This window comes from Zonotrichia leucophrys, chromosome 2 (assembly GCF_028769735.1).
Source record: "Zonotrichia leucophrys gambelii isolate GWCS_2022_RI chromosome 2, RI_Zleu_2.0, whole genome shotgun sequence".
Lineage (NCBI taxonomy): Eukaryota > Metazoa > Chordata > Aves > Passeriformes > Passerellidae > Zonotrichia > Zonotrichia leucophrys.
In genome coordinates this window covers 28,620,907-28,726,287 of record NC_088171.1, presented here as the reverse complement: position 1 = coordinate 28,726,287, position 105,381 = coordinate 28,620,907, and the positions used below count along the sequence as shown (strand labels likewise).

The 105,381-nt window shown below is 39.9% G+C and overlaps 2 protein-coding genes and 1 long non-coding RNA gene across 4 annotated transcripts; all 3 read right to left on the bottom strand.

The window, feature by feature from the left end:
- Window positions 1-8,901: 8,901 nt before the first annotated feature.
- ARL4A (ADP ribosylation factor like GTPase 4A) lies at window positions 8,902-10,369 on the bottom strand. Its single transcript, XM_064704403.1, has 2 exons — window positions 10,116-10,369; window positions 8,902-9,889 (listed from the first exon to the last, which is right to left on the bottom strand). The coding sequence occupies exon 2, from the start codon at window positions 9,821-9,823 to the stop codon at window positions 9,221-9,223; it is 603 nt and encodes a 200-aa protein (XP_064560473.1). The 5' UTR covers window positions 9,824-9,889; window positions 10,116-10,369; the 3' UTR covers window positions 8,902-9,220.
- A 15,577-nt stretch (window positions 10,370-25,946) lies between these two features.
- Window positions 25,947-72,902, bottom strand: SCIN (scinderin). The gene is made up of 16 exons (XM_064704402.1): window positions 72,542-72,902; window positions 68,731-68,885; window positions 67,042-67,203; window positions 54,903-55,052; window positions 39,840-39,932; window positions 38,206-38,338; window positions 36,543-36,631; window positions 36,128-36,343; window positions 35,681-35,802; window positions 35,407-35,497; window positions 32,942-33,112; window positions 32,272-32,449; window positions 31,674-31,795; window positions 29,923-30,000; window positions 28,595-28,655; window positions 25,947-27,669 (listed from the first exon to the last, which is right to left on the bottom strand). The coding sequence occupies exons 1-16, from the start codon at window positions 72,738-72,740 to the stop codon at window positions 27,536-27,538; spliced, it is 2,154 nt and encodes a 717-aa protein (XP_064560472.1). The 5' UTR covers window positions 72,741-72,902; the 3' UTR covers window positions 25,947-27,535.
- Window positions 72,903-88,718: 15,816 nt separating this feature from the next.
- Window positions 88,719-92,683, bottom strand: LOC135443775 (uncharacterized). Of its 2 annotated transcripts, XR_010439112.1 has the most exons (4): window positions 92,531-92,683; window positions 89,881-90,149; window positions 89,644-89,742; window positions 88,719-88,770 (listed from the first exon to the last, which is right to left on the bottom strand). It is a non-coding gene; the product is annotated as an uncharacterized LOC135443775 (long non-coding RNA). The 2 variants fall into 2 exon arrangements; XR_010439111.1 differs by lacking the exon at window positions 89,644-89,742 and having other exon boundaries at window positions 92,531-92,682.
- Window positions 92,684-105,381: the final 12,698 nt, after the last annotated feature.

The window sequence follows — 105,381 nt, the reverse complement described above, 5'->3', positions numbered from 1 at the left end:
AACAATACTGTAAAACTGACCCTAAGTGCTTGAAGTGAGCAAGGATTTTCCAACACAAAGTAGATAATTACAGCCATCCCACTGAAAATGGGATTTGAATGGAAGGAGAAAAAAAAGTGGCTTTTTTTTTTTTTTTCAACTCTAGAGGTTTTGTACCCTTTATAAAATTGGCTAGGCAAAGAAAGGCTGAAGAGTTTGCCTAGTATTCTGAGCAGATCAATGCTCCTTGGTGATTTTATTTCATGCACGTGCAGATGAAATGGATGCAGAGGAGGAATAAAGCATTGCAGATTCGAACACTCGGATCCTTCACCCCCTGTGCAGAGGCTTAAGTGAATCCATAAGGAAAGAGCCAGAAGTGATTTAGGTCAGACTAAAGCTATCATTAATACAGGATTTCTGTACTAGCTCTGCCTTTAAGAAAAAATAGACATCTATGCAAGATACCATACCCAGGCAAGCTACGCCCTTAGTAACCCTCAGGATAATTTCAGGGTTATCTAGAAGGACTGAGCAAACATGAAAAGATTCAGTACTTCTATTGAGACTAGAGCCTGCTCCAGTTTTTTTTAATTGTTTAGAAAACAGCCTGGAAATTTTACAATCATGGAGGTTTTTTTTCCACAAGATGGAGAAAAAGTTGCGTTTGATTTACTTTGACATCACCACTGTAAATGTACTTTGTAAAGGAGAGGACTTGAAATAATTAATTTAAAAAAAACTGAGGAAAAGCGTATTCATCTTTTTGTTCTCTGTACATGTTCAGTTTTACAACTGCACAGAAATAGCTCTGCTGACACTGATGAGAGAATTTCACTTGCTGTGAGTGAGCTCTGCAAGTTTGTATGATGTGTGTAGGCCTGATTTGCAAATGCTAACTATTGTGACTTAAAAAAAAATTTCAAAGGTTTCCATTTGGAGCTGCAAGTTCAAACCATTTCATTTCATAAACAAAACTAACTTTGAGATAGAAGAAGTAGCAAAACACAAACTTCTTTTTTGTTTATTTACATTCCCCTCGAATATATATATTATTTTTTTTATTTAATGTGGTAAAAGGCAAAATGAGTGCTCTGTGCCAAGTTTCAGACACGTATGAAATTTCAAGGCTTATTATGTTATTAAGCTTCTGAAATAAGGACTTGTATTTATAACAAAAGTGCTGACACAACCTGCACTCTGAGCAGTGGTAATGCCACCACCAAGAGCACGGTTCCCATGCAATGTGAACAGCCCAGATCTCCTTAGCCTAATAAAATGAAAGATTTAAAACAGACGAAATAATTTCCAAGAATCATATTTCTGCTGTCATGTTTGCAGTCACATTTGGGTTTAAAAGATGGGAAAACACTAATCTATTTATATGTTCTCAAGTTACACCCACAAAACAGGATCCCAGAGAAATTCTCACAAACAGGGTTTGCAAGAATACAGCAGAAGTGTGTGTAGGTAGATGTGGGTGACTGGATGGATTATGTATGTAATCAACATGTGAAGCTCTGTAATACTGGAAATAATAAATTGTTGTGAAGGGGTAAGGGTGGAAAGTGCATTTTACATGGATTATCTGCCCTAGTTCCTGTTCTTATTTTTGGAAAGCAATCAGCTCTTCGTGAGAACTCAGCACCACGCTGAGCCACCCTGGGGCTTTTCATGGCCCAGCCCTTCACTTTGCATTATCATCTGTTAGCAGCCATATCCTGTGCAGACTGATTCATTACAGCCAAGAAAGGCTGAGGGAACAGGAGACCCTCTGAACCCTGAGGTCTGAAATCACACTATCATACTTCTCTCAGTGCACTATATAAAATAAAGCTGCTTTTTCAAAGGCATTGCCACTCATTTTGGTAATTATTCCAAAGAAAAGCTTATTTTAAGACAATATGTTATTTTAACTCAAGATCCTTGCAAATCACTGTTAACTCATATGGCTGATTTGGAAGATCATATGTCCATCCCAATTTAATTTAGACATAAAACCAAATAATTTTGACCACTTTTGCTTAATAGCTATGGTCAAACTGAAACAAAAATCAGGTAATCATAAACTGATCTCATATACCGATACTGATAGCATATTCATACTGCTTATGAATATTTATTCATTGATATATATGAAGTACATTATTTTTTCAACTATGGTAATATTTTTGTTTTCTGTGAAGCTGAAGTGCATGCAGTCAGAGATGATACAGTATGTTGAATTGTATTTTTAAACTTTAAAATGCATTACTTTTGAAACAGTATGATTTCCTGATGCATAACTACTGAACACAAATATGTTGCAAGTCAATTGAAAAATCTGAATTAGTGTCACTGTTTATTACTTTCCATTTCACTGTATTTCTATATATCCTAATATCTCACAGCAGTTTTAAGCATGAATTTAAATGTAAGAGCAACTACAAGATTCTTGTTTTACACATAGATGAAGAAACTTCAGAGATAAAATGACCAACAGATAGTGCCTGGGCTGGATGTACTAATCTTCAGGCTTAAACTTCCAGTTTCCTGCATTAACTCTGGGATTTTAAATTACATTCTTTGATATATTTGTTTTAAAGTTGCAATGTACACCTGAGTCTTTGTACAGAATTTTTTCTGGCTCCTCTCATGATTACAGCAATAGCAGGACATAAGCAAACTGTACATAAGCCAGTTCTATGACAGAGTGGCAGAAACACAATTGCTGAACCATGTAGAAACACAGTTTGCTGGTACCAGTGCTACCATAGCAAGCAGTGAGGGATGTGTATTGATGTGGCAATAGGAGAGCTGTCAGAAAGCATCAGTGTGGGCACAGTCCATGAATCCCATTTGTCTCCTGTGTAACATGACTGATTACAGCTAAATTACAGTGACTTTAAATGTACAAGTCAATTTTCTAAGCTAATTAAAATCAGGAAGGCTAGTACTTCGAGGGTTAGCAAAATTCAGCTCCTATACAGCATAATCAAGAACAATGGAATATATATATATATATATATATATATGATTTAAATATAAATTCATTGGCTGGAGTTCAAAGGAAACAGTCCTACTAATAATGCATAGATAGCCATTTTACTGTATCCCTTATAACAGGAACCAAATAGGCATAAACTGTTTGCAGAGACATGGATATGTTTCCCAAAGAATCAAGGTTCTATTAGAAACTAAATTGACCCACAGAAACACCTCCAAACAGCTGAAAACATACATCATAGATATGTTTATAGATATTCAGAAATACTGTGAAGACTTTACACCTTTTGTCTGCAAACTGTTAAAGGCATCTTAGAAGTCATCATGCAGCTGGTGTCAGGAGAACAACAGCAGCCCATGCTTCAACAGCATACAATAATTCTAAGATCAGCATAGTTCAGCTAATGCTGGAAACAAGAGGATATTTTTAGAAAATTTCCCTCTTAAAGGTCATCTTTATCCAGTTAAGCCTGCTTTACAAAAAGACTGGTTTTACCCAACCAAATCACCAAAGCATAGGTGAACACTCTTTCTTGATCCTCTCCATTCACAAACTCATCCTTTTGACACCTAATTCATTGATGTTCTAATATCAAAACAACCTGTTAAAGCTTTCAAGGCAAATGACACTGAAACAGGAAAGGGATGAAGATGTTATGCTCCAAAGGATATCATCCTAAATGACCATTCATAAACTGGTAACAGAAGATAAGTGGTTACAGGGTTGACGGTACCTCTGGACTACATGTAGGGTCTGAGGTATCAGGCCTCACACCTTTACTTTGTCTGACCTAAATTCTACCATTCTGGTATTTTTAGAAAGAACCTTGGAATACAGCAGCTTGTGAGCCAGCCAGGAGCCCTCAGCACATTTAACAAGGCTCAACAGCCCTGCTAACTTTCTCTTTTGTCAATTGAGATTAATGCAGTGATTAGATGACTTTCTTAAATGAGGTATTGTTTCATTTCAGCAATAGGAAAGCTACAGTGTATAAAATAATAAAGACTTTGAACCAATTAAGTAGTCTGAAATCATATCTATTTCCCTAGGGCTCAATGTGTCTTGAAAAGCTGGGAAAACACAACAGTTTCAAATCCTCTCTCCCTCCACACATCCCACAGCCAACAACTGTACTTGACCTTCTCCTTTCTAACTATTCTGTCATCTTTAGCTCTTAATTCTAGTGGAGCAGCTGTGTAAATATAGCCAGAACTAAGAAACCATAATCTTCAAAGCTCAGGGATTATTCTCTCTTACTTTCCTGAGCTTTTTGCAAGCAGGTATTTAGCCTGGAAGTACTGCCTACTTTTTCACCTTAGATTTTGGGTTTGCCTTTGAGTAAAATCAGTGTGTGACTACTCAGGCCCATGGGGAGCAGACAGGCAGCATCACCCACCCACCCAGAGGCTCTGGGCTCATTCCCAGCCAGCACCAACAGGACACTGGCAGGGAGGAGACTGAAGTCCTTCATGTGCTGTGTGGGTCTTTGGTCAGCCAGGTCTACAAAACTGCAATTTTTCTCTTTTACAGATGGTTTAAGAAGACTGACTAATGGTTTAAAGAAGGGCAAGGCACCAGCTATGTATTGGCCTTTTATTTTGTTCTCAGACAGGCAGGATGCCTGTGGGAGCCCACATGACAGCCCCCAGCAGCAGCCTGCTGTGAAGCCAGGCTGTGTATTTCCCTTCAGTTTATTCACACAGCTCTGCAGTCTCATAGTGCTCCTAAAAATAATCACAGCCTGCAGAGCAGCATGAGGGGCAGGCCTTCACATATACCTATGTCAGTCAGGATTTAAAAAAAAAAAAGCTTTCCTCAACCCCCAGACTAAACAAACAGCACCCTACACATCCCTCCCAGCAGCAACAAGGGCTGTTTTGGCTTGGGGACACACATCTATCAGAGCAGGCTGTAAACTGTGACCCTCTCAAAAGATGAGTCACCCAGCAGTAAAGTGAAATCACTGATCCTAAAAGCACTGATTCATGCCTAGATTTCTCTCTCAGAAGTTAGGCAGCATTATGAGCACATATTTGCCAGCCTTCATGCACTGCAATCTGACAGCTGACTCACGACTGCATGTCAGGACTAGTGCCCTATATATGGGGGATGCAGGTCGACTGTGTTTTACACACTCTGCCTTACCAAGCCCTTTGTAGCATCAATTTGTAGTATCTAAATCCTCCCTCCATGTCAAGAATGACGCTCACCTCTCAACAAGTTTCAGCTAGACAATTAATTAACACTCTGCTATTAGTAAACAAATGATCCAAGATACAGATAACATCCCCCCAAGGAAACAAAACTGCTTCACTCAGACCCGCTGAGGTCCAGAAGGGCTTAGCTAGCCCCCACCTGACTGCTTCCAGCTCCTTGCTGGTCTGTGACCACAAAGTCCTGGGAAATGAACTCCTGCAGGCCCAGAGAGCTCAGTCAAAGACTAAAGAAGCACCCAAGTCAGGCTGGGAAGCATGGGCTGGCTGTGGGTATTGCTTTCCACACAAAGGATCAATTGTGTCTCACTAAAACATGAAAATCTGAAGAGCAAAATGTTTCCTTTTTTTTTTTTTCCAAATATAAATGCACATTCAGTACAATGCAACTTAAAAGTGATCTGAGAACCTGGAGCCTCATCATCCCACGGTATTTTTCCTAGTTGAAACAGTCTGATGCTCACACACAGCTATGCAGCTAGAAATAGCTAGATTCTGAAGGCTGGTTAACTGTGATTGTGTGTAAATAGCTGAGGCAATGCTATGCAAACTTTCACGAGCTAAAACAAGTGACAAGGTGACAAGACCTTAAAGCTTGTTCAATAGCACCAATTCAGATGCAATTCCTTACCTCCTTAGAGAAGCAGGTTAAGATAGTCACCTGAAATCTTGCAGAACGCAGCGTTCATCTGTAGCCCTTTGAGCAAAAAGTATTTTTGATTTAAGATTTGTAAATCCAGCATTGTAACAAAATGACACCTGCTTATTCAGCTACTCTGAAGATTGTCTTACACATATCAGTATTTAGGCCAGAACTGAAAATTCATCATATGGAGAAAAGTGTTCCACATCTGGCAGGACCATGCCAGCAGGAAATCAGTTCAGATGCTGAATGCTCTCCTGCAATCATTGTTTTGTTCATAGTTGGAAAACTGCCATAGTAATACAGAACACTTCCAGAGGTGAAGTGCATTTGTATACTGTACTCTCAGGACTGTCACTGTAAAATTCCAGCAAAACAGTTCTAACACAGATAAAGGCGTAGCTTGAATTTAAAAACCATCCCCTAGAGTCTTCTACTTCCAAATCAGTATTAGCACAGTAAGAACCATGACATTTTAGAAGCAGTACTCTCCACCTTCTCTCACTTTTCCCTCCAGAGTGCTAGAGTACAGATCTGTCAAGTCTTTGTAATTAAAATCATTCACTGCTGTTTTTATGCATAGAAGAGTTGAGGGAGACAGCCACCAGATAAAACACTAGCATGTTTAATATGCAAAACAAAACATAGTTGTTTTTTTTCAAGCAGTATGCCTTTTCAACTACTCCCAATAGAAGCCTAATGAATACTGAAAATGGAGCAATTAGTATTTGGTATCAGTTTGTTTACCTGGCACAAAGAGCCAGCCTGCCATCTCACCTTCCTTAGCCCAGGAGCACAGTGCATCCAATAGGAAGGAAAGTATTAGCCAGATTATACCAGTTATACACCAAATTCAAAGGACTCAGCATCACTAATATAGCTTTTTCCTCAGGACTAAGAATAACCTACATTTTGATGTGCCATCAGTTACATAAACAAAAATGAAAATATCAGGGTTTTGAGAGAGAATATTCTGGTATTTTGGGTATTCTGGTTCAAACTTAGCCATTTTCATTTGCAGGCTAAACAAAGTTTTTCTTGTCTATGCTTGGGTCCTGAAAATAATTAGAAGCCTGCCACATCAACACATTCTACTCATTGCTGTAACTTCTCAGAAAATTCACCCAAGGTTTAACTGCAGATGAATCCCTCAGACAGCTTCAGATACACAAGGCTAAAGACATTAAATAAAGTACTACCTGAGAGTACATGTGATACATGCCCAACATTGCCTATTAAGTGTTGCACACAACACAAAATAGGCTCAGCTAAATACAAGATGTTTCAAATTGTGCAAAAGCCATCACTTTGGAAAAGAGTCATGGCAGCAGGTATTTCTTCCATGAATATAAAGACATACCATTGATCCAAAGTTTTCAATGAGATACCTCCAATTTCTAACACGGTGACATTTATAAGCCTCACCGCATTTTAATTTGGTTATTCAACAGAAATACTGATTTGAGTAAAAGCAGAACTATGTGCATGGATGTTGCTAAGAAAGTACCACTGCAGCACAAGAAGTCAGACACCTTCTCTCTGCAGGCTTGTTTTCAATTGTTTATTGAGGTTTAAGAAGTCATCCACATTTCTATAAATATAGACATTACTTGAGTAAGTGACTTACAATGTCACCAGTGCAGGTACATATATAACCAACATACAAAAGCTCCACTGGAAGCTACTTCAGTTTATTCAAAAAGGACCAAGATGTCATAAAAAAAACAAACAGCTGTCACTTTCAGTTATCGAAGACACTAAAGTGCATTTTTGGTTATCTCCTGGTCGAACAGCTGCTGGTTAAAAAGCTTGATTTTTTTTTTTTTTTCAACATAGCTAAATTACATTGATTGACATTCAGTTTGTAGCTGTCATCCTCCTGATACATGGCAGCAGATAAGAAAAATGTATTTGCTGGTTGAGAGGAGGAAATTGATTTTGCTAGTTTCTACTTTTTTTTTTTAGTCTGGTATTACCAACAAAAGTTTAAAGATAATCTAACATTCTGATTAATTTCTACAGCACCACTAAAGTTAGTCTTAAAAATCCAGGCTCTGCTTTAGCCCTTTTAATTGCTAACCAAGTATCTAAAGAGTCACTTGAAGCTCTGTACCAGTAAGAAAAACTACCCTCCCTTTTCTGTCAAGCACTATCCTGCCCAGTTAACACTGTTTGCACACTCTGTAAACAAGAACAGCTTAAAGCATAATTAAAGCAGAACACAGGCCCATCTTGAAAATCTTCTTCCCCCTTTCCCTCCCCCCCGCCCCCGGTAGTGTCTAATGTTTGAGTGTATAAAGCATTATTACATTCCTAACCACAAAATACTGTAAGAGTCACAACAAAAAAGCATACGTTGCAAGTGACACAGCAATACTGCTTTAATAAAATGGGATATTTTGGGGAGATACAGGATGTGCTCTGCTAATTTTAACTCCATCTTTACCTCATTGCAAGTATATTATATTGCCAGGAAAGTCACCAATAGGGCAAAGAATGCTGCACTGGTTAGAACCACAGCAGCCAGAGTTGTTCTTTATAGCTCCTTTACTGCAATTCATTGACTTTTGATGCTAGGAGGACATAAAACTCACCATTCAGAAATAAATTACTAATTTTGAGTAACAGTTTAAACCTGATTAGCACTGCATAATGATGAATGGCTACTTCTAAAAAAAATAAGAACCTTATATACCAAAAAACATGCTATATGTTGAGAAACCACTTTTTCATGCTCCATCGTGTTGTTTACAGTTTTTACTTGTCAAAGTCTTTCTTTTACCAGTTGAAGAATCCACAGCACTTAAAATTTCAAGTGTTTGAACTGAACGTGATTCAATTTCAAAAAGTGCCAAATTAAAAAAAAACCTACACATGTAGCCAAGCTTTCATAAAAATCCTCAAACAAGGTAAAAAACCAGCCTCAATGAAATTATGGGTTACTAGCTTCATACATGTTTTTAAAGCTGTATAATGTTCACCTAAGCACTCCACTTACGAGCATTAGAAGTTTAAAAACACAGAACACCTTCAATGCAAATTGCTTGCAGAGGGCACCCTCAAACATATGACTACAACACTAAGCAGAAAACCCTCGTTTTATTTGGCTATTTAGACATCCATGTCACATATACCCACCCATCCATTTCCTGATAGCATTACATCATCTATTAGGGCTTCTGAAATAATACAGAGCCAAAAAAACTCAGAAGAGACTAGTTAAAAAAAAATAAAAATCCACAACTGCACAGCCTTCCTGTACACAGCAAGGTTGTGCAACTGATTGTTCAACGTAACTAAGCTTAACGGCATCCAAACAGGCAGGCCTGGCTTTGGAAGCTGTCTTACGTCAAATTTTGACCATGTAACTACCCTAAAAAACAAAGGTCAAAAAAGAACTCATCTCTTCTTTTTCTGCTGCCTCAACATTTTCCTTCGCTTAATTATCATATCATGTAGTTTCTCCAGTCCCTCTTTAAGTCCGTCTCCAATGATTGCACAGGTAGGCTGCAAATGCCAGGGCGTTGAAGAACTCAGCTCGCTCATTGCTAACATTTTCTCTATTTCAGAGAGGGAGAGAGAGTTCCTCAGGTCCTGCTTGTTAGCAATGATAAGCACAGGCACTCCTTGATTCTCAGATATCCTAGTAATCTTATGGAGTTCTGTTTTGGCCTCCTCCATCCTCTCAACGTCGACGGAGTCCACCACAAACACGATGCCATCGGTGCACCTTGTGTACGACTTCCACAGCGGCCTCAGCTTCTCCTGGCCGCCCACATCCCAGAAGTGGAAAGTGACCGTCTTCGAGTTGCCCAGCGTCACTTTGATTTTCTCCGTGTTAAATCCTTTAGTGGGGACAGTGTTGACGAACTCATTGAACTGCAGTCTGTAGAGCACCGTCGTCTTCCCAGCGCAGTCCAGCCCCAGGATGACGATGTGAAAGCTCTGGAAGGAAGGCAGGCTGGAGAGGATCGGCGTCTGGTCCGAGAGTCCATTCCCCATTGCCAGAAGGGAAGGTGACAGCAGGCTGCCACGAGCAGAGGCGGCTCCCGCGGCTGCGCTCGGATCCTGCCAACGACACAAGCGGCCTCAGAGCCCGCTCCGCCGGCGCCGGGGCTGCGCGGCCGCAACGCGCCGGCCACGGCGCCGCCGCCCCGACTGCGGGGGCGGCCGCGGGCAGCGCGACGCGGAACGCCACACGTCCCCCGCCCCGCCCGGCGGCTGCGGCCGCTCCCGGCACTGCGGCTCGCCCAGCACCTGCGCCCCCGCCGCCCTCGCCGCGCCCCAAGCCTACCGCGGCTCCCTCAGCGCGGGGAGGGGCGCGCTGCCCGCCACCCCATGGCCACGCGCTGCCGCTGCTCCGCGGCCGCTTCTGCTGCGGCTCTCACTGCTGCTCCCGCAGACGCTCCCGCAGACGCTCCCGCTACTGCTGCGGCTCCCGCTGCTTCTCCCGCAGTCGCTGCTGCTGCCGCTACTGCTGCTGCTGCCGCAGACGCTGCTTGTGCCGCTCCCGCTCCTCTCCTGCCGCCGCCGCCCGTGCGACTCTCCGCGGCATCTGGTGGCGGGGCGCCTCCCAGCGCGCGCCTAGCCCCGCGCGCCCCTCCCCGCGCCCTCCCATTGGCCTGGCCGCGCGCGGGGGGCGGGGAGCGAGCCTCGCTCCGCCTCGCCCATTGGCCGGCGGCGCCGGCCGCTCATGGGGAGCCCGAGTATCGTACCGTCCGCAGCCGAGCGCTTCGGGCCGCAGGAAGGGGCCGCTCCCCCCCCACGCCCTGCCTTGAACAGCCCCCGCTCCCCCCCAGGAGGCGGAGCCGCTGCCTCACGGGGCCCGTTCGGGGCAGGCCGGCGCGGCCGCACCCTCCGCCTGCGGCAGCCCCGCCCCGCGGCGGGCGGCAGCGCCCCTTCGGCTACCCAGAGCCCCGCCCCTTCCCGGGAGAGCGCGCGTTCATTGGGCGCGGGTGCCGTCACTCCACCGCGGTCCCGGCCGCCCTGGGCCGCCTCTGCTGTGCCCCGCCCCCTCCCCACACCCATTGGGTGTAGGTGCTGTCACTCTAGCGCGCCCCCTGCCGGCCCCGGGCGGTGCCTCCCCGCGCACCTGCGCCGCTGCCCGGGGCACGCGGCCCGGCTGGGGAGGGAGCGCTGAGGGCCCGGGAGCGCCCTCGGCACGGGCGGGCTCGGAGCTGCTTCTGAAATAAAAGTGCCAGCCCGGCTGTGTGCGCCCATTGTACGTGCTGTATGTGCCTTCGACGTGTCCCCGCGAAACGGGAGAGACTGGCCGGGAAGGGCCGGGAATAACATAGTGGGTGACGCGGTTGTGATGGACGCGTGGAGCACAGGGATGGCAGCGGTGCTCGGGTCTGAGTGAGCATGCACTGGTGCCTGGCTAAGGAAGGTTGCAATAAAGGTTTCCCACAGCACAGAGACATGTTAAGTAATTCTGCATTTTCATGTCTCAGGCAGATTGGAGCAGTGAAACGTTTCGCAGAACTAATTACGAGTGTCTGATAACACATTGAGTACATTCACTGTTTCCAGAGCATACAGGTGTTAGAGGAGGCCGGCAGGAGGAGTGTTCTGTCTCAGCTCTTCTTGCTGCCGAACAGGGTTCTGTTCCCTCCCATGTTCCCTCTGCTCCTTTTGCTCCATGCTCTAAGGTTCTCTTAGCCCCTTTGCCAGTGCAGTTTGCACGGCTGTGCCGATGCAGGCGGTCAGTGCTGCCTGTGCCGGCTGTACCCGGACCAGTGTAACAGCACACAGAAGGATCAGAGCAGGGTATGCTGCAAAAGTCTTCATCTACAGTGTGTAGATAAAAAATTAATAAATCAATCTTTACAATAAAATCATGTGTTTAATGGTGAGCTAAAGCTATTGTGCTACTCTACCAGTCCAAGTGCATGTTTTTCTGTAGTCAGTGTCACAATCATAGAATCATAGAGTGGGTTGTGCAGGAAGGAGCTTTAAAGATCATCTAGTTACAGCCCCGGTGAGCAAGGCACAGTTCTTCTCAAGGATTTCTGAGATTCACATTCTCTGAACCTCAGAGAAAGGGAAGACACAATTCTTATCGCTTGCTGTGCCTGCATTGTGCCAAAGTAGAATGCAATATGGAGATTGTTTATCCAAAGTGAGGATGTTTTGTTTCCTTGGCCTGTCAGGGTCAAGTGTGTGTGTGTGTGTGTGTGTGTGGACTGGCGGGTGACAGTCACAAGATTCAGTGCAGTTGTGCGCAGGGTTGAGTGCTTGGCAGCTTCAGTTTTAGATGTATAGAATAATATAGTACAATAAAGTAATTAATCAGCTTTCTGCTATCAGTGGAGTCAGATGCATCATTCTCTTCCCTTCGTCGGACTCGCCTTTGATTTGTGATACCCACTGCTGTGGGCAGGGACACATCTCAATAGACCAGGTGGCTCAGAGCTCCATCCAGCCTGGCCTTGGATGCTTCCAGGGATGGGGAATCCACCTTCTCTGGGCAACCACCCAAATCTTTGACCAGCTGAGCTTCACTAAAAGAGGACGGTCATTTTCAATATTAGTCTTGCCTTTTTGTCTAGAGGACTAGGGTTTCTTGATGTGGCTGCTGAAAAGGGTTCATTTACAAGAATATTCAATCATATTTCTTTTTTTTTCCTTTGAAGGCATTGTAGTCTATATTTTAAATCACAGATAATTTTATGTAAAAGAGAAGTAATTGAATAGTAAAGGGACATATAATAGTAAAAAAAACCATCCATCATGTGCTGTAGGCAAAGCATCACGTTATTAAAGTGTTAAGGTATCTATTCTAGTCCTACTAAAAATAGCAAAATTCTAATTTGCTTACATTTGAGATTAATATTTCACTGCTTTTATCTTTGTTCATTATTTACATCCTGATCTTGCAGCTGATTCTTTTTTGAGGAAGTGGCCTGTTTGTATAGGAAGGTGATTTTACATCTATGGAAAGGAGGAGTAGGTTACTACCCCTAAGGCCAGCTGGTAAGGTTTTTGATTTGGCAGTATTTTACAGTACTTTTGCATAACATAAAGAACTGCATAGCATACAATGTAATAGAAAAGCATCTATAGTGAGAGGAAAATTGGGCCTTAATTATTAAATGGATGATTTTCAGTAATTCCAAATTGGGAGGAGACCAGCTAGAAATACCTTGTTAAAGAATATTACTGCAGATAATATATTTATTCATGAAGCTTGACAAGCTGAAATAAATCAAATTGACCTTTATCTCCACCTACAAAATTAACTATCCCCTATTTTTACTGGAAAAATAACCCTGTTAGATATTATGGTATCCTAAACCTGCATGTGTGATTGTTACCAAGATGCATTCAAACTTTAACACAGCTTCCTAATAATACATTTTACAATTAATTCCATGAGAATGGATCTTGGCTAGCTCCTACCCTCATGGAAGGTATTTTGATTTTAAACATATGATGCATAAGGCTTGTTTTTAATCTCTTGTTCTGATGAAAAACAATCAATACATAATATTTTATTGGAAAGGGAGGGATAAAGAACTGGTGGTTTTTTCTAAGATATAGTGTATCCAACACAGTGGGTATGAGAAGGAATCTCATAAATCTTGTAAAAAGAGTTTTATGACATCAGGGAGGTCATTTTAAGATTAGATAGAAATTAGTATCTTCAACAACATGAGCATACCTGTATTTGTAAATATATAAATGGAAATAATCTGTGCTCTCCAGAAAATGCCTGGACACTCCCTACAGTTAATTTATCACATTTACCTGTTGTAACTTGCTATGAAGTGAATTATGATCTCTCTGGGGCTGAGACTATTTTTCACTGTAAGTCTTTGCACCTTGATCTTAATTAATGCCTGTAGGCAGTTCTGCAAAACAGCTATTAAATAACAATCCAAATGGATCAGCTCCTCCCATACACTTCATGCTGCTTTAGAAGTCAAACGAGCAGACTGGGCAGGTGTTGTGGAGTAATGGTATCTAAATTAGTGGGAGTGTAGAAGAGTTGACACATTCAACCTCTGATAATTGAAGGTAAGGGTAAAGCAAGGCTCTGATTAACCTGTAGAAGTCCTGAATGAAGGAGCTGTACAGAAAGAGCACCTTTCACACTTTCCAAGTGTGTAGCTGTATGGGGGAGTGGGCTGTTCCTAGATGACAGCTGAAAATAACTGCAAGATACATGTAAGAGGAAACAATGGTGAAAGGCTCGAGCCACATGCAGAATTTTTAATGCAAAATAAGGAGGTGCCTAATTTCTGTGTATGGGTAATTTCACATGCTGATACTTTTCTCATTTCCTATCTAATCTCTACAGATCTGAGTTCTTTCTGGCTCAGCATTCCTTAGCTCATGAAAACAACTGCAGCTTCAGCTCCTATGGGCTAAAATCCTTCTCCCCTTTCCTGTTTACACAGTGCACCAGTGTAAATAGTAATATATTATTTTCTACATAGGTTTCTTACATATATGCTATAAATATTTTCCACTTAGAAGAGGGCAGGGCTGGGGACAAATCATTTTGTTTCAAGAAAAAGAAGCAGTACCCGTATAACATGCAGCTTCTTCACTATGATAAAGTAGTTTGGTTTTTGGTTTTTTGTTTTGTTGGTGTTTTTTTAATTCCTTAATGGCCTGGACATAATTTTGGTTCAAGGCAGGTTTGAGGGGCCAGGCTTCCAATGCTGCAATTATTAACTGCTTCTGAGAAACTTAGATAGTCCTTATTAGGGATATGGACCATGAAATTGGTTGAAGTGTTGCCAAGAAAGAATTGGCTTACAGTGGAAAGATAAGATTATTGGAAATGTTAATATTATTACCCAGCAGAGACTTAGGTTACCTTTTAATACATATCACCTCCTTCACTGCAGGAGCTGTTTCACAGTGCCCAGATAATAAAAATGCAAAGGATCATCAAACATCAACTTGCAAGGTTGTGTGTATTCTTCACAAGAAATCGCCTTTCATATGGAAATAGCAATTCTTGGAAATTAAATCTAGCAGTTCATGAGAGGTTTACTGTAGCAGGACATTAAATCAGAGATTTCATTAGTGCTGGTCATTTTAAAGTTAAATTCCACTCAAGTAAGTATGACTATTGTTATACAACCACATCTAGTGATGCAGCAGATGAGAAATTCCTTCCAAAGCTATGATAGTGGGATTGAATTTCCATGGCTAGATATGCACAATATTCCTTTTGTTTTCATTAAATATCTTCATTCTGAAGAACAGGCTAGTGGCATTTATTATCCTATACCAATAGCTAATCACCTTAGAGGGTTTTTTTTAATAGCACCACATATTGTGTGTAGCAAATTTGATTCAAATCAAATGAAAAATGAAACATCAGACAAATGATCCTGATGCCATGTACTGCAGATGCAGAGGGATGTGGCCAGAACTAAAGAACAGCAAAAGACAGAAGCAAATATGAGCAAACACTGAAGGAGGAATAGGAAGGAACCAGCTGCATCACAGAGCTGAATTAGTTGTCAGACACAAAGGAATGAAGTCCTAGGAAGAATGGAATTATTGCAAGGACTCTGCACCGTCAGCTACAGGTAGCTGATCTACAGTGATGGGATCCCAACCCCCATCTTCATGAGGGAGATGTGTGAGCAGCCTCACACCACCAGTTATTGCTGTTCTGTGTGGAAATCGAGCAGATTTCTCAATGTGTTTGAAAGAGAAAATCAGTTGCATTTCAGTACAATGCCATGGCAGACCTAGGCTGGGGTAATATGTACTAATGTTTGTGTAATAGCAATAATGTTCATTATTACAGTAACCAACTGTAGCTCAGTTGTACATTCAAAAATTGAAGTTACTTCTCTTCAACTATACTCTAGATCTCAGAGCTAAAAAAGTTCTGCTTTGAATTGTCACATGGTTCTGAAAGTATTGCTTTGAGTTGTTGCATGGTACATAAAATCTTCCAGCAGTTTCACCATGAATTTTGAAACTCCCTTAACTATGATCACTAAGAATTAAATAGCTGACAAATTTCAACACGAGTTTTTGCCCTTAAGACTATCTCTTAAATTGATGTACAAAATTTTTTATACAAAGAAGCCTTTTATCATCTTTGCTACATCTGCTGAATTCTTTTATGATAACTTACATGCTGCATTAACTGCTTTGCTTTGATTATTAAACAATAGTTGGTGGTAGAAAATCTAATTTATTTCCTCACAATAAATAAGCTTAGAGCTGTAGAAGATGGAGTTGCTGTGTATAGACCAGTTAATTAAACTTACTGTCATTTCTTACTTACCTTCACATGAAGTCTAACATCTATATTTTGCTACTTTCATTTTCATAAATAAACATAATGCCATACAGCAGACTAACAACAAAAAGCCTCTTCTGATAGACAGACAGAGTTTGTTGCATCTTCAATTCTATTCAAGTGTGTTAGCAGAAAGCAAGCTGTACTAGCTCATAAATGTTCTTAGTCACACTGAGCAAGTGTTGGCTCAGTGTAACTGAGGTTTTAACCTCCACCTTCCAAGCTCTGTGGATTTTGGTTGTTTCATCCTCCGATGGGATGGCTGTAATGGTGGTGACTCCGTGTTTGTGGAACATGGGGAGCAGCCTGACCACTTTGTGTACATATGGTTGTACAAGAAATGCACTTTCTGTGGCAGGGTGGGACAGCAGAAGGGTTGTCCCCAGCAGCATCTTTGTGTTTAGGACTTGTGTGACAAAACTCTCAGCCACACTGAGTGTTCATTTAATAGCAGAGTGTAATTAATAAGAGTTCTACATAGATCCCCTCTTCATATGATACGAAGTTTATAGTCAAAAATCCAAACCTGGACATAGGACTTGTTATGGGGCAGTTTAAAGAATATAAATAAGCCTTTTTTTTTACAGGAACCCCTGGTTTCTACTCCTATTTCACTAAGAAGCTGGTGCTAAAAAACCCCAACAAATATGTTTATTTAATAAATGGACAGAATACCTCCTACTTTAATCCTTCATTACATGAGGCAAGCCTTCATCATGAGCAATTCCAGTGTTTAGTGTGTGATACTACACATGAGCAAGCCTTGGCTTGCGTGTTTTCTTCAATGGTTGTACAGTGATCAAAGACTTACATTTACCTCAGCAACAGGTTCCCCACCTCCTACCCCAGGTTTGTGACAGCACTTTTGCTCTTATAGGGTTTTTTCCCCCCTGTAGAACTAGTGACTTGAGTCATCACACTCTTTTGCTTAGAATGTAGTGCTAACTCAGTGCTACACTGAAAATCTTGCCAGGTAAGAGAATAGCTTCCACAAGTTTTTATTTCTCAGTATTTTTTCCCCCAGAAAAGCTATGGGCACTTTAGGGTTGTCTTTGTTTTTGTTTTGATTTGGTTTTTGTTTTGTTTTTGTGGTTTTTTGTTCGTTTTTTTCTAGGCCAGAATGATTCTAAACAGTTTAAAATTCTATCAAACTGAAATTTCACTATCAGCTGAAATCTTCTCACATTGCTTCCTTTGAAAAGGGTAGCAGAGTTTTTAAATATAATGCTTTAATATGATGAGAGCAGTTTGCATGCAGATTAAAAGTACTACAATTACAAATATAAGAGCAGCATATTTTATTTTGCCCCTGTATAGATGGATTTAATATGTGAAGGTATTTTCCCAGCTCCAGAATAATAATGGAAATGCTGGTAGTATAACTACTGCTGTTAGAAATATTGCTAGCACAGAGCAACAATGAAGGAAAGAAAAAACTGCTATTAAATATTTTTCTTTTCTAAAGAACTTTATAAATACTGTATAACTATTTAACATGTATAAAGCTGCTGACATTTGCTGGAATTGTAATAGATAGGAAAAAACAAACAGACCTTGGACATCAGCACAAAGAAGGCTTTTCTTTGATAAATTTGTATCTCAGTTGATTTTCTGTGGTGGAAAAAAAAGTTACAAGTTCTGACTGAAGCTTCTGACTAAGTGTTTAAGGGATGAAACATTCATTTAAGCCAGTTCTTTCCTAACAATCCATCTGCTTGCAACAGTTACTTATTTAAAAGCTATGCTTTGTTCTTCAGGTGCTGCATATATCCAAGAGGAAGTACCAGGACAGGAAGAAGCGCACAGCACTCAGTTCACAGAGTCAGAGTTAGCACATGGTTAATGAAATGCTTAAATGACAAATATAGTGCACTCAAACCTGCCATGAGAGCATTTCAAAGACAGTCACAAAATACAAAGCATTGAAGCTCCACTGATTTTCAGGGACTGGCCTGTTCCTGTGGCTGGCTGGAGCAGGGAGCCTGTGCCTGTGTGGTGTGCACAGCTGGGTCTTGGATGTGTTCCCACCATTTTTGGCAACAACTGAGAGGGGATGCCCATCCAATATACGGGGTTCACTGTGAGAATGAGCAGGCTGTTGATCTGTAATAACTTTGTGTAAATCAAGTTAAGTGCACACCTTGAAGAGGAAATTCAGTTGCTCATCTCTCCTAAAAAGGCACAGCAGCAATAGAAACAGATTTCACAGAGATTGCACTGTATGGAAGTAAAATTTTATGGGAGATATGCCTAAGCTCCCAGGAGGGTTGTGAAAAATCTAAAGTCTCTGCTTTAGTGTGCAGAGTATAATATGCTTTAGTATAATAATGTAGGTAGTACAGTGATAATGTCACAGCTCCTTGAGCCTGGTGCTGAGAGGCAACAGCTAAGAGAAGTCCCCACTGAGACAATGAAATAGACCACAAACAATTTGCTTGATGTTCTCCAACCACTGTTTGGTAATTTATCAGTGCTCCTAATAACAGGAGCTTGTGAGTGCTGCTTATAACTCCTGGTCACATACAGAACACATAGTGTGGAATGTAACTACTCTCTGGTTTTCTGAAAGCGTCTTTCTTACATGAGTGAAAAGAGAGACCTGCTGGCTCCCTAGATAGAGGGGAGGGGTTTGTTTTTATTTTTTAAAGAAGGAAAGAATTTATTATTCATTTTAGTAAGATAACTGAGCTCAAATGTAGTTGTAATATCTCCAGTGAGGTAATTAATTGATTAACAATGTTCCTGAAGAAAAACAACAAATACATGTTTTAACAGATAAATTGACTTGGTCTTTTTAAACCACAGAAGACTGACAAAACCTACTGAGCATCTGTGCAGTCCACTGGTCTCATTCTCTGCAATGCTTGCTTCACTTCCTACCAAAAATCTTTCCCAAGCACTTCATTCTGGCCCTATAGTTGTGAGGCATTTGTGAGTTTTCAAAAACTATGTCACTGGCTGGATCTTTAACCTGTCCTTTTTAATCAACAGGCATCTGAAGTGCACAGTGAAATGTTTAATATGGCCCAGCAAAATAAAACATAAATTTGCACTCAGAATGATATATGACCCAATTCTTGGCTTGCAAAGAAGGTCATAGTTCTGAGTGGCTTTTCATTCGGAGGCTTCCCAGGCAGTAGGAGTTTTGAGCTAAGACTTAGCTGTGTTTGCCCCTATTCCAACACAACAGCACTCCCAAGTGTAGTGCATGCAAACCCTGGTATGGCAGGTCCTGCAGCTTTGCCAGCTCTGTGGCAACTGCATCCAGTCCCTGTGCATGTTTGGATGTTGACCAATCTATTTAATTTTGTTTTGAAGCAAAAGGGTGTTAAAAATCAGCTTTCCAGGAGGGAATGGAAAGAGCAAATACTCCTTTGCTTTGATTTCTGGTATGAAAAGTAAACTTCAGTCAGCAGAATATGAATAAGAGCTAAGCATTCTAGATTAGATTTTTCTCAAGCCCAAACAGAGTTGTTTGGCTGCCAGTGATAAGAACTACAGTTTCAGTGCCTCCAAAGGAGCTCTTTTCCCCCAGGGCCATGGATAGTTTCACCAGCTAGCCTCAGCTGTGGCATGAAGGTTTCAGCCTCTTCCACTGAGAAATGATGGGCACCTTATGCTTAAGTACTGGATATTTATTGTAGTTTCTAAAACTTAAGCCAAATTAAAAAAAAAAAAAAGATAATTCTTCTCAGTTACAAGAGCTTCAGTGTGAAATCTGAGCCTATTACAGTGTGCTACAGCAAAAAGAAAACCAACCCTTATGCTAGGGAGCTCCCAGGTTTGTATTTATGATTAGATGAAAAAGAGAAGAAGAAACAAACCAAAGAGAGGACGATGAAAGAATGGTTTCAGGGAAGACAAACACTGTGTGGGTGGGGAGGAGTAATTTCATCTCCTTGTTCAGCTGTAGTCTACATTTTTTAAATCTTATCAGCTCACCGTGTCTTCTTTTTAAGTGAACAGCAAATCTAAAACTTACTTCAGTGAATGCAAGATTAGGCCTACTGCTTGCTAAATGTTAAAAGCTAAGTCACTTGAAAATTGATTTGAAAGCTAAACCCTGGGGTGTTAGGCAGAAAGCTTTCTTTCACATCCTAGGTTTCAGTTCTTGGAGGGAAACAACAGTAAACTCACTTTGAAAACCTTATAAAACCTGTCCCTGCAAAATCCTTTTTGCTTTCCTCTCCCAGGGAATATGATTCAAACAAACCACATCATACATTCCAATTCCATAATATTGAAAGAGAGAAACCTTTCAGAGAATTCAGCACAGCTTCTGCCACTAGAATTGTAAACTCTCATAAAACCCTGCCAAAATACTAATTTTTAAATGCACACTTTTTAAAGCCTTTTTCTGACATCACAGCATTTTATCAGAATGTAGGTTTCCCATTCTCTGGCTCTCATGGCCACACCACACTACTTAGCAGGCTTTAAACAAAGTAAGGAAGGCAAATAAACAAACTTGTGGAGGAACAGATTGTTTAGCTGAGATTTTAACTGAACTCCAGTGAATGGAGGCAACACTGCAAGAGGCAGCAGCTGAAGTGCTGCAAGGGTAAGCTCTGCAGTTTTCATCTCTCTGAAGCTTTCCTCTTCACCTCTGCCAGGACTGATCATAGATTAAGCAGGACTTCTAGGGAGCAAAATCAGCAGTGGGATACTATGAAGATAATAAGTTTTTTTTCTAATTGAATTATTTTATTCAAGGCCTCTCTACTGTTGGAAGGAAAAACACATAATACCTTCTTATGTAAGGAAAAAATAAGCATGGACGAATCATAAAGAATCTATTTAAGAAAGTCTTCATGCTTTGAAGATTTTGTATTTCAGATAAATATATGATACATTCAGCACATGAGTAGATGCAACCCCAAACTGAATCTTCAGAGGAAGCATGAGAAAGCTTTAAAGAGGACAAATGGTTATATCCCTTCCTCCTGGTTGACTGATGGAAGGCCTCTGGCCATAGGTCATTGTGTGAAAGGCTGTTACTCAGTCTGAGAGATTCTGCCTGCTGAGGGTCACTTAAAGAGCCCTGCCCTTCTGCTTAGGGACACCAATATCTGCACAGCCTTTCATCTCACCACAACTGTAGAAACAGGGATTTTCAAGTTAGCATCACGGCACTCCCTGCAAATCATTCATCTTTGAGTCCTTGCTGTGGACTGATTGAAGGCACAGCAGTCTGGCACATAAAGGATATATGTGTTTCTGTGGTTTTCAGACCTGTGAGAAGTCAGAGTTGAGATAAAACAATAGCCATCAGCTGTCACCACAGAGGGCCTAACTCCAAGCTTTCACTGGGCCAGAGTGATGAAATTGTGTGAAACCAATAGCAGCAGCCAGCAGACATTTGTTGGAGAACAGAGACAGCATTTAAATGCAAAACCAAAGCTTCAAAATGAACAAGAAATGTGGTAATCTTCATCCCTCCATCTGTAGTCAGTGAGCACTTTTTGTTTCTCTCAGTTCCTACCCTTGACTGTGGACAGGACTTGTCGTGCTCAGTCTCTGGATTGAAGCCATGTGTGTTACCCAGTATAATTCAATAATAATGAAAGATCCAGTACATTATCAACACTCACAGTCCTTAAGTCAACCACAAAACACCACTTGCCAGAAACAAAATGAGCTGTACTGCAGAGTGGCCTCATGTTTTAACAACAGCAGCAGAAAAGTTTCAGGACATGGGAGATTAGACAAGATGCCTTCCCTTTTAAAAACAAATCTTTTCTTTTTCCAAGTTGGAGTAAGAAGCACCTGAGGATTTTGCTATTTCTTTGTAAACACAGCAGAGCCTTATCTTTGCTTCATACTTACAATCCCCAGAGCAGTTGCTCCCATTCTGGAGAGGAATTTTTATGGACCTGATGCAAATACACCCATAGTTACATCTTTCATGGAGTGTCAAGGCTGCAGAGGTGAGGATGAGAGATCTATTATAGCTTTATTGTGTTAGACCATAAAAGCTTAAATTCTCAGTTGAGCTGGCCTCCGCCCTTCCCCTGCTGCCCTAATGCCACAGCTGGTGGAGCTGCAGCCATTCTTCAGCAGGTCTCTGAGGCATCACACTCATCTCATCTAATCCTGCTCTGAGCAAGTCTCTGCAGCCTGGCACCAATAACCCAGGCCCTGTCTGGATTATGAGCAGCACCTACAAGATGACAGTGTGAGAAGTGACTTGACTAGGTCAGGCATTGTACAAACACACGGTGAGAGACAGAGCAGCTTAAATAAACAAGGAAAGGATTGAGGAAATCCTCGTTTAATAGGTAGAGAATAGGACCGCAAATTCAGTGATTCACTTCACACAGACAACAGGAAATACAGGTACCAGAATCCCTGTCTGCTGCTTTAAATATCAGACAAGTTTTCATCACCTTTCCTCACACAATCTTAAAAAAAGATCACTTTGAGCTCTGGGAATTCACACATGGGATTATTTGGATGCTGAAGTGCATCTGCAGATGCTGGGATGGGACAGAGTCTGGCAGCAGAAGGCTGCCTGTGCCTATCCAGAAAGAGAGGAGGGGATTGTTAGAGTGGGCTTCTTGCCTGTTCTTGCTGGTAGGACATTCACTGTCACTTCTTACCCAAGTATAGTAGGAGAGTAGCTGGTTAGTGTTGGGAAGGACAGCAGTCTTTGGTGCTGTCAGAGATCTGTGCAGCCCTCTCAGCTGGTTACACGGGGACTCTGATGTGCTGCAAGGCCCACTGCAGGAAACCTGTGACCTTTCTGAGACACCTCTGTGAAAATCTAAGCCTCCAGGGAAATCTGTAATCTTCTAATCAGCAGTCTGTTTTAATCACCGTTGTTTCTGTAGCTGCTTGTTCTGTAGCAAGGGTATCAGACAACACAAAGCATGGTGAACTGTTGGGCAAGTGACACTAAAATCACCTGACTGAATCCAGCCTTGATGTTAGTATTGCCAAATGCTGGGAAATCACCCTGAGTCACCTCTGTGATATCTGCTGAGGAGCAGCAAGGAGAGCTGTGCTCTTCTAGCACCGTTAAGAGGCTTTTTTAAAGTAATCAAAGCATGGCTGCTGCGTGTGCCTCTGGGCCTTTCAGTGGGATACTGTTCAGATTGTTCCAGTCTCCCCTGCTTGCTTCATGCAGCAGATCTTTGAGGCAATGATCTGCAGTCTAACAAACAATAAAAATCAATGCTTCCACTTGATGCTTTCATTTCATCTGCACGGAGGCCCAAACTTCACTGCTGGCTGATTAAATGTGCTGGTAAAATGTACACTGTTGTGGTTCTCAGTACACCCTTAACAACCCTTTGAGGAGAGAACACTCACAGGGTGGAAGTGTGCATGTGTTTAAGAAGCCTGATACAGACTGTTTCACCTTCTGCTTGCTCCCCTGGAATAACTGCTATTATTAAAGAAAAAAACAGCTTACATATTCTGTTCTCTAGGGACAATTTTTCCCCCCTGAAAGGCAAATATGCTTTAATGTCAAGAGGAGAGGGATATGACAAGCAGAGGGAGAAAGGCAAAAATAATCATCTGTTAATTTTATGCTGTGTGGGCCTCCTAGTTCCCAGTGGTCAGCCTTCTCCTCCTTGCACCTTGGAAGCTTTCACTGAAGTGAATGAAGTAAATTCATTTTCAGCATAAGGTAATGGGCTAACTGGAAGAGAAGGTGAAAGTAACTTTAGGCCAGTCAAGAGAGGATGTAACTAGGCATCAAGGACATGAAGTAGATTAAAGATCTGATTGTGTTTTCAGAAGTTCCTTTGATTTTAGCATCTGAACTCCTAGCCATAACAAGGGAAAAGTGTACTACTTCTTTATCTAAAGACAACATTATTGTCTTTAAAAAAGAAAATGTAGGGATTTGTAGAGTCACCACAGCAAAGTATTATCTAGCCCTGGTTTTATTAGATAGTAATTTTTTGGCATCTGGCATATACTTGCATTCGGCTCAATTAAGCCATAAAGGCAGAACTTCAGTGAGATGCTGCTGAAGTGCTTGTATCCTAAAGCAAAGTTTGAAGGATTTTTCTGAAACTTTCCCATAGAGAAGTCAATTCTGAAGAAGAATTTCAGTCCATGGAAAAGAATAGCCTTGTTTGGGCTAATTTTTTTTCTTTTAAATTCTTTTACATTCAGTAAAAATGAAGACTACAAGAAGATTACAAGATCAATAACAAGAAGTGTTCCTGTAGCCTATGATGATGTCTAAAGATGTCTGAGAGCACCTCCTGCTATAGTTTAGTGAGCAAAACATTTTCTGTATGATTCCCTGTGAGAGGGAACCATAATCTTACTGTCTACCACCTCCCATCACCAGCATTTTCTTGCTGCAGTTGAAGGCTGTGTGAGTCTGCACTGGCAAGAAATCAAACAATTCAATGGAATTTAGCTGCATTTAACATAGTAATTTACAGCAGATCTAATTCTATATAGCACTATGGTCAGAATGGGTATTTAGAACAATGATTCCAGAAGCTGACTCCTGTCCTGTGCATAATCTCTAGTTATACTCTAAGATTATGGTATTTTATGTAATATGGACAGTACATAGGACTATAATGTCCTGATAGTTCTAAGGATTTCTAACACCTTTCTGCTGCAATGAAATAAAGATGAAAAATGATGCTGTGTTTACAACCAATAGAACATGAATGCTTTCTGTTTGGTAATAGTATAATGAAACTCCTAAATCAGGGTCTAATTTGGCCATTGCAAGTAGAGTGAACATACTGTGTGATAATACTGCAAAACATAGCTTATTCTTGACTGAACTTGACTGTATACATATCTGCAAAATTTTTTCTATTATGAAAACAAGGCAGACAGGTTTGATATGTGTATTCATTAAGTTACGTGCTTAAATACTTTCTTGGAAACAGCTTAATCTTTAACATTTCCAGGCACTCATAGTCCATCCTGTCTGTCCTCCCTCATTCTCTTCTTCTTCTCAAGGGAAAGAAATACATCTTTGTGTGTACTGCACATATATTATGAAAAATAAACTTCCTCACTGGCAAGCAAACCCTAGAACAATGTTGCAAGCAGCTGTTGTGCTTAAAGCCCAATGGAGAACACTGTTCCCTTATGAGCTCTCAATGCTCTTCTCAACATCAGCAATCAACATGCCAGAACAATGTATTACAAACTCAAAAGCCCAGGCCAGGAGACCACAAAAGCTTCTCTGTCTTGTGTGAGGGAACTGAAAAGAGGCTTTCACAGTGCTGGAGAATATGCTGGCAGACTGTGCCAGTTCAGAGCCCTCAGCGTCCTGGAAGATGTTTATGTGCAAGAAGGACAAATCTTGTCTAATCCTGGGTTCAGAAGCTACTATAACTGTTATTTTTTGAAAATGAGAAGAATCATATGTATGTGTTGAAGACAACAATCAGATAATTACCGGCTGCTCAGTGGCTGAGGCATTGAAAAGGTCTTTGTGCTCCTTCCAGCAGAAGGACATCTTATCTACTCTCACAAATAAGAAGCAATATGTATCCTTTAAAAACAAACATAAACCTATTTCCTCTTATTTTATTAAGCAGTTATTTCTGTACTCAATTATTTTTGCAAGCAAAAAGTTATAAAACCAGGGAGTTTGATTAACAACAATGGTGTTTTTATTTAAAGATGAAAATAACAACCTAATAACCACCCAGTTCTTTGACTTTCACTTAGGTTTTTAATTATCAGGTTGGTGAGAAGAGTTAAGCCTCCATTGGGTAAAATGGCACCAAAGTCAAAACAAGTAACTTCTCACTGCACTGTTCATTTAAAAGGTTTTCAGGAAATCTTGCTAGATGCAGTGGAAGCACTCCCTACAATATGTCAGAGAGAGGAAGATCAGTTTGGCATATAGAATACTGGTTTTTATAACTTTATTTTAAATGAAATCAAATTCAGATACAGCCCAGCTATATTAGCAGACATTTAAACAAATGTTTAAAGCTAACTCCTATAATTAATCTCTTAGCTTCACAATTCTTTTGTCATTGATATTATGAGCTCAGACTAAATTGGCTCTTTTGCATTACTCTGATTTAAAATCCCAAGCATGTTAAAAAATACAAAAATGTCTAAAATTTCACTTTCCAAACTAACTTATATAATAAAATAAGAATAATAAAACTGCTGAAATGCTGTCATTAAAAAGCCACACCAGTATGATTTACAGCTGTACAAACTGTTGTTTAAAACAAGCATTACTGGATAAGTGATCAAAGCAGTGCTAAAGATCTGAAGAAGTTTTCCCACTGCCCTTAAATAGATTTTCTTCTGGCTAAGTTACAAATAAAAGCCACTTTGAAAACATACTTTTAAATTCACCAGAATAAAAAAAAAAGCTCAAGTAAGTGTGCCTGAGAGAAAAGAGAAGGCCATATTCTATGGTGCATACTCACATTCCATATTCCCAGAAATGCTACCGACACCAGGGGTTTCCCTGCTTTTGACATGCTTGATATTTGTCTAACACCTGCAGATAAAATTAGAAAGACATCCTGCACCTGACAAGGTGAACAGTCTGCATGCTGAAGAAGAACGGAGCACTGCTGGGTAAGGCAACTCAGGTGAAGAATGGCTTAAGAGCTATCTGGTTAAGGCAGAGGATGTGCTTTCAAAGCTGTTACTTCTGCTTCCACTTCAAAGCACTAGTGCACTACACCGTGTTTAAGAGCTTTAGTTAAAAAGACCTGGTGGAGGTTGAGCTGGTTCAGAGATAAATCTAAAGGAATTCATTACAATTCAATACTCTAGACTGTCCCTCAAAAATAACTTCGTCAATTTTGTATTCTGACAGTATTCAGTCTAAAGCTCCACACATATATGTATTAACAGGGTAAACAAACATGTTAAGCACAGCTTTCTCCAAATATCCATCCATTATTTGGCCCCTGTGAGCTGCAACTCCCACTGTGAATCAGATATTATCTGAAACTTTCAATGAGTGTAGCAATATGTGGGCCTAATAATTAAATCAGGTGCAGTCTTTTCCTTGAAATGGATAGTTTTATTTCTCTGTCAGGCCAAATTCTGCACACTATTACTTTGACCTTAATGTAAAGGAATTTCTGTGGCATTAGTTTGGATTTTTAAGTGAAGACAGAATTTGGTCCATTTTAGCACATTAAAATAAACTGATCCACAGCTTCTCTTTAAAAGAATCAGGAGCTTAAAGAAAATGTATTTCTTTCTTTTACGATTAAAGATTGGTAGCATTTTCTGTATTTACTACTAGAAGAGCCCCACTCACCCCATTTGGCCAGTTTACAATTATCATTTATCCTTCCCAGTGCTAAGAATTTCTAGGTTATTCACAGAAATACATCAAAGCTCAGGAAAGTGTAACAACAGATGCATCATGTTGTTGCATAAGCTTATGCTTAAAAATACTAGAAAGTAGCTGGGCTCTGGTCATTCTTTGGCTTGAAGCTGGAGTCTCCTTGGAGAGATCAGTTCTTCCATCTGTTAGAGTCCCAAGCCAGGAACCAGCCTGTGAATGTGGGGGGTTCATGCCCTTGCTTCACAATGACAATGGGGGTGCCCTTATCTCTGCCAGAAGGATCTGTTTCAATATAGCGTTTGGCTAAAAACAGAGAGGAAATAACACATGGAATCATTAGTTAATTCCTTTGGTATAAAAAATACATTAAAAGCCACAGTGAAAGAACACAGGGCTGCTATAATACAGTATTCAATTAATTATTTCAAAGGCAACGAGATGATCAGGTAAAGGCTGATTTTTCCCAGCTGGCACTGAAGGAATTTTCCATGAAGTTGAAAAAGAGGGATTGCTTTTCTGAGCAGTTTGTTGCCATACAGCTGGGTTTTGGCTCTTAAACAGGAGAAAGCATTTGCTGGTGCTGTAAGGATGCACAAGCTTTGTTCCCAATTTGTCCCTGTAAAGCCAGTGAGTGGAGTTTCCCTTGATGACATCTCAACATGACATCAATACATATGGAAACGCAGCCAGGTAACCCCAGCTGCTCCAGGGAAACGCAAGGATTTTCAGCATGAACTTTGTCAGAATAGCTCAGCTATATTAAGTCACACCAGGGATGACATGTGATTTTGCAAGGAGGTGCGTGCCACGTAAGTTGTCTTGATTTGTTCTGTTTGTTCTGTAATTGGAATTTCTTCCTACAAATGTAACTGAGTGAAGGGTGGCACTGTAAGGACTTGCTGGCAATCCTTTCTCTAGATACATTATTGAGGGAGCAGGTCAGTAGGGACCTCCTTTTAAATTCCTTCTCTTTTCAGTGCAGTTACTTTTCATAGGGCTCTTCTACATATTATTGAAAAAGCTCTGCAGCCCAATAATGCTATCTTGATTTATTTTATCCTTCATAAACTTACAGAGTTTTAAATGTGCATTTAAAGGTGAAAGTAGTCATCTCGTGTATTTGAGACACTGTAAACATAACTAGATTTCTTCTACATCATATTTTCCTCTTCGTTAGGTAATATTGATGCTACTTCACTCAGAAATCTGCCAAATTGATTTGATTTACCTGATTTCACAGATTCCTGTCGCTCAGTTTCATTAGCATCCTTCCCAATCCAGATGAAAACCTGCAAACAGAGGAAAAAAGATAACTCCCCAGGCACTATAAGGATGCTGTGTACAGCTGGTAAAGTACAAAATAGTTGATTCCTCTAGGAGAAAGAATATATGCTATGAAAAGACTGCAAAGGTACAGAACTCTCACAAACCACAACTGATGTTTTTTTCTCCCTTGTGAGAAAGTGTAGTTATGCCCTCTGAAATCTCTCTGCTCTCCATGACACGGGAAGGCCAGACCTTTATTCAGTCTGATGAAAGGATCTCTAATTACCTTTAAAAGGAAATGTCTCTTTGGGTGTAGGTAGCAATACTGTCTCTGGTTTGAGCTCTGTGTGCATATAAACATTTGTGCCCTGTGACATGTGCTACCCTGGGTGACTGCTAGATAGCCAACTGGAAAACCCAGCAACCAGAGCCTTGATCTGCAATCCCCCCCACACTTTTATTTCTCTCCAGGATTTGGCTGGAAACCAGCTACACATCCCAAGACTTCTTATCTGAGTTGGTGTGTCCCAACTACTTTCCATCCAGCTCTTCCCCACCACCCCCCATTACTCCTTTTCACACGAACCATGGATATTCCTTCTTATTTCCAAAAACCTCAGCCTTTTGTTCCTTAAGGGTTAGGCTGAAGAAGACAAATAGGGTGTGGGCCTTCTCCTCTTTCCTTCCAAGAGGAGAGGAAGGGTAGAGAGAATATACTGTGAGAAACAGATGTGTTCTCTAAATCTGCAGTGAGTTTTCCTGTCATTCACAAAGGTTTCCCCATTTTCAGTTTTCAGTAAACTGAGTTATGATGGAGATGATTTCTGTCATCCTCCATTCATTTTCTAGTATGAAGGAATTTTTGTAAGGGTCTATCTAGTGCTGGTCCATTTCTCTACTAGGACTTTTTGTAGGTGGTCCCTGCTACAAGGACTTAGTGGATTCTAAATACATTTAATGAAATTTTTTTTTTAAATTAATAAATTTTTGTGATGATGTCAAGAACACTATTGAGAACCTTTCCAGAACACTGCTGGGGCTTATACTCTTGCAGCCTCCATTGGTTTAAATAAGAAGTGCCTGCTGTGGTCTCACATGCTTGAAAATTCACTGGCATGTGTGAACACCAGCACATCATATAGCTCAAAAAGTACAGCTCCTTTTGGTACAATTTAAAGAAAACAAAACAGCTTCCATTCAGTCAAGATGATTGTTCCTTCCATCTTACAAACTAAGTGATTAAGAATAAATTATCCTTCCTATCACAAAAAGCAGTCTTACACAGCTCACCTGATCCCAAGCATCCAGCAACATGACATCATCTTCAGCCAAATCATCCTGAGTGAATTCTCCTGGGACCTCTTCAATCTAGAAAGGATGATATGTTTTGAGGGTGGTTTTTTTTGTTTTTAATGATTCATCAAGGCATACAATTTTGCAAAGACCTAACCTATTTTTACAATCTTAAGAGCAGAGGCTGATGAACAGTTCTTTTGGCTCCTAAAGGATCAAACCCTAAACTGATTTGATGACTGCATTAAGGGTGGTTCTCTGAAACAAAACAAATCACATAATGGCATGTCCTATAAAATCAGCTCTTGGATTTTCAGAATTGGTAAGATATCCTCAGGAGAGGCAAAGGTCTACATTATAATTGTTTACTATTGTTATGTTGGGACTGAGGTCTGCTAGAAGAAGGAGACAGGGAAATTTAACCTTGAGCCAACCAAGCTGATACATTCATGCAGCTTATATTCATTAATTAGGAAAAGAAACTGCTTTGGTTTGCAGTGGGTGAGCTCAGAGATTAAATACACACCCAACCAAGCTTCCCAAGTCACTTGACAATGCGACATTACAGTTGACTAAGCCACTGAGGATTAGTCCCCAGAGAAAAGGCAGACTGCTTGCTTCTTCCAAGGACATGCAGGAAGACAGAAAGCAGTTTAATATTATTCTGTACAAAAAGGAGAGACAATAATGGAGCTAATCATTCCTACTTTTAAAGGATTATCAAGGGTTTGGCTATGTGTGGTCATGTGGGAGTGTTAAAGGGATGATAACGAGATGGTGAAAAAGACATTCCTTTTCCTCACCTTGTGTTATGGGGGCTAGAAGGTCAGAGTGGTCCCACCTGCCCCTTCTGGGACCTCTAATGGTGGTGATTCAGTTACTAGAGAAAAGCTATAGGAAAGAGGGGATTTCACAGAAGTTGGAGGGAATTTAAAATAAAAAGCAAATCCATAGCTCCCAGCAGACTACTGCAGAGAGTTTGGTTCCTATTACTGTATTTCCCAGAAGTATTTTAGAAGCTTGTTAGAAGAATACACTTTCCTAGTCTCATAAGATTTTGAAGTCCTTATTAAAGGATCCTATTTGTTTTATCCTTCTCCAAATGACTGGGCTGTGCCTTAAGGAGACTGCCAGCTATGTCCCCTACCCAAAAATGAGTGTGTCCTTGCCAACTGGTGACACAGCATTGCCCTCCAGAATAGGGTAAGTAATTAAGCCTGAATCACAGACTTAATACCCAGCACATAGCTCTGGGCACTTCTGCCAGGGAAGTAGGTCTTCCTACCTCCTTGAGCACAGGCCAATACCTTAAAGGCATAATTACACATCTTAAATCTCTATGAAAAATATCAGATAGCTAGGGATTTTTGGCAAGCAGCATTTCTTTTCCTTGCCACCACTGTCAAACATGTAAGGGGCAAGGCACTGACCTGTTCTTTCTCAGCAAATTGATAGCAATCTGGTGATGCTCTGCAAGAATTAAATTGCTTTTGACTGGGCAAATTTTGCATCTGCAAGCCTCTGTTTCCAGGCTGGAGCAGGCTCTGGATGCAAACTTCTGCAGTAATAATTATTCTGTTCATCCATTGCATTTGGATAGCTTAAAGCATCAAATGTCCACTCTCTAGTTCTTGCCAAGCCTGGCTAACTAAGCCAGATCCTCAAATTCATTCAATGACCACTGATTTCCAAGGCAAAACATACCAGAAACGATATAATTAAACAGAAAGTATCCATAATATACTCACAATAAATCTGCCTGTCTTATTAGAACAACCATACAAACGAGGGGGATGATCTTCAGCCTTTGTCAAGAGTTGTGATGAAGTCTGGTAATTTTTTTTACCTCCAAGTGCTTTCCAGAATTCCTCTAAAATACATAATATACAATTTATCCATCAGCTGATTTAACATTTGGTATTTTAGTTTGCTAGATAGTGTTTCAGAAATCCCTGAACAATCTCTTTTCTGTCTCAAAGATGAATAACTTTTCTTACAGTATTTCCTGCAGTTTGTCAAAATACCAGTATCAGTTGCATACCTAGGAAGAGTCATAGAGTTATAGAATGGCCTGAGTTGGAAGGGACCTTAAAAATCATCTAGTTCCAATGCCCCTGCCATGGGCAGGGACACCTTTCAGTACATCAGGCTGCACAGAGCTCCATCCAAACCCTCCTTAAACACTTCCAGGGATGAGGCATCTGCCACTTCTCTGGGCAACCTGTTCCAGTGCCTCCCCACCCTCACAGTAAAGATTTTTTTCCCTAATATCTAATCTAAACCTACTGTCTCCATGTCCTGGGTATTCTCAGCTGTCTATTAGCAGCCATGTGGCCTCATACGAACCTGGTTCCTGGCCTTCATTAATCTTTGCAGTCTGGCATTTCAGAACATTGGCAATGTACTGAGCTCCTTGTTCCTCTTCTTTATTTGCTCCTTTTCCTACCCACGTGTAGCCAGAGTTGTTTGGCAGTTTCAGAACAAAGACATCATTAGAGTTTAGTGATGCTGCATCAACATCAACCTAGATAAAAAAAGAAATTGTTTTATTCTTCAAATCTTCAGATAATGTAATTACTATTTTGCATATTTATATAAAATGTGTAGACATGTTAATCTGCTATGCTTTTGGTCTTCAGTTCTTCCTCTTCCCTAGTTTTGTACTGATACAAATTAGATTTAAGACAGGGAGCTGACTTGCAGGGCAGAACTTAGGACTTTTGCAGTTGGAAAGACCATCTCATAGGAATTGCTGACTTCTTGCCTGTTCTTTGTCAGCTGACTGTTCACTGTGTGTATTCTTACAGCTCCTCTGAGTGATGCAGACTGATTCCAGCCAGCTACAGCATATTCTCTTTGGTTTATTAGACGGGTTCATCAAATAGAGCAGTGGGCTGGATTTGGAGTTCTGTGCTCCTACCAGGTGTGACTACCCAACAAGATTAGTCAGAGAAGCTCATGGCAGCTCTATCATTTCCCCCTGGGAATGGCTGCTTCACTTAGCAGGTGACCTTACCTCTGCAATCCTAGTAATGGATGCCAGGTTCCTGCGGATTTGGAAGAGTCGTGTTGGTGGAGCAGGCTTCTGTCCTTCCCTCCTGGATGTCCCATCCTTGTAGACTATAAGTGGTTTGTTTTTGAACAAGCTCAGTAAATGCGCAGGCTCTTTACCTTGACTGACTCGGATCTGTAGATATGTAAAGAAATGCAATAAAAGAAACAAAAGGATACACGTGGTTATTTTTGGTCTTTGCTGAACAGCTACGGAGATCCTAGCCAACAATGCTAAGTATGTTAACAAAAACGAGAAGTGGCAAGCTGAAAAGATCTAAAAATATAGCTCCGGACATACAGAGTAGAGCATTTGTGAGATTTTTTTTTTTTTTGTCAATCACAGTGACACAAAGATAAAATTCAAACTTCCAACATAATATTTAGCTGATTAAAATGGCTGCTATAAAAATCATTCATTTTCAAAAGAACTGTCATTTCATAGTGCTTTATAGAATGACTTAATTCTCCTGAAAAACTATCTTGGAAGTTTAGGTACCCTGTATTTACGCAGAAAAGAATGGTTATTCATTTCATTCATTTCTATATGTATTTTATCTGCCAAGAGGATGAAAAAAGTATCATGAATTTCTCATCCAGAATGTAACATGGATGATGAAAATGAACTTCCATTACAGATATAAAAGATGCTACTGCGATAAAAGAAACACATTGAGCTATGAAGAATGATTATTTTTAAGTTAATGTATGATTAAAGTTATTTGTATGCAACCATTTCGTTTTTCTTTATAACAGTACCACTGGCCGAGGTAGAGGGCTACAAATCCCTGCCTTCACTCCCAGAAAGAAAGGGAAAAAAGGGAATGAGACATGCTGTGTAGCAAGCAGAAGAGGAGAAATGGAGAGCCCCCAGTGAGGCCTGGGGCAGCTGAGAGCTGGGGTGCCCAGAGGAACAGCTGCAGCTGGGCACAAGCAGGTGCTTTTGGTAGCACTTGCTACCAAAGGTAGCATACAGGTAGACAGACTGCTGCAGTTGTCTGGTAAGAATAACCTAGGACACATACACTTGTAAGGGACAAACTGCAGCAGAATTTTACAAAAGGGAAAACAAAAACCTCAAACCACAAAAAAACCCAAAAGAAAACAAACAAAAAAAGAAACAAACAAAAAACAACCCAAATAAACTTTAAAAACCCCAAATGACCCAAACAGCACAGTGAAACATATTCTTGCAAGCCCAACGTTTTAACAGTCCCTTGTACTGTCGTGCCATCTAGTGACCACACAAAATAGCACACTTAAAGCTTCCAAATAATGCTGATAGACGTGTCAGGCACAGGTAATATATTGTGTCTGTTTGCATAAAAATGCACACATATACATACGTATGTGTATATAAATACACATATGGATATGTACACATATACATTCCTAAACCCGTTGCAGGCTGAAAGTACTTTTAAGTATCATGTCTACTGCAGTGAAATGGATCTTCAGCTTTAATAAAAACACTTTTTAAGCACCTTAAAATTGCAACAGTAATATTGTTAACAATGGTAGTAATATTGTTATTACTTAAAGATTAACATTAGCCTTAGGTACCAGGCAGGACCACACTGGGCTGGACAAGGTCCAAATATAGAGCACTTGTTAGGAATAGTTCAAGCTGTAATTATCTAAACGTGTTCTAATCCTCCCTTAGTATAATTCCAGTCAGAATCATAATTGATTAGTGGATAAAAGTTTGGGCTGCCACCTGAATTAACTCTATCTTAGTGGGTGGGGAAAGCCTTTTGCTTTTGTAATTAAGAAATGGGAATCACAGAATTATCTCCTGCTGCCTAGAAAATCTCTGCTTGTCCCTTGTCATCTCACAGCTCAAGCTTTTCTGTGAAAAGAGACCCCTCAGGTCTTCACCTATCTACCCCTTCTCAGTAGTGATAAAAGGAGAACACACCCAGTCAAGCCAAGGACTAGCTCATCTACTCAAACCCTTCAGTTGCCAGTGCCCTGTGCCTTGCTTTGCACACCCCATTTCTGCACATGAGGATGTGTATCCTGCTTTCATGGAGCTGCAAGCACTACGGGACGGGAAAACCCAAGTTATGTTTCTCAACGAGGCAAGGAACAGCCAGATCCTCTTGCACAATTCCAGCAGGTTTTCCTCTTCTGTCATTCATGTGGCTTTCAATTCTCCCAGTTTTGGCCCTCTAAAACAGTGTAAATCAAAGGAAAGCAAAGGCAGTTTTAGGTTCTGGCATATCTGTGTTCTTTTGGACAACTGCATACAGAAAGGACCATTCAAACGGGCAATGTCTGGCAACTTTAACAGGATCCCATGGTACTTTGCTTGATACAGACCTGAACAATTGGCATTTCCAGTCTTTAAATGCTAGCTCCTCCTTTCAATTCTCATCAAAATTTGCATGTATCACATGGTCTGCTGGATTTTATCCACAAGAGACTAACCTGCACAGCCTCATCATTTAATGACCGATCCAGCTGCACAGTCAGAAATGCAGAAGCAGTCAGTTCATCTTTTGTAGCATGGGCTCCTTGCCTGAGGAAGACAAGGAGAAAGACAATGGTTAAATTTAGCTTCAAAATAACCCAGAGCTTGTGCTGTAAGACAAACTCACAGTGAACAATCTTACATTTACATGTGTTCTACTCAAAAGGACATAAAGTCAACATAAAGTAATATCCACACATTGCAGGTCTGTGCAAAGGCAGCCAAACATACCACGTGTAGATGATCATCCCTCCGGGGTAAGTGTAGAGGATAATGTAACAGTCACCCCCATAGAACTGCCCGTATGTCTCGGGTCCCACAGGAACTCGGCCACTGCTTTCCACACGCCAGATCTGGGGAAACAGGGAAAGCACTGCAGATTGCTCAACTGCATCCTCAGACTCTTCACAAAGTGTGTTACTATCTTATCCCTTCAGTGTCCTTCCTGTTCCCAAGTGTTATTGAATAGAAACAGAGAGGATTATTCATGAAGTAGGTAAATACATCTTGAATTAATAAGGACCATCCACAAGGGGCTGCAACACACTTCTCTTTGTCTTGATGCTTTTTTCACACATGATCACTTCACAATGCCGTGATGAGTAGCAGTTTTGCCCATTACAAGTAGCAGAATACATTAGTTAGATAAGATAAAATTTATTACAACATGAAAATTACCTCTACTTTCCCTGAACCATCATCTACCATGTTATGCTGGGCAGCCATTTGTGGAGACTCATGTAACTTGGTAGCATCAAATTCAATCTGCTCAATTTTAGCCACTCTCTCTGTGACATAGACTTTGCCAAAGCCATTGCTTTGATCTTTATCCTTCCAGTCTTTGAAAAACTGTTTGAACATTGGTGTTTCACCTCCTTCGGGAAGGACTTGAATCTGAAATGAAGGAAGACACGTGAAACAGAAGGAAAACAGAGCTGACACAGTTACTCAAACAGAAACTTTTCTAGATTATATGTGAAATATTGCCCTTATGTTTTATAAACCATTAAAAATTTTTTTTCTGCTGACTTAAAAACAATGTGTTTAACAGAGCTCAAGCTCTCCTGCTATCACCTCCACAAATAGATCGCACCTGTGTGTTGGCAGGATAATTCATCTGCTGTATGAATTGTTCAGCATTCTTCATGGCAGCTCTTCTCTCCTGAGGGTTAGCATTTTTGCCTGATTAAAACAGAAGGATAACAGTACATGGGAAAGGGCAATAAGCACACAGAACCTTTAAAAACAAGTAATCCTCAAGCCAGGTTCTCTTTGACATTGCTCTTCCCTCAGTCTTGAATGAACACAAATGCTGGACATAGCAAGAGCAAGAAGATCCTTGTGAAGTTGAATGGCCAGAACAGTACTTTTATAGCTCTGGAAACAGTTAATTTAAAGGGAAAAAACAGAAAGAGAGAAAAAGGGGGCATTTTGTTTCACTTAGTGTTTCTACAAAAATAAAAACTGGTTAATAATATCTGCTTGGCTCAAGGTACCCTGGGTCTTTTCTCTGACTTCCCTTGCTGGGCTGCAATGTGGTCAATAAAGCTGAACTGCCTCCACTTCTTCAGGCAGTGCAAAAGAGTAAAAGAAACTCTTGTTTTGTCTGGCTGGGCTTTGCAATTTACCTATTTCCCTATCCACTGCTCCTTGTTCAGCCTAGCTCAGTATTAGATGAAGCCTCTGTGGGACTGACACTGTCCACAGGGTCTGTGTCCCAGCAGGCTGCAGGGGCTGCATTCCAAAGACCTCACGGTCTAATCAGGTGCTCTGATCAGGTATTCAGTTGTATCCCACTTTGAAGGAGATCATTACCGAGGTAATTCACACTTCTCAGCTTAGGCCTGAAGATTTCCTGCAGAGATGATAGCTGCAGTCTCCCGTGCAAGGGTGAGACTCACAGCCTAATGGGGGTTTTCCACACATTACTTTTACCAGCAATAGCAATGGGAGAATACCTAAATAATATTTTATTTATTTTATGCCCAATCCTGTTGGCTTGGTTCTTCTAGGAGCTGTCATATAGAATGACAATTGGGAATCATCAAGTAATTATTTAGAGTTGCACATGGTAAAACAAAATAAAAATGCCAAAGAATAATTAATAAGCTGCCTCAGACCAAAAAAAAAAAAAAAAGATACTCAGCACTGGATTTAAGATTTAAGGGCTGGATTTAAGATTTAAGGGCAGCACTACAGCAACCCAGCTACAAGGTGTCAAGACCTAATTCCACAATAGTAGTATTCTTCCCCAGGGAAACATTCAGACAAAGCAATTACCAACTGATGATACCTCAGAGAAATATTTGCAAGAAAAAAAGAGATATTAAATTATTTGCAAGCTTATGCTTTTAATTTATGCCCTGGACATGCACCTTTCAATTTCACAGCTCTGTGGAGTGACCTACCCAAATGGAATGTTCAGTGCCCAGATTTTGTCCCAGAAGATAGGGATTTGATGACAGTATACAGAACTCATAGAATGATTTATGTTTGCTTTGTACTTGTTATTTAGATAAGCATTTCATCACCCAATCTTATAAATATTTCAAAAGTAGGGTCCTTAGACAAGACTTGGTCTTGAGGTCCTTACACAAGTGAGCAATCCTTGTCCACAGCCCGTACCAGGGAAGGGCTGTGTGCAGGGTACAGTGTCCAGCCAGTGTTAAATTCTTGCTAATGTCCCAAGGGTGTTGTGCCAACTCCTTAGGGATCTCTGCATAGCTTCTGCATGTGCAGTACAAGAGACCTCTCACCTTTCCACACAAAGATCTTCCTGGCAGCACCATTGTCCAAAATGAAGCACTCCTCAGACAAAAGCATAGCCATAGAGAAGGGGTTTTCCTCTGCTACCAAGGACACCTTCATGGATCCACTCGCATCTGACACCTAAGAAAACAGTAATTTCAAATTTAGGTCAACTCTGGCTTTATAGACAAATTAATTTCTGCTTCTGAAATTAGTATAAAAATCAGCTGCCATTCCTATATAACTGGCCATATGAGATTTGTGTACTGCTGGGAAGTAAAGTAGGTGAATGATTATTACTTTTTGTTTCAGTTCATCTTACATCCAATAGAGGGAGACGTAGTGCTAATTTTAGGGAGTTGGATCCTTGCCTCGCAGTTTCTTAAAATGAATCCTTTTTTCTCATTCACTGGAATAGTCCCTGCTGCCAAGCAACTCACACTGAAGCCAAAGGTACATGCACATGCTGAACAACAGCATTTGGAACCATAATAAAATAGTCCTACACTGACACTAACAGGTGAATTGCCTACATTTATAACCTGCTGTTCTTTAACTGGAAACTCTAATGTATGACCTGTTCCAGAATCTGCTTTTAACCTCTACCACCACTCTAAGTTCATGTAGACCTTGAAAACTTTTTAAAAATCACTCCTGTATAGCTGAAAAGAACTGTATAACTGAAAAGACCAGTTATTACTAGTGAAAATAGATTATTACTATTGTAATTACTTTTCTATGTCTTTATTTCCTTTCATAATTAAATATGAATTTTACACACATCATTGTATCTTGCATTTTGTATTATGGAAATACAAAGAGGAAATTACCGCTGCACACAACAAGTAAAAATCAATCATTTTACCTGCTTTGAGGGCTCACCATAGACCTGTCTCCTGCCTTTGACACTCACTGTTATACTGCAACACATTTAAGTCTAGCTAACAGAGATCTATTAGCAGGACCCATGTGCTTACACTAATTTATCAGATATCCACAGAAATTTCAGAGTTTTAGGATTCAAAATTCACTTTCTCTTCTCTAGTTATGTTTTACTTCAATGCTCCTGATCATATATATATATATGCAGGCCTTCTTTTGTTCTCCATTTTTGTTCCCTTAAACCCCTCATATGAAGAGAGATACACACCAGACTTTTGGCATGAAAGGAATGATTAATGTGAACTAAACACAACACACAAACAAGTGGCTTTGTAACAATGATCACCTCATACAGGCTTCCTGTAAACCCCACATACAGCTATAGGCAGTGGAAAAATCATGTGAGAGGCAGGGAGAGAGGTGGCTAAGTCATACATGACTACTACAAGTCTCCCTGTTAAAATTAAGAAGAGAGGATGATTTAAGAGCAGTTAATCCTTCTTTGACCTGCACTGCGTGGTTCATAGGCCATGCTTCACTTCTTTCTTGAGTACGCAGAAATGTAATCCTTTTTTCCCCCTCAAATTACCTGGACTATTTTGATTGACATTCTTTGAGAAACTTGTTCATTGGCTGAAATAAACTAAAACAAGAGCAGTTCTGTAAATGAAGCCAGAACTCCATTTATGAAGAAGGAATGAATAAAAGCATGACTACTGTTGAGCATACCTAATTTTAAGTAAATAAATACACAACTTACCATATATAGTTTAGCACTTCTCCTGTTTGTGACATCAGCCAGCTCATCATCATCATCACCACACTCAGGAAGCTCTGGCTTGTTCCCTAAAACCTGTACAAGAGAATAACAAATTCAATGCAGAGAGAGAGTAGGTGCTAGAGCATAAATATCTGTACACTAATGTATTGTTGCAGAAATCAAATAATTGGGATCATCTTTATATATAAGACAATCTAAAACCAAACTCCTAACTAACACAAACATAGAGATAATTTTTAAAACCTGTGTCAGATCTCCAGTAACTTTATACCTACATGATGTCTTTTCCTCAGGTCAATTTGCTGGTTGTCTATACACTACAAAATACACACAGAAAGGTGTATGTGATCCTATTCTATGTGCATGTTTACCTGTCTGTCTTCCTTTTTTCTTCCCAGTAATTTCTGAATTGTTGTCAAGCACATCTTATAATTTTTGGAATGACATAACTCTTAAAATGATTAACAATACTAAAATTAAAACTGACAGAACAAAATATATTAGCTGAAATTATAAAGTAATTCAATTAGCAATACAAAATATTATATGATGAGTTCATTAATCTTTAAAGTTACAGATTCTTAATCCCATTTTAAAGCAAAAATTTAGCTAGGATCTTAAAAATAATTTATGGTGTGAGAAAAACATTTCCTTGCTCTACCACTAGAAAATCAATTTTAACTACTGGGGTAGTTTTACACCATGGGCAATATTATAACAACTACCACTATAAGAAATTTACAGAGGTTCATCAAGGATATGGTAGGTCAGGTAGTCATTATTAAGTCCTAGTTACCCTTTCTTGATGATCTTTCCCTAATGACTGATATATGTGGGACAGATCCAAAGGTTACATACAGAATATTATGAATTCCTATGAAATTATGTCCCAGAGTGAAGGTAGTAATTGATATGTCTGAGAGACTAAATATTAACATAAAGTACACGGGCAGTGCCAGCCTTCCTGTGAACTTGTGCAGTATCTGTATAAAATGCTGTGCAATATAATGTGGAGCCATGGGAAAAAGCCTTGTAAATATTTGATAACAGGGAAGCCCAATAAAGCATACAGCTGCAAACAATTTGCAAAGAAAAACAGTACAGAATAAATATTTAATATAAATTTGCCATCTGTGGAGTTTTCTTACCTGGTACAGTCAGTAAAATAGTAAAATAAAATAAAATGAAAATAGCCTTTTCATATGTGATTGTTGCAGTTTAAGCTAGAAAATTTTATCTGCAACTCACTGAAGACAAGAAAGCAATGTCCTGTTTAAGAAAGATGTTGCCCATAGCTCTTCAGTAGTTCTCAGTCAGCATTTCCTGAATTTATACTACATGGCTGCAGATTTACTGCTCTATAGGCCAAGTTGGCCTCCATGTCCACAACACAGTGCCTCTGTGCTGGTGAACAGCTAGAACAGAAGGGCATATGCAGTTTACTGGCACCAGGTTTTTAAAAATGTTTCCCTCCCTGTCTTTGTAATGCCAGGGTCACAAAACTGCCAAATAACAAGCATACATCTTTACCTGAACAGACACTGAACAAGTTCAAGGGTTCTGTAACATTTGACTTTCAGTAACCAGTAAGAAGGTAAAAGAATCCTGTTAAGAAAACTCAGAAGTTTGCACTCACTAGTACTGTTTATTTAGGCATTTACAGCAAAAGAAAAAAAAACCAAAACCCCAAAAAACCTCCAAAACAAACAAACAAAAGACTCAAAAAACCCCACAAAAATGTTGGCTTCTGACACAGTGAAAGTCAGTGTTTTCCCTTGCTGCGCCTATAGAATACCTGTGGCACCCCAATTATTTTGCAGCATCTTTGTAAGCCATGCATGTTGACACAAAATCCCTTTCTTCCTTTTAACTGTGCAAGTGTCATTCTGAATATTTCAAAGCAAAAAGTGCCTGTTGGTGTTTGTGAAGGCGCCTTGACAGAAGCAGCCTCTCTATTTACAGCAAGGTCTGGGTGCTGCATTCTGGCGGCAAGTAAAGTAAGCAGTTATATATAATTTAAAAATTGGGTTTTAAATTTGGGCCCAGCACAGGTTAGATTGCTGGCCTGACCTGTTGCTGTCTTAAAACCAAACGCAGAAAGGTTTTTCTGAAGTAGATAGAGAATTGTTGTCAAACTCTGATCTTAGGAAATCTCAATTCATGGGTACTACCACAAGGAGAGGGGTTAGAATCCCCTTTGTGCAGGTGCAGTTATAGACAGGAAACATTCTGGTTCCAGGGAAACCCCTCCACAACTCATTACACAGCAGCTTCTCTACCTAGCTTTTCTAGCCCTGTGCTTCAGCACAGGCAAACAGAAAACACAAATTATTAATTTCTGTAATTCTTTTTCTCAGAAGAGCCTAAAAACAAATGGAGAAGAGCCTTGAGAGCATCCCCTTCCCCTGCATTTTAAGTCACAGTTGCTTGTAGATCCTGGCACTGTGGTGACCCTTGTTAAGAAGTACATGACGTGCTTCTCCTCCCACCAGGTAAGAAAAGGCAGGACTTGTGAGGAGGGCTGTGCAGCCAACACAGCTGTCAGAAAATGCCTTGAGCTGAATCACTGGTGGTGCCTGCACATGTTGGTATCAAAACCAGAAGATGATACAAGGTTAAATGACCTAAGGCATCAATTGTGAAGACATGTAGCATACATACATGTAAATATATACTCACTATATGAAGTGGTATAGTATGAAATACATATAGTCAGTACACATCTGTATTGCTAGGAACAGTTTATGCAGCTTCCAACATGTATTTGTTGCCAGTTTGACTTACAGGCTGGAGGATGAGACAGATCATGAAAGGAAGAATTCTATACTTAAACACAAAGCATGAAAAAATGTCAAAATAATGCTCTTTCCCAAAGAAATGCCTTCCAGAGAAGTTGTCTTTACTCCTCCTAAGGCACACTGCCATGCTATGGCTCCACATGTCTGCATGTTACGAAAATTAATATTTTTATCAGTAAGATTACAACAGTATTGAAACAACAGCTAACTGCCATGCTGAAACTGGGTTGTATCCTTACATAAGGACCTGCTTGCTGAGTTGCGGCTCTCTGGGGCACCTCCCTTTTTACAGATAATTCTCATGTGATGGATCAAAAAGAAAACAAATCACTCCAGCTGAGACTGCAGCCATAGGCTCCCAAAGCTTTGCAGCAAGGTACCCCAATGAAATTATTTATACCAACAGACCATTTGAAGGACACTGGGTCTTCTGATACTTATACACATACACTCTTAGTTTCACACAAATCCTATGGCAGTGATTTACACAGGACTGTGCTCATATAATCCTTTCTGCACAGCCAGGCTGTGACAGCATATGGCCCAGTGCACTTACAGCCCCAGGTTGGCTCTCCTGCATGATTTGAGGTGTAAGACCCTGACTCACAAACATGCCAAGGACTCAGACCCAAAAATCCACCCTACACACCTAGAAACAGCAATGCTCTCTTGGGTACACACAAGACAACCTAGGCACACTGCTCCCCAGATGTCCAACCATCCTGGCAGACTTCCCACCCTAAATCTCATAAATGCACAGTTGGACACAAAGACATTGAAACCACTTTTTAAGTCATCATTATTATTATGTTTATCGTACTATCAGCAACAACAATATAAAGAGTAATCAGGAGCCCTGAAAGCATATCCATGCCCCACCTTCTTCATTCTTTGGGGTTAGCATTGTTTTAGCAGAAGTATTCATTAACTCCATAGCTTTAGATCTTGTCTGGAGGCATATAACAGGAAGTCAGTCTGCATTAATCTTGAAATGTTGGGGTTTTTAAGCTCTGTTAGACTTCTGTGTTGACACTCTTAGGTTAGTACAAGACTACCATTATGCAAACCAACAGAACATCAGTTCCTCTAATTGCCCAAGTTCACTTGTGGTAAATGCAATGTAGCTCATCCTGCCTGCAAAACCTGTTCCATATTTGCATGTGCACAAGCTCTTCTCTGTAAGTATCTGCACCCCCTCAGATAAGTGCAAAATACTGAGCCAACGCTTTTACTCAGAAGTGAAACTCCACCCTTAAAAAAAGAACAGAAGAAATACAGACAACAAGTTTTTAATCTGAAAGAATGTGACAAGGTAAATAATTTAAAATAAAGTCATTAAAAGAAATTTGGCAAGTATTTTCTTCGTAACTGGAGAAGCCAGCTCTGCATCATAAAACAGTTGATATTGATTTAATGGGAGCAAGAAGTTTAAGGAGTTCAGTGAAGCTGAAAATCCACCTAGGAAAACAATACCTGAACAGCATTTAACCTGTGCACACTAGCATTATATTTGATTTTCTTCTTCATATACACACTTTGGGTTAGGTTTCTGGGTCTGAAAGTGAACGGTTTGTTGTGGTTGTGATCCTGAAGATCAGATCTCAAAACCACTCAAACCCCCACCTTTCTTTGCTAAGACCAATAGAAAGAAAAGCAAGAAATTGACACAGCTTAGAGCTGCCTAAATGACATTTTATTACTTAATACTTTTGGAAAAGAATCAGGGTAGTAGCTCATCATTTACTTTCCTGTATGCTTTGACACAAGCAAAGTATATCCTGCTCCACAAATTCAAGGTACACGTGTAGGTTGTGACAGAGAATAAAGCCACAGTGCAGGACTACAGGTCTGAAAAACAGACACAGAATGAACAGATTAGTAGATAAAGGTTTAGATTTTTATTAACCTTCAAAGCAGAGAAGAATATTACAAGGAATATCTCTCTGAAATAAGTATTCTCTCAAATATGTACTTGAGCAGGAAAAAAATCAGAGAAAGGAAGGGATGAACATGATGCAGGCTAGTACCCACCTGGCTGACCCTGGTACCAGCACAGGGGATCATCAGGCAAAGGTGGCTTTAGGCCTTCTCTGCTAAAGTAAACAGCCACAGCTTAACTTCTAATTCTTTGGGGTTACTGGCTCCTCTGAGAGAGCACAACCACTGCTGAGGATATTCTGCACCAGACAAAAATTACTTTTGATATTTGTCAGATAATGAATAACCAAATAGGATTATTTTACTGGTTATTGTAACCTGGAACTCTTCCCATCAATTTGAACAAATATTCATTGTCTTACAAAAAATTACACTCCCAACAAGAAAAAGTTATCCCTTCACTGAACTGCTCACAGGGTTTCTGCCTCAAATGGCCTCTCACTAGCAATTCCAGCAACAGATCTCATTACATGCTCACCTTGAGCAGGCAACCTCTCATCCTCCTGAACACAGATTGCAAGCAAGATGGAAACAGCCATAATGCACTGAGAAGTGGACAAAAGGGTGGTTTATGTTAACAAATAGTTCTGGCATGCTGTTAGTTTCTGGGCATTTACCATGTAATTTATCAAAAGGACTTTCTGGCATTAAGGTCTAAATCTGATCTGTGGGACTTCAGATTGATATTAAACAGCAAAACACATCAGCTGCTCATGGCACTTTTGATGCATAAATTATGGCCTTCATTTTTAGCCAGTTTTTGTTGTCTCAGGAATTTCAAATGCAAATCGTAATTTTTTCAAAGCTCTGTGCTTAACTGTCTAAAAATAGAGCATTAGGCTTTGGCAGCTTTTAATAAAATATTTGCAACTTTGCATATCTGTCTGGGACAATTTGAATATAAAGTCTTTATTCACATGATAAGAATATTCTAACATTAATTGTCTGTTTTGTGAAACTGGCCACGGATAACATGTTCACAAAAAGGTGTCTAGATCAGTCTTGAGAGTAAAAATTTGATTTTTTTTTTTTTGATATTTTGGCTGCAAGGTAAAACAGGCTGCTTTCTGTCCTGCTGGGACTGCACAGCTGGCAGTATCTAAGCTAGTTATTTATCTGAAGACTGGGCGTGCATGAAATGAGGAAATCCCCAGCCTACATTATCTTCAAATATCTGGCTTTTAGGATGCCAAAAGAAACTAGGAGGGTGAAAGGCAGTAACTGTGAAATGCAGCAGTCTTTTTCTAATCATTACTGCTGCTGAATGAACACAGGAAATTGAGCTGTTCAGCACCTGCCTATCTGCAGCATAATTAAAAATAATCCAGTCAATCACCTCCACATCTTTTTGCATTTATACTAATTCTTTCAACCTAAATTTTTAATCTCACTGCTTTGTTAACATCATCCTCTGATACCACAAGTAGTATTAAATATGGGACCCAAAGCCTGCAGACACTCACACGTGTACTTGAGCTGCCCATTTTTTCTGCTTTATTTACCTCATAAATTGAGGTATACACTGAAGCCTTTGCAGCTTTGCAGATCGGTTTGAAGGCCTTGTGGATAAAATATCTTATGTGCTACGTGACAGTGCATGCTTATGTGCTGGATAATAATGAAATAAATCAGTAACTAACGCCAACAGGCAGCCTCAGCCATAAAGAATATTTATCTGACAAAACCCACAACACTCCCAGCTTTTCATTCTTTAAGTGCCTCCAGTTTTGCAGCTGGTCCCAAGGCTGTGGCTGGACCATACCAATATGGGAGTGACAAAGGAGTGTGGCAAACACTCCATGAAGCCTCAGCTGGAGGCAGCAGCCCATGATTGGCAGGCAGAGACCCTGCGAGGCAATCAGTGCTCCCAGGGGATGCACAGCAGCTGTGACACATCAGGGCGAGCAGAGGAGCTGCAGCAAGGTGTTTCAGCACTTACACCACGAGAGGGGAAGGTGGGAAAAGCCACTCAGGGCATGGGAATATTTTTGGAGTGCAATGCTGGCTGTATTCACAAGCTCAGCATTTCCAGTCCCATGCAGCAAACAGACCAGATATGCCAGGGCATCCTCCGTGGCATGACACCAAACTCTTTGGTCCAAGACAGAGCACAGACTGGACTTTAATGTTTAAGAAAGCAATTCAGAGAGTATTTTGACAGATATTCTCTAATGACTTCCACTGATGCTTGAAAAAAATTAAATATTTATTAGCACAGAGAGAGCAAGAATGTTCCTTTCACCTGGTTGTCTAGGAGATATATCCTACTTAGCTCTTTGAAACTAATTTCCTCCTGCTAGTTCAGGTGCCCTTCACTAACTGATTTATATCTTTAAGTTCCTACACATCCTAAAATTCTGTGTAAAGGAGCCAAAATGTTAAGCTATGATTTACAGTTCTTCAGCGCTAGAAGCTGCAGCACTCATTACTGAAGTATTTAAATCTTAATTTACCTACCTTTTCTTTCTAAAAGTAAACCCAGACAGTATCAAAGTCATAAGCAGTTCTGTAAGCAGAAGACCTGGCCTTAACAGCCTGTTCTGTGGTACCTGCAATAATTTTATTTACAGATTTCCTCAGCATCACATACTGTGGTGGTGGAAAAACTGAACTGATCCCCCAGCACATGGGATGCTTTCTTCCATACAGCTGTGCTTCACTTTGTGGATTCACTTTGAGGATTCTTATTCCAGTTTTACATGGCCTGGACAGGGAACAGCAATCTGTGCACATGCAGAGCTCTTTTAAAAAAACCCAACAAAACAATCTGCAAAGTTCTTCCTCCCTAAGCCCTTCCTGCACTACAGAACTTTCACTAAGGAAAATTGAAAGGTAGCCTTGCACACAGATCCCAGTTGCTCTGCAAGGGGCTGGGAGGAGACAAACCTGCAGAAAAAAAAAAGGAAAAAAAAATACCCCTTCAAGGTGCATTTCTGTTAGGGAGATGCAGGATCCCAGGAAGAGACTATCTCAGAGCTTTTTATACAGCAAAGGAAATCTACCCTTTCAGGTCTTCTCCAGGAAATTCCCCTGTTGCAATTTCCAGGAAGTACCTGGAAATAAGAGCTAATAATCCCATGTGGAGATAAGTGCTAACATCTCTTGTCTTTGGCCTTCTCTTAATTATGCTCATTTAATAAGTGAAAATTATAGTACTTTTTCACCAAGAGATTTCTTGATAGTATAGCACAGAAAGGAAAAAAGCCATTACAAACTCTATTCATATTCTAACATGTAATTATAAGATTATAATTGATTTATGTGGTAGCCCTGCGAGCTACAGCTGCTAAAGAAGGAAACATAACAAAGATGAGTGGTTTTCCCACCCACAAGAATGCAAATGAGACACATTTGATCATAAGCACTTCCAGGAAATCATTAGGATCTTAGAAATTCCCTAGAATACCTAGTTTAGAAGCAACTTTCCTAGCATAAGAAATTAGGTTTTCAACCACCAGCTTTTCATAAAGAATTTAGCTTATGCCATGCAGTATGACACAATGATACACCTGAACATTTTCTTTTCTGAAATTAAATTTCTAATGCAGGCATTGAAATCCATATTTAAAGACTTAATTATAAGCCTAGCTTACAGATGTGTTTGCCACCTGCAGTTCCTATTCAGTTCTCTGTCATTTAAGTACCTGGCTTCAGGCAGCCAAGACTGAAAACTGCAGCTTCAGGAATATTATGGGCAACTGCCAAGGTTTAGGAAGATTCTCGTTACCAGCCTCTACCATTCTCTGGCCAAACCCCTCTTGATTTTCTACATGGGTCTGGGAAAAATGCTGGGCCAAATGCTCAGCTGGTGCAAAGCAGCTAAGCTGTACTGGAATCCAGGCCATGCAAGTTTTGTCTGAGTATGAGAGGTGTAATTTAGTCATTTAAATGCAAATTTGTATCAAGGAAAGGGACTGTCCTTAATGAAGGAGATAGGTTCCATTGCTGTAAAGAACACAGAACTCCTGGTTCGGACAGTTTGAAACTGGCACCCTGAAGGGCAAGGGGTTTGCACTTTGTACCCACTTTCACAGCCCATCATAAAGCTTAATTAAACACTGGAATGCTTGGTAAACTGCCACTCCTCACACTGAGCAGGTGTTGCTATGAAAGGTGCACAGTCATGTGTAAGATTTTTACTCTGCAGGTTTATTCCCCTGGATTATTTTGAGTAGTATCCAACAAACTGATCAAACTGACAGGACACAAATTCTTGCTGGCACCCACCTATGCCCAAAATCACTCAGTGAAGCAGCATATTTGTGTTCCTGAGGGGTAAATTTGACCCATAGTTTCAAAGTAGCCTGAGAAAGCTGTCTGTTCATTTGAGTACCCACTGCAACTACTAATAGGAGCTACAGCTAGCAGTTCTGCTACTTTGTGTGCATGAGCTTTCTTAAGTCTTTGTATTCTCAAGAAAATGCAGTTGACTGCTCTGTGTGCCTGTGTTACTGAGTCTTGGCACTGGGGTCTGGTACAACTTCCACTGTCCTCACCCCTCTCTCAGTGCATTCATTTTCCTTTGTACATGACTGTTCAATACTGCCTCTACCCTGGGACTGAAATTCATTTCTAGCAACTATTTCACAAAATTCCTTGGAATAATGTCTATTTTTTTCCAGCTGTCTCAATTTAGATGGTAACAGGCAACTTTGCTTTACATATTTCGAAAGCCACAGATAAGGCTTCATTACTTTTCATTTTTTTTGGTTGTGAACAGGTCAGGCTGGGCCCTGACAGTCACATGCAATTCAGAGCTCATGAGCATTGGTTTAAAACTGTGTACAAGCTACACAATTAAACAACTGTTTAATCCTTAACAAATGCCTGGAGTTTGTTGTCCACAAAAAGTTAGAATAGAATATTATTCTAAAAAGTTATCCCTCCTCCTCCTCTTGCATCATCCATCCCACTGTTCCTTCACCCCTCTGTACACAAAACCAACAAACCTCCCCTTAGCATGACTTGAGTCCACAATACAACCAAAAGCAAGGGAACAAGAAGGAGCACAAATGTTGAGAGTGGCAAGAGCAGTTTTTGCTTTTGCAGAGCTGTGATGACAGATGCTGCTCCTGCTGGCTCTGGGAAAGGAGCAGGCACCAAAGCAGTACCTTCCCCAGTGGGGCACGTGCTGCTCTTCCAGCCTTATGTAAAGATCCATGTGCCAGGGCCAAGGACTGCAGGAACCTGCACAGCTCCTTCAGAGCAACAGGTCCTGGCACTCTCACACCCACCACATGTCAAGGCAAGCCTCACTTTTTCCCCAGCTACCTCACTGTGCTCTATACTGTCCTTGGAAATGATCTTTGGTTTGTAAAAAATAATTTTTAAGGGCTTGAATTTAATAAGAAAGGAAGAAGTGCTCCTGCTCTTCTACTCATATGGGCAGACATCTATCCAATTAATTTAAGGGTTACTGGAGCTTCGTGTTTTCAACATTGTTTGCATTATTTGGGTCTTTAGAGTCTAGAGCCTCTGTAACTTGCATTTGCAATGCAATCTCTTTATTGTCTGGGCTCTTGGGATTTTATCCACAGGGCTGAGTTAGCACTGAATAGTGCTGCCAGTCCCTTCCCAGCTACAAAGGTAGGAAGGTGTGACTGGCTGTAATATGATCACACCATTCACCTGTAGTATTTATTCACACCACAGGCAAAACCAATCCTCACTGGATACAATGGCACCCAGCAATTCTCACAATTAATCATTGCTTAGGGGCTTTAAAGAAGGAGCAGGGAGGAGAAGGCTGCTTTCCCAGCAAGGAGGAAGAGCTTCTCCCTGTTGCTCAGTATTTACACCAGCTGAATCTTTGCACAAGTATTTTATGAGAAGTTTGGACCCACCTGTTGTGCGGGCTCTAGAATGTTCACAAAAACAGGCACGTGACAACTGCAAATGCTGAGTAAGTATAAGTGGCAGACCTTCATGTTTAAAGGCAAAGGAGTGATTCCAAAGATGCATACTAACAAGATGATTCATTTTCTTGTGGTTTTGAAACTCAGCTGTCACAGGTTTCATTGTTTTCAATCATGAAAATCAAGAACCTTTACAAAACCACAACAAAACGTCTCAGCAGCAAAACCCACAGCAATCATACAGTACCAAGAGTTGCAGTTTTAAGGGAGTCATGTGTAGGGGAACAATAAATTCTATTAATCAGACAGGCTCAGAGAAAACAGAAGCATCTTGAAAAGTGTTAGCTGAACATGACATAATAAGTAGAGGGGGCAGATGCAGGCTTAACACTTAGTTTAGGTAGAACTCAGTCTATCCTACTTTTTCATTGGCTCTCATACCCGGCAGACTGCAGCTGCCCAACATACTTGAAATGAACCACAGGGAGATTAGTCTATGTGGACAGAAAGTACGATCAACATAAACGTATTTTAGGGTGTCTAATATTTCAAATTACACAAATAGAGGAAAACAAATATACTAAGACTTTCTCCTCCCCTCTACTTATCTCTACAGTTATCATACCAGATCAAGGGATTACTGCACAACAAATGGAGGATTGGACGCTTTGCATATGTCCCTTGAGTGACTCAGAACTGAATGCTTCTATGCTTCCTGTATTACTGCAAGCACCTTCAGCTTGCTGGCTGACTAGAAACCTTCACAAACACACTAATTTCTGATTCTTTGTTTTTCTAGTTTGCCATTACTCCACAACATTAAATAACGAGATTATGGGAAACTTTTTAAAATACAGCTTCTCCAATTTTCTCCTCTCTTCAAAATTAGAGCAGAGATTCCAACTAGAATATGAAAATTGCCTGTCCTGAGCATGGCTGCCAATTACTTTGGCTGCTCTCAGTCCTCAGTGATCTCTTGGGCAACTGAAAGCTGTGAGATCTCGGCTTACCACTGCAAGGAGTGAGAAGGATAAGTATCAGTGTCAGCACAGGCAGCAGCTACCAATTTGTGTCATGCATTGCTATGACCTGTTTTTGGATTGGTCCCATGAAGGTAAAAAAATTCCTGTAACACAGTTTGAGCATTCAAGTGTAAGATTCAGCAGAATGGGTAACTACTCAGCTATTTACATGTGAAAATCAGAGCAGAGTTGGCATCTGGTGATTTTTTTAATGTTCTGTTGAGACTGGTGACCAGTCACAGCAACAGCAGCAATTTGTCCTAAGTGGTCTCTTTCTCTTTTAATTTTCCAAGGTAGCAACCCAATACAACACTGCTTCTTTAAACCTGCCAGTCATTACCTCACCTAAATGTGGCACCTAAAGCCAGATTTATCTATCTGGCTTCACCTTCCAAACATGGCGGTGAAGCCAGGTAACAAATATCTCTGATGTGCACAGAAAGCTTCTGCCTTGTCTCCACAGTCAGAGTTCTAGTGGTCCCTGAAGCATCTTCTGAGAAGCTCTGCACACCCACTGCAAGTCTGAGCTTCCCAGACCTGCTGTGTTTCCAGAGTGCAAGCTCAGGATGGTCACTGTGTGGCCTGTGGTGGCAGATGAAAAAGGGCTTGTTGCTGTCAAAACTACTCACACGCCCAGCTTCTAGTAATGCCCCTTTCCCAGGGTGAGCGAGCTGTGTCTTGCTGGTCTGCCACAGCAATCCATCCAGTCCCGCAGCAGCTCCAGACAGTTCTCTCCCATGGGCAAATTCGAGTTCCCATTGCTAAAAATGGTAGCTGGGAGCAGTACCTGCCCTCATCAGACAAGTTCATCTCACCCACAGCACCACAGCCCCCAGCAGGACAGTGGGCAGGCCAGGAAACACCTCCTCATCACAGCACTGCTGCCTCTGCTAATCCCAGAGCAGGACAGAAGTGCGGCAGGGTCAGTTCAGCCAGCCTGTGTCGTGCCTCTGAGGTGGGGTGCAGGCACAGAAGTTTTGCTTTTCTGTAGGGAGTCACAACTCTGTGCTTATGGAGCAGGAATGGGATCAGAATTGGCTCTTTCTGCTGGTACTTGTGGTGGGTATGTCAGCCCCTCCCTGAAGCATCCACTGGCATTGCATGAGCAAGTTTGGCCACATGAAAGCAGATTTCTAGCTCACAGGAAGGGGACTCAATCTGACATTTGTCAGAGGAGATAATTTTAGGAAATCTTCTGATTTCAGTGGCATACTGAATGACAAAACGAATATTTAAAGCACGTAATTCTTTTCCCTAGAAAATAAATCAAGCTTTTTCTAAGAAAGCTGGAGATGCCAAAAATCCACCCTTCCTGATGTGGAGGGAAGAAACAAACACAATGTTAGCTCAACAGCAGTTAGCCTGGGAAAGTGTAACAGCAAGTTGAGAGACAATTTTGTGGAAGAAAGGAGAAATCCAAACAAAGAGTACCAGAAAATGGAAACAGTTTGAGCAGAAACAAGGATTGATAAATTTTAGATGTGTGTGAGGTTAACTACCCTCCTGATTTATTAGTAGCGCATTTCAGAGTGGAGTGGGACAGCCACAGCTGAGCTGCAGACCCCATTATGGAAGCAGCACTTACAAAAGGAAGGATAGCACGATGCAGAATTGAAAATAAACCCTGACTGCAGACACACTCACTCAAACTGGGCTCATCACAGGGGCAGCAACAAAAGCAGTTAATCTAATTGCCTTGAACTACCCATTTCCGTGCCCTACATATTCAGAATCCTAAAACAAAAGCAAAAACTTCTTCATACAGGGCTGTGCAAGTGAAGAAAGAATTTATGCCCTGATACAATAACAGTGCACGACAGGATCAAAATGCCACCTTGGTGTTTTCCTGCTCTCAGTCATGTGCCAAGGTTGCTACAAAACAACAGTGCCACACAAATGGAAGCCTGGCAAAGAGGTGCAGGGGCAAGGGCAGCATATCCATTCCCCTCAGAGCCTATGGAGAGGGATGGCAGGGAGGCAGCCTGCAGCTGGCCCGTGTCCTCACTGGGGTAGCACAAAATTCCAACTTCTCTGCACCTGCACCATGCAAGGATCAAGGGGAGCTGCTCTGATCAGTGCTCCCACTCACATGAGTGTACCAGAAGCTCCATTCAGAGCCTCCAGAGGCAAGCCCAGGATGGGCCTGGCAGCAGCAGCTGTGGCCAGGGGCAGGTCCCAGAGCCACCCGGCCACAGCTGCAGCAGGATGCAACCCAATGCTGTGATTCAAATCAGGAGCAGGAGGTTGCTCTCTAATTGTCAATCTGTGCTCTTTTCAAAAGAGTTTTACATGTAAAATATGTGCCACATCAGAGCCAGTGTGGAAAGTCTCTATAAGGAAGTAAAAAACCAAAGCATTGTTTGCTTGCGTTTTTTCCCTCTTCAAAAATCTCCACTGCACTGTGTGCCACCTTCCTTACTTCTGAACACACCCACAGGAGAAAAGGTCTTTGCAAGGATATGGACAGCCCACCCAAAGGGGTCCCCACGCCAGCACGGCCACGGGCTGGTGGCTCAGCAGCTGCTTTGCTCTCAGGCAGTGACTAGTCATGCTGCATATGACCACAGTGAATGAAAGCAGCACAAAAATAATTGCACTCCTGCATGCACCATTAGCTTTACTTCCTGAACTTAGTATGGAGTACAAGACAATATCCTAGCTGTACATATTCCGTTTTATTGAAGTACTGCTTTGTGACCCTGCTTGCCTCTTCCCTCTCTTTAGAGAATGAATGGAAGAAGCTTAATTTAGGACACAAATGCCAAGTGCCAATGTTTTTATTAGTAGGCCACCTGTAACAACACATGAGTGTTTGTTACCTTTTAGAGGTCTGAAAAATCTATAAATTGGGAATTTTTCTTCCACTCTACTTTGATCAGCTCAGTTGTGATATCTGAAATCTGGGGATTTTAACTAAATTGTTAAACTTCCTAAAGATATGAGGAAGGGCTTACTGGGGTTACTAGAGGCTAGGTGCATATGATCTTGAAATGGAAGCTGAAGTACGCAAAGCAGTGTGCTTGGCCCCCAGCCAAATCAATATGGAATTGGCCACATTCTTTTACTTTCTACACACAGTAATTCTGTGTCTTTCCTTGTCTGGTGCTGTCCCAGATGGATACTCCTTCCTCACACAGAGCTGATGGTGTGCTCTGGTGTGAGGCATGGTGTTAATTCAGTCACTGTACAGCTAACTCAATAAAGCAAACATTTATTCTTGCAAAAGTATTCCAAAATGTTTAATTATCTTAGACTGTAATGCCCAAATAACTTAATACTGCCTGGGTAAGGAAGGAAGGAAAAGGTATAGACTGGCCTACTATACTGTTTATCTGTCTTCCTAGCATCAGCCCGATCTCATTTAGTTCCTGAGGTGCAAGAACTTTTTATTCACAGCTATGTCAGCAATAAGTTTGCACATTACAGTACCTCTATGAGGCTCTCTGGCTCACTCCCTTCTTCCACAGTAATTAATTGCGACCTTCCATTCCGTTCATTGTCCCGAATGCCAACAGCAACCTGTGTGGCCTTCAGCCTCTCGTACTTATTGCATGATGAGCCACACCACTGATAGATCTCCTGAAATAATGAAAAGAACACACACTTTAGCAATAGGATTCAACACAGCAAAATTATGGAATTAATTTCATTAATAATTATCCTATTGGATCTAAATCTCCAGAACATCAATGAATCTACATCTTTCAGAAGTACTTTCTAGAAGAGAGCTGCTCAATCACATAGATATTTGTAGTATCTATGACATAGTCTTGAAGTGCAGCAGGAGAGATTTAAGTTGGATATTAGAAGAAATTTCTTCATGGAAAGTGTGAATAAACATTGGAATGGGTTGCCCAGGGAGGTGATGGAGTCACACCCCTGGAGGTGTTTAAGAAAAGACAGGATGTGGCAATTAGTGCTGTGGTGGTGTTCAGTCAAAGGTTGTACACACTGATCTCAGAGGTCTTTTACAACCTATTTCATTCTGTGATGCTGTAATATGCAAGATATTTACACAATATAATTCAGCTTCCACATAACTAGGAGATCACTAGAGCTCAGAATAGTCAGAGTTTTGGTTTGACTGAGTTTCATCCCAATTACAGATAGAGCTTTAGCTAATTAATAAACCAGGAACTCCTAAATTTGTTAATACAAATTTTATACATGTCAGTTCCTCTTCTATGGTATTTCAGCAGTGCTGGTACTCACCTGTGTCAAGAAACAAATTCATTTCAAAATCTCAAGGAAGATCCAGATTGTATGTGTTACTAAAGTACAGTTAGATCTTTCAATCCAGATTTTATTTGCTGACCTCTTGCAGAATGCAGCATGTTCCCAGGGCACCTCTCAGGAAAGGGAGACACCAGAACCAGCCTAAGACAAGTCACCTGATTCAGCCACACAGACCAAGGACCCCCAGTTTTGGCAATCCCTATTATTCATCCAGAACTTGAAGCATTTTCATTGATGAAAATTACTAACAAAAAGCATAACATAAGCTGCAGGGAAGCTAGAGGCTGGGCTGGAAGGAGCCAGTTCAAGGAAATTACTCATTTTGGCTGGTTGCTTCCTCCACCTTCTCCTGGAAGAAGGTTATTTGATTCTTCACATGATTCTGGCAAATAGTTCAAAGAGTACAGCAATAAAGGTACACAGTCTTTTTCAGTTTTCATAAAGTTCAACTGGTTTGTGTTCATCTGCAATGCAAATTTTAATCAGAGCTCTCACTGAATAAATTACTTTGGCTTAGTTCTATGTTGCATACACAACTGTATAAAACTTAAGATTTCAGATGAGAATCTACTTAATAAAAAAAAATCAAGTTATTTCTGCTGACCACTGATGGTCTTTAACAGTACCTGAAAGGGTGGACTGAGACAAATGAGGGATGAAGCACAGCTTCTCAGTACTAGCAGATGCAAATTTTTATAAGACAGCTAACATTCATGGCATCTGCATACCAAACAGAGCTAGTAACTTCCAACAGTTTCTTCTCACCACTTTGGACACAAAACCTGCCCACAGTGAGATCTCAGTGATCTCACTGCTCCCTTCCAACCTCTCTTCCCCCTTCAGAAGCATCTCTTCAAAGACAAGGTTTTAAGCTTTGTCAGGATTACACTACAGATTCACAGAACTCTGTCCATTTCAACTTGCAGATGTTATGCAATGAAAGCTGTGAGGTTTTCAGCTTGCCTTTAACAACTTGACTGTAGGCTTAAATTAAAAAACTGCTTCTATGTTCTGGTTTAAGTACTGTCAGTTTACTAAGCATACAGAATCTGGAGACCTAGCTGGTGTCAGGTCTGAACCTTATCTTAAATTCAACTTTCTACGTTTCCCCAGGAAAACAAAATGTCTGTTCAAACTTAGGGAAACAATTTTCTGAAGAACTGAATGTGCAGAAAGTAAAACGTTCCAATCTGAGAAGATTTTTTAATACATTTGTTATTGCCAGGCACTGCCTCAGCCCTTTTCTGCCAAATTCACGGAGACTCCGCAACACAGACTCCTCAGCATCATTCTCATCTTGGCCTATATCTCACTAATTGAGCTTATTTGAAACAGGAATTCTTTATTTCCCATAGGAAACAGGGAAAGAGGCAAGGCAGCTATTGCCTTATCTCAGTGTTGATGTGGCAATTGGTGGAGATTGCTGATTCAGAGAGGTTGGAAGTGCAGCTTCAGTTGTACCATTGGCCTTCTCTTGGTTTTTTGGTAACTGGTGATGTACCTCAAACAAGTAGTTGCATCTACAAAATGAGTATTTTTGCTGTACTGACCACAAAGGATATTGTGAGACTTGAACTGCCACTGCAAATTACAAAGATCTTTACTTCTTGGACAATAAATTCACATTTTCTTTTCTTAGCCTCTCCTAAAGGCCCTACTGCACCCAAGTTACTCCACAATCACAGTTTAGTCTCCTTCAGCCAGCAAGTGACCAGACTGAGCTCTCCTACAGTCCACAGGCTCTAGGCTTCACATAAACCTAAGGAAGGAGAAGGACCTTTAAAAATCTACAGTCATGGATTTCAGATTTTTAAATTTGCAGGCTTCATTATTTTCCTTAAAAATAATGTTCCGTGTTCCAGGTTTTCTTCTACTGCGTAAACCATCACTTGAATCAACAAGCAGTGTCTGAAAACATTCTTGATCTGGAGATTCACAAGCTCCATTTCACATGGTTATTTGAAAAATATTGATTTTAAAAGCTAGAGAAATAAGAATCTGCTTCTTTTTAGCACTAGAGAATAAAGACACTATTCTTTATGAAAAACCTGAAAGTTAAACTTCGTGCACTGTATAATCAAATAGAAGGACATAAGCAGCCACAGGCCATGAAAATGTCCCAAAATATTTAATGTGGTAATGTACTTACTATGATCACTAAAATATCTTAAGCACTCAGTGCTATAAGCTTTCAGAAGCTTGGATTTAATTAATTTTCTCTTCTGAACTCAAATCATCTCATTTTCAGTGTATCTAATTTTAAGGCCTCACAGCAAAGAAGCTGAATATCTACAAATTTGCCTTCCTGGTATAACTTACCCATTTCAACCTCTAGGCAGATTCGGTTTTTCAAAAATTTAAAACCAGGAGAAGAGTTTTAGAAGTTAAAGCCACTTCTTGAGAAGGCTAATATTTAGATCTGGATTTACCTGAAATACAGTCAGTTAGTTATCTAACCATATCCAACAAATCATCGAGCTTTTGGGTTGTATTTTGTTATTCATGTGTTTATTTTTCAGACATGTAAAGTGCTCAACTAGGGGCAAAATATGGCATTGAGCTTCAGCTCACTCACTACTTTCAGAATTTCCTAGCTGTACTAAACCTTCACTATTTTTAGGTTTGTTTTGCTAACTTTATTTGGCATTGGCAGGTTGACAAAAAATGTTTCCATTAAAATGAAAACAGACTTCAAGTGTTCACTCCCCTCAAAATAAAAGAGCTTCATTCATTGCTAATTCCTGTGCCAAGCCCAGTTTATTTTCAGAAGTTTGCACTAGCAGTATTTACTTTTTTAAACCTCTTAAACAGCATTCTGAGAGAGATACACTATATTAATGTATGTTGATATCAATATAGTTATCATGGTGAGACAATTAACAGCTGAGGATGAGAAAACATCATAATGAATAATTTTGTAATGAAACTAACATTTTAATGAATATAATATATTGGGTAATATTGAATAAATATAACATAATGAGTAACACTGTAATGAATATAACCTTATAATGAAAAATGTTATAAAGAACGACAGTGATCACCCAGAGCTCCTGAGTGAGGCTGGGAAGGCAAGCTGGGTCCATGCCATGCACACTGTGGTCAGAATGAGCCCTCCCCTCAACTGCACATTTTGGGGAAACAGTTTGGTCTCCCACCCACAGAGTGCCACAATTCACTGCTCTTACTCCAAGTAGCTTCTGGCCTGCAGAGTGACCTTGTGCAAGTCACATGAGGTTTCTACAGCACATTAAAACATTTAGCTTCTACACAGAGGCTGTGCGTCAGGATGACTGTGCATGGCTCATGTGGAACCCTGAGCAAGAGCACCTTGGCACTTTTCCCTGCATGGAGGGGGACTGTGAAAGTACATCTGCTTCCTGCTCCAGCCCCAAATGGCATGCAGAGTAAGTGAAGGAAAAACAAACAAACAAAAAAATTACTTATTTCAGAAGTGACATAAAAACCAATTTTTTCCATTCCAACACATAGCCACCTCTGTATTCAACAGCAGCCTCCTTAGTCTGGAGGCACATGAAAATACACTTTCTTTTCTAGATCTTTTGTGGTAATTTCTGTGGATCTTAGCCAGGACAATGACAGGAAAAGCCAAGAAGCTTAAATCCTTAAAGTTCTTCATACTCTATGGACTAGAAAGTTTCCCTTCACCTCCACTTGTACACAGAAGAGGAGCTAGACCAGAGATCATTGTTTAAGCTTCAGGGGGACTGCACACACATGTATCCACAAGGATTCAGTTAAGTTAGTTTTCTTCCTGATGTTGTAGGAAATCCAGTTGTTTTGCTGCTTTTTTTGCAGCTCCTGTTGTTTAGAATTAAGATTATTCTATTGACCCCTTAATCCACTGTGGTATAGTAAAAGCTATTCCTAGTGCATGCTAGCAAAACAGGTTTGAGAGGAAAAATGAATGTACCAAGTAAGTGCATGACTCTGCTATATCTGACTTATTTTTAGTCTGAAATTTTGTTCCATTGTGAGTCAAATGGGACACTCCAAAGACAGCTTACAAAGACACTATTGTAATTTTACTAGTAATTTTGATTTTTTTTTTTAAATCCATGAAGTTTTTCTCTAGACAAGCATGTCCTAAACATTCAAGTGTTTCAAACCTGTATGCCTCTTGAAATATCTACTAATTTCCAGGCCTCTATTGTAACTGCTGATTTGCATTCTCTTACATGAAGAGATATTAAAAAGCTAAACAAATTTAACAGGTTTCAAAACTCTAATTAGAAATAATTTGTAGTGAAACTTTCTTTTAGGTAGAAAATAACAGTGAAATGTTAAAGTCTCATTAACCTTAAAATATTGAAATAAACTTTAAATTTTCCTTGGAAAAGAACTTAAGGAAAGCATCACAAGCTGTCATGCCTGTATTCTTTGTTTGGATGCCCTGAAACACCTTAAACCTGTCCACCTTTGCCCACATGGAAAGAAAGGCTGACGAGGCTTGTAAGGATGGGTGGGTCAGGAGGAGAAGAGCTGCGATGTAGGAGTCCCCTAAAGAGCCAGCACTCCTAAGTACTCACCTCCTGAAGGAAGCAGAAAAAAAAGCCCAGTAATGCCAGAGGCAGATGGAACACACATGAATATTGACAAAGCTTTGGACACATCTTATCACGCTACTATCAGAATAATGGGCAGGCACTCAGCTGAGACTCTCCACAGTCATTAGCTGCTCTGATAAGGCATGAGATCCTTTTAGCTTGTTAAAAGTCCAGTTCTGTAATTAAACTTAATATGTTCAAAGAAGAAATGCCAATACAGAATATAAATAAAGTGGGGAAAAAAGTAAATATATGAACTGCAAGCAACAGAAATACATCTAATGCCTTTAATTCTAAGAATTTGTAAAACAGTGGCATATTACAATGGTATTTGTATTCCAAACACCAAGGTTTTGGAAATAAAACAGAGAGCCCTAAAGCAAGAGTGTGGAGCTTTTTGTTTATGTTTTTGGTTTGTTTTTTTTTTAAGTACAGAAAAGTCCTAAATCAAGAAAACAACATCCACATGGTGGGGAAAATAACTGAACAAAAATAACTGTAATGCAGTGCTTTTTGTCAATTTACTGACATCCAGGATTTTTAAGGAACTAACAATATGTACGTATTAAAAATGTTTGGATTCAACTAGATTAATATAGCCTGCTGAATGCATTTTTCTCCTTAAATTCTTCCTTTTTATACTTTTTCCTTTCTTGACTGTTGAATTCTTGACACAGGCAAGGAAAAAATTCCTCTCATTTCACATATCCATAAAACCTAACTTTGTTGAAACTGCAATACAGTGAACCATTGAAAGATGTGAAGTTTTGATAATCCAAAACAAACTCCAAATTCATTCAGCCAGAACACCTCTGAGGCCACCATGAGCTAAAAAAAAATTAAAATTGCAAGTAAAATTACAATAATGTCTTTGTAACCAGTCTTTGGAGTGTCCTATTTGACTCAAATGGAACAAATTTTCAGGCTAAATATAAGTCAGATATAGCAGTCATGCACTTGGTACATTCATTTTTCCTCTCAAACCTGTTTTGCTAGCATGCACTAGGAATAGCTTTTGCTATATACCACAGTGGATTAAGGAGTCAATACCATGATAATCTTAATTCTAAACAACAGCAGCTCAAGCAGCAGAACATCTGGATTTCCTATAACATCAGGGAGGAAACTAACTTAACTGAATCCTTGTGGATACATGTGTGTCCAGTCCACCTGAAGCTTAAACCTGATCTCTGGTTCAGCTCCTTTTCTGTGCACAAGTGGGGTGAGGGGAAACTTTCCAGTCCATAAAGTATGAAGAAAAATCCATACTCTGAATACTTGAACTGAAGTAGGGGGCATTTCCTCCATCTGATGACTGAGACTATACCAACTTCCAGAATGCTGGCATTTACACTGCTGGGTAACTGGTTCACAGAATTACAGAAAAATTAAGATGTGTGCTTACCAAGATACATATTTTATAGACAGAACAACATTTTAATGCTGCTAATAAGTTAATAAAGAACCTAATCACTTTAGTTCTTCAAGCTCAGCTACTTGTTTGGCAGCTCCCTGCTGCAGCATGAGCAATAGTTTAACTCTCAGCTGGGGGAAACTGGAGAAGAGGTTAGTTGTGGGAGGAAACGTGAATGGAAAACCTACATGAGTCAGTTGTTAAAGCCAGGGAAAGCAACTAAAAATGTACAGTGATGAATGGAAAAATGCAAGAACCTGCTCTTCCAGCCCTGTTTATACCTTAACAGTGACTTTGCTTATGAAAGCAATTAATATGCCTGTTGTGAGCTGCTTTATCCAATAGAAGAGAAGCAAAGCCACCTAAAAGAAGTAGTGAGGGAAGAAGATTACAGAAACCACCAAGACAACTGTGCTTAAGGCTGCAATGTGATGCTGAATCACACCCCATGGTCATAACCATACAGCAAGCATCTGTTATCTTGCTCTTTAAAAAGCAGAAGTTACTTTTAGTTTTGTAAACATAATTTAATCTACACCAAATTAACAGCTGTTATGAAAAGCAGCTGTCATAAAAAGCCAGCCTTTTTGCCTGATGTATTTCTCCAAGTGTCTTCTTTTCTTCTTCAGACATACTTATTATGTGTTCTGTTAGGAACATACTGACAGATTATGATAAAAACTCTAGTCTCATACTTTTGAGTTCTAACTTCATAATTTTCATTTGGATTCACAAAGCCCTTGAGAAATGCATACACTGATTGCTATTTAGCTAATCTGTTTCTAAGAATATTGTGGGCTCTTAGATTTCAAAACGGCAACCTCTTGGCTTTTTACAGATCAGGACCACTAGAGGAATAGGAAGAATGGACAACTGAGTACAATTTACCTTCAAACTTCATTTAGCTTGAGCTGTAGTTATCACCTCTGCACTCTTCTTTTGGGAGAGGGATGATGTTCTGCCTGGAGAACTTTTATTGTACTGACAAAACTTTCCAGCTGCCATCAGGCCCAAGCTGAAACCTCAGTGGTAGTTATCATACACTGCCCTTCACCCCTTTATTTTAACAACTGCCTCTTCATTTCTTTGAGAACTCTGAGCAGTGCATAGCTCTTTGCCTGCCCTTTGCAGTCACCTAGCTCATGGCACTGCTGCTGCCCCCCATCAAGAGATTACTGAGAGAGTCAAGTCTTACATTTCACAGAGCTCTATCCAAATACACACAGAAAGAATATTTTTGCTGGTCACTAAGGATACAATTCTGACAGCCCTCACACAGCTGAGTTGGGGAGCATTCAGTAAAATCAGCTGATCAATTAATGTTGTTTTATTTTATTGTTACTCCCGTTATTTCTGCTCCATGTTTTGATAATCACCCAAATTACTGACACATCTCAACATTCCATGTCCTCCTGCTCCCTGCTGTTTTGAGAACTGTCTTGGTGATGAAGGAAGAAAAAGGACTGTGTCTATGGGGAGGTGGCTGGAGGATGGGGTGAAGCAGGGAGAGCTGCACCTGGAGGTAAAGGGCAGCACAGAGCAAGGCCAGGCAGTTCAAGGCCACCAAGAACTGTCAAACCCACCCTGGTGCCTCTCAGGTGGGATATCAGCAATAGTCCTGGACAGGATTGGAAGGGCCTTGAGGAAAAGCTGTATGAGGATCAGCTGAGGTTACTTTCTCTGCTCAGCCTGGAGAAGAGGAGATGGAGGGAAGACCTCACTGCAGTTACAGCTTCCTCATGAGGGGAAAGGAAGGGCAGACCCCGATCTCTTCTCTCTGGTGTCCAGTTACAGGACCTGAGGGAGTGGCTTGAAGTTGTATCAGAGGAGTTTAGGTTGGATATTAGAAAAAGGTTCTTCATCCAGATGGTGGTTGGGTGCTGGAATGGGCTCCTCAGGGACACGGTTGCAGCACCAAGCCTGATAGAGCTCAAGTGTGTGTGGGCATTTCAATGCTCCCAGGCACATAGTTTGACTCTTGGGGACTGTGTGGGACTAAGAGTTTGACTTTATGATCCTTGCAGGTCCCTTCCAACCTAGCATATTCTGTGATTGTGTGGCAGAAAAGAGCAGCTCCTGGGAGACCTTGAGCAGAGCTACACCTGGACAAGATGCTCTAAGCAGCACCTGACAAAGGAAGGTGTGCTCCACTCCAGGCCCTCTCAGCAACCGCCCTGCACTTGTCTTGCCTGCCCAAAGGCTCCCTTACAGAGAGATTCCCAGGGTCACCAAAGAGATGCCATGGAAATCCCACGTAGAAAAAAGCACCCCAGCTTAAATCAGGGTCTGGCATCCCAGCACTCTCCTGGGTCACTCCCTCTAAGGAGGATCAGTACAGTCACAGTTCATGGTGTTACAGAAGCCTGCTTGACTGAAAGGTCTTCATGCATTTCCCACAGATGACAATTCCCCTCATGGCATAGACAATGCTTTCTCTGCCTCCTGCAGCTCTTTTCTCTGCCAGCCAAGAGAGTTCAAAGGAGGCAAGATGAGACCTGGGCAGGGTATTTGAAGCACTGTAAATGTGGTTTAGTAACAGATCAGCCAAGGCGCTATGTGGGTTGTGCACATGGGACACGGCCCCATGGGATCCCAACCACTTTTAAGAGAGAGAGAGGGACTGTCAGGAGGCAGGCAGTTAGAACACTATTTTTTGATCTTATTTCCAGACAAGGTTTGACTCCAACAACTTAGAAGGCTGGATCAAGACAGGATAACCTTCATTCAAGGTCAAGCTGAACAGGGCTCAGAACAACCTCAGCTTGTTGAAGATGCCCCTGCCCATTTCAGGGGAGTTGATCTAGATGACCTTTAAAGGTCCCTTCCAACCAAAACTATTCTATGATCTAGGTATAAGATAAGCATCAGAACTTGAACTGTAAATATGTGAACCTAGCTTGAAATGCCCACACACACTTTTTGCTTAAAGCATTATCCCTGTAAAGGAAATCCTAATGGTAAATAATGATTTTATTCCTATTCATTTTGATCTTTCATAACTTTCCCTTATCTGTTCAAACCATGAGTTTAAAATACTGCAGTAATTGAGAATTAATGGGAGAACTGAAATAATTTTTTATTATATTAGATAAGCAGCTTGATAAAATATAACAGGAAATGGACAGCACAAGCAATTTTTCAGTTCCACGGAGACCATCCTTCTGGTTAGGTAAGAGACTGGGGAAAGTAAATCTTGGAAATTTATCTCATTTGACATACTACAATAATTTGATATTAAAAGCACTGACCATAAGCTCATTATTTTATGCAATTACTGCCCATTAGACAGTGAGTCTGCAATAAATACCAAAACTCAGAAGCAACCCTACTTAAGATTGTTTCAATTGTTAAGTAATGGAATCTACGTTAGTGAAAATACTTTCCTTTTTTCAAAGAACCTTAAATTCAATTAAGAGCTCCTGTAAAGACTCAAAGTCTCCCTCATTTACAATGGGCCTTTAGTCATGGAAAATGTCAACCTGAAGCACAATTATTTCAGCTTGAAATATAGTTCTTATAAAACTTGAGCAAAGTTTCTCCTGTGACATTGTATTTTCTACCACACTCCTTTATTTAGAGACACTTCACTAGACTTGTATATCATCATCCTGAACTATGTCAGCTGTTTTCATCTCCCACAAGCATAGTCTGGTTTATGCAATAACTATGTAATAACATGTGACTATGAATATCTTCATGCAAAAACACTCTTTTCCTTAACTTGTCAGTACATCCAGAAAAACCCATCTCTCTCGCAACTAACACGACAAGACCAAGAACTGTATTAGACATGTGATTTGACTAACATTTCCCATTGAATGGCAAAAAAAAAAAAGGTATCTAGATCTTGTTCACATCTAATCTTTCTTCCTGCAGTGTTGCATTGCTGCTTGACCTCTGTCTTGTCAAACAGTGAACCAGAATGATGTTACACTGTAAAAAAGTAAAAGGCTCCCAATGTACATTCACTATCAGGTTAAGACTCTTAACTCTATATTACATTTAAATTGCTTAGTGAGCGCTCTCCTCTCACCAAAAGGGATGGACCCCAAGCTAAACATGTAACATTGAAACACATCCATAGTGCATTTCATGTGGCCTGACTAATTACTCAAGGTCATCTGGGTAACTGCAGCACAACAGGGTCAGAACAAGTCGAATTCATGGAGAACACCCAGTTCTACACCATGTCCATGGAAGGCTGACTCCAGAAAACTCAAGCCCAATTACAGCCTTACTGCAAAAGCAGCATTATCTAGCTATGTTTAGTTCCAAACCTTCCATCTCCCATGCGTTAACTCTCACAGGGAATAGATGATTTGGGTCTTCTATGCAAAGTAATACTGAGAGATTACTTTAGATACTGATCACCATCTGAAGGCTGTGAAGCATAATAAAAATCAAAAATGTATTGGTATCAAGTAGCTACATTGATTATCTTCAACTGTCACACTAGGGGACACTTCCAGAGAAAAAAGTAACCATGAATTTTCTTATTTCAGAGAAAATGCACACCATGAATTCAGAAGAGTCCATTTTTCAATAGGTCAGGGGAACACACAGATCTTGAAGCAGCTGACCACTTCCTTGTGAAACACTACAGATAAAATCAACTGCAGATAAACTATTTCCTTTCACATTCTTTCCATTTTATACATGTGAGTATAATTTCAAATTGGTAACTAGCACCCAATTAGTGTAGGACTACATCCCAGCTGCTACTCTTAGAAAGTCTCATGTATTCTGAGATGACAGCACTACACTTTAAGCCATTTGAAGCAAGCAGAACTATCTTTTATGTGTCGATATTCTTCTGTGCTGTCTCTACTTGTTTTCAGCAGAAAGCCTTGAAGCACAGGATTGCTTCTCAAGTGATCTCTTGAAATATTCAAGTAGTTTTATAATCACTTTTGCAGCCATTCCTCTAGGGTCTACTGTCACTATCAAAGTTGGATGACTATGAAAAAATGCTCTTAAGAGAATGGTTGAATCTGTGTTCTGCCCTGAACTAGCACTGATCCCATTCATCTGGTAGAGAGTGCCAAAGTCAGGCTGGACTTGCAGTGAACTGTTCAAGCTGCTCAAACACCAGTACTGAAAAACCCCAATGCCTTTCCTCTCTGGGAAAGAGAACTGTTTCTTGACAGACAATCGGTGCACACTTCAGGAAACATTTAGGGCAGCTAGAAACCTTTCAAGTGGTGTGACACTAAAACCAATTTTCTAAAGCAGATTCTTTCTGCTGGTTCACATGAGTGTCCAAAGTCAGTTTTGCATTTTAGGGGATGACTCAGACCTTGGAAGGGATACAGCTCTTGCCTTTCAGTGTTTTGCTTTACAAAATACTTACACTTCCCAGGTCAATGATGAAACAATCTCCTTTGTTGAAGCTGGTCCAGGCCAGGGGGACTTCTGTGGCTCTTACAACTCTCCTGCCCTTGATATGTAGCAGCCTCTGGGCACTCAGATCATTAGTAACAACATGATTAAACCCAGAGGCAACACCACCTGCCTGAATGAAACAAAACAAAACAGTCAGCTTTATTTCAGCTTCATTTCTGCAAAGTTACTTTTTTTTTTGGCTACAGTTGAGGAACTAGTAGAGGGAAAAAAATAGCTTATGTAGCAAGAAGCAAGCCAAAGTAATGTCCTGTCTAAGAGTGCTGACCACAGACCAGACAGACACCACTGCTGCTGAACTCTCAGGTGTGAACCTTTAGCCAAGGGAGCAGATATCACCCTCCTTCAAAGGGTTTTCAGATAAATTGCAAAGTGAAAGCACAGAATTTACAGTACTCTTCAGCCTCCTTCAGAGGATGAGATAATACTGAACCCCATTGTTAGGACAAAAATCAAGGACTGAGGAAAAGCAGATAATATATGCAGCTCCTTTTGAAGTTCTTCAAACTTGAATCTCAGAGGTCCAGGTGGTTTTAGTCCCTGGTTACATGTAGATGGATGGATAATTCCACAGCAGCTTGCAATCTTATGAAAGGAATAATTGCAGCTTAAGAGTCAACCTGGCAATGAGTAGCAAACTAGGGAAGTGAGAGCAAACTGTTGATTCACAATCCGTGAGTGTAAACACAAGCATAATCCTGTAAACTGGCTTGGATGTCTGCCTCTGAGAGGCAGCATTCTCCACTCCTCTGGGAGACCCACACCTCGTGCTGGAACAGAGAGTGGCTCTTGAAATTACAAAAAAATAAATTAAAATGTAAAAGTTAGGGTGCATCACTGCCAACCTTACTTATACAGAGTTAAAAGCTTGATTGTGTAGACAGAGAGAAGTTACAAACCTTCATAATGGGGGGGAAAAGGCTGAATGAGCTATGGCTCCCAGAGCTTCTACTGTGGAGATATTCTCAGGAAATACATTACTTTATTCTTTAAAAAAAACCCACAGATGTTGATAAAAAAAAAAAAAAAAAAAAAAAAAAAAAAAAAAATTTAATTTTCAGCTATTCAGTTTCTGGAAGTGACACAAGGACACTAATACTACACCTTTCCAAAAACTAATTTTTTTTTTTTTTTAATTGGGAGATTGTTTTATCTACTTCAGAAAAAAACTGCAGTAGCACTGCAAAAGCATCAATTTTAGATTAAAATGAAGTTCTGGTCTTTTCCATTCTATTAATATTTCTAACCTCTTGAGCAAACTGGGTTCTGCATTTGAACAAAAATACTTAGCCTGCAAGACAAATTATTTCTGTGAGATTTAACACCACCCAGACACAGAGTCCCTACTGTGAACTCTCTTCGACACATAAGTACGGAATTTTAGGACAGCTTTATTTTGGGAAAAAACAATTGGGAAAGGTTTTCATATATCAGAAGAGGCACTGACAAACAAGCTGCTGCTTTCTGTACAAACACTGGACTCCTACAGTTTAAGATGGGTGGTTCAGATCTAAATCTACAAAGCTATTTTTAAAAAATAATAAACTAGTTTTAAAATCTCCATTTACAAAGAAAAACATTTTATTTTTATGTAGGGAAAATGTTACAATTTCAGAAGGTATTCTGACAGACTCTTTACCTTGTATTTAATTCCTCCTTTGAAGTAACCCACAAACTCAGTAGATTCATATCCTTGAATTTCTCTACTCTGCACAGGCTTTCCTCCTAGATAGTCATCCATTTGAACAGCAAAGATAGCTGCAGCTGTGCTTTCATCCTGGGTGCATTCTTTCCCTGAAATAAGGCGAAATATGTCAATAAAACATTGATACAAATTTGAATTCTGTTGGAGAGATTATTTCTGCAACAACTGGACACTGCCTTCAGCAGGCTGTACAACCCATGTTTATTTGGAAACAAAGCACTGAATCACAACCTTGCTCACCACCAAGTAACATGATCTTCGAGACCATTTCTTGACTACTTGCAGAACTGCATTCATAAGGGAAAAAAATAGCGAAAAATAGTGAAGTTCACCTTCTCTTACAATCTTCAAACAAAAGAATAATTTAACTGAGCTTAGCATGGCAAGCATCAGCTGTAATGATTTTTGGACTTTTAGCTGAAGTTCAAAGAAAGGTCATGTGAAAGGACCGTCTGGATGGTAAAACATATATTTATTCTAAGAACAACTCACCAAACCATAAACCCAAAATAATTCAAAAGCAGTCCTCTTGACACTACAATGCAAGCAAGATATTTGCCTGGTACAGCTGGGAGAAAGAAAAGCAGCTTTGGGGCTCAGATATTTGCTTCATGAGGTCACACTTTGTTTTGTACCTTACAGAGAGCAGCCTATTCCCAAGACCGTGGCAGAACAGCCTCTTGACCTGGTGTGCTGATGCCTGTACTTGCTGAAAACAGGCTGTATATTAAACCAAAGATTTTTATGTGTGCCCATACATTTCGGATTAACATTTTCAGCAGTTTTAATTGTTTCAAGAAAAGCACAAACAGAATCAAGTCTAAAAAACTATGCTTCTCAGTAACTACAGAAGAAAAAGGAAAGGTGAGGCCTTCCATTTGTTTCCCAGTCACTCCATGATAGAACTTGCTGTGCTCCCATATGCTTTCTCAGAACTGGGTACCACCTTAAAGTTGGTGGTAAAGTTTTGGAGGTTTTAGGGGTGTTTTTTGTTCTTTTTCTAAATAGGGGTAATCACATCCATTAAGACTAGATCTTTCTAAATTATTACCTGCAATTACATAAAAAGGTTCAGAGCTAAAGAAAAATGTTTTTTGAACAGAGTCAGAGATAAGAACTACTATCAGACTTGATCTCAGAGCTGTTACGCAATAACATACTCAGCAAAATCCAATTAAAATAAAAAATCAAGTGAGCATCAATCCAAGCATAAGTTACTCAGGCTTGTAGGAAAACCAGATTTACCTTATAGTCTAAGGCACAAACAGCTATAAATAAGCCAAAGCATAAAAAGAAAAGAGAACAAGTTTTTGCCAAACAGATCCCGGGTCACATGGACAGAGCTTATGACTTCATCTCTGGGAACAAGGGTTACAAAATAGTTAAAAAACACCATCCATGATTTTATTAAAGATACAAAGCAGGGTATAGCCAGCCTCACTTGCACAAGTATTTTCATACTGGCACAGTGCATGCTGTTTCCATTAAGGATAGTTTCAAGTCCAGACAGCTCCCTTAGGATTAGTAAAGCTACTAAGGCATCCCCTCAAGTGCCAGTAGAGACAACTGAGTCAGGATGTCTGAGCAATGTTAAAAGTGGATAAACCTGCAGCAAAACAGATCCACATTGATTGCTTGGCCATGCCAACAATGTTGATACACCCAGGTTTGCTGGCTCAGAAATTATCCAACCCTCAACAGCATCTCAGTGCCTGTGAGATACTTGGTGAAACAGTAGCTTTTCCATAGGAAGCTTCAGTGTGGCAGAACAACTGTGGGGTCACTTTACCCCACTGATGCCAGTCACAGCTGAAGACTGTCAGCACACTGAGGTCACAGTCCCATGGTCCAGACCTTCTTTTAACCCCTTGGGTGTGCCTAAGCAAGGAATGAGGAGGAGCTTTATCACTGTGTATTAGGAAAATTTGATGTTGGGGGTCTTTTTTGCAGGTCAGAAACTGTGCACGCTCACAGCCACTGTACGTGGCTGCCACAGTAACATACCACAGGTGACAAGCAGGAGTAGAACTGCATCACCAAATGGCAAGGCCCTTGTCAGCACCTAAGACCAAAGTTTGCACTGTTTCCCTCATCACAAGAATTCTGTCTTTACATCCTAAAGAGTGATAGTGACTGCTGCAGCTGTCCAGAGACATTTTGGGAAGTCTTCAGAAAGCCCCTATTGTGATCCTCCTCCCCACAGATTACACAGTCTTTGCTTACAAGGGAAAAAGTTGGTGTACATATCAGCAGTGTGAATGAGATAAAAATACCAACCTGATTCTACAGTTTTTGCCCTGAGTGTAACTGGCCCTCCCAATACACCTTATTTGAAGTCCTGGTCCCCTGTTGCATTAACTGTGCAGCAGTGTTTGAGATTATTCCACCCCACTGCTGAAGTATCTGGCGAGCAGGAAGGGATTTGCCAGCTCTGAGCCTCCCTGCTGCCCCCGTGCCAGCTGCACAACAACAGTGGGTGCCCAGATCACCTGAAGCCATTTAGACTATCTAGGTAGCACCACATCAGCACAACATGTGCATCAATGTGTACAACTAAAGCTCTTCAGCCACCAGCAATGAGGTTTTAATTGCTGCAAATGTCAGTCACCTTCCCTTCCCAAGAGCTGCAAACAGCCCTTACATCACTCCCTGTGATGTGTCTACTATACCTTCACTAAAACATGAGCAATTCCAGCTACATTTACAAAGATCCACAAAACCAAACCCTGCTACTAATTAGCAGCACTGCTGACAGAAAGGTCTCTGCCAGAGATTCATTCACACTGCCATCTATGATTATACTCTTACCAGACACAGACACTAACGTGCTTGCCAGCTGGAAAACTCTGAAGACATGCAAAATTCAACACTCAAACATTTATGCAGAAACAATCCAAGCTTTATCTACAATTATTTTTCAATGCATACAAAATGAGAACTGCAGCAACTCAAGCACATTAATGTTAATACACCTATCTTTATGTGCATTCATTGAGATTGTTGCCTACAAACACAAACTTGTTGGTGAAACAAGAAAAACGTAGTAAGTTTCAGGCAGCTAAACAGCAATCACTGTGGCAGGATGACTCTATCATCAGATGGGGAAGTCACATGAAACTTCCAGGAGATGGGGAAGTCACGTAAAACAGAACTTTGATATAAAGTGAGCTAGTCAAGGTGGAGGGCAAAAGACCGGTTCCAATCCCAATACACTGTCAGACTGATATTAACGAGGTTTTAAATGAAACCTGGTGTCTTTGCACTTGATCTCTGTACCATCGGAAAGCAAAGTTAATCGATCTGGAAAAGGCACACCCAGACGCTAACCAGGGCAACAACACCTCAGGGTGTTGAGGAAAAGAGGACTTTTTATCCAAATGGAAATAAAGGCAGGAAAACTACTCATGTGAGTGAAGACAGGATTTCACTCCAGAACCTCTGCCGCGTGCAGCCAAGATTTGCCTTTCACACTTCAATACTTTCCCAAACTACCACGGCAAAGTGAGCACGCTTTCACCTTTCTGCCGCACCGCACAATTCCACCCCTCAGTCCCTCAGCCTCGGAGGCGGTGCCGCTCGGTACCACCGCCATCCTTGGTGGCAGCCCCACTTCTGCCTCCTCCTCGTGTGCCCCTCGGGGAAGCCTCGCACCGCAGCCTCACTGAGCAGGGCTGGGAAGCCCTGTCCCGGCTGCCCTGGAGCCCCTCAGCGGCCGGCCGGGCCCCGCGGGCTGTCCCGCTCCTACCGAGCCAGAAGTGCAGGCGGTAGGCCACGTTGTCCCCGCGGCGCTCCGTGCGCAGCACCAGGTACGCGTCCCCAACGAAGAAGTCGCCGTGGCGGCTTGGGGGCACCGGCACCAGCTCCAGCCGCTCGACGCGCCACACCTGCAGCCCGCTCTGCTGCCCGGCATCGGCGAACGCCGCAGGGAACCGGTCCGGAGCCATGGCTGGAAACAGAAAAGCCTGCGACGTTCCTCGGCGTCCGTTTATAGTGCCGGGCAGCGGGCGGGGCCGGAGCGGGGCGGGTGCGGGGGTGCGCCAGTCCCAGCCCTTCCAGCGTGCGGGGATGTGCCTGTCCCGGCCCTTCCAGGGTGCGGGGGGATGCGCCTGTCCCAGCCGTTCCAGCGGTTCCTGGGGCGGGTGCCGGGGGATGCGCCTGTCCCACCCCTTCCAGGGTGCGGGGATGCGCCTCTCCCATCCCTTCCAGCAGCGGGGGGATGCGCCTGTCCCAGCCCTTCCAGCGGCACCCAGGGCCTGGGCGGGTGCGGGGGGATGCGCCTGTCCCACCCCTTCCAGCTGTCCTGTAGTTACTCGTTTTTAACACGCCTGTAAAACAATCACACCCGAAATCCCTTTCGCGTCTGTGCTCAAAGCCATAGCAGGAATGTTATCAAAAAAATCAGCTACCCTCACTGCAAACGTTTCTCTATTCTAAAATAATAGGAGAAAACCCCAAAAAAGACAAGAAAGAAAAGTACAAGTGGGCTAATACAGTGTCTGCGGATGTTGTAGCATTGTGCTATTTGTTTCTATAATTTTCACATCTGCCTTGTATGAGCTGCTCATGCCAGAGCACAAAGAGTTTCTATAGCTTGCACTTGCGGCAGAGCGCTTTTCCATCCCCGGCCGGAATGGCAGAGCACAGCTCACTCACCCACTAATCTCATTTCTTTTGTTCAATACTGATAGGAATCTTTCGGGGGCCATGGGGGAATCTTTCATCTGGGATTGCAGATGAAGCCCAGAAATTATTTCAATTTCCCTTTCTCAGAAAATTAAAAGAATTCTGCTGGTGTTTTTCCAAAACTGTGCACCGCCCAAAAGGTTTTAAATCCACTTCCTACTTGTCTGTCTCCTTTATAAATCGTTGGTACATCAACATGGGAACTGCAGTTTTCATTGCAATATGAAAATTATAGCAAATCCTATAGCAAATCCCTGTTTTCCATCTACTATTGACAGGCAGATCAGCCTGGGTACAATACAAGCAGATGCAGCACAAGCTGTCAGTACATCAAAAGATACATTTCAGAAAGGGGTTTGTTTAGCTTCATCATCTTATCCATCTGGATGAGTTTTGAAGTTCCTGATTTCCCCACTGGGTTGCTTTATCAAGTTAATACAAGAAGAGTGCAAGTATCCACCCACAGGCAGATCGGGGCTCCCTCAGCAAGTGGGAGAGGCACTGCTAAATGCAACAAAGCAGCTGGAGAGCATCCTTGCTGGGGAAAAAAAAAAGGAGTTAAAAAAAGAACACCACAACTAAGAAATTTGTGTAACTATCTTCTCATCTTCTCTTTATACTGTCTTGAGGCAACAAGAGGACCTTGCATTGTGTGTACCCACTGTCATCTCCCATTTTGGTGGGCACCCTATCATCAGTTTGCCAGACAGAGGTGCACAGGCACCCCCAGCTTTATCCCCACTGTTTAAAAGGGTAAATTCTGTGTGCTCTGTTTTGTCTAAGGTCCAGATGAACATGGTGCAGCTCACCTTCACAAGTTCACAGCCAAGCATTTTATCCCTCATTCTGCCAGGGCTGCAGCAAGCCTGCTTGATAACACTGTAATTCCCAAATGAAATACCTTTCTCAAGGTGTTCATCATGTGAAGAAGAAAAAAAAAATAGATAAGGAAGAGTGGCCAAAAAATCCCAGCAGTTCTAGTTTCAATATGGTATGAGAAATGTTCTGAAATATTCAAAGGTGAATTCTCAAATTTGGACTCACATTTATGCCAATTGTTCTTCTGTTCACTTTTACTCAATTACACTAAGCAGTTTTTTTAATTGCATGCCTTTTTGCATTGTTGTGCATTAGTTTGCTTCAGTCAGCAAAGGTAGAACTTACCACATACACTATAATTGTATGGGGTTACTGTTTCTTCTGCAGTTGTCCAGGTGAACTCGCTTTGCAGTTGTGCTGTTTTGCAGACACAGGAGCTCAAACCAGCCCAGTGTTACAAAGGTTCATGTCTCCTTGTTCTGCTGTTCTACTTGTCTTGCCAAGATAAAGTTGTTCATGCACAGATTGTACAGAATAGGTTGGTTAAATTTATATCTCCTTATTACAGCTTTAAATTTTAAATCTACAGACTAAATACTGCTCTGAGCAAATGCCTCTTGCTGGCATGAGATGCATGGTGTTTGTTTAGCATTGACCATTCCCAGTATCACACACCAATAGACAAAGGTTAAAGACACAAGAACAGCTTAATTGCTTTGTCTCAGTGTCTGTGGCACAATTCAGACAGAAAGGATGTTAGTAGTGACAGCAGAGTTTTCTCATGCCTGAGTTAGTCTCACCAGGATTATGTAATCACTTACTGGCTGCTGGCAAAGAAAAACTTGGATTGAAGTTTGTATCCTGAGTGCCAGGATACTTGTTTATACTCTTCAGTGTTAATTTTTGACTGTTTGCAAATCTTGCTTTTGCAATCTCACTTCGAATGAAAGTTGTACTGTCTCCTGATGTGATCCATCCTTTTTTGGTAGCAAAAGTAAGGACTAACATTGTTAACACGACAGATTTTCATAATTTTTTAAATAATCAAGAACTTTCTAACATGGTTAATCAAAATTTTAGTGAAATTTTAGTGAAATTTTAGTGAAATTTTGGAGTATCTTAAAAGTTGCACATTCAGAGAGAATATTTATAATTGCTTTTTATGTGCTTTTACATGTCCTTTGACATAGTAATTGAAGTGGAGAGGACTAAAAATAACATTGGTTTTGTGACTCAGAAGTCCTTGGTCAAACAGTAATTACTATACTCATTAGAATTGCGCTGTAATGGAATTTTAGACTACCTTAAGATTTCAAAGAACTTTCTTTTAATTTACTAAAGATTGTATCTTTCTGATAAACTTTGGCTTTCTGAGAAGGATGGCAAAGGCCTAGCACTGTTTTAGCTTTGTAGTAGCAAAGAGAAATAATTTTGTGTCACACCATTTCCTCGGGGGAAGGCCGGATGTAGCTTTGACTCAGGGAATTCAAGGATTTATGAAAAACTTTGCCATTTAATTTTGCTCACTTATTTCCTAAGTATTTTGTTATATTGAATAAGGGATCTTTTCCTCTCCAAGTACTGTTGTTACATACTGCCTATATGCAGAGTGTGTGTGCAGACACCAGAATACCAGAATGCAATGTCCTGGGTTCTGGTTTTTGCCCCAGTAAGGGGAAAGGTTCAAAAAAACCCAAGGTGGTGTTTCCAGGTGACAAACACAAGGAACCTAAAAGGGTTCCCAGAAGTAAAGCCCCAGCATCTTTCCCAGCAGAAATAACTTTCAGTGTACACGAATACAAAGGTTTAAGTCCTTCTACAAAGCCTGACTTACAGTTCCAGGAGCTAACAATGGAAGGAATGGAAATGAATGAAAGCGGAGAGAATATTTTGAAATATCTCATGTGTTTCCTTCAACAAAACTTATTTCTTCTTCACTTCCTGACCTCTATAACCCTACCTAAACAAGGGGATTACAGATGTTTGGTTTTGCCTCTAGTTTCACATAACAAAGTTTGCTGTACGTGGAATATGTATCAAAAACACACTCTTGTCCAAACAGTCACAGAAGTCAACCTCTCCTCTCCTCTGTTCTGTTGCTGAATTACAAATCAATAGTTATTTCAGATTTACCCTAAATACAGTGTCAGTTCAAAAATCTGAGTTAATTTTTTATTACAATAGTCATGTAAAAAATAATGATTACTGATAATGTAAGAGCTGAAGAGGAATTTGTTTGTACACCTTTAAAAGCAATGTTATCAAAACAAGCTGTAGAATTACGTTACCACTTGCTAATTCTCTCCATTCTCTCATCATCCTTCCATCCTGTGTGGTAACTCAGCTTCAGCTGGAGAGAACATATGAAGAAAGAATGAAACCTAACTTTCCTCCTTATTGGCAGGGTTTGAGGCTGCCAGATGAGAGGTATGAAAAACCTGGCATAAAGGAATGAAGTCCTCCTTTGCCTTCAAGACAGGAATCTGGTTTTAATCCTTCAAGTCCAGAGCAAATAAAGGGCCTTAGTGTGTAGCTTTGAGGCAGGTGTTTGAGGCATGGAGAGGGCAGGATCACAGCTACACTGCATGCCCCACTTGGCTCCTACCTGCTTAGTGAGAGCTGTCACTAAAGAAGTTTCCTGTCAGGGACAGGCCATGAGGGGCTCTTCAGTGGCACCCACCTCTCACCTGAGCAGGCAAGGACACCACGTGCCCAGCAGCTGAGCAGCTCTGACTCTCCAAATCCATCCTCCAGCAATGGGACTCAGTGGGACATGTGGGGAAAGCGATCTGAGTGTTGGCTTCAGTCAGAGAATTTAGGCAAACATTTTTGTCACAGGGATAGTGAGAAGTGAAGTGTTATTATAAAGTATGTTACAGCTCCCTGAATTTTTCTAATGTTCTTCCCTTGAAATATTCAATGAACAGCATAAATGTTTAACCAATAAATTCTGATCTTATGTTCATCTCAAGTCACAGTATTATAGCATTATTTATTGTATTTCAATAAGTTCAAGAGAGGGAATTGAAGAATTCCTTCAAAAATCACTTACCTTCCAAAAGACAGGTCTCCTTTATGTTCCTGTGACGTGACATTTAATGTGATGATCATGAGATTAGGTAAGATTTAGAAAAATATATTCTCAGGTTCATAATTTTATTTTGACTATCTAGATAATGTTGCCATGGTTCCCATCAATTATTAATCATCCTGTCCACATTACATGCTCATTTGGGCTACCAAAGGAATAAATCATGCTGCTCTCTATGGGGCCCAGTAACTTTCACCAAGACCATCTCACTGATCCTTAAGTTTTCTTTCTTATATTGAGATATAGTGGTCTCAAGTTCCATGGGGAAAAAGTTCCAGCCCTTTTCAAAAAGTTCAAATTTTAGTGAATCAGTGTGTATTTATTTAAACTAGAAAAATGGAAAGGCCATTCTTTATTGAGATAGTCAGAAGTACTGGCCAGAAGTTATTAGTCAGCTTTTAATTAAAATAAGGCTATTTTGTATCAGATGATACCTTTGATTATTACTACAAAGCCTCTTTCACGTGCTTTTATAAATTTCCACAGTATTGCTGGGACTCAGGTGCACGCTGCTTTGTGAAAAGAATATTGCAAAGGATAGAAGGGAATCAAACCCTGATTTCTATATTTATGTATTTAATTATTTAAAAAAGTTCAAATACATAACCTAAAGAGGGCTACTAGAAGGTAGTTACAGAATTTGTCTGCATAGATTGATATTCTGTAAATGTCAAAGTGTATGATTATCCATTTTGAATTTGAAAATACTGTAAATTTGGTCTGACTGTGATTTCCTAATGATATTTTGTGTGTTAAGAAGTGATAATGGAAGCTTCTTATTTCTATATTGCAGCTTACGGTTTGGACGGCTAAAGTTATTTTTGAACACTTGGAAAAGAGGTACAAGGAAACAGGCACACTTCCATTGACCTTCAGTGCAGTAATTAAAGTTAAAAGCATCTAAGTAGAATTGAGGAAGAGAGAAGAGGAAGAGAGTTTTACTCAGAAAAAGAATTCATGAACAATTTGAAGAGAGCACATCATCCTCTGGACCCATTCATTAAATATGCAACATCCACTAAAGTCAAACTGTCCAACAAGAGGTCTTTAAATCTGTTGAAGGAGTGCCTGAAATACTGGATATGGCAGTGTGGAGAGTGCAGAGAACCCAGGGAAAACAATCTTCTCCATCTGTGTAAACCAGTGGCTCTTCTAGAAGGCTACTCACAAAGAGGAAAGGGGTAACAATCAAATCTATAGAAAAGTGGTAATAAGCAAAACTGATGGTAGTCATCTAATTTGAGGGAAGATTTCAGTTTCATTTATTTAATTGCATTCTTAAATAGTAGAATAGTCTTTCCCTCATTATTTCCTTGATACTAACTTGTCTGAAATTAATATCGAAAGGAACAACCATTGTGCAATGTTAAACTAAGATCCTCAGGAAAGGATATATTTTTACAAGTTTCTAGTTGCAGGTGTGTTTTGAAATAAAGTCATTCTGAGATAACTTTTTCTCTTGCATGAAGACTATGTCAATGCATTTATGCATTTAAAGGTGCTGGGAGTGAAAAGCAGAGTACTCACAGCATGTGCATCTTTTACTCCCATTTAGCAAGTAGTGCCTCTGAATTCTCACAGAAGGAGAATTCATTGTAGCTGATTTCAGTGATAGATATCCATGGAATAGGCTAGATCCTCTATTCCAGGCAAAACAGTTGTAAGATTATTTAACTTTTTAACTTATTTAAAAGCTTAACTTCTTTAAGCTTTTAAAATTTTTCAAAATAACACAGTTCACTGCAGTGATATGGCTGTTTTCTAAATACAGAGTAGCTCCTCATTTTCATCAAATCTCACACATAAACTTATTCTGGATTTGGAAACCATGTATTGAAACTATTAAAAAAAATCATTAACATTCACATAAAATTTGAAACAGCTTCTAAAAGCTTGCATCAGTTTTTAATTCACTGACCATGAACACTTACCTAAGTCACTAGAATATCTGAAGCAGAAAAGAAGGGGAGGAAAAGAGGAAGAATTTCTCCTTTCTGACTTTGTGAAAAAAGTCTGCTTGAAGGTTGCTTGGATTTAGTACACCAGCTTGAAAAAAATTAAATGTTTTCTGGAGTGTTCAAAACACTCAGTTCTTACCAAGGTCATCTAGGAAAGTAGTTATGCCTCACATTTATTTTTTTAAGCACAAGTGTACTGTTATACTTTCATTAATGAAAGTGCTTTTACACTCTCCAAGAATAGCACGTTTGAGAATTTTGGACTTTGTTACTGTGTGTCAGCATTTATGTATTAGCCAAGTTGCTAACACAACACCAAGATCACTAACAAAATCCTGTCACAGCATTTTAGAGTTAATAGTCTCAGCACTGCTTCAGTTTCAACAGGGCAGCAAAGCTTCCCTGATCAGCCTTCCCCAGTTAAATGAGCTGTTTCTCAGATCACTTACATTTATTGGTGAATCTAACAGATCTGAAAGCAGAGTTCTCTGAAGAACAAACGCATCCAAACATCCGTTTCTACACCAGGAGCACCAGGTTTATAAAATTAACTTCTTCCTTTACTCTGAGGTATTGAAAGTATCCTAATTTCCCCAAAAGCTGCTGACATTTGCAATCCTGCTGAAGGCAGCTTCTAAAATAATTATCTCATGGTAGCCCATGTTCAAGATGAGATCTTGATATTGCTCAAGAGGTCTACAGAAAGATCTATTTTAAATCAAATTCCTGTTTCAAGAGTCTGAGACATACTTACTGGAAACAAACCCAACCTCTTTGCTTTCTGATTAGCTCTATAGCAAGAAAGCATGGAGGTGCCTTGACATTAAATGCCATTGTGACCTACCAACACCAACATTTATTTTAAAGTTGTTTTCATGAGTCTAAGTGACAAGGAAAGGCATGGAGGAATATATTGTTAGGCATTTTTGCCACTCATCAGGAACAAGAACAAGAGAGAAAGTCTGAAGAGCACACATTTCCCATCATGTGAAGTCTGATCAGTAAATCATACATGTCCCTCAGCCTTAGTGCCAATGCAAAAGTTAATCTTATAGGAATCAATACACTTTCTCAGTGCCTTGTTTTAAAGTGCCTATTATCCTAAAGAAGTCATCTCCTCAGGGATACACTGCATTATCTTTGCAGACCCAGTTCTCCTGATTCCTCTTCCTATTTGATTATCCACTAACAAAGGGTAGATACCAAATAAAATAAAACAGGGTAAAATGCATAAGTGGTTTGAAGCAGTGAGATGTGCAGTTTATTCACACACTCTCAATCCCAGCTAGCATTGGGCATAACTCCCAGAATAAATTAGTTTTCTCACTAAGAACAGGCTTAAAACCTAATGTTTCTGATATTTGTCATCTCCTTATTTCCTTCATGTTAATAATGCGTGAGAGACCGGAATGTTAATGGCAATGACTCAAAACAATTGGTCATTTGCAAAAGCCACAGAGTGCTCTGCTGACCTGGGGCAAAGTAACACCCACATACAGAGGGGCTGCACCTCCACCACGGGGGCTACAAGCTGGGGTTTGAGCCAGCTAAAGGAAGAGGCCAATAACAAGCAGATCCTGGAAGGTGAGATAGTGCTTTTTATCACTCCAGGGCTCTCTCTTGGAAAATTGGCTCAGATGTGAAAACTCCTCTCTGGGGAAGTACAGGGACATTCACCCACAGGCCATAATTCACTGAACTGTGCTGATGAGAGGCAGCTGTAATGTCTCAGAAGGGGCCATAAATCATCAAAGAGCCCCAAAATGTTACATCATACAGTGTAAAACTCCTCACCCCAAGAGGAGAGTATGTTAACCCATTCAACTTTGTGTTTTGTGGGCTTTCCCCATTCCCAATGGATCAGGAGTGCCACTATCACTCATCAAAATTGCAACCAAGTCTTCCTGCTGGACCCACAGATGTTAACTGTGTATCTTTCTACTCTTATCCTTTCTTTCTTTTCCCTTAGACATTTTCTTAAGTATTATCTTTATGCTTTTTTATTATTATAGATAATAACAAAAATGTCTATGTAGTCCTTTCCATTGTAACCAAACTGTTCTAAAATAAACTCTACAGATATATATATATATTTATGAACATTGATCATTCAGTGTTATTTCACTCTAATACACACCAAGGGATCTATTATCAAGTACCTGGCTTACCCTCCTCTTCTGGGGCAGGTTATAACAAATATTGTATATACACGTGCTCCCAAACAGATCTACAGCATTCTCTACTTCCAGAATAAAATTGTTGAACAGATACCAAGCAGCCTTTAGCTTTTCTTCTAGATCAGTACTTTAGGTCTTTTCCCTGGGTCTTCAGTTTAACCTGCTAACTTAAATCCCATCCCACCCCCTCTGTGCAATGCTCTGAGGTCTCTGACATTTTCCTGTTCCATGTTCCCAAGCCTCCTTGACTAGACCTGCTAGAGGCCCAACAAAAATGTTATCTGTATCCCAACCATATACCCCTTCCTATATGACTTCTGAGAGTAAATTTCTCAAATTTCTACTTCTAAAAATAAAATCCTAAACAGTACCACAAAAGAATGGGTGATACATTGTAGGTCTCACAAAACCTACAATGTTGTGAAACTGTGATATATTGTGTGATACTAGGAAAAAAGAAATCAAAACAAACAAAACCCCCCCAAACCCCATCACAGTTAAGTTAATAAATAAGTTTATAAATTTTGGACTCTTTTTTTTTTTGAATGGCATTCTAACAGAAAACTAGATACATGGACAGTGTGCTTGAAATTGCAGATATGGAAGGCACTTAAGGCTTTGCCCTTCCTGGATTCGAGAGAAGGATTTTATTCGGTCAGGCCAAGGTAGCCAACATGACACACACAGCTCCTGCATGCTAGGGTTCACATTCTGCATAGGCCATGCCAGCCAGTTTTAAAGGCATAATCAGAGGGACATAATCAGAAGGACGGGTGCATATTTCAACATTTGTTCCAGTACAGGCCATTATATCCCCTTTCCTTCCTTGCCTTCTCCACAAGGTCAGAAAATTTCCTCTGCTGGGAACAGAAAAATCCCTTTGTTATCCTTTGATTTTCTCTGTTTTTAGTTATTTTCACTGGTAACATTTTGTTATTTACTTTCAAAAGTACATAACCATCAACAAGAACAATTATACTCACAGGAAAAACACGCAGAAACGCAGCTTGTTATGGCTCCAGTGTTTTGACATTCCGCCGGCTGTCAGGCAATTGCTGGTTTTTTATGTTTTTTTATCTCTTGATATGAACATTCAAGAAATAACCATCACTGCTTGACTACCATTTTCTTCAAATAAGCAAGTAAGAAACAAGTGAAAATGACCTGTTTCTCTTTATGAAATAAAAAATGCCAGGCAGAGTCAGTTGAAGAACACGTTGTTACAGATAAGTTTATTTTCCAAAGCATAATTTTAGTACAACCTGCATGACAGACACTTCCTTGATTTACTTTTTCCAGCTAAGAAAAGGCCTCTGTGGAGGAAAAGTAGCACTCCAATGTTATAAAGCTTGATGTTTTAAGCAGTTATAGAATAGAGTTTCTGTGTTTCACACACTGTCTCCTGGTTTGTAACTTGAGGAAATCCCAGGGTACTGAAACTAAACAGAGTCTTTATGAAAGAACCATGTACAGGCAGCCTGCAGCCACAGCTGCTTTTCCAGCTATGCACATGCCACTGCCTCTTCCAAAGCCCTCTCCCCACGACTCCACAGCTCCCTCTTCTTTTCCAGTCTCACCCCTGCTTGTTGTCCTTCACCATGGTGTGCACAAAATTCAGCCAGAACAGTCCCAGCACTTCCTGAGCTGTTGCAGTGGTTGGTGACAAAGGAAAAGAGGGCATTATTCTCATCTAAGTGAAAAGAGGAACCCCATAATATTTTTCATTTGGCTTCACCCCTTTATTTAGCATTGCACAGGTCTCTATGTGTCTTTTGGGATGCAGTTGGTGGCTTATTAAAGACAGACTCTTATTTAAAACAAATTAATATCTTTCTTCCTTACATGAACTAAATAGTGCAGTGTTAGCTAAATGCAGTTGTGTTATTAAGGTAATAAAATTACCACACTGCTATCAGCACAACATGATAAGGTATAATTGCTCAAAGCAATACTCAATGGAGCAGAGAAGTATCTAGCAGAAAATTATTTTTCTGTTTTTTCCAGTATATTAATTTTAACTGCAGTCAATACAAGATTTATTTTATTGCAAACCAACCTGCTATCTTTACTACCTTTTGTAAATCAGGTCTCAGAAAGATTTTAATAAATAATTCTTTAAAAGTTAGATTTTTAGTACATTGTTAAGTCGATTATTTAGTGTATTTTTATGATTTTATTCCACAGGAAATGCATAAAACTTGGTATTTCAAAGGCTCAGTATCACTTTCAACAGTACTTAAAATTTGATGACCACCTGAATACTCTGGGTGTACATGCTAACATTTTCAAATGCATGGATTTGTCGTGGAGGAAGAATGTAGAAAAGTGTATTTCAGTTGAACTTGGGCATAAATTCATGGCAAAGAATGTAATCAAAGTTACACAAGTATTGAAAAATCTTAGATTAGAATTAGGAGTCACAGGAACACAGAATCAACTAGGCCGGAAAAGAACTTTGAGATCATCAAGTCCAACCTATGACCTAACATCACCCTGGAAACTAGACCATGGCCCTAAGTGCCACATCCAGTCTTTCCTTAAAGTCCTGTGTGTAATTCAAACACTGATTTTAACCTGCATGGTAATCATTCATGAGTTCCAGAAATCACAGCAGACACAGCTAAATCTAACCCAAAGTACAACAATTTTAGAGATAACATTGAGTTTGAAGTATATGGGGGATGGCAGAGGATGTCCTGAGCAGACACCTTGAAATCTGTTTTATTATAAAGTTTGTTTTATGATAAAGATATATAGGATAAGTTCTATACATATGCAAAATACTAGCATTAATGACTTACAGAATCTGCTGTTTTGCCTTTATAGAGTCAGTATGTGTGGATCTGAACCTACTTTTGTGTAACATTTGGTCATTTATGAAATCACAATATTTACAGTTAACTTGTAAATCTACTTCTTCCTTTCAGTATTTCAGAAAGTATCCACATTCTCTCTGCATCTATATGAGCTGTAGAGGTTTTCATAAAGCAGTTTCTAAAGGAACAATCTCATAGTGCCGCCTAAAACAAAGTAATTCACCTCCATTAAGCCTGTTTCAAAGTACACTGACGGTAATGGAAAAATAGATCAGTGACATTTTTGGTAATGGCTACTGTGCATTACTCGTGTGCTGGGCTAAGAGGTGCTCACACTGAAGTTGACTGTGTGCCCAAAGGCTGACATAGCTGTCAGCAGACTTACAGTGCATTTTCAACCCCACAATGAGCTTGCAAAAGTAAAAAGAATGAAGAGATTTTGCCTGTATCTCTAACTGCTGAGGCATGAGAACATCACTTTAGCCAGCCCTTGATACAAAAACCACACTCTGCTTCCTCTGAAGTCTCAGAGCTTTGCAAAGTGTGTCAGAGGAGATTGAGATCAGCCTGAATAGCAAACATCTCTGCAGGGCAGTCTCAGGCCCCCTTGGACTCTGAGTTTGAGTGTGTAACAGGGGCACAGGTTGATGCTAATCTGAGGCCAGCATGAAGAGCTGTCAGAGCACTCTGCTCGGGTGCTGCACCTCTTGCACATGTACCTATAAAAGAGCACAATGGGCAGTGATGCAGGGACACAGCAGAATGCCAGTGACACTGCTCTCCTGCTGGGCTCTGCTGGATGCTGCTGCCATGCACCAAGCCAACACTGCAGTGCAAGCAGAACTGCTCTCTGGAGAGCCTCTCAATCTCCGTGTTGCAAAGCAGCATTATCAGTATTTTCAGATCCAGCCAATGCACTGTATTGGTAAGCCTGGGTGGGTAATGGGGCTTCTGTCTGCACAGCTGGATAACAGCTGCCTTTCACTCTGGCAGGAATTTGGAAGCAAGGTATCTCTCCTGCCAGTAGCAGTAATGCTCTTAAAGATGCTTTCTTGCAAGGATGTGCTGTTGGAAGAAAAGAAAACTTTATACTTTTTCACAATGCTCTTAACAGGAATAGTTGGGTTGTCTTATATTTATGAGACATATACATATAAGGCATATATATATATAACATATCATAAAGTAGGTAAACAAAACAAGCCAACATTAAAAAAAACCCTCTCAGTTTATATTCTTAGGATATTTTTTATTGTATATTTGGGAGTAAATAGGATTATCCATGCATAGATTTATAGTAGGCACCTTTGTTTCCTTAATAACCTTTGTACTCCAGGGTCTCCAGCAATTGCACTCACCTCACTGCAGAGCAACTCTGTGGTTTTTTCCTGACTCTGCTAAGTGAAAGAGTAAAGTTGCCTAAGGCAGGAAATGAGTGTCTGTAACATGTCCGTGTGTCTCACTTCCCAGGGCAGACTAGCACATGGGGCTGCCTCCATCTTGTTGGTCACAATGAAGACACTCACATTTTTAAAGATGAGGTGTCATGCACAGAGGTTAAAGACAAGTTCATTCCTCTTTTCCACAGGAGCATTATAAATGCCTTCACATGTGTTAAAATAGACCAAAAGTACTTGCAGGAATTTGTCTGAAATTGACTCTTCCCTCAGGCTTTTGGGGCCATTAATTTAGGTAAATTCTCTGCATTTACCTCCTTTTCTCCAACTGTCAAAAGACCAAGTCAATATTATTCCTTTGAAGGCCTTCCATATGTGTCATTAGATTATACTGCCACTCCTATCACTATGGGGAGGTCCAGCTAAAACTTTATTATAATCCATGATTAGTATAGATACAATACTAATATCTTATGATTAGGTCTAGCTCTAACAAGAGCTCCAGATCCTAACAACTTCTGAATTTCAATTTGTCCAGAGCCTTTCATTTGCCATGCACAGAGAAATCACCTCTAACTAGCTGGGTTTGTGTGGCACTCAGGAAATGAATCATTTACAAGCAGACTGGGGACTTTTTTCCAAACTGAAAATTGGGGAACTGCAAATATCAAACAATGTCTGGAGATTCATTGCAATTGACAGGAAGCTCTCTTGAACAAAAAATATGCACTTTTTTGTTGTCAATATCTTGCATCATTTTTATTTTCAAGTGCTGGATCTGGGAAATCCTGGAGAAATGCCAACCTCCACAACAGTGCACACAGGGCCAGGAGATCCTCACATAAAGGATTCTTACTAGTGTCCCCAGCTATCCACAGTGTCTTTAGAAAAGGCAAAATGATCCAATATGCAATTTTCTGTGCTAAATCACTTCCTGGGGTGCATTTACCATGCAGCTTACACACAGTTTAAGTCTAGACATTTGTGTCCAAGTAAGGCTCTGGATATACCTCCAAAGCCCTCAGCAATGCAGGCTATGACTAAAAAGTGCTTCCCCCTGTTGCACACAACATCCACACACACTGCTTAGAAAAGGAATTGAAACTACCTGACTGTGTGGGGCTTTCAGCCGTCCATTCCCAGTAATCAGAGTCAAGAGAAAAGCAGATGTGTCTATTGGAGGAAGAGGGAATGTATGAGGATTTGTTTTGGCACAGCCTGCTGATCCGCAGCTCCTGGGCGCAGAGGACAGGCACTTTCCAAAGCAAGCTCATGATGGCACTCAGCACCTGTAGGTACCTGGAGCTTGATGGGCTGTGCCTTTATCTCCAGATAATTGAGGGGCTGATTATAAAAAGAATTAGTGATTTGGACCTGTTGGTAAGTAATTTTTAGCAATAGTGAGGGGAATTTGTTAAGTAGAAAAATATAACAATATTGATTTCCATGCTATTTCAGAAAATGGGGCCTAAGGGAAAGAGGTCAAATACTCACTAACATACCAGACAAAGTGCATTAGTGTGTTTCTGCTCCATGTTGGTATTTACAGTTATATAAATATATAACTGTTATTATTATCTCCTCAATGCTGTATTTGTTAGTCTGCAGTGATGCAAACTGGAGCTGTTTTATAAGCAAAGGTATTCTGGTTTGTAGATCTCTACATTTAAGAGTTTGGTGTGTATATGCAAACCATAAAAACATCCATCCAGCATCTGCTTATTCTGAAATAGTCAGTGTCTTTGAACAGTCTAATAGGGACATCTTGATTCCTAAAAATAAATTACCACGTGCAATACTGTGTAATTTTCTGCCAAAGGCTGAAATAAGAAAATGTTCTACAACAGACTATCTTTCTAACTCCATCGAAGCTCTCAACAAGAGCTAGAGAAAACAAATGGTCCATGTCCCTAGATCTCCAGTACAGTGACATTTCCCTTAGGATATGCCAGATATCCTCTCAAGACTGGGCGATTCAAAATATTCTGAAATTAATATAACTATTATTTTGTTATAGTTATTTTAAAATATTTTGATGCAGAGAAGAGAAAAGAAAAGAGGTTTCTTTCAATTTGACTAACCAGTAATGAAGCAGATTTAGGTGGCCAGGGACTACTTGGCAGAAGCAGCTGTGGATCCCACTTGCTTTCATGAGGCTTGTAGGTAAGAAATCTCCGGTCAGAGTCCTTTTGCTCTCCTTTCAGTGGTTCAAGTTCAGGATCTGACAATATTAAGCAAAGAGTATTTATAAGCTATAGGAAAAACTTTCTGGATTCTAGGATTTGAAAAGCTATGCTTATTGTTAATCAGCTAGGATACAGAAAAAGGAGAACTCAGACATGTATAACAAACATTATAAGCAAAAAATATTCTGTCCATGGCATTGCTGTGAACAAAGCCTTGCCTTTGCCTTTGCCTACAAAGAAAGTTGTGTTTTATGCTACATGGTATGTATGTGTGTGTACTTTAATTTATGTGTAATTAATTATTTTCAAAGCTGTCCTTACAGGAGGTGAAGCTATAGAAACACTAGAGGGCAGGCACCCATTCTGGACCATCCACCACAGCAGGAATGCAGATATGGACTATTGTATCTGCAGTAACTACAGCAGACATTGGACTTGAATCAGTTGCCCGGGAACGACCCCCATTAGAAGGCTGAAATTGCAGTCTTATCAGAAAAATCAACATTAGCAAGCAGTTTTCAGCTAGTAATGCTGCTTGTATCCGGTGTCCTTGGATCAAAGGGTCCATGAGTGAACTATTGTATTTTCTGTGATCTGACTCTTATTTACATCTTGGAAGTGAAATTTCTCTAATACTGAAACTTAGGGGGAAAATTACTCTTTGATCTTCAAGTTTCACCTAAGGCCACTTATGACAGATTTGAGGGTGCTGTGGTCTTATTCCTGCTCCCTGCTGTTGAAGTAGTGCTCCTAAATTCTCTAACACAATAAACGTGCACATTGTGAAAGACTCACCCATGCTATGTCAAATGCTGTGGTTTTAACTTGCAAGGACCTCTGGCGGAACCTGCACAGAATTTGGTAAATTAGCTTCATACTGCATTTGGAAAAGAAAATACATTTTCACATCAGAAAAGCCACCCAGCCTAGAACCAATACAATTGAAGTTAGCTGTAGAATAAACTTTACACGTTGCTTTTAGGTAAGGTAAAAATAACACCAGCCCTGACCACGCCTGGGCACCACCACAAAGGATGCCATTTTAGAGTTAGGGTTAGGGAGTAGGTTTCTGTCTGTGGAGAATTTCCATTCTTGAAAGGAAGAAAAATCTTAAAATGAGTGCAGGAAGTCAAACAGTCTGGAAAGGACATATGATAAAATCAAATGCAATTGGAAAAAAAAAAAAAAAAAAGAAAATGTGGAAATCACTACAACCAAATTGGGTGGGATGAAATCAGGTGGAGTGAAAAGGACTGAATTTTGCCAAAATTATATGCAATGAAATCTCAAATTCAGGAACCCAAGTGAAGTGAATAGACAAAAGAAATCACAGAAGTGAAACACCATTAAAAAAAATTTGAAACAAATTTTTTTTTTCAAAAAAAATGTGAAAAAACAATGCAATGGAAAGGAATGATATGAAGCACCATTAAAAAATTTCGAAACAAAGTGAAAACAATGCAATGGAACGGAATGATATGAAGTGTAGGGAAATGGACCAACCTTGTCAAATTCACACTCATTGAAATTGCAAGGCTTCATTTCCTTTCATGAAATGAAAGGAAATTGAATCTTGAAATCAGAGAACAAAGTGTAACAAACACTCTGGAATTGGGATACAATACAATAATATGCAATTAAAAAAAAAGAAAATTTGGAAGTGGAATGAATACAATGAAATAGTTTGGGATAACATGGAGTGCAAGGAGATGGACCAAACCTTGCCAAATTAATCCTCGCTGAAATCACAAGACTGAAATTCTTCATTTCATCAAAGGAAATAAAGTCTTGAAATCACAGAGCAAAGAGTAACAGCTTTCTGGAAAGGCAATATGATAAAATCAAATGCAATTAAGAAAAAGAAAGCAGATTTGCAAATGGAGTGAGTATGAGGAAATGGACTGGGATGATATCAGGTCCAGTTCCAAGTACTGAAACTTGCCAAAATGATACTCACTGAAATCTCAGTTCCCCCTTTCCCTTTCTTTGTGGCTTCTGAGGAAGGTTGGATGGCTTACAGAGCTGGTGTCTAAAATCAGGAGATTGTTTCAGCCATAAATCTTGTTGGCTTTGGATTGCTTCACTGCAGTTTGTTCTTATGAGAAAGGGCAGTCAAGCCTTGCAGAAAATTTTCCTTGAGTTTCAAGAAAAAATTTTCTCTCTTCTTGATGGAGGATGAACATAATGGCCTGATGATTAATTTTTTCTTCTCAAATATTGCAGTCCCTGGCAAAAAGAAAAAGAAAAGCCCAACACACACACACACACACACACACACACACACACACACATACAGTACAAAATCAGTACATTTATTACTGATTGCTACTTTCACTCTGACTATACTTGTCTGCACAACCCAGCACTTTCACTGAAGATAAAGTACAACCATATGTGGTTGTACTTTAATGTTATTTTGTACCTGTGCTTAGATGAAGAAACACTGCTTTTTGGTTCTGTCTTTCACTTCTGCAAAGTAACCTGATGAAGGAAGCTCCTGAACCTAGAGGAAGCCCATCTGAAGTCAAAAGCATGCATGTTAGGAATTTACACATTCATACCAGCCTGTAGGAACAGGAGCTCTGAATTTCATTTTACCTGAAGTACTCATCACTATGTATCAACACAAATACACCCCATTTTCATATTTTAATTCTTGTCTCATTAAGCAGTACATCCCTCACAGGTGACTAAACCAGTGCACATGTAGGGCAGCACAGCAGGGTTTGGGGCACAACTGGGAGCACACCAGTGTCACTTTGTACAAGCAGTGGTGACAAAAAGAACCTCAGGAGAGGGAAATGTTGAAGCTCTGCTCTCCATTAATCCTGATGCATTTTCATCTTTCTCTGCATTCCTGGGCACACCCAGGACACAATGTTAATTAGAGCTACCCCATTGCTGTACCCCATCCGAATATGTGCCCAGATGTTATGTCCTTAAATAGGCAGTAAAGTATTTAGCTCAGTGCACAAACTGGATGTAGATACTACCTTATCCATATTTTCTGTTTTATCTGACTAAGAGCCACTCACAGACTGTTATCTTTCTTACACAGAGCTCCTTTTGTGTCCTGAAAATCTGAAAGAAGGACATGGATCATAAGGTATTGCAGAAGGCCCAAACACAATAAAAACAAATTTTTCCTACTCTAATACTCAATGCTCAGGAAACCTGAAGGAAAGCTCTAACATTACAAGTTTCTTTTCTTTGTACTTATTCATTCTGAGAAAAGAATATGTTTTCTTTGTTTTTTAAAGAAGGTCATGGTCCATTGAAGGACAAGGGCATATGGAAATATGTCCTTACCAACAAAGCTGTGTTTCTGAACAAGGATTTGAGTGGGCAGCTTACTGGAGATAAATCAAGTACCCACAAATTACTTCTGGAAGGTCACATTTCTGTGCTTTTTTTTCAGGTGATTTTGGTTCCCAGGCCATGCTCAGCTGTGCTGTGCTGCCAGGACAGGTTCCTTCCAGCCCAGGACCACACAGCTGGAGCACGTCCAGCTGCAGCAGATCCCTGATGCAGGACAGCCTTTGGGAAGGGTCCAAAACTCATTCTCTACTTCACAGATCATACTCAGGCTATCCAAACACTGAAGCACAACCTGGCCCCATTGCAGCTTAGGAGGAGGTGAGAAGGGACTTTGAGTGGGCGCTTTGTGTTCTGAGGTGGCCCAGGCTTCCCATCAAGTGTGCGTGGGCAGTCTACAGGCAAACCAGCTGCCCCACCATAGCCAGCTGCTGTGTTTACCTCATCATATAATAAATTTTGGGAAGAATTTGACTGTTGATTCTTTCTACATGTAAAACAGCCTTTTCTTGTTTTGTAACTAAACTGAGATATTGGCAAACTGACTAGACCAGCTTAAGGTCCAGGTAAAGCAGGTACCTGCCAAGGTTAGTGGGATGAATAGCACAAGTGCTTCTGTTCTACTCTGTGCTAAAATTCTACTGTCTGAAGCTTTGCATTGCTGCCGTTGCCATCATGAGAAGATGATGTATGCACCTGCCCCTCCACAGGCAGCAGGAGCAGAAATGTTCAGCTCTGCAGAGCTGTGTGTCCTTCTCTTCCCCCATTCCTCTCCCTTCTACTCCTCTTTCTTCATGGTAATGTTAGTCCCACAATCTGGAGGCAGCAAAATTCAGAATTTGCCTGTATTCCCTAAAAGACTCAAAACTGCCTAACACTCAAACCTGCCTAAAACTGCAGAGACTGTGTTAAAAGGATAACTTTTCTCCATTTTAAACACAGGTAACAGACTACTAGCATGTTAGTTGCATGAATGCACATTTCCTCCTTACCTCTTAATCACTGCCTATTTTCTCTAGCCCTAATTTCCTTCCTAAAATCAAGGGTTTGCATCCAGAGTTTCTAAAGCTATGCCATTCTATGACTGTCCATTAATTTCACCAGAACAAAAAGTCTGTGTACTTCTACACATCCCACCTCTGCCAGCTTTGTTACCATTGCTTTTGATGCCTCTATTTGTATCTTAGAAACTGGAATTCACTGATGCAAAGTACCTACAGATTCATATGCACAGTGGTGAATAAAGACCCCAGAGAGATGCAGAGAACAGAAAAAATAGAGATATGACTCACCACTCTGCAGAGACAGGGACTTCCAGACAAACTTCATCTGCTGTACCACAGAGGGCTTTCCTTTCCTCTTTTCTCCAGGAAATTAAGTGAAGTAATGGACTCGCAGCACACACTTACTCAGGGAATTGTTTATTCTTCCATTGTACAAAAGAGATGGAATATACAGTCTACCCATCTGTGTTGCTAAGAAACAGGGCACTGTTGCCTTGGGACTTGATTCAGAATTCAAAAAAGAAAAGAATGTCTCAGTAGACTGCATAAATGCAGCTTGAAACCTAGCAACAAGGCCAGGAGTTCAATATGCTTCTCTTATATGCTAGAAAACAAGGGTATTAGAAGGAAAATATATGATTGTGGAAAAGAAAACAGTAATTTGAAAACAAAACAGTGGTGTTCTATCACCAATTATCCTAATGGATGAAACGATGTTTTACTAAACATATTTTTATGACCTGTAAAATCTGATGGTGGCCTGTGCTTTGGGCATGCTCGTATTGACTAAAACAACTGAATAGAAAGGAGCAGCAGTATTTACCCCAGTATTTCTTAAATATTCATCTTGTTCAGTATAAGTGACAACACAAGAGTCAGGATTGCAGAATTAATTTCCATTTGTATTTCAGTTTTCAAGCATTCTGCCAACAGAACAGTTTAATAGTTGCTACACACACCTTGAAATGGTCACTTGAAATGGCCTGGATTGTATAATTGGGTGTGATTACTTAGCCACATACACATAGACTGTTTTCTCTATTTGCTTATGTGCAAGTGAAGTATAAATTATAAGTCAAAAATACATAATTTACCCTTTCACCTTAACAAATGGTCATTGTATGCTATTGGAAATTACTTTGGTTCAACCAGATATTTCATTGTAAAACCTGTTCTCTCAGGTTGCAGAATGTCACTACACCACTGGAACTTTGGCCAGCACTCCAGCAGGGAAGGCCAAGTTTGAACTGAGCTATGGTTCTCAGCTGATTAAACAGAGCTCACTTGGGTTTTTTTTCCCTTTCTGATATTCCATATTGAAATTATAAAGATATATTCTTCAGATTATATGACTGTGTACATAATCAATTTAATTGGAGATGAAGAGATGAAGAAGGAAGCAAAATTCAGAAGTACAAATAACCTAGACCCACCCAACAGTTATCACATTTGTTCTCTTGTTTTTCTTTTTAAAAAATACTACTTTGAAAACAAAGAAAAGAACAAAAGCTTTCATCCTTAAATATTTATAAGTTTACTGCACTTTCATGCAGGTCCTTCAACGTTCATATTTTTAAATTTTTCAGAGTCAGGACCAAGAGACTATCTGGGAAAATACATTTTTTGTTTGTTTTGGTTTTAAAGAACATTAAAAATCCTTTGAGAGGGTACACCTTTTTTTCTGTCTTTAAGGAAATTTGCATGTTTTCAGGCTTTTAGCTAAAAAGAAGTTTGGAGGTTGTAGTTGACCTTTTTAATAGGACTTTGTTCAAGTAAGAAGGATTTCCCAGGGATCCTGAAGTAAATTATAAGATATAATTAAATCGTCCTTTGCACGGTTGTGCTGCTTAGATACCTACAGTTTTACTGACGAAAAAATAACATCAAACAAACCTCCTTAATACTTTGAAGACTTGTATTCCTTAAGTCATTTGAAGAAATAAAATAATTTCTCATGGCCAGCAGATGGCAGCATGTTACTTACTTTGCAAAATAAAGGCGTTTTAAAACCCAGGAAAGCCAAAGAGTAAGCCGTTTTGCTCTACTATGGAATAGCAGGAGGGCTTGACGTTTTCCTATACAAAACCACCTCATCTTTTCAGCTAAATATAAGCTGTTTGTAGACTTAAATAAGATTTAGGAGATCTTAAGAGTTCAAGCTGGAAAAAGCAGTAAAGCTAGTCAGGATCCCAGTCTGAGCTGCAGAATCGTCTTAGGGACAAGCAAGCACAGATGGAATATCATACCCAGATTTAACCTTGAAAACTGGAGCTGTAGCCGACAGTATCTAGACTTTTTACCTTGAGAGAAGGTATTTCAGGGGGAAAAAAAAATCAAAAATCCAGACAGAGAAAAAAAGAAAGTAAAATCTTCCCATTCATTATTTGTAAAAGGTGAAGGAAAAAGTGGTAAAGTATATTTTTTTCAATCATGTTATCAGTCAAACCAAGACTATAAGAAAAACTCATCCCTTGACAGGACCATAAGCACGACCTTTGGAGCATGTTGTGTTCTTTGATTTTTTAGGGTTTTTTAAATTTTAATTGTTCTATGCTGTATTGATTCCAAAGAATCAGCAGCAGCAACAAAAAGAGAAAAGAAATAAGGAACAAAGGAAGTTTTCTTTTGATTTTGAAAACAGATAATTCTTATCACCACTTTCCAGCCTCTGTTAGAAATGTAATATTTTCTTTCCTTCTGGAAAGCTTCTCAGCTTCTTGGGGTAGTGACCTACTTTTTTACTGTATTTCTGTGTCAGCTAAGAAAAAAGATTTCAGGGCACTTGTTAGGGACACATCCTAGCAATAGTAAAAAAAATCAGACAGAAGACACTGGGTGTTTCTGATTAAGTCCTTGCACTCATGCAGAATCAGAGTATGTCCACTGAAGTCAGTGTAAAGGTAATGTGAATCAGAATTAATTATTGAAAACCACTGCTGGAGCAACAGGAAGAAAGATTACATTACAGCAGTTTGGATTCCGTATAAAATGCTGATCAGTATAACAGGATAATATTTCATTGTTCCTTAACTAGGATATGCAGTGGTGTTTGAGGTTAAATGGGGGCTTAGTGTTCCCTTGCTATTACTCATTTAAGTCAGGAACAAGCCTACAGATTTCATAAATCCACTTCTTACTTCTCAAATCTTATTAGAGATTGAGTAGAATAAATCCTGGTTTACACTAAAATAACTGTTTCATTTCCTTCACTCAGTAGTTGTTCATCAAACCAGGGAATGCAAGACTGAAATATCCCAGCTGACTCCAGGATCAATGCCTACAGGTCCAGGCCAAGGTGACACATCCATGGTTGCTAATTAGTCTTCTTATTCAGTGTCATGCAAACACAGCTCTTTTGCATTTCAGTGATGGAGTTGAGAAATGCAGGCAGCTCAGAGCTATTTTAGGCTCTTCTGCACTGCACAAGGAGTTGTGAGGATAATTCCTTATCATCATTCCTTTCACAGAGATGAAGGAAAAATAGAACAGCCTCAAAGTCTTGGCAGAGGCAATTCCTATTTCTTGCAAATGTAATAAACATGAGAAACAGCTAGGATACCTAGAATAACAAACCAAACAATAACAAACCCAAAACCTTAAAGCTACATCAGCACTTGTCCAATTTGAGTCCTTATAAATTTCTCCTTTTATCTGGATATGCCTTCAAACATCTCATTTATAGTTGATATATTGTAAGATATTGTGTGACACAAAAATAAAAGTCTCATCAAGTTTGACTGTGAGAATTACCACAAAATTATTTTTAATGGAAAATTTAGAAAGTGGAATTAAAGTCATAAGAAAAATTGTTTCAGTTTTCACAGTTTGCCATTGTAATAGCAATCTTTAATTCTGTTGTTTCCAAGTAACAAAGAACTGAAAAAATAGACACAAAATAAGTCAGCAGTAGAAACAGCAAAAAAATAGCAAAAAATTCTCTTGTGATTTGTAATGCTCTTCTACAGCTAAATTAAACCAGACAGTAATTTTCTTCCCTTTATACTTCTCCTCTCCAGTAAGAGCAGCAAATATAATATCTATATGTGTATAAAATCAGATTGTATGTATTTGCTATTCTTACACCTTAAAATAGTTATCATCTATATATACTTAGTGTTCTTACACCTTTAAACAATTATTATCCCATAATCTCAGTCTAAGCCAAGTTATGGCCTTAGCCTTCATCACCAAGTTCTAAATCCCTCACAAATAGGATTTTATTTAAAATTGCTGACCAAACCAAAACAGCAAATCTACAGTGCTGAGGTTTTGAGTCATTGAATTAGTTGCTGATGAAATGTTCTCTTTTCTGAGTTGGAGTTCAGTGGGATTGTATTCTCTGAATTTTGAATTAATAAAAAGCTAGACACTGTAACAGATAGGCACAGTGATTCAGAATTTATAGTCTATATTTATTTGGTTAAATAATTTGGCAGATAGGACATCCACAACTACTCTGGGCTGCCTATTCAAATGCCTCACATTCATACACAACTTAATGAGTTTAAGCACAAGATATGAACTATGTATACAATATAATAAATGTTCTGAAAAGCTACTAGTCTGCGAGTCTTTTATAGTTGTCAAAATTACAATATCATTCCTACATACCGAAATAAGTAGGGAGGAGTGGGAAATATCTGTAAATACCCAGGAAAACAAGGGTTTAACTTCTCTTTCCAGACCTTTTCTTCTTTAATCCTCACAGAAGTGCCTATCTGTATCAGATGTTTATGACTCAGACCAACTTCAACAAATTAAGAGCAATGCATAACAAAATAATCTCATAGAAATATAGCCAAGAACAATATTTCTTTTTAAAACAAGAAACAGGACACCAGAAGAAATCCTGTTTCTTGATTGAGGTGCTCCTACAGCTGACTGGATTTTTGCAAATTGAATCCTGGGAATCCAACTGTCTCTATTAAATATGCTCTGTCTCAGTCGTATGAATCACTTCTGTAGCCAGGCTCCTAACCTGAAGGTATTGCAGCACTATGCAGTATAGCTCCTAAAATATTCTGTTGGATACATCCTGGTGATCCTTCACAGACCACTGTCTTTAACAGGCTGCAAACTGGGCAGAGGAGAGAGTGAGCTGCCAGAAAAGCAAGAGGGAGTGGCCAAGTCCCAGAGAGCATCATAGGCATGGACATGGTATGGGAGGAGGAACTGAGACAAGTCTTGATTAGCTCTAGCTTCAGACTTGCAGGCAGTGAACAAGAGAATACCTACTGGTTCTGTCCACTGTGAATAAGTAGGGACCTAATAAATGTTCTGTGCAATTGTCTTTGAAAGACAGTTTCAGTCATTACTTTGTTGTCATTTGCTAAATACAAATAATTTTCTGCAGATGTTTTTACTACTGGAAACTAATTTCTTAAACAGCAGACAAAATTTTGTTTTACTAGAATTCAATATTTTCTTAATGAAGTTACTTCTTTAATTATATAAGCTATTTCCTCTTACAAATTATTTTTCCCTGTATTTTTGTAATAGATGAAAATAATTATATTGGCTCTGCTGAATAACTTTAAGTCATTAAAGTCCTTTAGCTAAGCACAGTTTCATGAAACACCCAAATGAACACTGTCTTTGTAATGAAGATCTGCAGTCTTGAATGCTTTATAGTATAAACACAAAACTCTACCATTTGAGATTAGATATATCAGCCAGGACTCTTCTAGGTAAATTGACTAATGATTTTCCAACACACTAAATTTTAAACTGCACAATAAGGAGTTAAGAGTACTGAAGTCACAAGAGTCTTTGTTCAGTGTTTCAGAAGTCAAATCAAGTATAATTTGCATTACTACAAAGGTGTTAATATATATACACTGCTTCCAAAGGCTGAATATAAACTTAAATAGATTGTGTATATGCACAGCTCTAAATCACATTCATTTATAAATGGAAATCATTTATTCAACCACTATATTATGTTAATGTCACATTGTCTGACCTGCAATATATTCACATCAATGTGGATGGAGTTTGTTTTCATTATTCAATATGCTTACCTTCCAAAAATAAATGGAAAGCAATAATGAGTCAGATTGATGCGAGCAGATCAGTGCATAAAAAAGCCAGTCTTTTATTTATTTAGCAATAAATAAATTTCAAAAGAAAATACTTATCTAACAACACCCAGATGTTACTTTTGATCTCAAAATATCTCTCTGCCAAGCTTTTCTTGTTGTAGCGTGTTGGTGAAAGCACCCTCTCACTTATGAACTAAACTTTTGTATTAGAGTTCCCTTGTGACAGAACCATGAAAACACAGAGCCTTCACCACCCTTTGCTGAAATGCCAACTTGTTATTCTATTAATTCTTTACATATTTATTTCTCCTTCTATCTCTATTTTAGTCTCTTGCTTTTTGTCTTTACTTTATTCTGTATCACTGCAGGGATGGTACAACACCTGTTGGTGGCCCAGCAGAGGTTACCTTTTCTCTTAACTCAGCTGAATGTTGAGATATTAGAGGTACAGCATTTTTTAGTGAACTGCTCCAGAATTCATGTGTTTGTGGCCCACTATACAGGGACTGTTGCAGATGTGGGAAGGGAAAGCAAGAAGCTGTTCTTTGTAACACATTTGTACTTTGTCCTATCAAATGCAGGTTTTCTCAGAGCAAATACCAGATTCTACAAATCTTCCAAGTGAACATTTTCTCTGTCTGAAACTGTTCAATTCCAGTATTTCCTTGTATCATCTCAAAGATATTGATGTCACGTGGAGCTGGTACACACTACTTCGTACATGAAACTGAGAATCTATTAGAGCTTCACCTTGTGTCCTCTTTACTTTATCAAATGTCTCACATTAGCTGCATAGTTCTCACTGAAAGGAGGTACCACTTGTTAGAGTGATCTGCAATTTGATTATAACAGCAACACACTCAAAAATTTTTGTTACTATCTACTGTTTTTGTTACTATCTACTATTTTACAGCTCGTGCAGCAATTAAGTACTAATTTGAGAATGCCAACCTCATTGCTTGGTGAAATGCAACCATGTACTTAAGAGATTATCTGAATAATTATAACTTTATTACACAGATAAGGGTCTTACTGAATTGAGATGCTTGTCCTAAAGCATGAACCTGTGACACGTGATTAAAACCTGCCAGTGCCCAGTACTTGCTGTGCCAAATCTGATAACAGAGTTCTGTACTTGGTATCTGTGTACATGCTCGGGTTCCAAATGCAGCTCTTGTAATGCAAGAGCAACACCATGTACTGGAGTTTGACTCCCAGTTGTCTTGGCAAAAAGGTAGTGAAAAATTCAGAAGGAAGAGCTGTCCACTGAGTATCTTTTTTTCTATGACTTTATGAATGCTATCTGTATAAAAATGAAGCAGGGAAACATCTTTGACAGTCACAATATTTACAGTCAAAAAAGTAAAGTTAAATTTTTCCACTTCACACCAAATTATGATACATGCTCATATTAATAGAGATCAAATAAAAAATAAATTTCTATTATAACACGAAGGTATCGATCTTGTACGGTTGGCTGACAGACAAACTCCCTTTGGTAAGGGCTGACACAGACAATTAGACAGTAAAATCCAGGGCAGTGAAGCAAAGTTCAGTGGAAGCTTATGAGTGAAGCCACAAGGAATAACCCCTAAATCCAGATTGGGATGTGTCATCTGTCAGGCAAGGTTTATCCGGGTGTGTGTCCCTCACTAGGCACAATTTGAGCTGCTGCTCTTTAAGCAAGAGATCAGCTCCAAATATCCCTCACTTTTAAAAGACAAGCAGTTCATCTTCCAAGAGGCTTCAAACATGCCCCTCAGTTAGAGATATTCTGGGATATTTCCCCAGTGCTGCATCTCAAAAAAATAGGTGGTACCAATGAAGGCTAGCAATGAACCTTAGCAGTCAGTGAAACTACTACCAATGAGTGAAGTTACTACATAATAAAAATCATCTGGAAATTCATAATAGGCTTTATGCAGAGCTTCTCTAACAGTGATTGATACAGCAGAAAATCAAAAGCCTATCTGAGTTCAAATTGCTTTGAATCTGGACAATTGAATGTACAGATGAATAAGCTATTAACAGAGCTTTGAAGAAAAACAGCTAAACACTTCCATCTTGAAATGGAGTGGAAACACAATCATTGTCATAAAGTAAAAGGAAAAATAGAAGTTAGCAAAGGTGAAAATGTTCTCTTATGTGTTTCTGTGCTGAGGTCTCTTCACCTGCATGACCTACATATGCACAGTGTGCCCACAGAGACACCTGGCTAAAAAGAGCTGTGAGTATAGCCATGTAGATGAGTGTTGTTGCTGGAATAAATATTAATACCTGAAAACCTCATTTTTATTGTTAGTTCACTTTCCCAAAGATTGGTGTTTGGTTTCTGGGAGGAAAAATGCATTGCATAATGAAGGGGAATTGGCACAGAAGTAGAGACACCAGAGAGTTAGAAATTAGCAGTGTTTATAGAAGACAATACATGGATCACAGGTGTCAAAGACGCAGAAAAGTCCAAAGTTCTTTTGGATTATAAATTTGGAGGGTATAGGTATAATATAAACAGTCATAAGAAATACTCTGCCTAAATTGTCTGCCATGATGAGGTCATGGGGGGAAAATTACAATACCTCAGGAAAGCCAGGATAAAGTAACAGGAAAATCTCTTTTGTCTCCTAATCCCACTCATAATGACAATCATAACTCATAATGACAATAAATTAATTTGCTGACAGACTGATATTGACTTAATTTAAGGATATTGAGATAGATTATATTCCTAGCTCAGAAAATGCCTTTTATTTTTGGTCAGCGTAGTCTCCTGAGGATCTACTACATTCAGAGAGACTTGGAGCTGAATGGTATCACTCTGTCTCCAGCTGCCATCATGCGTTACTGCTGGCCTTACAGGGAATAACAGACATGTTTTTCCTAATCTATAAATACTGAAAAACAAACTAGAGATCGACTGAGTTTCTAAATCAGCTGTTACCACTTCAAAAGTGACACAAGAAAAGCCTTGTAGTGACTTCTCATTTCAGTCTGTTGATAGTAAAATACCTGCTTTCTGCCCAATTTCCAGCTCTGGTGTTTAGGTCTCACCATGTAATTCTGACCTCTAACAAAATTGAAAAAAGTCAAGAGATTCAAACAAGTTATACTTCCTTTTGAGGTAGGGGTATTCTCTCGCTTCCCCACCATATGTATGTTGCAGCGTGCCCAGGTCTGGAGACATATTTTATTGATATGATATGTGAAGAGGATTTTAACAGTGTGGTTAAGCCTCTGGAAAGGTCAGAACCTTTATCTCCTTAATTCACACCTGGCTCTGTGCCAGGTCCTGCTGATGACACAAGTGCAGTTGCAGTTGTGATGTTGACTTAGACATACAGAGCAGAGGCAGAATCCACCAAAGAACTTGGGCATCCTCACCCTGTGGAAGGGAGGAAAGAAGAGTGGAGCTGAAGCCATGGTTCCTAATTCTTAGAGAAGTTCTGCAAAGGAAAGCAGCAGAAGAGCTCTTTGTTACTTCTAGTGAAGCACAACCACCAAGAAATCCTTCCTGGAAGAACCAGGAATAAGAGAATGAAAAATTAATGGGCTGACTCCATCGCTCAGCAAAGGTCATTGTCCTGGAAGATGGAATTTTGGATCCTCTTATGCAGGCTGTGTTTCCATATGAGTCATTGTAGTGATCTGTTTCCTTGTGCCCATTACTCACCTCACCAGAGGCCACAACTTCCCTTGTGCTCTTCCTGTCATGCCTGCCCCAACCAGGCATGCAAGTGCAGCAACAAGAACATGGGCTAGGTCTGAAGACTGAAAGGTCTTCATGGATTTGTGCTCAAGCAGAATCAGTGTATTCCCAGTCCACATCTTCAGAATTTGTGTTACATCAAAGTCAAATATGCTTCCCATGTGTTTACTCAGTGATAGGAATCAAACAAGATAGTCTTGGAGATCCCACAAACATCTGTCTCAACACAGCTGAGTAGACAATAGCTTCTTAAGCCAACCTGTCATAAAACTATGGTTTCCCATGTCAGGAATTAATAGGCTTACTAAAAAAAAAAGCACAGCTTGTTTTCTATCACACAGGCCTTGCAGCTTCCTTTCTATTGACTAATAAATCCAGAATTTCACACAATGTATTTCTGTTGAACACTCTTAAGGACAAGTTGCATACATAGAGCTGGTAGGATCATGGTTTTCAGTTCTGTGGCAAAACACAGGTCCTGAAAGATATCAGGAATCACAATAGAAGCTTTATGTTCCTTTAAAATGCACCACATTCTTTACATTATGTGAATTGCATCATTTTGAAATAGAAAACTGTCTGTTCCTTTCAAAGTTAGAAAGTTTTCTTGTATGATGATCACTGGAATAGTCAAACCCTCCCTATGTCAAAGACCTTAAAATCAATTAATTTCGTTGAAAGATTTATGACAGGTCACTGGTTCAATACTAAATTCAGTTCACAGCTGAAAAATTCATGTTCTTGCCTATCTGCGAATGCAGCTGAAATCCACATAAGTAAGCCTTGTGAACATCAGAAAAAGCTTTCTACTCCTCCATGGCAAAGGGCACTTCAAAAATTAGTCCTCAGTAACCAACAGCAATGCTTGGTCTGATGTCAGATACCTGTTAAAAGAAAACTTAATTTATGACAATAATGATGTATCCAAGATTTGCTTTTTCAACTTCCAGAGGCCACTTTTTGACTTTTTAGCAAAGTTACAGGCATATAGTATGCCAAGAAAAATACTGTTCAGTACATAAACCAGCAATATTTAGTTTTGTATAGAAGAATTTGTGATATACTGAATCACCAATTCAGTATATATATTATATTCTGAATAAGGATATAAAATAATTAGTTTAATTATGTAGTGTAACAATACAGTTTGCTTTTTCTAATGACTATTTTTCCAACTTGGTTTACCGAATTTAACTGTGCAGGTATTTTAATGCAAGGAAAAGCCATTCTGATTTGACCTCTTACGTAAATAGGTCTCAAGAACATTTTTTTTCTTGCGATCTATTTGAGATAAGGTTTAATAAAATTATTTTATACTGCTTGTAATTTTCTTTTTGAGAATTTTTGGGTTTGCTATATGGTGAGCTGTCTTAAGAGAAAGAAGTGTTCTCCTTTACAAATGGAGTAGATATGATAAATAAAATACGTGTAGGATTAAAACAATATTGTATTGCAAGTCTGAGACAAAAATGGGAATGTTAAATTTTGTTTCCAAATTGAAAGCAGCTGGGTTTTTTTAATGAGGAAACATAGAGGGACCACAAGTTGCCATAGAGCAGAAACAATTTAGATTGAGCAGAGGATCATACTAATGCCACTACATGGTTTGCAGAACTAGACTCACAGGATTTCAGTTGTCTCTAATATTTCAACACATGGACATTTCTAATGTCTCAGTAAGACATTTACTATCAAATATCACTGAGGTTAAAATCTGCACTTTTTCGCCAAAGATTATCTCAAACAAAGTCTGCATCCCTGTTAACATAAAACTGTAACAGCAGCCTTGAGGGATTGCTCATTCACTTTGGTATTTCTACCTGTAGTATCTGACTGCCTTACATCTTATTTTACTTAGGCACCCCAAAGTCAGGGCGTAGCTGCCTGCATTTTATTGAAAGGTATTTGTGACACAGAATGTCTTGGTCAGGTAATGTAAGTGGGAGCATACATTTAGGTGAGGTCTAAAGCTTTCAGCAAAATAAGGAAAATATGCAGAAAAGTCTTGTTTCTAGCAGGAGTAATATGCTGCATTAAGAAAAAATGAGATGAGTTTAAACTGACACTTTCTTTGGTATATCCTCCTAGTATTGTCAGTCCTAACATGGGATGCAGCAGCTGACTTTCAAGACTATCTCTCTAATTGTGCTCAGATAGCTTTCTTTGCTGAATTTCTAGAATTCATTTTTTTGAACTATTTAGAAGTCTGGTAGGCCAAATATTTGTTTTAATTACACAGCTTAAAAAAAGTTGTTTGGTTTTTTTTTTTTTAACTGGAAACTTGATTTTTTTGAGCAAATGCCCTCTAGTCCTTGTTTTCTGAGAATATTTTCCTGTTTATTTTCTTTAGCACACTCAAGTTTGATAAATCCCTAGCAGGTTCCTTACCTGAGTTACTTCATTTCCAAGCAGTAGAGTCCTGCTGTGGGACAAAAAGTAATGCAAAGTCCAGGCCAAGGGCCAGGTGCTTTCAAGTGAGCACTCCCATAAGTATCAGCTGGAATGCCAGGCTTGTACCTCATCCCTAGAACCAGAGGGTTTTCAGGCAAAGTCTTGTTCTCAGTGTTTCTCAGGGCCTCTAAGCTCAGTGCATGTCTCCTATACAGAAGACTCCACACATGTTTTTTGCTTTTAGACATGTCAGGCACAGTGCCACAGCCAGCACTGTACCAACATTCAGCAGCACCCCAGGGTTACTCCCTGGGGTTATCTGTTGACTTCCAGCAGTTAAACCCATACCTTCTACCTGTATTCCATTGAGAAAGTGAAATATTTTTGATGGAAGCGGAGGTATTTCTGCTCTCCTGCTGGCTTCATGCTAACTGAAACACAAAACCAATACTGAAATGATGAGGAATAGAGATTGTCAGAGTTTCAAGAGGCTCTTTTTTATTAAATGCTCCCAAAAATATTTTAAAAATCTAATTTCCATTTCAAATGTTTACATTTTACGTTGGATGAGCCTGATTCAGTGAAACAAACACTGTTTGTCTTACAGGATGTAGACACTTGCAAAGTGTCCTGGTAAAACAAATCCATTATCTGAGAACCATGGGGTCCATTTGTTAATCTCTCAGTCTTTCATCTTCAACCAAAGACAATGACTCTGTCCCAGCAAACGCTACTCATTCAATGAGTCTTTTCTTTGGGAAAGAGGCTGTAAAAAAGGAAAAAAACAACACCTTAATCCAAACCAAACATTCTTACTCTATCAAGTTCCTTCCTGCCATTGGTGTCAATGTCTGTTTTCACTAAATAAAGATTAGATTTTACTTATATAGGGTAAATGCGGAATTGTAGAGACATTTTCAATAAAGCCAGTGTATTTTGCATCTCAGGAGAGAAACTTATTCTGCATTCCATTTCAGCACAACTCTTCCAACTACATTGGTGCA

Coding starts and splice junctions, on each gene's coding strand:
- SCIN (XM_064704402.1), bottom strand. CDS start 72,740: ATGGCTCCGGACCGGTTCCCTGCGGCGTTCGCCGATGCCGGGCAGCAG. Junction 36,632..38,205: donor GAAGATCTTTGTGTGGAAAG/GTGAGAGGTCTC, acceptor TGTTTTAATCAG/GCAAAAATGCTAACCCTCAG. Junction 35,803..36,127: donor ATGGTTCAGGGAAAGTAGAG/GTAATTTTCATG, acceptor CTGTTTCCCCAG/ATCTGGCGTGTGGAAAGCAG.
- ARL4A (XM_064704403.1), bottom strand. CDS start 9,823: ATGGGGAATGGACTCTCGGACCAGACGCCGATCCTCTCCAGCCTGCCT.